The sequence below is a fragment of the Hoplias malabaricus genome, chromosome 15, assembly GCF_029633855.1.
Source record: "Hoplias malabaricus isolate fHopMal1 chromosome 15, fHopMal1.hap1, whole genome shotgun sequence".
Classification (NCBI taxonomy): Eukaryota; Metazoa; Chordata; class Actinopteri; order Characiformes; family Erythrinidae; genus Hoplias; species Hoplias malabaricus.
In genome coordinates this window covers 25,716,523-25,839,457 of record NC_089814.1, presented here as the reverse complement: position 1 = coordinate 25,839,457, position 122,935 = coordinate 25,716,523, and the positions used below count along the sequence as shown (strand labels likewise).

The 122,935-nt window shown below is 39.9% G+C and overlaps 4 protein-coding genes across 9 annotated transcripts; 2 read left to right on the top strand and 2 right to left on the bottom strand.

Annotated features, from left to right (window-relative positions):
• The first annotated feature begins 17,437 nt into the window (after window positions 1–17,437).
• On the top strand, window positions 17,438–24,558 carry cldn2 (claudin 2). 5 transcript variants are annotated; one of them, XM_066646609.1, is made up of 5 exons: window positions 17,438–17,471; window positions 18,398–19,283; window positions 22,434–22,531; window positions 23,164–23,302; window positions 24,212–24,558. In XM_066646609.1, the coding sequence occupies exons 2-3, from the start codon at window positions 18,454–18,456 to the stop codon at window positions 22,462–22,464; spliced, it is 861 nt and encodes a 286-aa protein (XP_066502706.1). In that variant the 5' UTR covers window positions 17,438–17,471; window positions 18,398–18,453; the 3' UTR covers window positions 22,465–22,531; window positions 23,164–23,302; window positions 24,212–24,558. The 5 variants fall into 5 exon arrangements, with proteins under 5 accessions (XP_066502706.1, XP_066502704.1, XP_066502705.1 ...); XM_066646607.1 differs by lacking the exon at window positions 17,438–17,471 and adding an exon at window positions 18,137–18,270; XM_066646608.1 differs by lacking the exons at window positions 17,438–17,471; window positions 24,212–24,558 and adding exons at window positions 18,137–18,270; window positions 24,105–24,195.
• rbm41 (RNA binding motif protein 41) lies at window positions 22,303–31,342 on the bottom strand. Its single transcript, XM_066646606.1, has 7 exons — window positions 31,223–31,342; window positions 27,046–27,162; window positions 26,465–26,666; window positions 25,527–25,731; window positions 24,590–25,104; window positions 23,435–23,582; window positions 22,303–22,838 (listed from the first exon to the last, which is right to left on the bottom strand). The coding sequence occupies exons 1-7, from the start codon at window positions 31,228–31,230 to the stop codon at window positions 22,687–22,689; spliced, it is 1,347 nt and encodes a 448-aa protein (XP_066502703.1). The 5' UTR covers window positions 31,231–31,342; the 3' UTR covers window positions 22,303–22,686.
• A 794-nt stretch (window positions 31,343–32,136) lies between these two features.
• On the top strand, window positions 32,137–83,553 carry klf8 (Kruppel like factor 8). Of its 2 annotated transcripts, none has more exons than XM_066646163.1 (6): window positions 32,137–32,416; window positions 53,615–53,722; window positions 67,147–67,615; window positions 74,922–75,033; window positions 76,328–76,470; window positions 78,198–83,553. In XM_066646163.1, exons 2-6 carry the CDS (start codon window positions 53,672–53,674, stop codon window positions 78,377–78,379), a joined length of 957 nt encoding a protein of 318 aa, XP_066502260.1. In that variant the 5' UTR covers window positions 32,137–32,416; window positions 53,615–53,671; the 3' UTR covers window positions 78,380–83,553. The 2 variants fall into 2 exon arrangements, with proteins under 2 accessions (XP_066502260.1, XP_066502259.1); XM_066646162.1 differs by lacking the exon at window positions 32,137–32,416 and adding an exon at window positions 32,479–32,722.
• Window positions 83,554–91,242: 7,689 nt separating this feature from the next.
• Window positions 91,243–105,252, bottom strand: klf5l (Kruppel like factor 5 like). Its single transcript, XM_066646757.1, has 4 exons — window positions 104,975–105,252; window positions 98,889–99,681; window positions 98,735–98,794; window positions 91,243–93,055 (listed from the first exon to the last, which is right to left on the bottom strand). The coding sequence occupies exons 1-4, from the start codon at window positions 105,104–105,106 to the stop codon at window positions 92,877–92,879; spliced, it is 1,164 nt and encodes a 387-aa protein (XP_066502854.1). The 5' UTR covers window positions 105,107–105,252; the 3' UTR covers window positions 91,243–92,876.
• Between the last annotated feature and the right edge of the window lie 17,683 nt (window positions 105,253–122,935).

Genomic DNA, 122,935 nt, shown 5'->3' with positions numbered 1-122,935 from the left:
AAGGAAAACAGAGCCGAAGCCGGTGTTTACTCTGTTCATTTGTGTTTAGCCTCTGGGGTAACTGAGTGTAGGTGAACCGTGGTGTGTTTGGCCATTTGTTGAGCTATGGAAACCCCCAACACTGCCATCCACACCCTCCACACCCGGCTCTCCCCCTGAGGGAGGAATGTGTGTGATCAGCCCTGCTGTTCTCCCTCTTTGAGTGTGTGGGAGTGTGTGTGTTTGTGTTTGTGTGTGCATGTGTGTATCCTCTATTCAAATCAACACAGTGGCAATGTGGAGGAGAAATCCATAGTAGTCAAATAGATTCAGCAACAGACTTCACTAACCAGCACCAGCTCTATATTCTTCAGTCTTTTATTGATTACTGTACCAATGCTTTCTTTCTTTCCTTTGTTTCAGACCCTTCAACATGCTACATGACAAAACGCCCCCTCTAACTCTCTAAATTGAGTGATATTCCAGAAATGCTGTGGCCAGCACATAACCCTTCCCTAAAGCCAACAAGTCTTCATGATTAATTTGGACTGGGTTGCAGAATCATGGCATTCAAACGGTATTATTAGTGGAACCTATCACTGTTTAACAGGAAATTCCTATGATTTTTTGCTCATCTCATTTGGGAATGTTTTCAAGATAAGAAAGGAATCGCTATAAGGAACTTTTGACATTTTTTGATAGAAATATATTTGGAAACATAGTGTAACAGCACAACTCACAGTATCCCAGTCATTAGCAGGAAGGTATTTAAAATTTCCCATGATGCAGTTGATGTCTAGCTCCTTGTCTAGCTCCTAGCTCTCTCTGACTCTGAGAGAATAATACAGAAAAAAAAGCTTTTTAAGATGTCCCCTTTTTTACTGGAGATGGTGAAGTTGAAAAGAGGGATGTTGATTCCACTTTTGTTTAATTTATTCAGCTCATTTAAAATGATCATTTGTTGATTTTAGTGAGTTAAACCCATATTTCATTGGTCTGTTGTCATTTTATCTGTTAAATGTTGATTCAGAAGTTGATTGTGTAATGTATGGTGTCAATAGTGACAGTCCAGTCTATGAAGACAATGAAAGTTAATTTGCTAGAATGAGTCTGTCTGTAGTTCGTAAACTGCTAGTATGTAGAGACAGTCTGCAATCTACAACCCCCTTTTCCAGAAAAGTTGGGATTTGTTTTTGTTTAAAAACAAAAGTGTAACTGGAATATTCTTAAAACTTTTTACACTGCTGTACAACTTTCGTGGAGTATGCTGCAGGCATCAAATATAAGATTTAATTATATTAACAAAATTAAACCTAGCTAGTTAGTGAATGCACAATTTTTATTGCATTTTACAAACAACTTTACTGGAAATGTGTGGCTCGTATCTATGACTCGTATATTTAAAACTGTTAGTAAGAGGATGTCACAGTGTACAGTTATGTGCACTGTTATGTGCAGTGGCCATTTTTATTTTATTCCTATTCTCCAGGTTTCATGCTTATGCTCTCATTTTGGAGAGGTGTAAGAATGACACCAGCCCTCACACCTCCATCAGCTCACTCCCCTCACCTCCTCTACTGCTCTGCTCTGGGTTCTCTATTGTCTCCCAGTTACACCCAGTTGATGAAGCAGAGACTGCAGGACTGTTCCCAGCACAGCACCTACACAGTCTGACCTGGACTCTAACATTAACCCCAATCTGACTTGTATATTTATAGCATGCATTTCTAGTATCCAGTCCCTGAAGTTGAAGAAGTGGCAGCATTATCATGGTTTAGTGGCTTTCTCAAACTTTCAGCATAGACACAGATTATTCAAAGTAGTAGTAGTAGTAGTAGTAGTAAAATAGTAACGATTAATAGCAAAAACAATAATAATGACAAAAAAAATTTTTTTTAGATTATTTTATTTTAAAATAATCACTAAGAAATGGAAATATGACAAAAATATAATCACACTGAGTTTTAAATAAAGAGGAGATGAATGATTCTTAAAACACCCCACTAATGTTTTTCGGGATCTGCCCTCCATCTTGGATTGTTTTTGTGAGCCCACTGAACTGTGACCTGACTGGTCAGCTGAATAAAGCAATTAAAGGCAAACAGCAGAATACTAAATGAAGTCAAACAGCAATACCTTATAAGTAGATTTTTTCATCTCTTGGAAATGAAAACAATGCTAGGCAGGGTTCTTTAAGAGCAGCTACATTCTGCCTTATGCCTGATTCTGACAGACCTCTGACATGAATTTGAATATTTAAGGACAAACTAGTGTCAACGCTGCTTGAGCTTATATTTAATACTAGAAAGACACAGAGTAATTGAGCTATTGGAACAAGGTCTTCATTTTGATTTAAGAAGCAATTTTAATTGTCAACATGCCCATAATCTAATAGATCAGCAGTTTTAATTTAGAAAAATATATATTCCTGTTGTGTGAACTTTAGGGAGCACACAGTTGACAGAGGTCTTCGTTTCTGCCCAAACTGATGTTTGTGTAGTCATACAGCCATGTGAGCATAAGTTCACTATGCCCAATGCCAAGAGCCTGCTAGCGAGATACAAAGCTGTGTCCTCTGCTAAGAAAGAGCTCCATCCAGTAACTTTGGATTTAGCTGGAGCAGCATTTGTAAGCAAGAAATAATCATTCCTCATCAGTGCCTGTTTCACTAAGGCTGAATACACTCAAAACCGCATAGCATCCTGACATTCAAAGCTTTACCAGAACGGCAGAGGCTGTCACTGCAGCAAAAGCGGGTGATAAGGGTTACTGAATCACCTATGGGAATTACTGAATAATAAGTCTTAAGATGAATAACTGATTAATACGCCTAGGGATAAAAGGGTTAAGCTTATTATTTTCAGCTGTATGTATTCAGGGAAATGTCTTTAGGACCTCAAGTGGATTATGATTAGTTTATAACTCTGGTCAGTTGTGAGGTGATTGGATGCAGTGCACACAAACACAAGGTAGGTTCATAAAACTGGTTATTCTGAAAGGCAAGGGTCAGTACCAGAGTGTGTAGGTGCTGATGTGGGAATGGCCGACCTGGCTATAGTACTCTAAATGACCTGGACTACGTGCCGGTAAAGCGAATGTGTGTGGGGAGTGTGAGGGTGGGTGTCACCTAAACACCTCTGCAGATAAGGAGAGAAGTGTGAAGAGCAATGAGAATAGCTGGTGCCTCCAGACGGTGTGTGTATGCTCCCCTTTTCATTACTAAACACATTAGAGATGAGGGAAGAGCATTCATCTAAACGCAATTAAGATAAAGCATAAGAACAATCTCTTACTGAATGACTCAAGAAATTAGAACATTGTTGAATTTGTGTAGTGACATCTCAAGTCCATGTCTTGTATGGATTCACCAGCATGTATTTTACATATTCAGTATTGCCATTCAGTATTACAGACTATAGAAACAAATCACTTGGTATCTAAAAGCAACACTGTGTAAGAAATTACCTTAAAATTACAGATTCTAAATCATTGTGATACTCCACTGACCTGTAATAGGGAGAAGAGTGCCTCTTCCATTGCTGATCTGGGCTTAGCACTGCATAAACTGCACTATGTAACTTTTTGAGGAGCCTAGGAAACCCCCCCCCCTTTGATTTCAGTACAGGGACATAAAAAATAACACTAGGGGGAGCCCCAGGAGCAAGTAATACTAAAATTAAATTAAAGTGAATAAATTAATTAATTATCTAGTGTTCCTTTAAGAAAAGAAAAAGCAAGCACTGATGATTCAGTTAAGCACTTGATTTGCACTGAAAGTCTAAATTCAGTGTGAGGTTTTAAGCTTAAGGTGTATTATTACATTTTTATTTAATATGAATTTCTTGCTTATCATGTCCTGGATGTTTGCCTCAAGCCAAAAATCACACTGCTATCACACTGTGACTCCTGCTATATTAGACATGTGAATTTACTAGCTCTTATGATTGACAATGAAAAACAAACTGTAAGCTAGAACCAATGGTTCATATGAGGACAGATAAGGTCCAGGTCAGAGCTAATACGTGCCGGGGTGGGAACAGTTCTGCAGACTCTGCTACACATACTGAGTGTCATATAGGGAGAACAGAGCAGTAGAAGAGGTGAGAGAAGTGTGCTCATGGAGGTGCGAGGGCTGGTGTCAGTCCTAAACCTCTCAAAGTGTTGACTGAAATTTGCATAGTCACTGCATGGAGCAGTCACTAGGCCTCGTGACTCAGAGGTCACAAACAATATGTGGACAAGGAATTACTTGTACAATATGGAGTAAATAACTGTGGAACACAGGACCAGCTCTTTACCCTCGCTAGGATCCTGGAGGGTGCATGGGAGTTTGCTCAACCAGTCTACATGTGTTTTGTGGATCTGGAGAAGGCATTCGACCGTGTCCCTCGGGGTATTCTGTGGGGGGTGCTCAGGGAGTATGGGGTACTGGGCTCTTTGTTACGAGCTATCCAGTCCCTGTACAAACAGAGCAGGAGTCTGGTTCGTATGGCTGGCAGTAAGTCCGACTGGTTTCCAGTCAGAGTTGGACTCCGTTAGGGCTGCCCGTTGTCACCGGTTCTGTTCACAGTTTTTATGGACAGAATTTCTCAGCGTAGCCAAGTGGCGGAGGGTGTCTGGTTTGGTGGTCTCAGGATCCCATGTCTGCTTTTTGCAGATGATGTGGTCTTGTTGGCTTCATCGAGCCGGGACCTCCAGCTCTTGCTGGACCAGTTTGCACCCGAGTGTGAAGCGGTAGGGATGAGGATCAGTACCTCCAAGTCCGAGTCCATGGTACTCAGTCGGAAAAGGGTGGAGTGCTCTCTCCAGGTTGGAAGTGAGATCCTGCCTCAAGTGGAGGAGTTTAAATACCTCGGGGTCTTGTTCACGAATGAGGGAAAGATGGAGCGTGAGATTGACAGGCGGATCGGTGCAGCGTCAGCGGGCTCTGTACCGGTCCGTTGTGGTGAAGAAAGAGCTGAGCAGAAAAGCAAAGCTCTCGATTTACCGTTCAATCTACGTCCCAACCCTTACCTATGGTCACGAGCTTTGGGTAGTGACCAAAAGAACAAGATCGCGGGTACAAGCGGCTGAAATGAGTTTTCTCCGCAGGATGTCTGGACTCTCCCTTAGAGACAGGGTTAGGAGCTCGGACATCCGGGAGAGACTGGAGCCGCTGCTCCTCCACGTCGAGAGGAGCCAGTTGAGGTGGTTCGGGCATCTGGTTCGGATGCCTCTTGGACGCCTTCCTGGAGAGGTGTTCCGGGCATGTCCAACGGGGAGGAGGCCCCGGGGCAGACCAAGTACACGCTGGAGAGACTATATGTCTCAACTGGCCTGGGAACGCCTCGGTATACCCCCGGAGGAGCTGGCGTCAGTGGCTGGGGAGAGGGAGGTCTGGGTTTCTTTGCTCCGACTGCTTCCCCCGCGACCCGGACCCGGATAAGCGGTGGATAATGGATGGATGGATGGATATGGAGTAAATAAGCTCATTGTAAGCTTAACCCCCATTTAGTGTTCTCATTCAGGTTCACGTCTCAGCTGTAATGTATGTGACTGAAGTATTTTGGGAATTATTTAGGCCATGTTTTCATTAGAAAAATCAATGTTCAATAAGAGATTTCCCAGTGTTTTATGGTTTTTCTGGTGAAATTACATATCTAAAGCAGCTAACAACCGATCAAAGTGATTGCATTCCTAAACATTCACACAGTTGCCACAAATTGTGTCTACTTGTGAACTCAACATTTTTTATTTGTCTTATTCAAGACTTTTGTTTTAATCATTTTAGTGTCATGTGCACATTAAACAGGCAGATACACTGTACAGTGAAATACTTACTTTGCTAGTCCTCCAGTAACACACAAGCTGTTAAGGTAGTGTAATACTGGTAAATTGCTGTTATTATGAAAAAGAGCATGGCAGTAATATTTAGATAAAACAATACACATGTCAAATGCTAAAATACATTTTAACAATGGTGTAATGTCCATGTTAACAGTGCTAAAACAAACAAGCTAACAACAAAACCATATTTGTTTTTATATTAAGCTGATATTGGCTCACCGCCAAAACCAGCACCATCTTGGGCCAATGAAAAACATGTTGGTACAGTTGGTTCATTCATCATCAAATTTTCACACAATGGGAAGGACAACTGCTGTGTTTAAATGATATAGTAAACGTAATATCCACAAAAACAGAGATACATGTTTCTCAGTGCCCAGTGACAACATGTTATGTGCTGCACACTGTTTGCTAGACAGCCAGATCCAGCTGGGTGACCAGCTAAACCTGCACAGAACAGCATACAATTTTTTTCTATGATTACATAAATAACCAGGTTGTTAAAAGGATTTTGGCTTTGGCTTTTTAAGTCCTGAGTCATTAAAGGTAATGCATGTGATTTTAATCCAAAACTCTTTTTATAAAATTCTGAAATTTCTTAGCATTTGCCCGCTGTCTGGTTTGTTTGTGTGCTGGAAAAAGCTTAGGTGTTTCTCTGCAGCTCTAGTTTTGTAAATTGGGAACCATATTCAAATGGATCAGGCTTTCTCTGTGCATCGCCGGCAGAACCACTGCAGATAAATTGAGGTGTTTGCATAGTGGAGAGACCAACGGACATTGAAAAACATGAAAAGGGTTGAGGATTTTGCCCTATTTCTGCTCCACAGGTGGGTAATATTGACTTATTTTTGCTTTTACAGATTGCTTAACTGATCCAAATTCAGGAGACTAAATCAGGCTAAATGAATGTAAGTACTAAACAGCTCGAGTTAGAGTTGAGTTTCTGTGAAAATTCAAACAGTGAATACAAACATACAGAAAAGTTCAATTTTAGCCACAAAGAGCTATAGTCGGCTACTTACTCAAACATACTTTTCAACCTTAAAAGACGCAGAGCTTCTAAATGAACACAAACCATAAGGGTAGTTTGTTTTGCTGTGAGCACAGTAGTTCTCCAGAATCACCTAAGTTGCTTTAAGGGTGTTAAGTGTTAATTAGAGTAAAATTGCTATTCTTATTATTGCTATTAATGTTGAGTTATGTTAATTTATGGTATTTTGTAGAAAGGGGGAAATCATACAGAGTAGAGTAGTTAAAAATTAAGTGGGAAGAGTACACAGGAGTATGTAGTGATTTTTTTAAAATCCATAGTTCATGTTTGTCAGGTAAGTAGCTATGTGAGTGTCGGTATGAGGTCAGTGTGTGTGTCCAGGTCAGAGAGTGTAGGTGTTGTGGTATGAGCAGTTCTGCAGTCTCTGCTTCATGTACTGTGTATATCTGGGAGCCAGTAGAGGAGGTGAAAGGACTGTGCTGGCGGAGGTGTGAAGGCTGGGGTCACTACTACACCTACACATCTAAAATGAGAGCACAAGTGTAAAGTTAGGTAAGGAGCAGAAACCAACATTATGACCCTAATGTTCCACCCACAGTCCAAAACACACGTCGTGTGGCAGGTGGTTTGGCTACTCAAAATTGTCCTTAGGTGTACGTGTGTGTCGCCCTGCGAAGAACTGGTGCCCCCAGTTCCCCCAGTGCCTCCAGGGTGTGTTCCTGCCTTGTGCCCAGGGATTTTGGGTAGGCTCTGGACCCACTGTTATCTTGAACTGGATAAGCACTTCGAAACTTAGAAGAACAGAGATATACAGAGAACAACATACAACTACAAGCAGAACAGCATCTCTCATTCCTACAGAGACTGAGGAAAATTCATCTCCCCAGTGCAATCCTCAACATCTCCTACAGAGGGACAATATAGTGCATCCAGGGCAGCTGTATCACTGTCTCCATTGGTTATTGCAATGCCTCTGGCCTCTGGTCAAAGCACCCTTGTGAATAATGAGGGTAGTTAAGAAGATCATCAGACTATCTCTCACTCTCCTTTCTATATACAACATGGTGCCCGGAGGTACCGTAGTGTTCAGGCCATCACTGCTAGACTCCGCAAAGCCATCAGAGTCCTTCTCAACACTCCAAAATGAACTGGCCCAGGACGCACTTATGGTGCTTTTTCACTGTTTGGTACCGACCCGACTCAGCTCAGCTCTACATGGTTTATAGGACCTGGTCCCTGGTAGCTTTTCCAATAGCACAGTCTCTGCAAAAATGTAACTTGGTAACATAGCAAAACACAGACTCTAACAGGAACTGCAGGCTTTGGAAGCCACACCACTGCCAGCGGTATCGTTAAGCTCCATTTAACCATTGTGCATTCCTGTGATGTTTTTGTGTTTTTGTGACTGAACACAACTGTGATTGAAGCTCAACAGTTCAGAGAGATCAGTAGAGTTTTTGTTCCTTGTTCTAACTGGAGGCTTTCATCAGTCACCAATCCAAGGAGAGTTTGAACCCCTTCAAAAGACCACATTGTAATTTTATGAGCTGCTGTTGTAAATCATATAATAACAAGTGTGCTTTTTTGCTTGGAGATTTTTTTTTGCTTGGAGATTTTACAGATGGTTAGTTTGTCCTGGTAGATCAGCACTCTACAAATATTACACATCATGTTTTAGTCCTTACTCTGCTCACTTGGAACCATGAACGAGCAGGGACTAAACAAGTACTTGGTTCTAGGTACCAGGGACCAAATTTGCCTAATGGACAAGCAGAAAAGCAGAGTAGAACCAAGCAGAGTAGAGTAGGTATCTTGCAGAGGATAAGTGCCATTATACATGCCTCAGTTTGCACACCCCCTCACTACATTGCATTTTCTTGCACATCAGTTATGTATACTGCTAAGTACTGGATTTAAGGCAATATTTTACTCTGTTTCATCTACCTAAGTAAAGGCCAAATTCAGTTATGCTATAAGCTAATTGCTGGTATATGGTTAGTAAATTGCATATACTCTGTCCTTTTATGTTTATATTACTTTGTAGTGCTGCATTACTTTATATTGTACAGTGGCCTGGAGTAGCGTTGTCTCATTTCAATACAGTACAATACAAAAGTCACAATAAGGTTTCATTTAAGTTGAAATACGGGTACGAGAAATGCATTACGTGTGTGTACAAGGTGAGTGTTTGTGTCCAACAGGGTGTGTAGGTAGGTGTTGTGGTGGGAACAGTTCTGCAGACTCTGCTTCATCTACTATGTGTATCTGGGAACCAGCCGAGAGACTAGTGCAGTATAGGAGGTGAGAGAAGTGTGCTGATGGAGGTGTCAGGGCTGGTGTCACTTCCACACCTCTTGAAAATGAGAGCACAAGTGTGAAGGCTGGTGAACAGCAGACATCAACACTGTGACTCTGAGGTCAGAAGAAAAGGGCTAAAGCAATCTTTGGATGAAGTACAGAGCATCTACAGAGCGAGAGGTACAGATGTTTCCAGGCACTTTTTTTATTATTATTTTTGTTAATATCCTTCAAGCACATGTATCTACTCGAAATACATGCACACACACACACACACACACACACACACACCACATACACACAGACAGACACACACAAAATGTTCATAAGATTATCTTACTTCCCGAAGCCCTACGATGCCATCCGTCTCAAGCTCTTCCAGCTGCACAAATAGCTTTCAAACTCTTCTCTGAGACATACTTAACTTGCTAAGGATGGTGCCAACTATAGCACGACTACTGCTAGAGTCAGAATTGAAAGCACACTCAACAGCACAACTTTCAGTTAGATACAGAGAAAAGGCCCTTCTTTGCTTATGTCATATGTGCATCTGAGCATGAAACTTGAATCATTCACATGTCTCACCATGTCAAACATACCCACCAAGTTTCATTCCTGTCATTGATTCCTTCTGGGTGCAACTATTTTTTAGGTTGTGAGTGTACATGTTTATATTCCATACCATCGTCATGGCAAAATTATAGTGATTACCCACTTTTAAATTGTGGAGAACCACAGTTCTCTATGGTATATTTACATTCAGAAGCTCTGTGTCTTAAAGTGGAATGGTTTGTTGTTTTTGTGTGACTGAAGTTTAACTTGTCTGTAAGTTTTATTCATTGTTTAAATTACCACAGAAACTTGTTTGTAACTCGAGTTGTTTAGTTTTGTAGCTCTTTTTGTCTCTGTTTACTTTCATGCAATTAGCTCAAATTTTGTGAATTCCTGCCTAAATAATGTGAAACCGCAAAAATAAGTCAATATTACACAGCTATGGAGCAAAAATAAAGCAATATCTTTGTATATTTTCATGATTTTCATTGTTTTCCATTTTTCTTACTTGAATATAGAGAGAAGAAACCTAGCATATCTGACCAAGCCACTTTTTGTACTCGCTTACTGACTCTGAGGCTTCACATTAGACTGGATTCCAGCATGCAAACAGACTGGACAGCTAGCAAACTGTGAGAAAAGTTTATAAAAAGTGATTTTTGATAAGATAAACTGCATGAAATATATATACAAGTTTGAAAACCATTTGTTGCCAACAATCATTTATAATAAAATGAGCAGAGCAAGATGGCCAAATTGTTCCACTGGCAAAAAAGAACATAATGTAACAAGAACAACAACAAAAAAAAAATTAACATTTTTTCTAGATATGTCTAATCACAATTTGATAAACCTCCAAGTTCAAAAGTGTGATAAAAAATTAAAACATATCTCCAATACTGGAATATTTGGGTACTGGATTTGTGATTATTTGGGAATATTTGGGTACTGCAAAACAGTTGGAGTCTGTTACTCTGAGAATTTCCCTTAAACCATATAGTAGTGAAATAGGAAATCATCATTTTTACAGTGTTAGTCCCTTAACCTTTAGGCTTTTAATTTAGCCATTAATAATAAAACATTGTTCAGTAACTGTAATTACCCAAATATGTCATTAACCAGAGCCATTTCTGAAGGCTTGAGAGTTCTAAACAACAGTCTCATATTTCTGCATATTTCCACATTTCATGCATTCCATTTTATTTTCAAAAATTCCTTATTCATACTATTCATTCATACATTCAGGGCAGCATGGTGACAGGTAGTGTCACTGCCAAGATCTCAAGTTCCTGGGTTCAACCCTTACCTGGGGACTCTGTCTGCAAAGAGTTTGGTGTGTTCTCCCTGTTTTTCCACAATCCAAAAACACATGCAGGGGAATGTGTGTGTGACTGGGTGAGTGTGTGACTGCTCTATCCTGGCTGTGTTACTACCTTCTGCTCAATTCTGATTTTTGAGCAGACATACAGAACACCCCATGCAAATTCACTACAGGAACTACATTTCCCATAATGCCCTAGCACCTTCCAAAAAACTTGAGAAGTGCTTTAAATGAGTAATTTATTTAATTTTTGCACAGAGTAATGGACATCTGTAAATATTTAAATGACACAACAGGCTGTTGTTGATCACACAAGTTGTTGATCACAGAAATATATATTTGGTTGAAGCAGCATATAACAATAGAATCTACCAAAATTACACAACAGTTAGACATTCCCTGCCAAAACAATATAAATGTAAAAGCATGTAAATTTTGCAAATACGAGATTTGTACTCTTTCTCATCCATGTCAGAGTAGCATCCAATTTACTGTTAAATCACTTAAACTATTTAATGTTTAACAGGCATTTTACTAGAGAGACACTTGTGTCCCTATGACAAGCAAGCAGATGAGTGCAACAGAGCCCCTATACATTTTGTGTGTGCCCCAGTTCAACATAGCCTACATACGCCTACACTAAATCACTGGGCGAAAGGAGGAACACACCCTGGAGAAGGTGCCAGTCCTTTGCAGGGTGGCACACACACATACATTCATTCACACACCTGCACCTAGGCTATTTCTCAGTACAATGTTCATCACGTTTGAACTGCCATACAAAGTTTGACTTGTGAGTACAAACTCCTGAGGACAGGAAGGCACTATGTGGTCATTCTGCTGTACTGCCTGCATACTTGATGAGTCACCAGCCAAATAGCTCTCATTTTGAAAAATAAGTAGAAAAATGAATTGAGCTGAGGTTGGTGAGAAATGTATTCTGGGATATCTAACTCTCTCAAGTCTACAGAAAGCAAATCCCAGTGCATCCTCGATATTACAAGCAGAGCAAGAACACATCCGGATATTTGGACTGTACTTGGCTAGATGCAGACCTTTAAACGGAACAGTACTTGACTGATGATGTTTCCAAAGAACACAAGAAACCATATTAAGAAACTTTTGAGTCGCCAATCCACCTACCAACCTTTGTCTTTGGATTGTGGGAGGAAATTGGATCATACCATATTTAAATGGGTTTACTTCTGAATCTCTAATTCATCCAGGTCACTGGTTGTCAGTATAATAATTATTCCAAAATGTAAAAAAGATTTGTTGTAGAAAATGACTGACTGCTGCTGAAGATGTAAATAGTACTGTCCCAGTCCTCATATATACTTAATTACTTAACCATAGATCGTCTGAATGGACGCAAGTCTGTTTAGGCCATTTTTCAGCATTCATTATTAGTCTTATGAAAGATTTTCAGGTAACTAAACATCTACTTATCTACCTTTCCCACACCCAGTGTTTTGCAACACATCACAAATAGAGAGACTGTATGGTCAAGGAATTGTTTTCTAAATATTTCATATAGCATATGGTAAATCTGCAAGATCAACATTGATATTGCTATTAATTGCTGAGAAGCTAATATTAAAGACACGTGCCTATGGAAAGTAAAGCATTAGAAGGACATTTGAGTTATTGTTATGTTAATCGTTATGACATTTCATAATTAAGTTATGAGAACTTATTAGAGGCGGCACGGTGGTGCAGCAGGTAGTGTCGCAGTCACACAGCTCCAGGGACCTGGAGGTTGTGGGTTCGATTCCCGCTCCGGGTGACTGTCTGTGAGGAGTTGGTGTGTTCTCCCTGTGTCCGCTTGGGTTTCCTCCAGATGCTCCGGTTTCCTCCCACAGTCCAAAAACACACGTTGGTAGATGGATTGGCAACTCAAGTGTGTGAATGTGTGTGTCTGTGTTGCCTTGTGAAGGACTGACGCCCCCTCCAGGGTCTATTACTGCCTTGCGCCCAATGATTCCAGGTAGGCTCTGGACCAACCTTGACCCTGAACTGGATAAGCAGTTACAGATAGTGAATGAATGAACCTACTAGATAACAGAAAAAATATCTGTCGCGGCATCAAGTACAAACAGCCTCAGTCATTACTATTGAACATGGTCAGATGACTCTCACTGTGGTGGTATCTTCAAGGATACATTTCTGTACTTTTAAATAGACAACACTATTGTACCTTATTCTACTATAATTAGAGATTTAAAAACTGTGTTGATTTCATACGGCCCATCTAATCTGCAGGACTTTAAAGGTACAATAGTGGTTTTAAAGTCCAGTTGTAAAAGTACATTGCATTCTCTAGAAGGAGAGGTGAATATTTGTAACCATTCAATATTAAAGGTGCATGTACACTATTTGTACATTTAGTGACAATAATTTTTGTTCTGAGAGTGTATGTACTGTAGGTTCACGTGCGGTTTTGAATAGTAAATAGATTGGTTATACTTGTTTCATTGACAGTGTGAGTAATGATTTCTGTCACCACATTGCACTAATGCAAGTCAGTGATTTTAAAGATTTTACAACAAAATGGGCAAAATAAAAATTCAAAAACATATGTTTTGAATGCCCTTATAAACAGGGTGCTTTTAGTTACATTTTCCATTTATTTCTAAAGTACATGAGATATTTCATCTTATCTGGTCAGGGATAAGTAGGTGTATGAACAGGTCAATGTGAGGTCAGTTTTTGTCTTCAGGTCACTGTGTGTAGGTGTTGTGGTGGGAAAAGTTCAGTAGACTCTGCTTTTTCTTCAGCGTTTGTAACTGGGAGCCAGTAGAGGGGAAGGCAGTAAAGGAGGTGAGAGAAGTGTGCTGGTGGAGGTGCGAGGACTGGTGTCATTCTTGCACCTCTCCAAAATGAGAGCACAAGTGTGAAGCCTGGTGAAGAGGAATGAGATTAGAAGGTTCACTGAAATGGACACTGTGACCCTGAGGTCAACCGACTAGGACTAAAAGCAACCCGTGGATGTAATTTCATAAATCATCATAGGCATGCATCTACTGGGTTAGATCTCATAGCGAAGTATACCATTCATAAAGGGTAACAGACACCTGCTCATCCAATTATTCTTCTAAAGTCTGATAATTTTTTGAGAAGTTGATTGCATTCAGCAACAAGAGCATTAGAGGGGTCAAACAATGTGGGTTTATTGCTCCACAGCCCAGTGCCTTGGGGTTTATATCCTATAACTGGTGCTTGTTATTTGAGCATGGCGGTTTTAGGCTGCTGCAGAGGCTTTGTGTGTTTTGTAGCACTTGACTGCTATTAGAAATTGCTCACAGATCTGAATATAACCATGACTTGGTCCATGTCAGGTTTAGGTCTTATTCAATGTTTATTATGCAATAAGACCATCCTTTTAAATACAACCTGATTCATTAAGAATATCCACTACTACATCAAATGCACATCAAGAAGCTGGGGTCTGGTTACATAGACAAAGAGAAAATTACAAAGACAAGAACTCTTGTTTACTGAACAATCTGAGACATGATATACCTACCAAGGTCAAAATCTTGAATATTGTGCATTCACAAAGAGTGGGGGTGCTGTTGTGACAAAATGAGACATCCAGAGAACAGCTTGTGATTTTACTGGGTGGAAATATGAGACAATAAGACTGATGTAGGTTTTTTTAGTAGCTATTAGAGTACACGGGTCAGTATGAGGTCAGTGTGTGTGTCCAGGTCAGTGTGTGTAGGTATTGTGGTGGGAATAGTTCTGCAGACTCTGCTTCATGTATTGTGTGTAGCTGGGATCCAGTAGAAAGACTAGAGCAGCAGAGGAGGTGATGTGAGCTGATGGAGGTGTGAGGGCTGGTGCCATTCTTACACCTCCCCAGAATGAGAGCACAAGGCCAGAATGTGAAGAGGAATGTGATCAGCAAGGTCACATCATAGAGCAGCATTGGACACTGTGACCCTCAGGTCACACATGGCCTAGTGACATATAATGCCACATAATGATTAATCAACATACAAGTTATTCTGATTTTGTAAACTCTTCAAAATAATGGTTTCTAAATATTTCTCAAATTTGACATATTCAAGGAACATTAGGTAACATATTTTAAAAATTATTATTATTATTTTGCTCATGGGGCTCCCACTAGTGTTATCAATTTTTAAAGTGCTTTACTGAAATCAATTGGGGGTGGGGTGTATGTGTGGGGAGTATTTTCCTACCCTCTTCTAATAGTTACATAGGGCAGTTTTTGCAGTGCAGAGTCCAGAGTTGCAACCACGGAGTCTCTGAACTCCCTGTAACAGGTCAGTGGAACATCTCAATGATTTTGCAGCTGTAATTTTAAGGTAAAATTATTATCTAGTGTTCTTTTAAATACTTTAATTTGTATGAGTCCTTCAAAGGGTGACATACACATGTTCATTCACACCTATGGACATTTTAGAGTTCAATTTTAATTGTAGAACTACAAAGTGCTCCTATATGGTCAGAGAAACAGTGAATGTAGAAACAATGTGGTGGTCATAATATTATGGCTGATGTATATGGATGTTTATTGGTAACCTACTCAAGTTGGTTCACATTAATATCTCTGCCAGCAAAACATATAGGGTCAGCTACTCTGGGTCAGTAAGAGGTCAGTTTTGGGGTCCAGGTCAGAGTGTGTAGGTGTTGTGGTGGGAACAGTTCTGCAGTCTCTGCTTAGTCTACTCTGTATAGCTGAGAGCCAGCAGAGAGACTAGAGCAGCAGAGGAGGTGAGAGAAGTGAGCTGGTGGAGGTGTGAGGGCTGGTGTCACTCCTACACCTCTCCAAAATGTGAGCACGAGTGTGAAGTCTGGTGAAGAGAATGAGGTCAGCATAGCCAAAGCATGTCTGGCATTTGAAATTTGCTACTTTTGCTTCTTTTCTCTGGCGCTATGAGGTAACTGTAGCTAACAAATGATGGAAACTTAAAGTCACCAGTTAGGAGTGTGTAAGCCGCATGCCTAAATCCCTACCCACTCGCCCCAATCTATGTCCAGTAAACTCAAATAGGCTTCTTTGTGTTTTGGGCATGGGCAAAATTACCCAGCATAGTTAAAACAGCTATGCTGAAGCCATGTAGAAGCTGATGGCGGCATAGTACCTTAGACTTGAAGGCCACGCTGTAGTGTGTCTTCCAACACTTCTGCTCTCATTTTGGGGAGGTGTAAGAATGGCACCAGGCCTCACACCTCCATAGGCACACTTCTCTCACCTCCTCTACTCCTCCACTCCCTGTGCTGGCGCCTCGCTCTTTTTGTGTGAGCTCAGAAGCACTGTTCCCACCACAGCACCTAAACACACACTGCCTCTAATCTAGGCCTAAACATTCGATCGCCACTGACATTATTTTAACCCACTGTTGGCATATTACTATAATATATAATATATATAATACAAACCTGAATATTCAGGAGCTCAGTTCATACTCAGTAAACAATATGTCCAAATGAATAGAGAGTATTATGCTGAAGGAACACTAGGTAAGATTTGGTATTTTTGCTCTTGGGCTCCTCCTACAGTTGCAGAGTGTAACTGACTTGTACAGCACTGTCCTGAAATGGGGTCGAGCAGCAATAACAGAGGCTCTTTTCTCTCTATTACAGGTCAGGGAAACATCACAATGATTTTGAAGCTTAAAGGTTAAAAATACTACCTAGTGTTGCTTTAATGACTGAGTGAAAGAAAGTGAGAGACGACTAAATATAAACGACTTATAAAAAACAAACAAATAAAATCATGCTATGGTTTTAAAGAAATTTAAATTCTTTAAATAATCTTAGAGTACTTTTTGCAAAGAAAAATAATCAAAACCTTAAACATCTTTAGCATTTACAGGAATTTACCTATTTTGTTAATATTCATGAATTAACAATAACACATAAACTGAGCAGATTCTGAAACTTCCTCTTTTTGATATACACATGAACAAATAAATTAAAAAAATATCCAACTGAGCGACAGCGTCCTCTAGAGGCAGAGATGTGCAGATTAAAAAAGTGAGGCAGTGTAATTAGGGTTAATGCCCTGATTCAGAACACTGGACTTTGACCAACTTCTGTTTCATTTTAGATGAAGGCTTTTTCAGCTCAATTTAGCACCAGCTGAGATCAAAATCTGTGGAATTTAATCAGACCCTCCTTAGTTATTTAAACACTTATAATAACACATTTTGTGATTTATAATGTTAGGGACACAGTCTCATTATGTGTTACAGTGTGTTATTCTATTTGTGAGATTTTTTTAATGAAAGTTTTGTTGACTGTTGGTTTACTCTTTGGAGCAGTGAGTGGAAACAGATGCTGGATTACATTTTAATCTCATTACCACGTTGGTGACATGTGAGCAGAGATTTGGTGAGATTAAGCTCAAGTCTAAGCCAGTCTAAACCACACACACGCACACACTTCCCTGAACAGATGAAATCTCTGCAAGTATCCTGCCTATTCTCCACATCTACCTGAGAGAGAATGAGAGAGAGGAAGATTATCTAGGTAAGTGTATATGTGTGTATATGTGTGTGTGCGTGTGTGTGTGTGTGTGTGTGTGAGAGAGAGAGAGAGACAGAGAGACAATAAGATGGAAGGCAGACATGTATGACATGTGCTTACATTTACAACGTGCATAATAGTTCAGCAATTAGGAAAATCTTTCACCTAGATACTGCGATCCATTCACTTGAAATGTAAAGTAATTGTAATGCATTTACCAGTGCGTACAAACATTCCTAACAGTCACTTAAAAGCTCAAACAGATATATACTTACTTGATATCTGATAAGTAATGAATTTCTTGCTTATCGCTGTCAACATCTGATTTTCAAACATATATATCAGCTTTAGAAAAAAAAAATAAATAAAAACAAGCAAAACTATGATTTGTCATTAGTTTTTTTTAATCCTGTATTGAATTAAAAACCTATTTTCAATTATAATAATTGGAAAAGTATTCACCTAATAAATCTTGTGTTTTTTGTTGTAACATATGTGCAATCATTCACAATGTGCTGCTGACAACATGTTCTAATTGGCTGTGTGTTGTTTGTCATGGCTGGTGGACAAAAAGGAAGGAGCTGTCAATCTGTGACTGACCCTGTCCTTCATTCTGTGGCCTTGGGTTTGGGATGGGGGCAGTAAAGGCCTGTTTTTGGGGTGTGTAACGGGTGAATCTTTAACATACTTTGCTGGATGTGGCTGTAGATCCTTTCACATGAACTGTGAAAGCTCTCAGTGTTTAGACAGTGATAGGAAAGCAGTAATACACAAACAGAAGAGAGTACACAGGACGAAATAGGTAAGTGAACACATATAGACTTAACAAACCCATGTTATCAGTGGTTATATACATATTATGTATGATTTGTTTTCTGTGTTGTCGGTCTTCAAATGTTCTTGCTAAATTTGAGTTGTTTCCACTTTAGTAAACAGGAATCTGCTCATGATATCCGTGCATCTGTGAGGTGCACAAGACCCAGCTATGGTTGCAGCAGCGATGGAGGTGATGGGCTTTTTAATGGCCTTCCTTGGTATGATTGGTAACTTGGTGGCTACCCTTCTGCCCTACTGGGAGACCTCGGCCCACATTGGTCCCAACATTGTCACTGCTGTGGTGAACCTGAAGGGCCTATGGATGGAGTGTGTTTACCAGAGCACAGGAGCCTTCCAATGTGAGGCTTATAACACCATCCTTGGCCTGAGGACGGACCTGCAGGCAGCCCGGGCCATGATGGTCATCTCGTTGATCTTGTCCATTATGGCCTGTGCTGTGTCTACTGTGGGGATGCAATGCACCGTGTGTATGGAAGGCTCTTCCGGTAAGGCCAAAATGGCCGGTGCTGGAGGGTGTGTGTTTATATTTGCTGGACTTATGTCCCTCATCCCTGTCTCCTGGAAGACCCATGAGGTGATACAAACCTTCTACCATTACAGTGTCCCGGACAGTATGAAGTTTGAAATTGGCGACTGCCTCTATGTTGGATTGGCTTCTTCTCTCATGTCGATGCTTGGTGGAGGATTATTGAGTGCATCCTGTTGTGATGATCTGGAAGCGAATGGAGGTTTCAGACGCCATACAGGGGGTTACCCATATCCTGATCGCACAGGAACTGGAGGGAGAGCCCGTGCAGCACCGCGCTCTGTTCCCTACCGTCCAGCCACACTGCAGACTGGAATCAACCTGAACACGGCCAACAAAAACCAAACCCTGGCTAGCCATGTCAGCACCAGTAGCCACTCCACTGCTCCTCCTCACAGCTCCAGAAAACTCGGAAAGCACAATGCAGCAGCAGCCAGCTACGATGTTACGGGGTATGTCTGAGGATTTCTTTTGCCTTTGTTGCCTACTGCCTAGTTTACCTTTGTGCCATCAACCTGAAAGGTGATGTTCACGATTATAATAAAAACATTTTTTTTTTTAAATTCAGAAGGTGTTTCCTCACCATTTGCTAGCTCACAAGTCTGTTTATGTGCTGGAAACTGGTCTAAGGTGTTAATGAAGCCCCAGTGTCAATAAAAAAACAAAGTGGCTTGGACACACATGCTAGGCTTCCTCTCTGCTCACTGCAGAGAAACAGCAAAAAGACCTTAAAATGTTGAAAATCATGAAAACATATGAGGGTATTGTGTTATTTCTGCTTCATAGGTGGGTAATATTGACTTATATTTGCTCTTTTATTCACAAAGTAAGCACCAAGTGTTTACAGAGTGCTTCAAAGATAAAGAGCTCAGGTTACAAATGAGTTTCTGTGGTAATTCAAACGGTGAATAAAACAGCCGTTTTTCTCCTCAAACATACTTTTCCACCTTCAAAGACATGGACTTTCTGAAGACGTCCTGTAGATGTTCTTTTTAAATGCTTATTATTGCTGAATGTAATGGCCAACACTGGCATTAAGGCACAAGCAGTCAAGTAACATCGCTAGAATGTGCCAATATTTTTTTCTTCCTTCTCAAGCCACATAGTGACTGTATGTCGTTTGATGTTGAGAGACTCCAAATAAACAGCAAGACATGTCTGTAAATAAAAGGATGCAATACCTCCAAGTTCAGCAGTCCAGCTCTGCCTGTTCTGTGTAAACATGCAGAACTAACATTTCACAATGACTTGGCTGTTTATCAAGTGACTGTAAATATACATTTGTTTTTTATATGTTGGAAATTACTGAAATGTGTGCATTTTGTATGGTAAGAGATTAAAGAGATATTGTATTCCTAAAGAAGCCTTACTCAAATTTATTGTCTATATTAGAAATAAAGCCGATGTTTGGACTGTTGACATCATTTCTACACTTCACTATAATTTTAGGTAAATTAAATATGACTTTTATTCTACATTCTACAAGTAGCTTGTTGGTTTGTTTGTTTATGGCTAAATAACTTAATTATGTTGTGAGATGTTCTTCATGTTTTACAGGGTGTTGCCATGTTACTAGAAGATATTTTTAACACCATGTTATAACCCCATATTTATAATATCAAACAAATAGGAAATAGCACAATTCACTAAACTTAACTGGTGAAATGATAAAAAACAGCCTAAATCCGTACGATCAGTAAATGATCCTTAACCAACAACATTGACAGAGCAGATTTCTGACTTGGCTGCAGCCAGAGAAATGATTTACAGCTCAAGTGTGAAACACTGAACTAGAATCAATTAGACGGATCTATTGATGAGTGATTGTGAGAAAATGACTTGCTATAAACGTCACAGATACACTCTCTGACAGGAGCCTGAAGTTGGCTAATTACTTACTACCTTCTAATTTGAATTTTCTGGTCCACATTAAATGGGGCCGCAGTTACATTCCGCCACCTGTAGATGGCCCAATATCACTTGTATGTATAAAATGAAAAGCTGAAAAATGTTCAGCTTCGACAATTGCACGTTTTAAAATCTTACATTAACATATAGAAACAAACAAACTAATAAACTCTTGAGTTTCACTGCAAAAATTTAAATCTAAGCAAATAAAATTTACTTAAATCTCCAGATTAATAATTTTATCTACTGAAAGTCTTATTACATTGGCAGATATTTTTTTCTTAATTCAAGAAATAACAAAAAAAAAAAAAAAAAAAAAAAAAAAAATATATATATATATATTTCTGGTCCTCTGAACTTGCCTTATGGTGAAATTCTTTCATTTTATAACACTACATATTGTGGTTACCAGAGTGGTTTGAAAATAAAAACATTGCCTATACATTGCCATCTAATTCCCAGTAATATTTTAAAAAGTAAATTTCAGTGGGGGATATAAGACTGCTGTTGTTAGTCTCTATATGATTTTGTGATTAAAGGGTAAAAATATGTGACAGCAAGGCTCAATTGATCAGGATCCTTCTTGTTTCTGTATTTCTTGTGGTGGTGTTTTGTTTTTCTCTTCCTCTCATGTGCCTTAGTCACACCCTGTTAGAGTTATTGTTCATAGATGATTTCTGTTACAGCTCTGGTCCCATGTTGGGATACTTTGTTGAAGTTTTTTTTTTGGTCATGTTTCTGTACATCACAGTTTCTCTAGTGTGTATCACTGTTTTTCATTTATTAAACTCTTAAACACCTCAGTAACCCATTGTATACCAAATGATTCTGATTTTTTAAATGTTACATTAATCCTGATTGATAACTAGGCTGCACGGTGCAGGTAGTGTCGCAGTCACAGAGTAATTTTTTTTTAAATGTAATTTTTTAAATAGCAGGAACAATATTAATCAGTATAATCGCCAAATAATGTCACCAAATTCAGCCACAAATAAATGTGTTTCCAAAAAAAGTTTAAGCTAAAATCATGTCTCAGACTATTGTGAAACAATGTCTGAATCTTTAGGCTACATATTCTTTTTCTTTGTTGTCCTTGATCCTATCCTGGATAGTTGACGGGTTCAGCAGACAGTTACTGAAAACATTTATTACCTAAGTAAGGCTGCTTCTACCAGTAGTTTTAAAATAAAACTGTTTTGTTTATAATTTGTTTGACCAGAGGAATATTTGTTCTCCAGTTTCAAAGAAAGTTTTTTTTGCCACTGTCACCTTTGGCTTGCTCAACTGGGAATAAATAAATAATTTTTTTTTCTCCAATCTAAATTCTGTAAAATAAATGTGCCTCATCAGACCAGACCATGGCTATGACTGTCATATAGCCAGTAATATTGTTTTGTTTTCTCTACAGCTGAGTCTCTGGGGTGTCTTTGATCCGGGTTGTTCTTCCTTGGACCAGTTTAATTTTAATCAATAGTACCAGACTACTAATTATACAACAATAACAGTAAAACAACATACACGTGTAAAAGCGGGGGAAAGAAAATTAACAGCATAATAAAATTTAATTAAAAAAACACAACAACATATCATAATAATTAAAAAAAAAAACATAGCTTAATTAATTAACCACAAAACTGGTTTCCATTTTAAGGGATCCCAATTTAAGCTGTTTGTTAAATTCGCTCTCCTTACAGCTTCCTAGATCAGTGTCTGGCGAAAATCTGAAGAGGAGAGTGGATCCGCGGCTCCCCCTGCTGGTCTGAGGGAGAACACGCACCTAAAACCCAATGGGGTAATTGAGCTCTATATTGTATTGAGGTCACAACACACGTTCAGCAGCGAGAATCACGGCGCTTTACAAAACATGCTGTTTTTATTTTAAAATTAATTTTTACATTGATTTACAGACTAGGAATGTCAGTATTACAAGAGAAATACATTAGGGAGTTAGTTCTTTGAGTCTTTTAGAGCCCCCTGTTCTGCAGCAGTATTAGAGTCTCTCGCATTTTTCCTCTCCCGACCAAACTCAATGACAAGAGGTTTGTCCAGCAGCTTGTAGCCGTTCAGCAAGTCCAAAGCCGTCTGCGCAGTCTCTACATCTGCAAAACCACACATAAGACACAATTAGTATTAAATGACATAACATTTATTTGCCAAAACCACGTATTAAGTGACTACAATCTAGTCAAAGCCATTTCTATCCAGCCGCTATGTTTCCACCCAGATATAAGCCAAATATGCTCTCTTGGATTCCCTGTGGCATCACGAGGGGTGGTTCCAACATCTACACGGCTGTGCCACCTCAGAACCCAGATATTTTAATTAAGGCAATAATGGAATGCAATAACAGCAATTTTTCCTGAACTTGTTTAAACGTTTTGAATTTCTTTAATGTATTAAATGTATTATTTTTCTCGTTCCCAGACATCAGTTGGATTTGTGTTCTCCTTTAGTGTCCAGCTTGACTCCTGTATCTACTGAGTCTTATTTCAATAGTATTTGGACTCTAAGCCTGTTTCTACCGATGAAGATACATTCTCTGCAGAAGACAACAAAGCATTTTGTAAGTTCGTATGGAAAAGAGTGCCAGCTAAATGCTGTAACTGTAAACGAAATGTATGCAGGTAAAAAAAAACCCTGCAGATCTATCTGTTCACCCAAGCTAATGGCAGGAATATCAGACAGCAGCTTATACCAGAGAATGTGATGAAAGCTTGGCCCTTCAGTCTGCCTGTAAGTAGTCGGTAGAGAATCGGGTTTGTGTCTTCCTTCTGAAATCTGGAGAACAGAGACACCAGCTGGGCTAGAGAGGCTCGAGGACTCATGTTTTTCACACACAGCACCTGTGCAGAAAAAGGTGTATTTTAACATGTACAGGAATCCAGACAGATGCACAGCACAAATATATCTCACAGCTGAAAATAATGCAGCGCAAATGGACGTCTAAATATTGCATTTACAAAAATATTACGATGTGGCAAAGTTTTATGTTGATCCTGTCTGTTTAAAAAAAATAAAGTATGATTTCAATGCTGGCATAGAAAGACCACTGGGATCAAAGACACCCACCGCGACACTAATCAGGAGATAGGATGTAAAATACTTGACGAATAAAGCTGTAGATGTTTACAGAATTGTGTAGCAATGAGAATTTATTTACAATAAAATTAATTTCAAAATCAGTGATCAAATCTCACTGAATGGTATAATTTTTAAAGAAATTTTGTTACAAGAAATAAATTATTAAAATTGATTGTTTTAAATTCTACTACAAAGCTACTTCAAATTGGACAAGAACAATTTTTGTTCTAACATTTCAATAACAATTATTATTGAATATTCATATTCTGTAACTGCATGTTCAGGGTCGCAGTGGGTCCAGAGACTACCCAGAATTATTGGCAGGAACTAGACTGGGTCCCAGTCTCTCCCACACACTCACACGTCAAATCCTGCATGTGTTTTTGGACAGTGGGAGAAACCTGGAGCAGAACAGAACACACCAAACTTCAAACTGACAGTGACCCGAGGCAGGACCCTAAAGCTGTGTGACAATGACGTTACCTGCAGTGCTACCCTTTCCAATTTATAACAATCAAAATGGACACTTGGAGCATCAGTCATTTTGCCCAATTATTCTTCTACATGTTACAAAAGTCACTCTTCTGACACCTTGTGTCCTGGGTGTGTGAGAGATTCTGTGCTAAACCTGTTTGTAAATGTTGCTGCGCTCTCGTGTGTGGGGCCCAGTAGGAAAATAAATTAATGAAATAAATAAACAAGAAAACATTTTTTATACTGTTAGCTAATTGTGGTGGTTTGACTCATTGCTGCAATAATGGAAACCTACATTGGATGGCTCTCCGTGCTGGTAGTTCTGAAAGCGCGAAATCTTTCGGATGTCCTCCTCTGTCGCCCGATTGTTCCTAATTTCCTCATCCGAAATGTCCTCTATCTTACCACTGACCATCAGTGGACCGTTCTGGTTTGGCCCTGAGGCAGCGGTCAGACGTCCGATTGGTTGGTTCACTGTGATTTTCTGTGACGCAACAAGTTCACTGAGTTTCTCTTGATTCTGTGCCTGTGTTTGATCATTGCTGCTCATGCTTGAACATGGCACATGGCTTCCTAATGATTTACAGTCATCAAGTGGATGTGCTTGATCTGTGTCTTGGTCCGAAGGTGGAGACTGGTTGTGATAGGTATCTGTCTGTGTTAAATCAAGTTTATCTGAAGGAGGTGACAGAGAGTCTACTGTGGCGTAATCATGAGAGTCTTTCTTCTGATGGTTGAGGAAATCTCTATATAACGAATCCATTGGGTTTGAGGAGGTGGCCCTCTGCTGGTCATTCTGTAGTTCTTCGTCTACAAATGAGAGAAAAACATTGAGGTCAGCAAACTCAAAACCTTATTTACCACCTATATACTGTGACATATGAGTAGAATAAAAATCTATGATATCTATAATATAAAGGGTATTATTTGCACAGTTTTATATATCGTACAGGAAATATGGTGCACATTTATTAATCTACTTCATTGCTCTTTTCAAATGGAATTTATTCTAAGTCATTTAAACTTTGTTTTTTAGCTAAAACTTTCTTAAATATTGTAAACAGTCTGTGTATTTCTTCAGTATTTAAATGTCATGTGGTCACTCAGCAACAAATTACTTGTATGTGCAACATAAATTGGTAAAAAATAAATAAAAATGATTCTGGTTCTGATTCATTAGATGTGTTTACCAAGGAGCAATGGACCCTCCATTTAATTTCAGTTTATTTCACCTTGATGGTAGAGGGCAGTCAGGAAACTGCAGCGGTCATTGCCGTGGAAGAGAGATTTCTCAATCTCCATTTCCCTGCGGGAGAGAGCCCGGCTAGCTGAGAAGCGCTGGGGTCGAGAGAGTATCTCCTCCCTTGCCTCCATCTTGTCCCTGATGACCTGGAGACGCTGATCCATTGCCTCTGGATCTACTTGTACTCCCCGGTTCTGAGAGAAGTTTAGATAATACACATACTTTTATTTTGTTTTATTATTTAAAAAAACACATAAAAGTTCAGCAAAACATTTTAGCATTTTCGCTAACTTTACCTTCTATTATTTTCACATTAGCCATTTTTCTTTTTGCAATTTGGGTAAATACACCCTATAAATTATGCTAGATATTAAATATGATGGGATGATATGCTGAAATAGTTATGATATTTTCTTGTTTTATCTTGTACAATATTCTGGGAAATGTAGGAAATCATGCGACATTAGTTCCACCACAGCCTTATGGTTTATTACCACATTGTAACCAGGTTTAAATACTCCTTACTCCATAAAACGAAATAAAATATATAATAAATCAGTCATAGAGCTGTAACTATTGATTATGTAAGTAATAACGTACAACGATTATGAAGTAGCCGTTCTGAGGTTCTTTAATAATGCAATAAAAACATGGGCTGCAAGACTGGGGATCACAATCCCTTATTATTATTATTATTATTTAATTTAAAATAAGTTTCATGATTAACAGTGCAATGTAAAGCTTAAAGAAGTAGAATAAATAATGTTACTGTTAAAGTAGTTCAGTAAAGTTACATTTGAGGTATAAGGTTTTGAAAGAAGCGATTACAAAACATGAATAAATTAATGAAGAATTTGAGTTTTTGTCTATCATCTCTAATGTCCGGTTGCACTGTCCATTGACATTGTAGTACTATATTTCCAGTACCTTCCATTTGCTCTCTGGCAGGTCCCTGCTCTGCCACAGCTGGATCTCAGTGTCAGTGAGGCCCAGCTCTCTGAGACTGGTCAGCTGCTTCTCTCCATCCTGCAGTGCCTGGAACTGAGCCAGACTGCGAACCCCTGCTGCCTGCTCACCAAATGGCTTGTACAGGGAAGCTGGAGCGAAGCATTTCTTCTTAGCCACACAACTACAGGACAAAGACAAAGTGCAGTGCAGTGAATAAACACCCCATTAATACCCTTGATTTCAGAAGGAAATGTTAGATAAGCTGGTGTGTACAAATTCGTGGCCATTTAGGGTATCAACAAAAAATTACATTTGCTGTACAACTGTACCGTTTATTTCAGTTTGAATTCAAATTTACACAAGGGGATCAAAGCCACAAACAAGTGAAACATTTCTTGCTGTTCCAGCTGCTCTTGTTCAGTCCAAACATGTTAAAAAACAACTAATTGTAGACCTTCTGAATGTAATAAATTCTCACTAGCACCAAATGTCAGTAAAGACTTTCTACTTGTTGGCCCTGAGCCCCAATTCTTACTAAGTGGGATGAATATGACAGTTACCGGTCAATGTTGACGTCCGTATCAAGTTGCTGGAGCAGCAGGCTGTGGAGCTGCCTCTGACCCTCCGTCTCCTGCTCCTCAGGACCTGGACCATCCTCACACACATGACGAGTGACCCTTCACAAAATGAGTATACACAGATTTACACTGGGTACACTATACATGACCTTAAAACTATGTATTGAACATATAAATGTAACTGGAGGATTTGTTTACAATGTACTAACAAGAAAAACTATACACCAAATCTTTTATGTTTGTTCACCTAACACACCTACCACATGATAATTCTACTTAAAAAATATAATGACATAAAAAAAATATAACCTCCGCCCTCACACACCCTACCCCTTTGCCTGTTTTATTAATTTTCTTCCTTTGCTCCATGATAAAACGACAATGTAAGAGAACTGACAATTGGCAGTAGGGCTGTGTCATTTCGTATCATGCACAATAATATCGCAAACATTTTCAAACAATAAAAAAAGTCAATATTGTGATGTTTTGACTTGTTTAGGTAATGACGTCACACAGTTACACGTAACATGACTTACATTCATTGTTAATCATTTAAGACTTCAGTCGTGTGGAGGTGGTTTGAATATAAAATATCATTCATTCATCTGTAACCGCTTATCCAGTTCAGGGTCACGGTGGGTCCAAAGCCAACCTGGAATCATTGGACGCAAGGCGGGAATACACCCTGTAGGGGGCGCCAGGCCTCCACAGGGCAACACACACTCACACTTTCACTCACACACTCGGACACTATTGAGTCGCCAATCCACCTACCAATGTGTGTTTTTGGACTGTGGGAAACCGGAGCACATGGAGGAAACTTACGCAGACACGGGGAGAACACACCAAACTCCTCACAGACAGTCACCCGGAGCAGGACTTGAACCCACAATCTCCAGGTTCCTGGAGCTGTGTGACTGCGACTCCTGCTGCGCCACCGTGCCACCCTTAAAATATCAATATTCCATATATGTTTTATACAATGTCAGAATCTTGGTAAGTTATGGTCATTTACAAATTAAGCAAATGCTTACACATTTATATTTTGTTCCTTCTGAATGTTTGAAGTTGTTAGAGTTGTACAAAAATAAAATGTTATACATAATAATTTAAATAAGAAATTAAATACATTATTAATTTAATGTAATTAATAATAATATATAATTTATCTTGTTGTTCTGGAAATTAATAAAAGTATTTTTCAGTATTTGTTCACCAAGAATATTGCCAAAATATCCTGAAATATCATATTATTTTAGGGCCATATCTCCCACCCCTAATGGGCAGTTAGTTGTGCAGTTCATTTCCAAACCATGTTATTCATAGCTACAGATGATTTTAGCCTGCTGTTTTTATGATGGACTCATTTCATTAGCGAACTTGACTAAGTGACGTTTCTTTGAAAAATAGCTCCTCATGTCCACCTTCTTCTTTTTTCGCTGCCATCCTCATTCGCTTTTGACACCCATGTGTCACCCAAAATTCACCTGAGTCTTGCACAGTAAGTCTTGCATATGACTGGAAAGTTTTCCTTCCAGTTTTGGCGCTGCTAACACCTAAACAACAGAGACTCACATGACAGCAGGGAAAGGCACAGCAAATCACACTGGTCATATATGTTACCAGGAGGTAGGACTTGAGTAGAGAATGTGAGTTAACCCTTTCTGTACCTCTAGGTTAATGAGACATTGTCACATCGGTTGTTTTTTGTTTTTGGATGGGATCAAATTATTGGTGGGGACATTTCAATTATTGCTGGACATTTACTGACCAATGTAAAGTGATGTTATGGAATCATGTTAAAATGTGGTGGAGAATTACATTTTATTATGTGAGTAGAGCTCAAGATTATATTGACATTGGCCTCAGAAATGAAAAATCTTTCATTGTGCCATCTCTACGCATTACATAATCATAATCAAAGTCAACAAATCTTTAAATACATGCACACCCTTACCATTAGAAACCACTGCATTTAAGCACTCTTGATATACCTGTAGTTTTAGAATAACACCCTGAGACAAACAGAAAGCCTGTCACAAATGACATTAAAAAGGCTTCATAATAACACTCAACAATCAATCTCTAAGCTCATTAGAATCTCTTTGTGAAGAGCACTTTACCAAAGCCAGTATCAAGTCAGGTACATTTTTCAAACATTGCCCAATGACAGGGTTTTAATCACAGTATTTAAACAAAATGGGAGTGGATAAAGACACACCTGCCTCACCTGTCTTCACGAAGCTCACACACCCACTGACTAAATGCCAGCCTCAGTACTCTATATGCCATGCAGATCTGCTCCAACCTGTTGAACTTAAACGCTGCCTTCATACATATCAACCAAGCAACGTGCATGGTACTCCTGCTTATAAATTACAATTTGATTATGTCAGGTTTCACTAGAGCTCAAGTAACTAACTTGGCCCTTAATGCTGAAGCAAGCAGCCCAACTACACTTTGTCTAGTTCAGATTGTGTCTTGATCTGTACATCTCATACAATTCTAGAAAGCAAAGGTTTCTAGATGCATCAGCACATTTGATGCATTTGAGTTATTCAAGTCAGCATTTCATATAGTGGTCTTATTTTATGCAAATAGTTTCTGAAGATGTATAATGGAAACTTAAAATGGGTATTGGCTCACACAGGTTGCCACATCACTGCTGTATGTTTCTATAATCTCTGACCAATAACTTGAAAAAAAAAAAATTTGGACATTTTAAGGGTACTCCACCACCAGCTATTCTTTTTTACTCAATAAACTTTAAGAGTTCTACACAAGGCAAAATCTCAGCATAACATCTAAAAAAAAATCTAAAAACAAGCTTAAAAATTCTGCAGGTAGGTTTGATTATATTCCTACACCAATAGTACACAACTATCTAAAAGCATCCACATCCCTTCTAATCAGTGATTTTATCTACTATAAGGCACATTCAATCAGTCTTAAAGCTGTTCACCAGCTCATGAACAAAGACACTGGTCACACAACTGGATGCTGTGGAGCAGACACACAAGAGCCCAAGGTCACCATGCACAATGCCAACTACAGAGGTTTAAAAAAACAGTAAGGATTCTGATTTTTCAACAGAAATTGTTTAAAGGTCCTGTTTAAATGTAAAATAATAATAATAATAATAGTAGTAGTAGTAGTAATAAAATGAAATATTCATTAGAAATTCAGAGTGGATTGATGTGAAATGCTTGTTTTTACAGAAATTTATTGAGACTAAATATTTTGAAGTAAAATAGATAAAATAGATACTACAGAGCAGGTACTGGGTGGTGGATAGTTCTCAGCGTTGTAGTGGTGACACTGAAGTGGTGAGGCGTGTTGTGCTGTTAAAAGTGCTACTTTTTAAATGCTGGCCTCTGATGAATTACAGATTACAGGAATATGATTATCACAAACATTGCAGCACTCATGAGATACACTTTCTGACTTTATATTTGCAAGGTGGACCAACATGGCTGCTGCATCTAAAACAGTGACCTGGGAGAAGGCAGTTTTTAAAAATTCCAGCTGCAGTGCTGTGTCTAATCCACTTGCAACACACACTAACACTCCACTACCATGTCAGTGTCACTAAAGCTATTAGAATGATCAACCACCAAATCATACTTGCTCCTGAACATTGAACATCAGGGTGAAAGCGGCCAATCAAAGAATACATAGATACAATCTGTAAATATAGAATTTCAATAATTGTACCTCTATGTCAAGTGTGGCTGATGGATAATGAATGTAGAATATTAGTGTATGAGTTCTTCGCCAGTCACTGTGTAAATCTCAGAAGACAGATTTGGATTCACTGAAGTTTTGGGATTTTAAATTGACACCCCAGTCCATTCGCCAAGTCTGTAAATAACCCTGAATCGAAAAGAATTTCACAACAAATGACTCTGGACCACTGCGATTAATCTCATTGTTTATATTAAGAAAAATATGTAAGTGTGGGTAGAACGGCCTTTGACTACTGCTGTTATAAACAGTCCAATAAATGCCCTGCACCTTACAAGAACGTCTACAGCCACATTCACCGCACGTATAGCAACCCACACTGCACAAAAAGAAATTATACACTGGCTACATTTTCAGCAAATTCAGCAGGCAATACATAAAAATATTTGCAAACTGTTAGTCGCGTGTTTCTTACCGCTTCATGATTATCAAAACATATCCACATCCTGCTCTACGCGGAACTAGTAAGGACAAAGCAAAGGACTCTGGGAAATGTAGTTGAAATTACTGTGTCATTTCGTTATTTATAGCAGTGTGTAGACACAGTGTTTGTGACCTGGGTACACACTGGTTTCCAAAAGCTGCAAGAATTTATAAAAAGGAACAGTTAATGTCTAATAATATTGGGTTTTCACTTATGTATGTGGACATGATTTGTGTTACTGTTGTTACCATTTTAAAAATAAGTGCTTAATGTTTCTTTTGGTCCTACTTTAATAGTTTACCATTGTATGTTACACAATAAATGACTATAGGACATGGAACCACACAGATATAATACAGAGACAATATCACGGTGGGTATACAGAACTGTAAAATGTTTAACATTTATCCTACTACTACGAATAATAATAACTACGAGAGAGAGAGAGAGAGAATTTATGCAGAAAACTAACCACCAAGGCATTTATTAGCTACCTCTGAACATTTAGAAAAAACAACTAACGACAAGAGCTAAAAAATAAATCACCAAAAAACACTAATATTTTAAATTAAGAGCAAAATCAAACAGGAAGCACTGGATAACTGGTATGAATTTACAGGATGCAGTTATGTCTCTCAGGCATTGTTTACACACATCTGGGTATATCCCAATTTTTTCCAGGTTTCTTTTTCTTTTTATAAAACTGTTTTTTCAGAAATCTGAATCTTAATTTGAACACAAGCCCAATTGGTAGGCCTGTACCTTCTAGAAGGCAGCAAAACCACATAGACATTTATTAAAGAGACAACAAAAGACATTTATTAAAGAGACAAAATGGGCGGCCGTAAAGATAAATAATTCACTTTATTCCGTCGTTTGTAATTCTGTGAAACCGTGGTGTCTCTTTATTTCACATTGTGTGTTAGTGTCTTTCCGCTCTGCCTCAGGTGCAGAAACTTGTTCAGAGTCAGGAGAGACATCCGCTCAGCGCTGACGTCAGCAGGTGAGGCGGCCGGCTGTGTGCAGAACACGGGGAAGAGAAAGAGAAAAGAGAGGAAAGAGAGAAACATGGCGATGATATTGAGAGGGAGCAGCGCGCTGAAGGGGAGAACAGGGCTGAGGAGAGCGGGGCTGTCAGGGCTGAGCTGCTGCGGCTGGTCCGAGGCGCAGTGACGGCGCGGAGAGGTGGGGCCGCAGGGTGGGGTCAGAGCCTCAACACAGCAACAACACACACACACTCGCACAGAAACACGCTTCAGGGAGAAAACACCACGCTTTCTCGACGCCGGGGAAATGATTCCTACGACCCACTGAGGCGACGACCGTCACTTTTTATTCACCCTCTCCCAAAACAACTGATAGGAAAGGTGGAAAACTGTCGTCGACATTAGTATTATTGAAACACACCCTCCACTCCACCCCTTTTTTTTATACCACCGCACCCGCTTAGCTACCGTTACCGAGATGCACACGGAGACTCGGAATAACAAAGTAAGTCCATTTTATTTACCGTTGTTGACTTGTCAGAAAACACTTGACTTGTGACATTTCAGCCGCATCTGCTGCTAAAGAAAAACCCTGTCAACCACTTGAATCAACGCTGCTTCCTTCGTTACGGACGAATCTGAAGTTGGCTTCTCTTATTCGAATTGCCCGTTCCACCTTAAATGGTGCAGGGGTTACAGGCGCCAGAACCTCACTGCTGCACTATTTAAGGTGGAGCGTGAAATTCCAGCTAGAAGGCTGGACAATGAAGCGGTGAAACCTTTCTGGCGAGCCCGGTGACTCTGCTAACGCGAGGCGGCTCAGAGCAGCTGTAGCTCGGTCACTTTTCAGAGACGCTCACGTTAGCTCTGGCCACCGGTTCTCTCACCGTTAGCTCAAACGCCTCCTGCGCAAAGTTAGACAACTCTTAAACTTAGTCCTCCCTTTCAGTAGAGCCGCTGTGGGAGAACGATACCGTTAGACCAACACTGTACTCGACCGGTCCTTGTCCTTTCCTTTTCGAAACAGATTTTTGAAGTGGTCAGTGCAAAGACAGGAAGGAAATAACACTGAATGCAGCTAGCTTGTAAGACACCATCTTAGTTTCTTAAAGCGACAGAGACCTTAGAAGAACAGAGGAAACGCTCAGGACAGAGGGGTACACTGCCGCTAAATAAGGGGAGGGTGGCATAGGGGAGCATTTCCCCATACACTTTATAATTTTGTGAAACCTGTGGATGATTGGCACAAAACGTATATAGCTTTTATTACTGATGAGGTTGAATTTCAAATAGCGTTACATTTCGGTAATGTTACATTGTAGCAGTGTGTGTGTGTGTTTGTTGCTGTAACTTATCTGTTTTTGCTGTACTGTATATAAAAAAAAGTGTTCAGGGGTTTATATGGGAACTGGGAATACTAAAAGAACATTCTGACTGTTAAATTGGTTATTTGCCTGAACAAATTAACCTTCCCTATGATTTAGGGTTCTTTTAAAGAACCCTTTTAAAATTGTTCCAATTCTGTTACATGTGAAAAAACCCTTTCCAGTAGTACATATAAACCTTCTTGTTAAGAGTGTATGTTTAAGCTTGATGAAGTTGGCCCTTCACATTTATGTGGTGCCTTTTTTTGGCTTTAAACCTACAACACAGACTTCCTAAAGTGAAAGCGAGTAGCTACCTGTCTCCTCATTTCCTGTTTTTTAGTTGTTGGAGGATAAGTTATCCTGCAAAATAGCATTTTTGGACCCTGTATGGAGTTGTACTGCTCAGTTAATTGTTGAGGTCACTGTACTTGAGCTACACCATCAGGCCTTAGGAGGCTTGCTGCAAGACATTGGATTGTTCAGTTGTTGTAGGCTTGCTGCAGTAGTGGATTAACCACTCATTCATATGTGTGATTTAGAGCAATGAATACAGATTACATTGCATTTGTGGCTTGTATGTTGACATAAATATCTTTATGACAAGTTGTTAGCAAATCCACATTTATCTTAATCCACCTTCTATTGTTCAGATCACAGTAAAAGTAGGGCTGTGTACCATAACAACCAAACAGGTATTTGTTTTCTTACTCAGTGCAACACCTTTAGCCTTATTAATATAAGTTGGCTTCAGGGGTGTAATCTATAAGCAGGTCCGACGTGAGTGGAGACACTGCAGCAGGACCTGACTTTGGTGGAGCCAGGGTGGTGACTGAAGTGACATGCTACCATTGGAGGAATTGGGAGTGTTCGGGTCTGGGCGTGCCCAACAGCTGGCAATCATTAACAACTGTAGACAAACTTTGGTCAAACTAGTTAAACACTCTGTGCTCGTCCACTGGTCCCAGCCCTTGGGTGTTGTCAGGGAGACATCATGCAGGGATGGCGTCACGGGTCGAAGTGTGTGCTTGGCTGGCCTAATAGTTAGGAAAGGCTTGTTAGGAAGGAGGAGGCTGTTTTAAACATCCAGACAGTAAAGGTCTGTCACAGCCCTAGAGTGGATGGCTATATTTAGGAGCTGGGTGCCATGTATTTGTACTGTACGACTCAGTCTGGGTGCGACCGGGGTTATGCTCTCGCACAGAGGTAATGGTGCACACTGAGAGCTTTAAACCACACCTTGCAGTTTCCCTCATTTTTGCTGTTCCCTTGCTCAGTCTGTTTTGTTTTGTTTATGTCGTTCCAGTCTCTCTACCACACCCTTAACTTATGATCAGACTTAGTTCTTTGACAAAAATAAAAATGCCTTGGAGTGATGTCATACAAGAATCATATTTGGTTTCCTAAAAACTCTCACTGAATATTGGTATATGTCAACAAGATTCACAAGCTTGAAAGACATTTTTAAAGTTTAATGTACCTCCATGTTATGCTGTGGTTATAAACCACTTATTAATATTTTTTATAGAACCATGTGTAAAAAGGTTTTATTTTATAAAAATAGTACTTTATTTTTTGTTTATTTGCTGGTTTTCTCTATGCGTTGCTGCAGCACTCGGTCACCTAGATCCAACTAATCTGTAGACAGAGGTATTTCAACACATAATAGATCGCCTGACTAAATACAATTACACCTTTATGCCTGCCTGTTGTAGCCTATTACTTTTTTTCCAGAAACTTCCAGAGTCTTTTTTATGTGTATGGTCATTTTAGTCAAATTTCATAATCGATTTTTCACAGCAAACACATTTTTTAGGTGGGTTTAATATGCTAGTTCATGTAGCTAAACAGACTGCTCCGGGCAGTTTAGCTACATGACAGCCACATAGCTGTGGCATAGGGCAGATATTCTATCTGAGCTAGCCAGGTTTTTGTTCTTTTTTTGCAGACATAGGGCACTTAAATGAATATAATTAGAGGTAGCTAATTTGCATATAATCAATCTTTCTAATGTATTCATCTTATTGTCTGTACCATTCCTAACATTTCCACTGAAGGCTGATGGGAAAGCTTCATGTGTTCACAAACTCATCACAAGCCTGGTAATACCAAGTCATAAAAGATAAAAGGTTTTCACACATAGTCGAGTGTAAAACCTCCTTTCCATGTAAAGTGCAGTCTAGGCTGAGTTTTTACACCTGCAAATCTAAGGTTATTGTTCTGCAGAAGGACACAATTGTTACTTGAAAGGTGCCCAGCCCACACAAGTCTGCACATGGTTTCTATAGTGAAAATTAAGTAATGATGTTTTTCCATGGAAAATATCTTGTGTACCAGGAATTTCCCATTCCCATGTTTCATGGTCCATTTTGCCTGCATGACTGATAGATGCATAAAGAAATACATCAAGAATTCTGTTGTAAAATACATTATCTGATATTGAGATCTGTGACTTTGTAAGGGCGAGTTACTCTTCTGTTATACAGATGGAAATTTTGTGGATAATTTTTGGCATCCCCCTGTTCTACCTCTTGCAGCATGACCTCTGCTGCACTGTTCCACTCTGTTTCTTGTCATTGTGGTTTGTCTCAAATGCAGAGGTGCTTTCTTCCTCTTTCACTCATCATTCCCACCATGATAGCTTCTCAAAATTATGTGTGCAATGCTGAATATGCCCCCAGCCTTATAAACTTGTCATAACCCTATGTTCACTTGGCAAGTAAAGAGACTGCTCTGTGCAAGGGGTCTTCAGGAAGATCTGAATCAAACTTGGTGAAGCAAAGTGAAGGATAGGTTTTGATTATGTTGGTGTACATAGTGAAGATCGGAGTTGGTCGTCTGGAGACATAAGGCGACTTGATTCAAGTGGCACTCCAATTAAAAGAATGTCTATATGTTTTCAAATGTCGTCGCTGTCCAATGAAATACGTGCCTACCTTTATGTCAATTTTTATTTTACTAAACTGCTTGAATACAGCAGCTGTCTTTCACATTGTGTACAACGTTCATTATTAATGGACCAATAAAAATGTGCCCTAAGTACTTGAAATTAAATACTTTTACTGTTATTTCTTCTGTAAAGTTAACATTTTTGGAGATGCATGTTTTTCTTTGGCCAGTGACAAAATGCATTACAATCTCTCAATTTCATGATGTCTTGTTAAACCCTTGGTTACTGAGTGTATGGCCTGCTTTAAGTGCTTTATTATTGTGCATCCATACGTGAAGTCTATGTTAATAGCTAATGATAAGTTTGATAGCAATGATGACAATGCTCAGGATACAAAGTCAGGTGCACATGTCTGCACATGTGTTTCTGCATGTAGGCCTACTGGTGAGGTTACAGCCTTCTTTAGATGTTGAGCTCTTGTTTAATAACTGGATCCAACTTTGGGGTAAACGCACTAGTCATTTCAGAAAGTGCAAACAGCATTGGTATGAGGTAGGAAAAATGAATAACGTTGAAACTGAAAGAGATTTTTTTTAAGTGGGATGAAACAAAGCCAGGGTGTGTGGTGTTGATTTTTTTTTTGTGTGTAACTAAATTGTGTTTTTATTAAAGCCACTTAAAATCAAAACGCACGCTTGCTTAATTGGCCTTCTTCTCTGAACCTTAGTAAACACTGGTGGTTGCTGAGCTCTTTGTATGCTGGTTTCTTGAAAGTCTCTCCATGTCAGGCCTGTGGTTCCTCACAGAGCGAAGAGTGGCTGAGAGCGGAAGCGATGAACATGCAGGAGATATGATCAAGGGCTGTAGCGTTTACTTTGTAGGAGCTGCCTGAGGAGGGGTGTGTGTGTGTGTGTGTTTGTATGTGCATACATTCATGTTGGTTTTGTTTCAAAAACATGCTTCAGGCTGGAGGAAGTATGTGTGATGTTAAGGGAACTTTGCTGTGTTGTGTGGTTTTAAAGGAAGTGTATACCCCCATCTTTCCCTGGTGTTGGAATGGGTGGAGATGAGGTTTGCTTGGGTGGGGGCTTTAGAACTGAAAGCCTGTTAGAGAAGTAAGTGTGTGAGAGTGTGTGTGTGTGTGTGTGTGTGTGTGTGTGATGGGGGGGCTGTGAGGATATTGTCCATGTCTCCCCAGATTAGAGCCGATGTGACAGAATGACCCCCTACCAATGCTGCACAATCATTAACCAGGGAAAGAATCTCGTCCCCATAGCAACCCCTGCAGTTCTGCCAAACTGGCTGCAATGAGAAAAAAAAAACAGGAGAGGAGTTGGAGGGGGTGGGGTGGGGTGCTCAGGGGTGGAGAGGGTGTGTCTGAATATATGTATGTGTGTGCGCACAACTATTGATGTTGGACGCAGCTAGCAGCACACAGCTGAATGTTTGAGGCAGAGTGAGTTGCTAATTTAGATACTCATCTCGTTTGTGTGGCCTTTTCATGCAAATGCAAGTTATTTTCACAGGCCTCATAACATAGAGGCCCAAAGACTAGGGCTGTGCATATTAATAGGGTGGAAAGATACATTCAGACCACATCTTGATTTGATTCCCACCAATATTTGATGGTCTTTTAATACTATGAACTATGAGTAATAATAAAAAAAAGATAGCTGGAATTATGGTTGCATAATCTATTATAACAGCACCTGATCTGTGAGGCAGTGGAAGTGTGGTGCATGACATGACAGTGCAGGACTGGATTGTTGATTGGCACTGGTTGTTTGCATGGTTTGGTGGTGGAACTGTGCAGTTACAGTCGTGCAAATTTTCAAAAGCACCAAATGTGACATGGCTTATAGCATGTATGTAATTTGTATTTGAACTAAATAATTTTGAGGATCCAGCAATAGTGCTGTGCTCTTACTAAGCTACACATTCCCTGTTTTTAATGATTGTATTGGGAATGTTAAAGATTTTTTTTTTTATTTATTCCGTATTGGAATGTTGATGTTTTTGACATTTTTAAAATGTCTTTTCATCCTGAAAGAAGTCCAAAAATGGTAGTCGTCCAATGCCTCTTTCATGGAAGAATAGACGGTCTACTCAGGTATGCACTCTGGGAATAGCAGCATAATTCCCCTATGCCTCTAAGGCTGACATCACCAGTTTTCTCTCCCTCTCTCTTTCTCTCTTTCACTCTCTCATTCTCATTTGCTCACTCACTGGTGCTCTCTGGTTCTGCTGCAGAGACATCAGTTGACTTCGCTTTCTCTCTCTCTCTCTTTCTCTCTCATTCTCTGATGGGGGAGGAAGAGAAAGAGAGGGTGAGAGAGAAATACTTCCTTCCTGTCTCGGGTGCTAACCCGCCTCAGTCGGTGAAGGGCTTGCGAAAAAGAAACCAAGCTGATAAATATAGTGTCTATGAGATGTAGAGGTCTTTACTATCTGGGAAGAGTTTGAATAGTTGCTACAGAAGACTACTTGCAGAGGATTTAGACAGAGGCCTTTCAAGCCTTTTTGTAGCTGAGCTATGCCGAATAAATTCTCCATAGATGAATTTTTGTTGGGCCCAATGCTTGCAGGCCAGAGTAAGCAAGCGTCAGATGAGTGTGGGTGTGTGAGTGAGGGACGGGAGGCCTGTGGGAAGTAGCAGCAAGCTTTGCGTCAGCAGGGTGTGGTATGATAAGAGCTTGCTGTCTCTGCTGTGGTGACTGTGCCAGCCATTAGGGAGACACTCCTAGGTGTGTGTCTTTAGTGTGTGTATGTTTATCTTAGCATTTGTGTCCAATAAAGCGTTCACTCCCAGCTGTCATCTGGGGGGCTGTTAAGTTTTCAAGTGCTGTGCCAGAGTGTCGATGTGATTTTAGTGCATAAGTGACAAAGTGAAATAAAATACTGCCACCATTAAACATAACCCCATGAGCCCCCTGAGTCCTTTCTACCCCTGTTTCTCAGCATTAGGGTCGTTATGACACTAGAGTTAGCGTCTTGACAGCAATATCATGTATAGCCCCTAGCATTTTAATGATATGACATAAATATATTGCATTACATTGTAGGCTAATGCTTCACTGCATCTTGACAGTTGCATTAGTATCGGCGTATGTTTGGTGTGTTAGGGCTATGCCTGTTACAGTCACAAAGATTTTAGTCAATGGTTAATTGCATTTACAATTGTGATTGCAAGAATTATGAGGATTGATGACATAGAATTTTTGAATTTCTCATTAATATTTAATTCAGACAACTTGCATTAACCATTGCTAGATCTTATAGCACTTTTACCCCAAAAGAACTGGTTCTTGAATCGGTTCCATTTATGATTCTTGGAACCTTGGATTTGATGGATCCGAGGATAGGTCTTGTGGGTTTCTTCGGTTTCAGCGTGGTTGAATACACTGCCAGAACCAGAGATAAACAGATAAAGCCAGGACAGGGTCATGGTTTATCCACTGTTTACATATCATAGTGATGTATTATACACGTGTATAAATGTTGCAGTGTTCTGAGCCGTCCTGCTGAGCTTGTAAACAGTAGAACAGAGGAGAAAAGGAAACCAGCATGCCTCATGTTGCCCTGAACACAACCCCAGGAAACAAACAGAGCACTTTCCTGTTTTTAATTTCTTTTGTTTTTGTATATAACACGCTGTGAATTACTTGTCCAGCTCCATTCTACAATAATGCTTTATTTGAAGCTTTCTGCTCTTTCTGGAATTTTTTAGCTCAACACACCCAAGGTTTGGGTTGAAGAGCCAATACTATTCCAGCTGGGAACAAATATTTGTAGTTTGGCAATAGTGCTGAGCAACCAATCAATATTACGATTAATTGTACATTTTGCCACGATTACGATTAATGAATGATTATATTGTTATTGTATTTTTGACCTTCATAGTTCAGTGACGAGGCTTGTACTGTAAATATGCTCCACTATTAAAGCTGGGATATTTTTTCTAATGTGGCTGGGAGCTTGTTCCTCTCTTTTTTATTGAGCACTTTTTATATTTGGTGTGTGATTGTGCTTTGGTCACTGTAACTGTTTTTTCTCAGCATTTACATTTGACTTCTTTTTTTTCAGTGTCGTCTTAATTAAAGTCAAAACACAACACGTTCAAACCACAGATGCCGTGTTTTTCGAGCAGCTCGAGTTGCTTGGTCGGCCTCAGCATTTAGGTTTCTTCCATGTGGCAGATGGGGTAGAATCATGTGACTACAGCGTGGTAGCGTGGTTTTAAAGGGGCAGTACATTAACAGACAGTTGGGACATAACAGAATAAAAATAATTGATATAGACAAGATTACGTTGATTAGAAGTTCTGAATGTCATTTTTGATTAATTGCCCAGACCTATTTGGAAACCAATTAAAGTTTGACTTTTCAAAATGCTCACTGATCTGTTGAACATGAATTTTTCTCTTGTTACTGCAAAGTCTATTTCTTGTTGTTTGGTATTTCTATGGATTTAGAATTTTACCCTTGAACTTTTTTGCCTTAAAAACATTTTACATCACTTTTTTTAACATAACGGACCTCCAGACTGTCGTATGATCTTCCTCCTGGATGTTTTCTGTACCTTGTTCACAGTAAGCAGAGGTCACGACTCGGGTAAAGAGGAAGGGTGGAGTTCTGAGAGACAAGACCTCACCTTTAGTGGTGTATTCATGCCTGCTGTTTGGAGAGAGAGTGAGAGAAAGGCTTTGCTAGACTATCAAAGGAGAGATCAGAGGGAGATCTACAGCCAGCAATCAAAGAGGCTGCTGTATCAAAACTGGGGGGAGCCAAGTGTCCTAAACTCAGAGACGTGGATGTGTGCAGATGGAGAACAACAGAGGTGCTTCAAAGGCAAGTCCAGAGGGAATGTAATGTGGACACACAGAGCAAGATCAGCATTATAAACACATGGGCATTTATATGGAGGACTTGATGCACTAAAATGCATGGGCTATAACTGGGATAGATCAAGTAGAGACAAATGCACCAAATGATTATTTCTAGAATCTATGGACTAATATTTGCACAGTAATTAAAATATTATACTTTTGGCAGTTGCCTCTCACCCTGCTCTGTTACAACATTGTTCAGAGTTCTGCCTGTGTGGTGAAAGGTGTGTGTGTGTGTGTTTTTAAACTTATGATGCAACAAATCAGAAGAAGCTATATCACCCCTCACTTCTACTGTAGTGCAATAAAATCTGTTGGGATCATACATATAAGGTAAGGTTCTCTGCCCTGAGTAATCAACTACATGTTGTTTTATTAATTGATTCATTAATAAGTTGCATTAGGTTTATGAGCTGGGAAATCACGGCACTTGGCTTGAACCAGTTCATTTGGACTCTTGGATCCTTGGTTCTACCCAGTGAACCGGCCCACGTTTCCACCAGTTTTGATGGGAACCATGTTCTCAGCGGGAGCATTGTGGGGTTGCTCAGTTCCAGTGCTGCTGAGGCTAAACTCAACCCAAGAGCCAGAGATAAATAGACGGTCTGTTCCAAAACCTGGTGAACTGCCTAGGTAGGTGCTGACTGCATAGACAGCTGTGTAAGTAGGTAGCATTCTAATGGTCGTCTGTCCACATGAGTCATGCAACAGGTGTTTTTATTTTTTATTTGTTAAACCTCTGTGGCTAGCATTGCCTTGCTGTTACAACATGGTGGATTGTAATCTTCTTGTTTTTATCTTGATTCTTATTATTTTTTGCTCTGGGAGAAGAGCGTAGTAGACAGGAATTGTTCTGTTGTTTGGGTGTTGCATCATGGGATTGCCTTCTCGGCTGAGGAAGGGTTTGATGCTGCCTTAAAATTCGGCCGGATTAAGACATCTGTAGACTCTGTAGGCAGAATGATGAGGTATCTAAGAATTGGGACAGCATATGTGTTGGGAGTGTGCACTCCATAACGTGAAATGCTCTGTAGTTAGACAGTTTACAAGGTTTTGGGACAGACCCAATAAGAATCAGGAAAGAGTCATGGTTAATCCACTGTTTACAGCAGGTTCATATCATACTGTGTGATATGCATATGATAATTGTATAAAATTTGCAGAGAAAGTAGCTAATGCATCTTATGAGCTTCTTAAGACCGTCCCAGAAACCAGACAGATGGAACAGATTCACGTTTTTTATTTACTTTTATTTATATAAAGTGCTGTTAATAACCCTGTCCTGCTCCACTGTGCGATAACTATTCATTTAAGGCTCAGAACTCTTACTGGAGCTTCTTTTTCTGGGCATGCCCACAGACACCTTTTATGGTTATTCTGTTCTTTGCTTCCAGCTGGGAACAAACTGTTCCCAAACCAATTTCTGTTAGTGGCCCTGTTCAAAACTGTCATTAATCTATCAAGTGACACGAGTGGACAGCAAAACATATGCCAGCCATTTTCATGCACCTCAAATGCTTCTGATCGTATTCTATCAGGCTGGTGATGGAACCACACACAGTTATATCAGTCTCTTGCTGTGTTTTTATCATGACAAGATTGTACTGCGAGTTCCTGCTATTGTGCCTTCAAGGGCTGTTACATCCATGTTTGCATGTATTGCTAATGCTTGAGAACAGTGGGAACAAAGTTGAAGAACGAAACGGCGCTAATACTGAAAACAGCAGTTGTTTTCGGCATGCTGTGTTAGCTTCTTTTCACCTTATTCTTCAATGCTCAGGACTAGCACAGAGCAGGTATGCTTTGGATGGTGGAGCTTTCTCAGCCCCGCAGTGACACTGACATGGTAGTGGTGGTGTGATATTGTGTGCTGTGCTGGCACAAGTGACCCACTCACTGACCAATCTATTAAACACACCTTTCTTGTTAGTACACGTAGTAGATGCAAAGTCAGAGATAGTAGCTTGTTTGTAGAGTTTGTGTTAATCATCTCCTAGACTTTCATCTGTGGTCACAGGACACTGCACACAGGGCATATGTGGGGTAAGATATTTTTTTGTTAGTGGACTGTTCAGTTCAGCAATGACTAGGGGTAGGACAAAATATTGATATGGTTATATATCTTTTATCTTCAGTTACACATGATGTGATGCATCATAGTGGATTGCCTGTATGGTAAATAGTGCTGATAACAAGGAAAATGTGTAAAGAAATAAGATTATTTTATTGTTACAGCTGATAGGTGTTTAGTGTTCCTGACCACCTCTGAAGGTGGTTTGACTGATCAGATCACGATAGCCCCTTTCAGACGTGTACAGTAACCCAGAACTTTTCCACATGCTGTACGCATTAACACAAACGTCTGTAAAAGTTTCAGGGGATATTACCTAGACTTAGGGCTGGACGATATGGCCAAAATTTATATCATGATATATTTCTTAATTTTGGTTGATACGATATAACCCAGACATTGTTATGAACAGTATTAAATCCACTCAAAAACTTCCAAGGACAAAGAAGAAACATGACATTACCATCAAACATGAACATACTGGCTTTGTAAATATTAATATTTTTATGCTAAATTTTAAATTGAGTGCACTAAACTGATGTCAGTCAGTGACAGATGTTGTAAATAATGGATATTGAAATATTGAAAATGTTTTTAAAAATGATATTGTGTGAATCCATTCAGCCAATGTGTGAATAGAGCCAGTGATATTGCTAAGAAATCAAAGTGAAGTCATACCTTGGAAATGTTTGCATGTTTTTATGTTTTATTTACAATGGCTGCACGTAAGTGTTCTGCTGGGATGCATCGATTCATACTTGCAGTAGAACACTCCTTCATTTCCCTCTTGATCTTATTTTAATGAAACTGCAAACTTGACTTAAACTCAATAATCATAAGAAAACTGTTTTGTTTGTTAGCTCTTGTGAGTAGTACTGATCATGCATAAGTGGAGAATCATTTGCAGCTGTTCTTATGAACAAAAAGCATTCACATGGAGTTTTCACTTGCAAACAACCATAAAACAGCAGAAAGAAAAGTGCCACTACACTGTTCCACTTTGGCAGCTGTCATATAGATGTCAGTGTATTTCCAGATAACATATCAGTTCTATTCACACATTTAGCTCCCCCCTTGGTAATTTTGCAGAAATTCATCTAGATAAATTGCAGTGTCAACCTTATTAGGGTTTCAGCTTAGATTACTCATTCATTCACTATCTGTAACCACGTATCCAGGATTAGCATTCTGTTAAATACTTGTGTAAAAGGTCATGCTAAGGGGTTAAGACTCTTTGGACCTCTTTCACACCTTTCCTTAACATTGAGTACATTTACTTTAATAATCCGATGACTGCTCAAAATCAGATCTTGTGAGTAATCCGATCAACGTGTTTACATACACTTGGGAAATCAGGTAATGGGACAATTCAGAGTTTACATAATTTTAGCCATAATCTAATTTCAGCTTTGCAACAGTCAATGATATCACAGAAAATGTGACATAAACTCCCTACTGCGGCAATATGAGCACAAATCAATATCACGATTAATTGTATATTTTACATCGATTACGATTGATGAATGACTATTATTTATTTATTTTTTTTACCCTCATAGTTCAGTGATGAGGCTTGTACTGCAAACATGCTCCACTACTAAAGCTGGGATTTTTTTTCTAATGTTGCTGGGAGCTTGTTCCTCTCTTGTTATTTATATTTGGTGTGTAATTGTGCTTTTGTCGCTGAGACACTTTTTTCCTCAGCGTTTACATTTGACTTTAACGTTCAGTGTTGTAAAATTAAAGTCAAAATAGACCACAGATGTTGTGCTTTTATTTGGTACTAGCTGCTCGAGACGCTTGGCATGTCTCTGCGTTTAGGTTGCTTTCGTGTGGCAGATAGGGGCAGAATCACGTGACTACAGCATGGTAGCGTGTTTTTAAAGGGACAGTACAGTGGGGACATAACAGAATAAAAAAAAAACAGTTAAAAAATAATTAATATAGACAAGATTATGTCAATTAGAAGTTTGATTTTGATTAATTGCCCAGCCCTAACATGGATCCACTTTACCTGCAAATTTTAGAAATCATTAAAAAAATGGTCCATGTTACACAGTGCTACCTTTTTCACAGTTTCACACCTCTACTGCTGCTGAGACGGAGGCTTTTTTATAAACGAGCATCTGTTCTTGGACGCAGCGTGTGTCCCTCCGTTACAGACAGAGAACCGAGCAGCTGGACATGTGTTTGCGGTAAGGACGGGTCGGAGGGGAGTGATACTTAATGAATTTTCAGATACAGAATGACAAGAGAACTTCAGAATACGTGTCAGAGAGGGCTCTACACTCTGTCTTATGTTTGCACACATACGCAGACAAAGGAATCAGAAAGAAATTCGGCTATGAGGATACATGTACTATTTTCAATATATAAAGTAAACTGCATGTAGATATTTTTCCCACCTCATAATTATTGATAAAAACTAGTCAGCAGCCCATAAGATGAAATTAAACGTGACCCAAGATTTTAGAGTAACCAGGAGCCAAGGCTCGAAAATATAAAGTTAGATATGGTAGAGTTGAGCTAAATGATGACAGAATACACAGAGGGTCCTAATAAGAGGGCAAAAGAGTGGTGTTCAGGGGCTTGTACCTTTTAAGGGAGTAAAGCAAAAAGCCAGTGATGGAGAGAGTCTTTGCTCCGCAGCCCTGTGTGTGTGTGTGTGTGTGTGTGTGTGTGTGTGTGTGTGTGTGTGTGTGTGTGTCACTAACCCCTCTGCCTACACATCCCCCTCTTCTCCTTCCTCCCTCCTTCCCTCTCTCTCTCACACACACACCACACAGCTGTGACCTTACATGTGTATATTCTCTCTCTCTCTCACTCTCCCTCTCCCTCTTTCTCTTGGACCGCTGCGTTGGCCACATAGAGGGACCCAGCGACAGCGCTGACTGGTACACAGAACAAGATGTGCCCCAGGGCCTAACAGCCTGCATTAAAATTACACTGTCCTGACATATTTAAACAACAAGAACACTTATGCGCATCCAGGCAAACCCCCAACACCCCCCACCATCAGGGGGACTACTTGCTTAACGTCAATCCCAGTATTAATAGTACGTGTGCACTGTCCTGCACTCTCGCTCCACATTGTAAGACAAATTTCCCAAATTTCCTCAGCAGTCCCAACTCCGTCTGCACCTTATTTGGTTACACTGTTAGAGGGACAGCGCTGGAGAAAGCAATGACAAAAATAAGTTTACTTGTCAGTCAGTGGCGTCCTTGAGGTCAGTTCAAGTTTCACTCATAAGGCTTTGCATGCAACACTTAATTTGAAGCTACAAGAGCTCCTAATGTTCTTATGTGCTTAATATAGACTACAATAGTTATTAGCCTTTTTAAAACTGACAAGGTGTTTGGTTTCCTGACGGCTCAGTTTTTGTTCCCTTGGCCCAAATGTGGGGTTTCATCTAATGGAGCGCTTTGTTTGGCTCACCTGGCTTGACCTGCAGCTTGAGGAACGTCTACTCATTCACACCATTAGCATATTTTGACTTGCTAATTGAAGAGGACTAAACTTACTTAGTAATTACCCTAGTTATTCTGTGTCAACAGGTGAATAAGCTTCTTTCAGTGATGTCAGTGACTTTTGTGATGATGTGGCTGGGAATTCAAGGTTCAAATGAGGACTTAACAAATTAGATTGGACAGCGATGAAAAACTAGAGGATGTTCGAGTTTTTAGTTCCTGAATTATATCAAATTGCCACATGATCACGAGCAAGTTTCTAGTTCTAGTTGTATAATATAAATATAAACTTAACCCCTTATAAACTTTTCCCCTTATTTTGATAATGCTGTAACTTCTACATTGGACTGCAACTATTGGATTTTTTTTGTTTTGTTTTTTTTTTTTTTTCCCTCCATCGATTAATCGCGTAATCCAATAAATCATACTTTTGTGTTTTTAAAACAACCATATCAATAGTGTGTTATGCAAAATGAAAGGCCTCTTAAAGTGGCTATTCATACAGTCATAAATTAATTTGTCCATCTGTTGCATTTACTATTACTACCTTATGTATGGGGAAGGTGTGTTTTGGGATGTAACAGTGTGTGTGTGTGTGTGTGTGTGAACGCTGATTGCTTTTGGTTCAGCATTGACGAAGTACTCACAATTTAGACATTCTCTGCCTTTTATGCACACCGTTATCTTCCACCATTGCCATAGAGAGCAAAATAATTCACACCGCCTTAAATCTTTGACATGCGCGTCAGTTATAACAGTCTTTGTAAAACGATATTGGGGCTGTGTGGTAGTCTACAATATGGGAGTTATACGATGGCAGAGACATCTAAAACAGATGGACTTTGGGCACATTAACTAAAATTTTTGTAATCTAATTATTTGAGCTACCCAAATAATCGTTTCAGCCCTATCCATTTAGGCATTGTTTTGCTTCTCTGGAAGTATCTAAGAAATGGCGTGCTCAGAGGCTAAATATGGTGCCCAGCAGTGCCCAACCTTCTATTTCATTCAATTTGAGTTGAGATCTGTCTGCTAAAATGCAGAGATTTGCATCCGGACAGGATTAAAATCGTCAGATAATGTTGAGTTCAGTGAAACAGTATGTGATTCAGCCTGTAATTTTATGACACAGTTGATTTCTAAATTGTCACACACAGTGTGAAGGACAGCTGTGTTCAAATGATTTAGCAAACTGAAAATCCACACAACTGAAGATGTGTTTTTGTGTTTGTTTTTGGACAACAACATGTTTTTTGATTAAACAGGACTTGAGTGTTGAAGTGCATCTATGCATGTTCCTGTGTGACTGCTGTACGGAGAGTGACAAAATGACCTGCGTAAACTCTGGACACTCCCTTTGGACAAGCTATGAATCCACTGTTTGTTTGCAGTCTACATTTGTCAGTGTGTGCTCGGTCTCCTTGTTGTCCTCTTCTATCAGACCAGCACCCCCACCCTGTTTTCCACTGGCATTGACTTGGGGAGGAGCTGAATTGTTGACCTCCATCTTACCCTGCCCTGCCCCTCACGTCAAACCTGCCACTCTTATTCTCCCTCCCACCTCCACACACCTCCATCCGACAATCCAGGACAGTGGGAGGGGCCTATGAGAGGGGGCTCTTGCGCTGGAATTTGGGCAAAGGTTTGACTTGTGTACTCTGAGGCATAACGGAAACTTGGTATAGGGGGAGAGGCTGAGAAGCCCCCCTTTTCCCCTCCTGTCTGTAGCTAACTCACACAGCTCTGAAAGCAGCCTAGCCCTAGCGCATTGGCGTCTACCCCCAGTGTGTGTGGGTGGGTGGGGTGGGGGGGCGGGGGGGCGGGGTGTTGGTCCACTCGAGGCCCAAGTCGGGGTGAAGCACACTTGCCGGCTCAGGTTACGTGATTGTGCAATGTGCTGCTTTGAACACACACATACTGCGCCCTTCGGAGTTGACACTCGCTCACTCAGGGCCTTGTGTGTTACATGTTTAGTCTCTTGTAGTTTCATTAAGCCTTCTAGACCTTCTGTGTCATTGGAAACCTCATTGGACAGAATAACAACCTTATTGACAAAGGTGCAATTATTCATATATATATATATTTTTTCAGTTTATATTATTTACAAAATCTGTCACTGACTGACATCATTTACGGGGCACTGTTGTCACATTGACACTCAATTTAAAATTTAGTATAAAAATATTAATATTGTCAATATTATATAATATTATATAATAATTATATAATAAGTCAAAGGGTTTATGCTTGATAGTAGTATCATGTTTCTTGTGCTTTCTTGGAATTTTATACTGTTCATACTGATATTTTATATCAACCAAAAATAAAAAATATATTGTGATATAAATGTTGGCCATATCTTCCAGCCCTAGGTGCACTATTGTCTTTGCTGATTTTGCTGAAGTGGGGGTTTTCAAGACTGGAAAGCCCCTGATGGTTTTTTGGACCAGTCCTTGTGGGACATAAAAAGTCATGTGACATTGGGCATCAGAGTTCCCTTCAAAACTTACAATGCTGTATTGACTCACCAAAATCAGCGGTGGTGTGGTGGGCTCAACATCAAGAACGAGAGGAGTCCTGCTTCACTCCCAACGTGGGCACTAAGAATGTTGACCTTTTCCTAGTTTATTGTATGTTCAAATGTCCTTATTCTGACCAAAGATTGTTAACCTTCAAGAGAGGTGCCGTGTCCTAAATTACAAAATTTACACCGTGATATACAGAATATAGTACATTCTTATTTTATCATGATCTAAGTGTTCTTTGCTGCACATATCGTTATAACCCAGCGTTTACTGAGTGAATGAGAGCCTTTGTAATAAAGCAGTTATTGTGATAATGCACCTATGTAAAACTGTAGGTTTAAAACCATCGTTGTAAGGATCCAGGCCCTATTTCAGATCTGGATTAGTATTTAATATGCATATGACACACTATGCATCTTCAGGCTATGGTGTGGACAGTTGCACTCCATACTTTAGAAATCTGTTGTGGCATTATGGGTACTCCCAGATTCCCTTTCTCTATTGCCAGTGCAGAAAGCCACATACGTTAGTCATACAGTCTTTTATATTGTAGTTGTAATGGAATATTCGTTTGAACATCTTGAAGCTGAAAGCTTTGCTGAATTTGTGCTGTTTGCCCAGATAGTTCTGGTTAAGTCATCCTTCCTAGCTTTCTGTCAGGTCCCATGAAGCAAAGAGCAAAAGTGTAAGAGACATGATGTAATCATCGCTTTGATTTTTCAGTGCTTCATTAAAAGCAATGTAGATTATTCTCAAGACCTACTGTTTTTGCAGCAGAACAAACACCCCCCCCCCCCCTCCCCAAAGGTTTGTGTTCATTCAGAAGCTCCACATATTTTAAGGTGGAATGGTGATTTGAGAAAGAAGCCAGCTGTACCTAGTTCATAGTTGTAGTTTAAATTGTCTTTTAGTATTCAATGCTGGAATTAGCACAGAAACACGTGTAACTTGAGCTATTTAGTTGTGTTGTAGCAATTCTGGTCTGTTTTAACATCCTCATCTCTTTTCAAGCTTTTCAATGTTTGGAGGTCTCTCCACCATCCAAGTGCCTCCTGATGCTGTTTCTCAGCCGTGCCTGAGCCAGCGACAGATGGGGAGCGCCCCTAAGCCTGTTCGGGTGTTCACACTTGAACTTTTTAGTCTGGTTGAATCAGACACTGGTTAATTTTCACCCTTGGTGTGGTTCGTTTGGGCAGGTGTGAAAGAAGTAATCACAGTCAGATTCTGACCAAAACAACCGTACAAGAGTGGGGGTGGTCTTGGTCCAGTCTCAAACCAATTCCGGTGCAGATTTCAAATACTTACACAACGGACGGTTATCCATATAGACAAATATTCAGGGCCTAGCTGTACATTATTTACAGCGTCTCTCACTGACTGACGTTCAGTTAGTTAAAAAATACATTTCTGGTTTGTACTTGATCATCTCGATATCGACATTATATTTTATCGGCCGAAATTAAGAAATATATTGTGATTAAAAAGAATTTGGCCATATCGTCCAGCTCTAGTTCAATATAATACCCTACTCAAATTTTGATTATGATTATTATGAGTTTTATTAATGCCACCCAGCTGTAGTCTCTAGCACAAATAGTCTGTGTGTTTGTGTGGGAAGGAGTGAGAATTAGACCAGAAGGGGGTGTGTGTGTGTGTGTGGTAAGCATTGCTCTCCCAGGCGCTCATTCGCTACCCATGCTCCACTGGGGTAGGGGCTTACTGCCATGGGGGTTTGGGAGGGACTGGGAGGGACTGAGTGAAGCGAGGAAGCCATGACCCAAATTGTACTCACTTTTCTTCTCTCTCTCTCTCTCTCTTTCTCTCTTTCCTACTCTCTCTTTCTCTCTCTCACTATCTCTCTCTCTCTCCTTCCTACTCTCTCTCTCTCTCTCTCTCTCTCTCTCTCTCTCTCTCTCTCTCTCTCTCTCTCTCCTTATCATTTCTTATTCACTCCTTCTCTACTTCCCATTGACAATAATCCCGTCCATGTCCATTCTCTATAGTAAGCACCCCCACCCCCAACTCTGTAACTTCCTGCTGGGGTGTAGAGGGCTTGGAGTCACACCCACCCCACCCTCTTTTATTCCTTAAACTACCCACAGTGCAGCTCCCTGGAGAGTTCTAACGCGCACACACACACACACACAATCTTAGACTCTGGCTATTTCAATCACAGATATACTCTCACTCACTCAGGAATAGGTTGGTCTCTGGAGAAGTACAGGCTTCTGTTTTTCTTAAACTTTAAAAGCACATATGCAAAATCACTCATGACCTCCTGCTATTTTTAAAAAGAGGTTGAAACAGATTTAAAAGCTTGTCTAATAGAACATACCTCTCCTGTCCAATAATTTCATCATGCATACTTCAATTACACTGCTCATGTCAGCCTTTCATTAACCAGGGGGTCTTGTGAGGGTCCATCTCCTATATTATTCATGAGTTTTATAATCCCTGACGATGTTTGTATGGGTTTATTAAAAAAAACTTAATTTATTGTCATTAGTGATTTCTTTTAATGACTTTCTTTTTCACCACTGAATTGGTGAAGCCTGTGTTGTTATCATGCCTTTCACTGTATTGTGCCTCAGTCATGTCTAGCTGAGCTGTCAGGGCTGAAACAATCTTTATAACTTCAGTATGAATGGGCGGAGTTTAAATGCTGCAGGTGGAATGGGATGGTTAATGTGTAGTTATAAAAAAAGTGGGGGAAAAACTGTTGGCTGTGGAGTGATTGGTAACCTCTTAGGCTATGTTCACACTAATAGGCTGAAGTGACTCAAATCTGATCTTTTCAGGGCTGTGTGGACATGTCAAATCAGTTTTAAGTCACTTTCGTATGTGCTCATATTTCAATATGTATCGGATTTGTGAGCATGTGACCGAAATGTGAACCGTCAGATTGGATATCATATGTTTTTGCCTGTACGCATGTGCCTAGAGCTGTCAGCCAGCACCGGCATCATGGCATAACAACAAGAGTGGAGGCTCAAGCTGCATCTCAAATAGCAGCAAACTCCCTAAATAGTGCACTTCACAGATTATAAAACTTAAAGTACTACAAACGTTCGGGGGGCACTAGTTTGAACATGTGAAGATTGTACATAATTATTGAAGGTAATTTGACATACAATGCACATGAGGGCAGAAAGAGTTTGTGACCTATTTTGTACACTACAAAGACTGTGGGCCAAATCTGATCTGAGCAAAAAAAAAATCCGAATTGATGAATGAGACTTGTAATGTGAACGCAACCTTAATGTCTCTCAGAATAGTGGGGGAAAACCCAGGGTGTTTTAATGAGTATTAGTAATGAGTGTGACTGTCTGTTTGTCTTTCTGTGTGCGTGTGTGCGTGTGTGCGCGTGTGCGCGTGTGTGTGTGTGAGAGAGAGAGAGAGAGTGAGTGAGGTAAGGGGGAGGGACACACTGAGTGCAGCCACACCCCAGCTGATTGGGGACCACACCTCTGTGTGGAATCTACTGCAGCTGGGTCACATGACCCCAGGCATGCACCCCCATGCTTAAACATTACCACATTTCTCTCTCTCTCTCTCTCTCTCTCTCTCTCTCTCTGGCCCGCCTCTTCCTTGTCCTTAAAGAACAGGGTGTGACTGTGCTGTACAGAGAGAGAGAGAGAGAGAGAGGGAGGCTACACAGGATTGCTGACTACTCCTCCCTGCTCCTGTTTCGTTTGCTCTCTCTGTCTCTTTCTCTTCACTCACTCCCAGACTCAAGGCCTAGGTTTTTTTAGCCAGGACGTCTGCATTTTTCTCAAATAGCTTGTAGAAGGTAACATTCTGTTTTCAACTTTAGATTCCTTATGTCCTCATTCCTTTTTTTTCTTTTTCTTTTTACAGCTTCGTAACAACTCCTCAGCATCTTCATATATTGTGTCCCTTACCCCCTCTTAGGTTCAATGCATGAAAACTAGCGTCAGTCTATCCTTATGCCTACTTGTATTTTCTTTGACATCTGTGTTTGTTGGTTCCTGTCATAATACAAAAACCCCAGAGAGGTCCTTCCCCTTCAGGATTAGACTCAAACTTCCTTAATAGCTTAGGCATTGATTAACGAAGAGCTGGCTTTTGTGTTGTCTCCTGTTAGATTTGCATTCTGGAGACTCCTCAGGCGGTTTCATGCCTTTCTTGCACTGATTCGCATGTGGCTAACTGCGCTCTGGTTCTGCTTTCCAGTGCCAGACATCGAGTCCTGAGAAATCCAACGCTGCCACCTCAGATCCCACCGAGGAGATGCCATCCATACAGATCAAGCCAGAGCCAGAGGAGGTGGAGTGCACAGTGGTGAGTATCCATTTGTATGTGTTGTATGTGTGCTGGGGGGGGCGGGGGGGTTGGGTGAAAGGAGGATAGGGTGGAGATAGGATGGGGGCTGAAAGAGGTGTGGTCACATGTCACGGAGAATTAAGTGGATGTCTTTCAGAGCTAGACTCAGAAGGTAACGTAAATAGTGTTCCTTGTTTTATACGAAGCAAAACGAAGCCTCTTTAATGGTTTCTAATGTATTGCACTATTGTCCTCTAACCCCATTAGCCATGTGGCTCTTCCATCAGTACCAAAAATTTGGGTGGGTGAGGATTGCATGAGCAGCTTTCAACGTAAGCAAAATATACAGTTCCGTCTTTTGGTCACACAGATTTGCCAAGAGCCTCAACACACTTGAAGGAGAATGATAATCACTTGCAAGTATGCGGACATCCAACCAAATGGGTGCATTATGGGTTTCTCCTTATAGGTCTGTCAAGATAGCCATTTGTTTGGGATATCAATATTTTGTCCCAGGAATAATTTTGATAAATGATATTATTGTAATTTTAAGACCATTTTATGCCACTGATCTAATTCTTATATTAAAATTAATAAATGACATGTAAACAGTAATAAATTACACCCTATATAGAGCAGTGAACTTTTAGCAAAAATCTAGTTACTTGGAATATTTAGACATGGGAACAGAATATATAATATTTTTAAATATCCTAAAAAATAATCCATAAATAAAATAAAATCACTGTTTTTAAACAAATTGTCATAACAGCTCCTGAAAAGAGAGACCAGAGGAAACAAGAGAACAGAGAGTGGTTAAAATACAGGTGATGATCATTCTTATGTAAGCAAACATGCCAGTGAACACAATGGCCACTTATATATTGTACGACACATTGATAAAATAATTATTGTGGAAGGCCTATTTCCTTACTCCATTTTTTTCCAGTGGGGGAATATAACCAGATGACGTTTATGAGAATCAGTTAATTTTTAATAATGATTTGATTAAACACATTCAGTAATGAGCCCTTAGCAACCAATTACACTCTGAATGACACATTTAAATGCACACTTAAAGCATAGTACATTCACCCATAATGGAAGTACTGATCTGGATATGCATGCATCATAACTACTCTGTCCTCATTCTTTTGCCTGTACCAAATCTCTAAACAGAAGAGCTGGTTCGTTTTGGTGCCCCTCATTTTTTGGGACGTTGCAGGTACAAAGGCCAAATCTTTATGAAAGTAAACGCGAGGGAATTTAAAACGGGAGTTGCAACAGCGATGCTTTTGTACTGTGTTGATGGACTACTCTGGCCATTTGGCGGTCTACATAATGCACAAAAGCCGTGGAAAAAGAAGGTTCTTGTGCTTCAACAATATTTTCCATCCTCCGAATTCTACTGAGTGCTGACTACAGCATTCGTACTTGGATTGTAAGTGTGCTTTGTCTTTCTCTCTCAATACCTTTCCATTTCGGTCCCTCTCACTATCTGTTCGTTCCAAGTCTCGGCTAGGCCCTAATAGGATATATCGAGGGAGGCTTCCGTTCTGCTGTAGTCATGGCAACGGGGCTCTGGCGGGAGTTGGAAAGGCTGTGATGTAGGCTGCCCACACCCCTCCTCACACACAGACACACACTTGCACACTCCTCACTCCAACCCACCCCCTCACAACACTCCCACTCCCACACCCACACAATACACTCCCTTAGCCATGAGGGACATACTGAAGACCAAATACCTGCAGGGGTACACACACACACACGCGCACACATATACATACATATATATATGCACACACGCACACTCCCACCACCATCATCATTATCATCCCCATACATGTGTGTACTCGCACTCACCCACCATAGATGTCCAGTGCACACAGTGCTCGTGTGCACACAGGAACACACTCATCCCGGAGCTAACGGGAGCATTCATGCACAAAAGATGTGCTCCACACCCTTTTTATCCTTCTCGTCATCATTACACACAAACTCGCACACATACTCTTACAGTTTGTGCTTCTAACCAGTCAGGGCTTGAATTCAAGGCAAATGTGGCTGCAAAACCTGGTACCTGTCCACCCACAGCAAATTTTCACCATTGATGGACTAGATATATGGGTTTTTCACAGTACGATGCAGTAGATCCTGGGTTTTTACTTCTCTGATTGCAGTCTTCGAAGCCTGAGGTTCAGAGTTCATAGTTTAGTGACGCTTACTGTGAAAAAGTCAGAAACCATTCTTAATTATTTTTTTTCTAGTCAGAACAATCTTTAAGTATTAACCTCAGTTATGTACATTTAACAGAATGTCGCAGCCATTTCTTATTGGCACGATGTAAGGTATTTTCTTTTCAAACGAAATCCACAGGATTTGTAAGTATGCACATCAGTCAGCCATAAAATACCTATGTTTCTTTTCTATTTCATCATCTCCACTGCCCATGCAGGTGCACTTTGTAGTTACAGGCTGTAGTTCATAATTCGCTCTGCATGCTTTGTTGGCACCTCCATGTTGGGCCCCTTATCAAATACCTCCCTACTTGGTGTACTTCACAAATTATGAAACTAAAACTGTGTTTGAAACTGTTCCCTATTCACTATAGTGCACAATTTTGGGGTTCTGCCATTTTGCAGTATTGTCTGAAAATACAGTGGACAATTTTCATTGCACTTCAACAATCCCACAATGCATCACATTGTCAGGGGGTGTGAAGAGTAGATTCAGGGAGGCGGACACACTCGCTACAACACGGAATTTTAATAAAGAAATAACAAAACAAACGAACTAGACGAGAAACACGAAATAACATTAACGAGCAGGAACGAGAAAACACAAACGAGAAACACTACGAAGAAACGTGAGCGAGAAACAAACACAACGAACCCATGAAACAAACAAAGCGAGAAAATCAAAACTCAAAATGACCGATCCCAGGAAGTGAGGGAAGAGGGCTTAAATACATGAACTAACTAGACACACCTGACACGGATAACGAGAGACAATGACAAAGAGGCGGAACGAAGGCGGAGCTAGGAATGAACATAAACAAAGCCATGTGCAGGGATAGGAAAACAACAAAGAGAGAGCCCAATAGAAAGGGGAAAACAAACCAGAAAGTGTCAAGATGTGACAGACGCCCCCCCCAAGACGCGCAACTCCCGGAGCGCGAAAAACGAGACTCTCCAGGAGCTGGCGCAGGAGGGGGCCAGAAGAAACAAGACAGAATGGAAAAGGGAAACGAGAGAAGACAGGAGAAAACACACGTGACTGAACCTTTGATTGAACACTAAATGGGGACTGAGACGGAACAGGAGCAGATACACGTGACAAGACAGGTGATGGGACTGGGAACTGGACATGAGACTGGACAAAGGGTTTAACAGGGTACTGGACTGGACTAGGCAGGGGAACAGGAACCAAGACATTAACAGGGACTGACACTAATACAGTGACAGGAACTGGGATAGAAACAAAGACAGACAAAGGCACAGGGACAAGGACAGAGACAGGAACCAGAACAGGAACAGAAACAGGAACAAAAACAACTGGTGGGTGCCCAGGACTGGCCAATGTCCGTGGAAATGTCTGAGGGACCAGCCTGGGCACAGCTCTGGGGATCGGCCCCGAAGTCCTTGGGGCCGGAGCCACTGTCTCAGGGGCAGAAACGGCCGGAGCCACAGTCTCAGGGGCAGAAACGGCCGGAGCCACAGTCTCAGGGGCAGAAACGGCCGGAGCCACAGTCTCAGGGGCAGAAACGGCCGTAGCCACAGTCTCAGGGGCCGAAACGGCCGTAGCCACAGTCTCAGGGGCCGAAACGGCCGTAGCCACAGTCTCAGGAGCCGAAACGGCCGAAGCCAAAGTCACAGATATAGGAGCGGCTGGGGGAGCCGTACTCACGGAGACTGGAGACCCTGCGACGACGTCCAAGGAGACAGGGGAACCTGCAGTGACGTCCACGGAGGCAGACGGAACTGCGACGACGTCCACGGAGGCAGGCGGAACTGCGACGACGTCATCCACGGAGGCAGACGGAACTGCGACGACGTCCAAGGAGTCAGGAGGATGTGCGACGACGTCCACGGAGGCAGAGGAATCTGCGCCGTCGTCCACGAAGACTGGGGAACGTGCGACAACGTCCACGGAGGCAGATGAATCTGCGACGTCGTCCATGGAGACAGGCGCGGCCGGAGGTACCGCGCTGAGGAAGACAGGCGCGGCCGTAGGCACCGCGCTCAGGGAAACGGGCGCGGCCGGAGGCGCCGCGCTCAAGGAGACAGGCGCGGCCGGAGGCATTGCTCTCAAGGAGACAGGCGCGGCTGTAGGCACCGCGCTCATGGAGACAGGCGCGGACAGAGGTGCCGCGGGCAAGAAGAGAGGCGCGGCCGGAGGTGCCGCTCTTCCAGGAACAGGAGATGACACGCCCAGCGAGGCAGGTGCTCGTGCTGCTCGCCGAGCACGCGTTTTGGACTTAGCGGGTTTGGGCGCACTCTCGAGGGACTTCTCTGACCGTAGTTCCCCCTGAGATGCGCCTCTGTTAGCCTCCTCTGCCATGTCCTGTGATATGAGGCTAACAGCGCCTGTCCATAACGCCCCCCCAAAAAACTCCCCGGACCTGAGGGGTTTATCCTCGGAAGCAGGGGTACCGGTAGATCCGCGCTCCATAGCTGGGGTTTCTGTAGAGACGTCCTCGGGAGCAGGCTGTGAGTATCTTTCCTCGATCAGTTTTAAAAATGTCTCAACCGTGAGTTCAAGGGCCTTTACTTTTATTAGTTTTTCTGCCCACTGCAACGCCTCTCCTCTTAGTAGGGATTTTATAAAGATGACCTGAACAATTTCAGGTGGAGCAGGAGAGGTCAAGAATTTAAAGTACAGTCGGCACTGTAATAAAAATCCCTTGCAATTGAGTCCGTTCTCAAATTCGCTGGGTACTCCCATGACCGATTGTAAAACTGTTGGCTGATCATCAGTCCTTAAGTTTAGTAAATCCTCCGCGGTCTTTATGGTTTCACCCAGGGATAGAGCTGTGTTGGCTGCGTCCTTGTTTTGATCGGTCATTCTGTCAGGGGGTGTGAAGAGTAGATTCAGGGAGGCAGACACACTCGCTACAACACGGAATTTTAATAAAGAAATAACAAAACAAACGAACTAGACGAGAAACACGAAATAACATTAACGAGCAGGAACGAGAAAACACAAACGAGAAACACTACGAAGAAACGTGAGCGAGAAACAAACACAACGAACCCATGAAACAAACAAAGCGAGAAAATCAAAACTCAAAATGACCGATCCCAGGAAGTGAGGGAAGAGGGCTTAAATACATGAACTAACTAGACACACCTGACACGGATAACGAGAGACAATGACAAAGAGGCGGAACGAAGGCGGAGCTAGGAATGAACATAAACAAAGCCATGTGCAGGGATAGGAAAACAACAAAGAGAGAGCCCAATAGAAAGGGGAAAACAAACCAGAAAGTGTCAAGATGTGACACACATGTACACTAGCTGACACTAGTGGATAGCAGATACCCATAATGCACTCTGATGTTTGGTTAAAAACCTGCATGAGTGTTTGACATTGTTCACAACCCTCCTGAATTCAGTTCCCTATTTTAGTGCACTGTATAGTGAGGAATATACGGAATAGTGAGTAGGGAGACATTTCGGACACAGCGTAAGTATACTGTATAACAGTGCTCTAAATGTTAGACAGGAATTTATGCCACAATAGATGTATATAAATGGCTTTTTTTTATCTGCCAAAACCAAGGAAGGCGATATATGATATTTATTGTGTTGTGGGAACATAACATCACCTCACATTTTCAGATAGGGAGAAGAACTATGTGCAACCTTCAGCTGATACAGGAAAAGGCTTAGGCAGACAGTCGTGATAAAATCTTCTGGACTCCCTGAGCACAGGGTCAGTTTGAATAGCTTAATTCCTCTGTGAAAAGGGTAGGGGCAGCACCAAAGATGGACGGTATCCACATTTTTCATACCGTAATACCGTCTCAATATCATATCTCGGTATACGGTATTACCGTGGGGAGGGGATGCTCTGTCAGGTTGCTGAGCGTTATATCTTTGAGTATAAAGTCGATTGAATTTAGCTAAATACAGCCTGATAGGGCACACCAACACGTGTTGAGGATAAAACCCCATTACTGGGAGAGCAAATTTCAGCAACTTGTGCTGAAGGAACAGAAAAGTTCGAAAATAAGTGAAATATGACGGTAAACACTGTTTAGAAGCACAGCTGGCGATAACGGGCACTTGTGGTTTAGCACAGCACAGTAGATTTTCAGTGATTTGTGCCTTAAAACACACATATTTAGAGGATAAAGCATCACTGGTAAAGTGTTCATAGGTATATCCATATGTAGAGGATATAACTGTGAGCACAATGTCAAGTGAAGGATTTTCTGAGAATTATATCTGTTTACAGCTCAATTCCTTTCTCTTTTACCCCAAACTCAGCGCTAAACTTACCACTGTGGTAGGCTACTGGGGCTTGTGTTTTTCTCCAGCCGTTCCCCACAGTGCCCCCCTCCCTGTGGCTCTCTTAAATGCACATGATCATTTTAGCCGACTTTTAAAGACACAGAACCAAAATTTAACACACCACACACATCATAAATACCGCCCTCATTTTAAGATACCTTCCACATTTTAATGGCAGTATTATTGTTATGCCGCCCAACCCTAGGCACCACAGCTGTATTATAGGTAGCGACGATGCCACACAGGGGTCCTGGGTTCAATCCCCGCCTTGGGTCACTGTTTGTAAGGAGTTCTCCCTGTTTCTTTGTGGGTTTCCTCCAGGGGATTCACTGTCCAACACTCAAAACATGCATGTTATGCCTCTTTCACACATGCACAATAATCCCGGAGGAGCTGTGTATACTCCTCGTACCCTAGTAAAAACTCTTTTAAATTTTCTGGAGTTTGTCCTGCACATGCTATACAGGCGCTGCGCCACACCTAAACACCGTGTTTCATTTCCCGCTGCGAGATCGTGTCTGACAGAAAATAACCCACTGTTAGTTGCATGTGTGAACACCACTCTGGGACATCGCTGGACTGATACTCTAAAGTTTCTCTAGAAATTCACTGCTGTTCATGTGTGAAAGAGGCATTCGTATGTGGCCTGGTTGTATTCTTGACTCATGACCAGTGATTCCAGGTAGGCTCTGGATGCAACATGACACAAACTGGCCAGGGTAAAGCAGTTAGACAAAATGAGTGAGTGAACAGGCGATCATTGAGAATGAGACTGGATGTGACTTGTGCTTACAGAAGTTTGTGGAGTCTTTGATAAAGCCACAAAATAGCATCTCTGCCTTGTTTTCTTCTAATCAACATGCAGAAATATATATATATATATATGATTTTTGTGTGTGTTTTCTTTTGCCGGAGTGTGATCACTCACCCTCCCGGCTGTTGGAATAGTTGTCTCAGGGTGCGGCTGCCTGCCACACCCTCTCTCTGCTGGGCAGGGCTGCAGGCTCTGGCATTAATATCTCCCTCAGCTGCCTCTCCCTCACAACATCTCCACCTCTTTCGGTTTATCGTCCGTATCTTTGCTTTCAAGCCCCACCCCTGAGATGTGGGCCAGACACCTCACACTGTAGACAGCCAAACAGCCAACATACCAAGCCGACTCAGCCACGTCTTTAGTGCCTTACCTTAGAGAGTCAAATAATTTGAACTTTATTGCATTTACTCAATGTGTAGTCAGCTGGCCAAAACATTTTGGGCCACCCAAGTTTCCTTTTGTAATTTTACACTGCAGTTTAGTCATGTAAGCTACCAGCTTTTAAAATGTACAGTTACATTTAAAACTTTGCTTCACACTTTAATATGTCTGTTGACTCAACAAAAAAACAATGTGCTTTTTGATTGGGCACAACTTAAACAACATTGAATATCTACTGATACAAAAAAACACATTTACTTGGAGCTTTTTTACTGTATGTAAGCCTATATATTTGATATTACCTAGTCTCAGGCAGTGTATAAAGATTTAGGCATGCACATTGCAGAACACTACACTGTGAATTACACTAAACACACTTTGGCTAATGAACTACATATGAAACAATAAGCCGATTCCATGTGCATGTTGTTTGAAATAGCCGTAAGAGAACTGTTGTAGAATTGGAATCACTTTTTTGGCCACTGTGCTTGCATACAGGAATTTTTTTTTATCCGCAGTTAAACCCAATCCGTGCAGTGAAACACACATTTCCCACACTCAGTAGTGAACACATTGGGGGGGCAGTGAGCACACATGCCCGGAGCGGTGGGCAGCCCTAGCCACGGCACCTAGGGAGCAGTTGAGGTTTAGGTGCCTTGCTCAAAGCGGACTTCAGTCATGACCTGCCGGCTCTGGGGATCGAACCGGCAACAAACAAGTCCAGTTCCCTAACCAACAGACCACGGCTGTATTGTCAGTTGTTGATAATAGTTGTATAGTATTTTATAGTAATTGTTTTGTAATAGGAGCAGGGTTTTATTGGAGGGCAGTAATTGAATGCTATGAGCTTCAGTGAACATAGGACATTGACATTTTTACTGAGAGTCTGCTACATGGCAGAAAGAACTGAAAGAAGTTAAACAGTTGGTCTTGAGGAGAAAGGATTTGGAACATATTACAATTCACCTGTTTATTAATGAAGATTTATTAGTTTTGTCAGTATTTGATTATTTGAAGCCATCATCCCCATAAACATTATCATGGGCTGCTGTGTATTTATTAAGCAGTTGAATTCATTCTGTGTTTGAATTTGGGTGTTATGAGCTTTCTTCAGTACTCTGAGTTTATTGACAGATCAAACAGCAACATGTGACGACCTTAATCATGAGTAAAATATTAATATGAAAATTCTAAAACTGCCATTTCTGAACAAGATATGTACTAAATCTTTACCATAACCCAATTAGTTGACATTACAGAAGGTAAAGTTGGTTCCCTTCTCCCCGAATAACCCTTTATTGGTCACTGTGAGGTTCACTGTACTATCGGACAATGAGGCTGGTGGATTTATTTATTTTTAATATTTATTAATTTTTGGTAGAACTAGAGAGACAACAGTTGAATCCATTTATTTTCTTTCTTACTCCCATACAATATTTCACTCATTCATTCTGCAGTGCAGTAAAAGCTTAGCTTGAAGAGAGACAGCTTTGTAGAGTGCCGCTCTCTTTTCACTGGCAGCCTTTACTTAAAGAAACTCCCTCCTCCATCTCCTCCGTCTTGAAGGAGCTGATCCTGCGGATTCAGGCTGCTGTAGTGGGACCGTTCAGGAGAATCAGGATCAAGCAGTAGACTTGAAAGGGCTACAAAGCTGATCTTGTCCTCCACATGTAGTCATATGGACTCACAAATCACTTCAGCGCAGGGTTGCCCACTGTGTCTGATAGCAGTCCCTGAATCATTTAAAAATGTTATTTATTTATTTATTTTTAATGCAGTTACTATCTCAACATACAGGCAAAGGAGAATTCTTCCGATTTTTGTACATATACTGAGGTGAAAGCAAATCCCTGCAGAGTAGTTTGAGGTGAGATTGTAGAGGTGCATTGTAGAGAGCTTTATGGTGGTGAAAGACATAAGTCCAAAAAACAGTATAACTGCAGACCAGTGTTTCTGTCTTCAGACGGCATATTTGTAACAGTCTTATAAAAATAGCAAGGTTGTTTGTTGAGGCTTTCAATGCTTAGACTCTCTGCTTCCTATCACCACTATACACATTTCTGATATAGCAAGTCTCTAGAGCATTTCCCATCACATCATGTTAGATAAGGTTTTTTTTTTGTTTTGTTTTTTTTTTGTGGGGAAAAACACAAAATAAAGATGGCTATTATTCTTGGGGATGCTCTTCTATCATTGTCTCCTAAGATTAGCTTACTAGTTTAACTAGTTGGCTGTCATTTGAAGTATGAGTGCCTGTGGTGGCAACAACCAATCATAGACTATTACAAGTGAGCTTTACCGTAGTAACCCTTGAAAGAATAACAATACTTATACTTTCTGGATTTTTCCCATCATTTCAAAATCAAAACCACAAAAACTCTAGATTTTATTTTTATAACTCCGCACGGCCTTAGTCAAACCCCCTAATCCAATGTCATATTTACTCTAAAACTGTGCCTTTTTTCAGATGTCTGTGAATATTTAAAGCTGGATAATGTAATTTTGTAGCAATCAACAAGTGTACATTAGTGTTTCCAACAGAAAAATTCCCACCCCCTCCTTTTCAGCCCACTTCCTGAAGCCCATGCACCAAGATACCTGAATGTACACTGATTAACAACAGCTGGAGGAGTCCATGAGTGAGAAAGTGTTGGCAAAATGAGCACCACACATCGTTGTCTAATTCCGACTTCCGTTTTCTGTCTCTGTTTAGTGGTGCAAGCTTTTGTAGGTGCATAGCTGTAGGTTCCTCCTCCATTCTTGTGCAACTAGCTTGCTAGCAGTGTATGTGTAGAGAAATGTGAAAGATCCTGCGCATGCGCAGATGAGTACACTTGCAGATTGCAGAGCACGCAAGTGTGGGCAGGTCTTGAATTAGGTCAGTAGACAGACAGGTAGGCCATCCAGTCATTTAATTGGTTCTGAATGGTAGGATTAGATGTTTTTTCTTTTTTCTTCTGGGGTTTTATTCTTATTTCTATATTTTTTAGAACCCTTTGAGACTGACCTATAGGATTCATAACTGATATAATGTCTCATATCTCATGTAAATGCATTAGCATAACAAAAAAAAAACATTTCATTAATTTTCAATGGAAGTCAATGTAAAAATATTGGCTTCCAAGTCATTTTGGAGCACTTCTATTGGTCCATTCATCATGAAAGTTGTACAGAATGTGAATGAGAGCTGCTGGGTTCAAATAATGTAGTAAACTAAAAAAAAAATTGAGACAGATGTTTTCTTTGGATAGGGACGATATGTCTTATTATACCTCTCACATCGACTCATCTGTGTCTTTAGCATCCAGCTGACAAAAAGCTACTCACTATACTCGATTCAACACCATATGCAGCTGTCTGATAAGAATCAGGTCACTGTATGGATGCCTTTCTCTTTCAAACAAAAATCAACTGTGTGATGTGAGCACAGGGGAGGGAGTGGAAAAAAAAAGCTGGATGGAGAGAAAGGAGAGATTAGAAGGAGCAGAAAGGTGGAGTGGAGGAAGGGTGGGGATAGAAAGAGGGTGAGGTGACAGGGTGGAGGACTGGAGGGCTAGAGAGAGAGAGAGAGAAAGAGGGTGGGGGTGGGAAAGAGGGAGTGAAGGGGAAAAATGAGTCAGCTGATACCTCCCAGTTTCCATGGCAACCAGAGGCCTTTCCCACCCACTCTTCTGTCTCTCTTTCTGTTTTGCTCCTGTGCCTTGCCCACTCCCTCTCTGGTTTTCTTTTCTGCCTTTTTCCCTCGCAGCACCTAGCCTCAGCCGTGCAACATTTTTTCTCCATAAGAAGAATAAATGGAGTTGGGTAGCTCATAGTAGCCAATTTCATTGGCTTGTAGCCTTTACTTCTAGCATTTGTGTTTGTGTTGTGGCCCTTCATGATTGTGGCACATGAAGCAGAACTAGGATAATCCCATTGTTAGGGCATGAAACTCAAGTAGCTTCGTTACAAAACCACAAAGATCTGACACATTTTAGGGATTGTCTGCGCATTTTGCAGTGGATCCACATATACGGAGCTGCACTGAACCCATAAAGGGCTTTCTCTTGGATACTTCAGCATGACTATACTGCCCATAGAGAGAGAGAGGTGCTAGCTCACTCAGGCTGTATTTTGCCATGTGTTGTTTGGTTACTGTTGACCTAATAAGATTTGGGTGAATACTCAAAGGCACTTGTGGCCCAGCACTCTGTGTCCTGCAAAGTGAAACCTCTCTGCGCAAGATCTTACAGCTAGGCCTTCCATTAAAGTTATTTTTATTAAAAAAAAGTATTTCATATCTAAGCTAACAGCACTTCACATGGACACTTTTTAAAATATTTTATATTTATTTATTTATTTATTTTATTGCCTTGTAGCAATTTTACAGTGACTGCTTCGATGAAGAGCCCTGGTGTAGAGCTGATGCTGTTTTCCTTTTCTAACAGCAGACTGAAATACAGGCTACTGCTCAAACAGAATTATATATCTACAGGGATTTTTTATTTTGTATATCTCCATAGAATATTCATTCATTCATTCATTCATTCATTCATTATCTGTAACCGCTTATTCAGTTCAGGGTACACACCCTGGAGAGAGGCGGCAGTCCTTCACAGGGCAACAAACACACTCACACCTACGGACACTTTTGAGTCACCAGTCCACCTACCGAAGTGTGTTTTTTGGACTGTGGGAGGAAACCCATGCAGATACGGGGAGAACACACCAAACTCCTCACAGACAATCACCCTGAGCGGGATGCGAACCCACAATCTCCATGTCCGTGGAGTTGAGTGAGTGCGACATTGTATGTGTGCGTCTGTGGCTGGCCGGCCCTCGGCTGGACTGAGCTGGACTCGTGCCAGGCTCAGGCCTGTTCCTCTAAGGCACTGAGGCCCCATCAGGCCTGCCATTGTTTCTGGGCTAGAGGAGCTGCTGCACATCCCAGCGCTCAGCTCTCCATATAACCCAGCCATTAGAGTCACATGCTGATGACCTCGTCTTTTATTTAGTTTGCTTCTCCCCTCCTTCCATTCAACTTCTGACCTGTCTCAGCTTCTTCAGCATCTACTATTTCGGTTGGTTTCCTTCTTTCTGTTCTTTTTACTCTTGAGTTTCCTCATTCCCCTCTCTATCCTGTCTAGCATCTGATTCTGTCAACTTCTTACTGTCTTTGTCGCCTTCTCTTCCTTCCTGGTCTTCGTTCTCTTAGCTGAGTCCTGCAGCACTACTCTTTTGACTTAACTTCTGCTTTCAGTTCCGTTCCTTATGTAAATTTTTATTTTCTTTCTTTTCTCCTCTGTAGTCTCTGTCCATGTACTGAACTTGTGTGTGTGTGTGTGTGTGCGTGTGTGTACACGTATATTTAAGTGTAGTTTTAATGAAATTGAATTAGAATCTCTTCATTTGCAGAGTTAAACCTTCTGGGAGAGCTTTAGCACCAGGCACAGGCGTTTAAATAGAGAAAACCCATGTTAATGTGCAGCTTATGGATCAAACATGGAAGCAGGTGCTGTGTGTTCAAGCAAAAAAGAGTTAGTTTCTAATATGAAATACATACTTCAACATAATTAAAAAGTCATCTACCTTCTGAACTCATTAGTAGCGACACTGTAGTTACGTTGCTAATTAAAACCGCAAATATGACACTAGGCCCTGTGGGGTGGGGGTGGAATTATGGGAGTTGTAGCGAAATTTGGTAAATAATTAGTCAGCATTAAAAAAAAGTGTTTTCTACCTCTCTCCAGAAACAAGAGCCTGTAGACGAGTGCCCTGAGCCGACGGACCTCAAGCTCAAGTCCTCTCCGCCTCCCCTCTGCGTTATCGACACACACCCGGCCGATGCCGACCAGACAGAGCCTGTGGACCTGTCACTCAACAAGCCCCGCCCCTCCCTGCCTGTTTCTGCCCCCATGGTCGCACCGGCCAATCTGCCTCCAGTGACTGCCAGCATTGCCACAGGGACGGCCATTCCAGCAGTGCTATCGCCGGGCTCCATCCTGGCCTCCACGCAGGGTGTGGGCGGTCAGCAGATTCTACACGTCATCCACACCATCCCCTCCGTCAACATGCCCAGCAAAGTGGGTCAGCTACAGACCATCCCTGTCGTGGTACAGTCTCTGCCTGTGGTCTACACAACCATGCCCACCGATGGAGTGGCCACAGCCGCCATTACCGTCCCCCTCATAGGAAGTGATGGACGTTCTGAAGGATCAGGTATGACTGTGGATCTGATCTGCTTCTCTCCCTCGCGCTCTCTCCCACCTCATTGTTTTATTTAGTATAGAACACACTGCTTTGGTGTCAGGTAGTTGACAGCACTCATGCTCTTTGTAGAGAACTGCTGCCACTTGTATTGGGCCATAATAGTTGTACAAATAAGTTTTAAAGGGTTTTTTGTGTAGCATGTAAATTGTAATTGTAAATTTTTTATTATTCACTTCTGTTTTTATTTTATTATTATTATTATTTTTAATTTGAAATAATTACAATTATTTATTTGCTTATTTATTTATATCTTAACCTTTATTTAACCAGGCAAGTCTTTGAAAACAGCTTCTTGTTTACAGTGGCAGCCTGGCAAAAGGCAGTGCCTCTTGAAAACACATTTTTAATACTATGCAACAGTTACCATAAAATAACAAAATTATTCAAACAAGAAGTATTTTTGAATGCTGAGTTATGATTATATGTTACAAAAAAAATGCTTTAAAACTTATTTCTTTACATAATCGTAGGGCTCAGTCTCTTTTATTAGAGTCCACCTGAGTTTAATTTAACCCATAATTGCCATTTCCGCTACTAAACTCTCTAACACACTTCACAGTCTGTAGTTATTTTGGGATGTCTTCAATCATTCAGAAACCCTGGAATCAGTACCAGTATATGTGTATATATCTTTTTTAATGTTGTAGTATACACTAGATTTAGGGCAGCACGGTGGCACAGCAGGTAGTGTTGTTGTCACACAGCTCCAGGGACCTGGAGTTTGTGGGTTCGAGTCTCGCTCTGGGTGACTGTCTGTGAGGAGTTTGGTGCGTTCTCCCTGTGTCTTCGTGGGTTTCCTCAGGGTGCTCTGGTTTCCTCCCACAGTCCAAAAACACACGTTAGTAGGTGGATTGATGACTCAAGTGTCCATAGGTGTGAGTGTGTGTCACCCTGCGAAGGACTGCACTCCCGCCTTGCGCCCAGTGATTCCGGGTTGGCTCCGGACCCACTGCAACCCTGAACTGGATAAGCACTTAGAGACAATGAATGAATATAGAATATAGAGTAGATTTAGAGTAGATTTAGCGCTGTTCAATTCCAATACTTTCTTAAGCTTGTGTTCACCTCTGTGTTACAGTGCAGACAGCTTGTTCATTTAGACTATAAATTGCATTAATGCACTGTGGAACTAATATTTTATTAGAAAACAAAAACAAGCACCTGTGATATTGTTTGTAATACACAGGTTGAACTGTAGAGCTCAGGTTTTTACTTTTGTTAGAACAACGTGGGCTTACTAGACTTCAAAGCACATTCAAGAATAGCTCAGAAAAGCTGTACTTTGCCTGTTATAACAATTCAAAACACAAACTAGCATAATTATCACAATATAAAGTGGTAGTTTAAAAAAGGCTCTCCAAAATACAAAATGTATCTGTTCACAGAGCGTGACATGATACAAATGTTTTACATGCTGCATTTCAGAGTGATGCTGAGCCAAACCTTTCAGGTTTGCCAGTCAAATTGATCATCAGGCAATATTAAGGACACTATAAAATGTTCATTAAAATATGAGTTGATTTAGTGTCACACACTATGCTGTAGCTCAGGGCTGTCCAATCCTGGTGTTAGGGTTCAGATCCACTACTCCTGCCTTTAATAGCCAGAGCCCTGAATCCTGGATCAGGTGTGTTAGATTAGGGTTACAGCTACATTCTGCAGAGTAGTAAATCTCCAGGGTCAGAATTGGGCCCCCATGCTGTAGCATATTAAAATAGTTAAGTTAACAGATTAACATTGTACCTGTTATTTTTCCTGTATTAGTTTTTACAAAGTTTAATGTATGTGACCTGTATGGCTGTATAAAATTCAAAATACTAATATTTTAAAAGCATCAGCATGTAGTCATATGACACAAATGCTTAGTATTGATACATGCTCAATATTACAGGACAAAATACTTGACGCTAAAGGACTCGGATTGAAGACAAACATTTTTAATCAAGTCTAAGAAGTACTCATTTATTTGGTAACTTAAAACCAGCTCTCTTAACGCAGGGAAATTATATAATTAATTTAACTGTGGAGAGCTGAGGTATTTCAAGGCATTTGAATTAACAGCCCTCCTGAAAAAGAACATTTATGAATGATTTACATACGTGATATTCCCAAAGTGGGTGACAGGGTGGCGCAGTAGGTAGTGTTGCAGTCACACAGCTCCAGGGACCTGAAGGTTGTGTGTTTGAGTCCCGCTCCGGGTGACTGACTGTCTGTGAGGAGTTTGGTGTCCGTGTGGGTTTCTTCCGGCTGCTCCGGTTTCCTCCCACGCTCCAAAAACACAGGTTGGTAGGTGGATTGGCGACTCAAAAAGTGTCCGTAGGTGTGTGTGTGTGAGAGTAAATGTGTGTGTGTTGCCCTGTGAAGTACTGGCCCCAGTTCAGGGTGTATTCCTGCCTTGCGCCCAATGATTCCGGTTTGGCTCCAGACCCCCTGAACTGGATAAGTGGTTACAGATAATGAATGAATAATGAACATAGCCTGACACCACTTGTAATTTGTTAGATCAGGCAACTCTGAGGCTCATCCAGTGTTGACACAAGAATTCAGTTGCCCATTTTTGGCCCCAGTGTTGGGTTTTGGGGTGGTGGATCTATTTGCCAGAATGGAAAACGCTAGATAAGCATGTGTCTACAAACTTTTGGCCATTTAGTGTTTATGTGATGAGGAAAGGCCTGTGATTATTGTAATTACAAAGCTGTCTTGCTTGACTCTGTAGTCATGTTTTTGAAGGTCTTTTTTTTTTTTGACTGACAGCTCTGACAAGACTGATAATCTTTTTCCTCCACCCACTGCTCCCTGTCTTGCACCATGACACCCCCTTCTCACCCTTTTGCAGCTTTGAGCACATCCTTATCATGTTATCAGTTCACATGCACATGTTCTCACACAAACCTGAAACTATATATACATACAAAAGGCTAAAGATCAGGGATGGAATCCCACGAAGAGAAACCTTAAACTATAAAAACAGAAATATATATCAGATAATTATATACTTGTGAGAGCACAGTATTGAACACAGCTTAAAAACTGTTTTTAAAAAAAAAGGTTGGAAACTGGCATTGAAGGCAACTGCGGGGGCTTCTGTGCAGCTGCAGGATAACTCTCCTACCACAAACAGTAAAAACAAAAGCATGATTGTAGATAGTAACACAGCATAAAGACTTGACTGGGTCATGCAGTCATTATTTATAACGACTGGGAAGAAACGATAAGTAGCATGAAATATTTAATCGTTATTTATATTATGATCACAATTTGTAGGAGTTTGCCATGCAATTTGTATTATAGCTTAAACACATCATTAAACACATCATCAAGTGTTTTTTAAAACTTTGTTTAATAAACAGCTGTAGGTGAATTTGACCAATCAGCAGCAACTATACACCATTTCACTGTGACATCACAACTACAGTCAAACAGGACTAATTTATTAGGATAAATTCATTAATTTATTATATTTTATTTTGCTCTTGGGGCTCTCCCTAGCTTACTTAACTTTTACAGGACTGTACTGAAATCAATGTGGTGTTCTGGTGGGGGCCCTACCCTCCTACAAAAGTTACATAGTGCAAATTCTGCGGTGTGGAGCCCAGGGTAATAATGGCAGAGGCTCTATTTCCCTGTTACAGGCCAGTGAAGAATCACAATCATTTTGAAACTGAAATTTGAAGGTAAAATTATTACTTAGAGTTTGTTTAAGTACTACTGGTACTACTGTTCAAGTGCACAGGTTTGCATATAAATATTTGATGGCACAGTAATTATGTTTAAAATATTTAATTCATGGTTAAAATGTAATTAAAATATATACAGTAATTAATTAAATAATGAATTAATTTATCCATCCAGCCTTTTGTAATGTAACATGAAATCTGAGCCTAAAGTGAGCTGTTTAAATGTAAGGGTTAGTCTTGAAGAAGCTCAGTCATAGTTTTTAATGATGTGGATGCTGAATGTAAGCAAGTAGCTGCAATGTTTAACCTCATTTTTTTATTAGCAGCATTGACATCACTGACTCAGTGTGTTTCTACACAACTGTCTTGATCAAGTCTGAGGTTCACCCAGTGTATAATTATAAAGCTTAAGTTAAAACCCTGAAGTATTGACTGAGTGAATGTAGTGACTCCCCCTTTCTTCAGCCTGAAATGGTCCACCCCGCCTCAGGACTTTTTCTTCTCATTGACCTTTTGACATCACAGCTTTCCATTTTGCTCCAAAAGAGGCCAAGAAGGAAACTGATCCAAATGATGAAAAATTAGTGAATACTGAGAAGAATAAAAGGAAATGAACATGAAAACGCTGAATGAAACCTGTGGAAAGACTTTACTGGCAAAGCTTGACTCAGTACCATGCCAACAAAGAGGAGAATGTTCTCTGTTAGTATTTATGAAGTACTGTTTAAAAAAGCAGGGAGGAGTAGAGTCTTCCCTGGGTGTTAACACTTCAAATGTTTTCTTTTGGACTCTTCCAGGCTTTGAATAAGATCCATTAGGTCTGAGGAAAATCTCATGGGCTAAACATGAAAACCAGCATGACCAATTATGATTTTTGGGTGGGGTTTTCTTAAAGTGGCTTGCAAAGAGGATTAGTTCCATTTGATTTCTATGTGGAAAACTACAGAGTTGGAATGCTGTGAAGTAAGTAAATAAGTTGTGTTAATAATGCGTTAACAACAAAGTTTTAAAGGCACAAGTTTGTTTGTTTATTTTGTTCATGTGAACCATCCACTTTTTCCAGAGCCCCTACCCCGGGAGTTACATAATATTGAATAGAGAATCTTTGCTTTTCCTCACCATATTCGTCCTCATGGCACGGCTCTGCTGGCTGCATGGCCGTTTCTCTGTTTTATGGCAGCAGTGTAGGGTAAACATAGTGGTGCACGCAAACCAGAACCATTCAAGGTGGGCTGTGCCCTCTCCCTAATTGATGAAATGCAGGGCCAAATCCACTTGCTTAAGGAGAAACTTTGCTTTTCCTATAGTGTGTTGTTCAGCCATCCTTCTTGTCATTTGATTCCATTTCCTGTTTGCAACACCATGGTGAGCTTTTCCCGAGAGGAAAGTTTGATGCCTGTGTTGTGTTTTGTTGGGCCCTGTTAGACTGGACCAGCACAGACATTCTGAACAGTAAATCTAAAGGAAAGCAAAACTGGCCTATCCTAAATGGCCTGTCTGTTTTGCTTAATAAGGAAACTAATTTTTTGTTTTCCATGAAAAATCACCTTTCTGATTATGTTTACTTTGTCCATTATGTGTAAAACTATATGCATTTGTTTAAAATAAGAAACATAATATGAACCAATAAATCAATTGGATCATTGTGATTAACTACACAAAAATGTGATAAATCCTTGTGACACTTTTATGGTTATATTTTTTGAACATTATATCTATATATATCTATATGTGTTCATTTATAGCTTTTTTATCTTATTAAAATAATGTGTGGAAAGTAAAGAAATTTTATTTTATTTTCAAGAAATATCCACACAATTTGTAAAGCTTTAAGTCATGAAAAACAATTGCATTAATTCAAAAATAAAGCAGTATAGTTTAATATGTTTAAGTTGAAAAATGAAAAATGGCTGAAAATGATTTGTTGATGACTGAATGAGTGTTAAAGCCACCACTTTTGGACCCATTTTTGTTGGTCCTTACATTGTGGGTTAGCTTTGTTTTTCTCTGCTTTTTCCATAAAATTGGGACAGTTCTGTCCCCATTTACAAACATTGAAATCAGCAATACTGAGACAGTGAGAAGATGAGCTGCTTTGCTTTTGAATGACTCGGGGACTGGAATGCACAATGGACTGGACCCATCCCCCTTTCATCAGAGAAAAGATAAACTTTGAACAGTGTGGAGCTTTCTCTATTCCTTCTGTGCTCCCTCTAGGGGGTTAAAGGTTGCGTCTAAAGAGAGCTCAGCCCACACCCTAACCAGCCACACCTATTTTTAATTGGAAGCTTGAGGTTAATTTAACAGTCTGGCCATCTCTTCATTTGTCTTTTGAACATGCTGGAAGAGCAGTGTGTGTGTGTGTCATGACCACACCTAGTTTTAAGGAGTAGTTCTCACCAGTGCATGGGTGAATGGCAGAGAAAAAGCGTTTTGTCTTGTGTTCTGGAAGCGATATTGTTTGACTTGAATGAGCTGAGTGCTGCGTTCCATCACTGTGTGTTTTCTTTAAGGGGTCACTTCAAGTGCTGTCTTTCCACACCCAGCTTAGAGCCAAGCACACCTAGATATTAATGAGTGTTTTCTCAGACAATGCCGCTCGTGAGCAGACTGGTGCAGAGTTGCGTAGACGTATGTGGTGGGGTTAGCTGAGGTAAAATAGCTATAATTCCCTCCTTATATTCTCCTCCTTTTTCTTTTCTGTATTGACTGAATAAGGCCTGGATTGACTTCTCCCATAGAGCACAAGTCATTGTGATTTTTTTTGTGCCAGGAACTAAATCTGTTTATTAAAGCCATTATGATTTTTGATGTGCAGATGTGATTTGATTTGATGAGGTTTTTTTTTTTTTTTTTTTTGTAAGGGTGCCTCACATTCCAAGGGGTCCCAACATAGAACCCTGAGGAACACCACCAACCAGATGTGCAAAGCCAAGTTGCACATTTACTTCAATTAAGGCTCTGTTAGAAGTAACAATATGTGCCTGCAACAGACACTTCTACTATTCAAACTATGATTATGTCGACTTTAAACACACACACACACACACACACACACACACACACACACACATTACATTTAAATATCCATTATTAAAAGCTTCAGATTTAAGAAGGGACAATGCGATTAATGGGCGGCACGGTGGCGCCCCAGGGGCCTGGAGGTTGTGGGTTCGATTCCAGCTCAGGGTGACTGTCTGTGAGGAGTTAGTGTGTTCTCCCCGTGTCCGCGTGGGTTTCCTCCGGGTGCTCCAGTTTCCTCCCACAGTCCAAAAACACACGTTGCAGGTGGATTGGCGACTCGAAAGTGTCCGTAGGTGTGAGAGTGAATGTGTCTGTGTCGCCCTGTGAAGGACTGGCGTCCCCTCCAGGGTGTATTCCCGCCTTGTGCCCGATGATTCCAGGTAGGCTCTGGACCCCCCGCGACCCTAAATTGGATAAGCGGTTACAGATAATGGATGGATGGATGGACAATGCGATTAATCATTATGGTTAATTGCAGCAAATTTTATTTATTTATTTTTTAATTGATTGACAACTTCTAATATTCTTATGTGTTTCTCTTTTTTGCGTTTCAGTGCGAATTAAGCCGGGCTCGACGTCTCCAGTAGAGTTCCAGAGTGACAGTGATACAGAGAGCGGCACAGAGTCCGGATCAGCCACATTCAGAACACAGAGCATGGACAACAGGTGAGTAGATGGGTGTGTGATGGGTGTTTCAATCAAGGGCAATTTGGGATCTGTGTGTGTGTGTGTGTGGGGGGGGGGGGGGGTGGTGGGGGGGGTAGTATATTATGTGTGTGTGTGTGTGTAGACTCCCATTTGAATGGCATAGATATATCACTGCTCTGTACACTTATATAACCCCCCAGCACGCTGGAGCACCAACACTGCTCTTCTGGGGCTATGGGTTGGGTGCATGTACTGTGTGTGTGTGTGTGTGTTGCTGGGCAGGGTTCTCTCTCCAAACTGGGTGTAAACAAGGTTACGTAACAGTTTGCCGTCACACCTCCTTATAAATGCCTTGAAAGAGGGAGTAATGAGGGGAAAGAGAGAGAGACAGACAGAAAAGTGGGGGTGGAATACAAAAAGACAGGATGGAGCACAGAATATTTTACTTTGGCCAGCATGCCTAAGAGAGAGGGAGAGAGCGAGAGTTATTGAGAGAGGTTGTTTGTAAATGAAAGAGTGAGGGAGAGATGGAAAAAGACAGGGAGATAGAGTTAGGGAAAAGGGAGTGAACTCGTTGGCAGACAGGGAGGGGAGAGGCAAGGCCAGGAGGAGAGTGAGAGAGAGAGAGGGAGAGAGGAAGGAAAGGAAAGGAGAAAGGGACAAGCTGAAAAAATGAGGGGGAGGGGTAGTTAGGGTGGGAATAGAGAGAGAGAGAGAGAGAGAGAGAGAGAGAGAGGGAGAGGAAGAGAGAAATCAGCACTGGACTGGAAGTACTCCAGCTGTATGGAATTTAGACATTCACACACATTAGCCCCCTCTGGTGGTGGCTTACAGGTTCACAGCTTATGGACAACTAACATTCTAATATATGTTTCCAGTATTAATCAACATTTATATGGGCTTGGTGTAAAAATTAAATTCAGCCTTGTGTGTATCCTTATATTTAACAAACTTTTAAATAGATTTTAAGCTTGTAAAACATCTGAAACGGTCCTGTCAGGCTCTGTGAAGAGGAAATATAGGATAAAGGGATACAAAATGTGCCGCAGGCTTCCAGTAACTAAGAAAATCAAATGTGTTTTTGTGGAGCCATTCATTGTTAAAGAAACCTTTACCACAACCCCTCCAGGTGGGACCATTATATATTTTTATAGATCTTCTAGAGACCACAAATTTAAAGACAAGAAGGGGTACCTTACGTTAAAAAATAAATTAAATTTCTTTCCATTCAGATTCCAGTGTTTATATTGGAGTTTTATTTTAACACTGCTGTTAAATCAGACTTAACATATTTTCATTTCCCCTTTTTTAGTATAAGCACAGATGTGGATATCCAAGGAGAGCCTGACTACCCTGACATGAAAAGAAGACGGGTGCACATGTGTGATTATGATGGCTGCAACAAGGTGTACACAAAGAGCTCCCATCTGAAAGCTCACCGCAGGATACACACAGGTTTGCCTTCCGTAAATTGTCCTCTAGCAAAACATTTTTTAAAGAATTCAACAAAGCAGTGCTAATGTGGCAATGGATAAATGCTACTGAGATAACTTGAGACATGACTAGCTCTAACATTTAGATTTTGAAATATGAGTTGATAATGACATATATTATGGAAGAAACTGATGGATATATCCATGTGAACTATTGACAGATTAAAGATTAATCTGTCAATAGCATTAAGCTTAAATATAACTGAGTTTATGCATCAACCAATTTCAAACCATTTACTTGGCCAGTGAAAAAGTGCACTATTTCATATCTTTGTGTGTCATATTACGATTGATACACTGTTGCTACATTATCCCTCTGGTCGTATTTTCCAAAGACTGTAGAAACATGGACAGCATGCCTCCATTCCTTTCCATTCTATAAAAATGAAGCAAAAATTGTCCACCATGTTGCCAAAGTCCAGAGGTGGATATAGATGGTGCCCTTACTCAGAAGAGCCCAGAAAGGATCAGAGTGCCATTCTGAAAGCAGGACCCAAGTGGATTTTTTATAGCCTGCAAGCAACCTTGTTTTCTCATCATTTTCCTTTTCACAAACTGCATCTGCACTTCGTATTAGACCTCTCCACATTAAAAAGTGCATTTATTACTTGCGTTTACCATCTTCGACTTCCAACTTAAATGGGGCAGCAGTGACATTCTGGCGCCCACCAAAATTTCCAAACCACCTTAAATGGAGCCAAGTTTAGTGTGTGTGCTTTAGAATTTTTGGTTCCACCTTAAACAGTGCAGCATTTAAAGCGAAATGCATAATTCTTCCAGAACCACATTAAAATTCCCTGCTCTAGTTAAAGTAGAATGAATAGTTTTGCGATGTGGCACCATTTAAGGGGGAATGGAGAATTGTACAGTGACTGCAATAATTTTGGCTCTATTTAAGGAAGAATGGAATTGCTGAGTAGTGCATCTTCTTAAGTTGGAAAGGAGTGTTCAAATAAGAAGTTAGCTTCACACAGTGTCTGAAGCCAAGATGCACACGCGCAAGGGACAAACAACATCAGAGCATAACACAATTGTCAAAACTTGTACATTTAACATTCTTTCATTCATTATCTGTAACTGCTTATCCAGTTCAGGGTCGCGTTGGGTCCAGAGCCTACCTGGAATCATTGGGCACAAGGCAGGAACACACCCTGGAGGGGGCGCCAGTGCTTCTGTAAATTTAACAGTTATAAGTTAAATATGGTGAATATTAGTATAAATATTGAATAAGTATAAATGGTGAATAATAGTATGACCTGGTGCCTGACAGCTCTTCTACACTTAAACAGAATGGGCTGGAGTCACTTTATTCCTAAGTGTAATACAGCCTTCTCATGATATTTCAGATACTTTTAAAAGCTGATATCTGGGGGAAAAACAAATGTGCCTATATTAGCACAAGAAAAAAACTACCTGCTGGAACCTCAGTTTATTGGAGGAAAAATGACATGGACTGCTTTGCCATAGAAACATTCTGGGTGTGGGTGCAGCTGCAACCAGCCAGTAGAGGCACTAGACCTGTGCTGACTTCACTTTTGAGAGACGCTGTCCTGTCCATGTTTTCTACAGTCATTAATGTTTGAGGTCTTCCATTGATGGCAAATAGTATAGTTTGATTGAACTGTTGCTCTTAAGATGATGGCTACAGGCTCTCATTCTTTCTCTTGCTGGTGGTCTTGTGTTCCACAGGAGAGAAGCCCTACCAGTGCACGTGGGAGGGCTGCACTTGGCGTTTCGCTCGCTCAGACGAGCTCACACGGCACTTCCGCAAGCACACAGGCATCAAGCCGTTCCGCTGCACTGACTGCGACCGCAGCTTCTCCCGCTCGGACCACCTGGCCCTCCACCGGCGTCGCCACGTAATGATGTGAGCCTGCTGCTCCGCCTCCTGCTCCGCCTCCTGCTTTCCTTTTAGCCCCGCCTCCCTGCCCTCATGCTCCTCAGGAGACACGCCACCCCCAGAGAGGGACTGAACTGTGAAGCTATCCCTCCTTTCCTCAGATCTGGAAAATGAACTTGGCTCATGGAAGGCGATGGGGTGGTGTGTGGTGGGTTGGGGTGTTGTGTGTGTGTGTGTGTGTGTGTGTGTGTGTGTGTAGGGGGGGTTCTATTATCTGTACATGCCTGCGCTTTCCAGAAGCCACAGTCCACCCCGTCCACCCCTCGCTACTCTCCCTCTCTACACTTGCTTCGACGTCCATCTCTCAAGACGTGACTACAGGGAAACGCACTGCTGTTAACTGAGACTGAAGGGCCATTGAGCCATCCATACAGAGGAGCACCAGAGAGTGGGAACAGTCCAGACGAGAAAGGAGACCTTATTGTGGAGTTTCTGGGTGGCTTTTGATCGTTTTTGTGGGAGGCAGAGAAGAGTCTTGAAGCTGTCTTCTGGTCATTTGATTTGTATCTTTTACCTGAACTTTTTAAGTCGTCCTTTACTTCGACCTTTGGTGTGCATGAGAGCTTGTGCGTGTAGTGGTGTATGTATGTCACTGAGTGGCCGAAATAATTTGTAGGAGGTTTTTAATTCCTTCCTTTCTTTTAAAGACCATTTAAGAGATGTTCTGCCCCTGTTTGCTGTCATTCAATGAACAAAAATGTGTGTTGCGTGGGGGGTGTTTTGTCTTGATCAACCCCAAACCCTGAACCCGCCCGAGACGTAGCGACAGGGAGCTAACAACAAGACTGTGAATTTTTATTTTTATTTTTTATTTTTTAAATAGAATTCCATTTTCTTCATTGCATCAATCGCAACTGTAGCCTGGCTAATAAGCCTTACTGTTCAGCTGTAGCAGCTTGCTACATACACCAAACAGTCTGAGGGCTCACTATGAAGTCTGAAGATAAAAAAAAAGGGCCTGTGGCTCTCTGCTGATTGGACAGCATAGTTCTTTAAATCTTTGTTTTTGAGCCCCGGGGCTTGAATTGGCCATACAGTGTACTATGTTGATGTTTTCTGAAAGAGACAGATCAAGGCCTCACCCCATGCAAATAAGTAAAATATGTATATTAATTCCTTTTGTGGGGGTTCAGTGAGCTGGGAAAAAAAAAAGAAAAAAAAAAAAGGGAAAAGAAATTCGGGTTCCTGAACCTGTGCTCTCAGTGTATTGACAGTTATGCTGGGTTATCACCACTGAGCATCTCTCACAAGAAATTTTATTTGGCATGGTAACAGTATTCATGATCTATTATTATTATTATTGTTTAAGTTTTATTATTATTCCTAAAATTTGGTATGTAATATAATTAACATTATTTGTTGGATGTACTTTATCTAACCTTGTTTCATGAGGCTGTGAAAAATGTTCAGCTACAAACGTGATACTCACAGAGAACAGGGGAGTTCAATAATTGTGTGTGTTTGTGTGTGTATGGTGCTCAGACATGTGTGAACCCTTTAGAATCTCCTATATTTTTGCATAAATGACTTGAACATGATCCAATTTTCACAAGGCCTAGAAGTTGACTTTAAAAAATATAAATAAATTGGGACAAAAAAATCTTATTTGTTAGTAATTTATCAAGGACAATGATCCAATATTACAGATCTGTGAGTGGTAAAATTATGTGAACACTTTTTCCTTGTCCACAACCTCTGAACACTGGAGTCCAAACTCTTATAGAAATGGTTTGTGTCGGCATTTTTAATTTGGAAATACTTTAGTCTCGATTGTTAAATGTTCTTATATACAGTGCCTTGCGAAAGTATTCGGCCCCCTTGAACTTTTCAAACTTTTGCCACATTTCAGGCTTCAAACATAAAGATATATAATTTAAAGTTTTTGTGAAGAATCAACAAGTGGGACACAATCGTGAAGTGGAATGAAATTTATTGGATGTGTCAAACTTTAACAAATAAATTGAAAAATGGGGCGTGCAATATTATTCGGCCCCCTTGTGTTAATACTTTGTAGCGCCAACTTTTGCTGCAATTACAGCTGCAAGTCGCTTGGGGTATGTCTCTATCAGTTTTGCACATCGAGACTGAAATTCTTGCCCTTTCTTCCTTGCAAAACAGCTCGAGCTCAGTGAGGTTGGATGGAGAGTGTTTGTGAACAGCAGTCTTCAGCTCTTTCCACAGATTCTCGATAGGATTCAGGTCTGGACTTTGACTTGGCCATTCCAACACCTGGATACGTTTGTGAACCATTCCATTGTAGATTTGGCTTTATGTTTTGGATCATTGTCTTGTTGGAAGATAAATCTCCAGCCCAGTCTCAGGTCTCTTCAAGAATGGTCCTGTATTTGGCCCCATCCATCTTCCCTGTCCCTGCTGATGAAAAGCAGGGCACCACCATGTTTGACAGTGAGGATGGCGTGTTCAGGGTGATGAGCTGTGTTGCTTTTACGCCAAACATATCGTTTTGCATTGTGACCAAACAGTGGCCAAATTTTTGCAGTGTACGACTGATTGTTGTCCTATGGACAGACTGTCCCACCTCAGCTGTAGATCTCTGCAGTTCATCCAGAGTGATCATGGGCCTCTTGGCTGCATCTCTGATCAGTCTTCTCCTTCTTCGAGATTAAAGTTTAGAGGGACGGCCGGGTCTTGGTAGATTTGCAGTGGTCTGATACTCCTTCCATTTCAATATGATTGCTGGCACAGTGCTCCTTGGGATGTGTAAAGCTTTTTGTATCCAAATCCAGCTTTAGACTTCTCCACAACAGATCTCAGACCTGCCTGGTGTGTTCCTTGGTCTTTATGATGCTCTCTGCGCTTTGAACAGAACCCTGAAACTATCACAGAGCAGGTGCATTTATACGGAGACTTGATTACACACAGGTGGATTCTATTTATCATCAGCAGTCATTTGGGACAACATTGGATCATTCAGAGATCCTCACTGAACTTCTGGAGTGAGTTTGCTGCACTGAAAGTAAAGGGGCCTAATAATATTGCACGCCCCACTTTTCAGTTTTTTATTTGTTAAAAAAGTTTGACACATTCAATAAATTTCATTCCACTTCACGATTGTGTCCCACTTGTTGTTGATTCTTCACAAAAAATTAAAAATTGATATCTTTATGTTTGAGACCTGAAATGTGGCAAAAGTTTGAAAAGTTCAAGGGGAATACTTTCACAAGGCACTGTACTTTAATGATTAACCGATCATGTTTAAGTCATGTTCACACTTCTAAAGTGCTCACACAATTTTAAGCACACTGGTTTGTGTGTGTGTATGTGTGTTTAAAGAAGACATAATCATAGTTTGAATAGTAGAAGTGTGTGTTGTAGGCACATATTGTTACTTCTAGCCTGTCAGAGCCTTAATTGAAGTAAATGTGCAACTTGGCTTTGCACATCTGGTTGGTGGAGTTCCTCAGGGTTCTGTGTTGGGACCCCTTGTAAAGTGAGGCACCCTTACAAAAAAAACACATTTGCACCTAGATCAAGAATCGTCATGTCTTAAATTAACAGTTTTAGCTCCTGCCCTGGGTTCACTTGATTATGCAAATCTACTCAGACCTAATCCATGGACCTAGTCACTGTCCATGCTGTTGTTGTTCTGATGGGGAGAGTGGATCTCATGTTAAAATTTTTGAGCACAGATGTCCATGCTGATCAGTCAAGAAGGAGGGTGCGTTTTTTTTCTTTTTTTTTCTTTCTTATTAACATTGACTGTATCCCCTCATTGCTAGCACTCATAGCCATGGCCCTAATTTCAACAGCTAGCAGTTCATAAAGTGTGCATTCTGCCTTTCTCCAGAAGCTATAAAGACAACGCTTGTTTCGATTCCAGCCTTCAAGAGTTGACTGCATGTTTGCAAAAAGTGGCACGATCTTTTGGTCCAGAGAGCAATGCAATCTTTAAACTTTTCTATCATTCTCTTGCTTCAACTCAAAAATGTTACTAAGCACATCTTTGTAGAAAAAAAAAAGTATATGCATTTGATTGCAATTTTTTTTAGAATATGTTCATAGGCATACAGACAATTATGAATAATTAATGAATAAATGTACATATTGTATATAGTCAAAAGTTCTGAATAAACGTAACGGGTGGATTTCTATTTTTAACACTGACTAGACAATGTGAAATATTTTTTCTTTTCCCTTTGTTGTTTTTTTTTTTTTTGTTGTTGTTTTTTTTTTTGGGTTGGGGTGCTGCAGTGCTGCAGTGGGTGAGAATTTTCTTTTATTTTGTACTCCTGTGTTGCATGGAGAGTGTGATTTTTCCTTTGTGAAGTTGGTGAGCATGTCGGTGTGTTGGTGCCCTGACAAAAGTGGCCTGTAAGCACTGATAATCCATGACCTATACAAAACACACTCTGTGAGATGTGTGAGACGAAAGCCGTTTCTTGCACGTTCCGTGACTAATACCTGGCTTCATACATACGTACATGTTCTCTGGCTGCACACAGTGTGAATGATTCAGTTGATTGATTCAGTGTGAATGATTCAGAAAGGGCGATAGCGTAAACGTTAGAGTGAATGAAGTGAAGTGCATCGTCCCACTTCAGTGCCACAGAAATGCCCTCAGTAACCTCAAGCAGAAAGCCTTAGTGATTGAATAATATTCTAAATTTGGGTTATTTTTCATTTCCCCATCTTCAGACGCATCCCTGTTCCCAAGACTGAATTTCCCCACATCCACATTTTTCTGAGCATGTTTACTCATTTTCGCTTTTGACTGATTAGTTTAAAAAAAGATTTATTTACATAAATAAAAATATAAATAAATAAATAAATAAATATATATATATATACATATATATATAGGGTTTGTGAGTGTGTGTGCAAGTGTGCTTATCATAAATCAAAGTCATCTTAAGAAAACAAACCGACAAAAAAGACGCAAAATCATAGGTATTTTATATTGAATGCAGTAACATATGGGCCAGTACTATATTACTCAGTGCAATGCAGTTATCATTATAATAATACAAGTAATTAATGTTATTTCTTTTGTATTTGTACAGAACAAATGTGTAAAGATCAGTGCGGCAAACACAAGCTTTTTGATACTGTGAGAAATGGTGTTAAAAGTCAGTTTCCCCTGTACAGTTGTGATTACCCCACTCCTTTTATAGAATAAAATGTTTTTGGTGCAGACAGTGGTGTCATTTCCTTTGGGTTCCAGGTTTTGGATCCTGATTTGAATTTTGTTTTACATAATAGGGTATTGTTTAGTAAGGATTTTACGAATTTAAAAAAAAATTCTTATAAAATTGCTACAGTAATTAGCCTTCCATATCTCTATTTTCTTATCTTCATGTTTGTGGATATGGTGTTTGGTCTGCAGATCATCTCATATTAATACTCCCGTGAAGTTATCAAGTTATTCAAAAGTTTCAAGACTCCTGAAAAAGGTGAACTATGACATGCAAATGCTGGGTTGCCATATAAATGTGACTATTTTGCAAAATATCTGACTGTTTTTTCCTGTTCAACATGGCTATCAATAATGAGACCAATTGTGCTGCAGGTATTAGATTTATAAAATACATGATAATCAAACTACTAGAATTATATAATCTTTTTAATAAATTGTAATAACGATAGTATGTGTTTTGATGTTGGATGGCATAGTGTTGCTGTCATACACCTCCTGGGGTTGTGGGATCGAGTCCCGCTCCGGGTGACTGACTGTGAAGAGTGTGGTGTGTTCTCCCTGTGTCTGTGTGGGTTTGCTCCAGGTGGTCTGGTTCCTCCCACGATCCAAAAACATGTTGGTAGGTGGATTGGCGACTCAAAAGTGTCCATAGGTGTGAGTGTGTGTCACCCTGCGAAGGACTCTTGCTCTTTCCAGAGTGTGTTCCTACCTGACCCCCAGTGATTCTGTGTAAGCTCCAGGCCCAACATAACCCTGGATAAGTGGTTACAGACAATTAATGAATGAATAAGTTCTATGTTTGTGTCTGGGAACGTTACTCATACCAAATTTTTATTTATTTATTTTTAAATAAAATGACAGTTGTTATATTTAATAATACATACAATTAAATGACAAAAAAGCAGGAAAATATTTGAATTTTAAATTACAATTATACATTACAGAAATGTTTTAAAATATATTGTAAACACCTAATTATCTAACAGTAAGAGCTATCTTGCAGTAAATAGTAAATACATTTTCTTCATGATAATAGCATTACAAATTATTAGGATTTCAAATCGTATTTCAGCACATAGCTGACCATCTTATATGTTTATAATGTTAAAAACTCTTCACAAAATGGAGGATTGTTGGTTAAGAAGGTAATTGTTTGTGAGGTTTCAATACTGAGTCTGAAGATAACACCTCTGAAAACCTGTTCTCCCCTAATGACATAGAAGCCTAAATGAAATTAAACGAAGAAGGAATTAAACGTGGGTCCGGAGCCTTCCAGGAATCACTGGGCGCAAGGCAGGAACACACCCTGGAGGGGGCGCCAGTCCTCTCCACGTCGACACATAATGACACTTTTGAATCACCAATCCACCTCCCAAGGTGTTTTTGGACCTTGGGAGGAAACCAGGACAATGCACAAACTCTTAACAGACAGTCACCCGTAGCAGGACTTGAACCCACAATCCTTGGAGCTGTGTGGCTGTGATACTATCTGCTGCACCACCGTGCCACACACAATAAAAATTACAATTCATGAGTTCTTAGTGGTCTAAGATGGTTAATTTGACTGATAAGTTGGATATTCCACTTGAATAAATAAAAATGTAACTTCTGCTGGTCAAGATCATCACAAGATACTATATTTGTAGTGATGGTCATGTAGGTCTACCACCTTGGACGTGCTGGAAGTTCTAGTGCACCAGCTGGTTTCTACTGGTAATGCTGGTCTACCAGTTTGGTTCTATTGTCTGCTAGACTTGTGCCTGTCAAGATATCTACCAGATTGATCATTCTGGTCAACTGATTTGTTCATGCTGGTCAAGCTAATTTATCAGCTTGATTTTACTGGGCTAACAGCTTGGTCATTCTGGTCATGTTGGTCTACCTTCTTGTATTGGTTCAATTGATGGCAGTATTTTCACAAGACAAGCGAATCCAGCCTTTTGGAACTGGATTTTTTCTCATGTTAACCCATCAACTTATTTTTGAAAAACAATGTGTAGAAATACTAAACTTTTAAAAATTCAGAAACGGGACACTGATAATGCATTTAAATAGTTTAGCTTTTAAACATTTTTAATAATATAATTTGACCAAGCATAAACCTATATTTGCATGTTAAATACTTGCATTGTGTCAGAACATTAAGTATTAAAGCAACAACAAATGGAATATATTATTCTACATCAGGAGGGGTTGTTAGAGCTTATTTTAACACACTTCATTGTATAGTTCTGTACAAAATACTCGAGTCTGATTTTTTTTTCTCTCTTACTTTCTGCAATTCATGGTAGTGACCACAAGAGGATGCTGTGCTCATTAGCCTTACAGTAAGAATTCTGTCTGAGAATAAGAACACTAGCTTTAGCTTCCTTTAGTTTAGTTTCCTCTCACAATGCTCAACCAGTGTAGTTTTAATTTTTCTCAGGTTTAGCGAAGTTATGTATTTGCTAGTGGCTTATAACACTCAATGATTTATTTTAACCATTACCATCCAGTAAAAACTATGATCTCCACAAACTACTTGAGTTGAAGTATAAAAAGTAGCAGCTCACATTAGCATATAGAACAGTTAAGTAGATACTTAAAACATCCAGCATCTACCAGTACAGGACCTGACCTTTATAGATGTCTTTTCTATTACTTGGACACTTTTAGTCTAAAACAGGGGTAATTAATTAAAATTCATTAGGTCCAGATAGAGAATCTTTTGTCCAGACAGGGTAACAGGACATACATAATGTATAACCTGTACCTGATCAGTGTCATATCCTGTATATAGAAGTAGCCTTGTAGTTATAGCAATATCACGCCCCTTGGCTATTTTTATTGGCCGCAGGACATTGGTTTCTGGAGCCCGGCCGTGTGTGTGTCACTCATTTGAGTCACAGCTTTCATCATAATGCACAGATCTGATTGGCTGAGTAGCCTTACATGTGATATGCAGAAACAGATGTGATTAGCCTAGTACTTTCCTGGAGCGCTAAACCTGAACCGTAATGACTAGAAGAGTCTAGACACCTATTCGTGACCCCTGGTCTAAAATAATAGCAACCTGGTCTCACTCATTTTTTAATAAAATCATATACATGTTAGTGCGTTTTGTGATTATTTAAAATATAATATTATAAAAATTAACAAGATGGGTATGTTACTTGATTGTGACTGATGTGATTTTATATCTGTGAACTGGTGTGTCACTTCAGTAGTTTAACTGTGAAACACTAATAAAAGCTGCTACTACTAGTAAACAGTAAAAAATGAAAGTGTTAATTTAACACCTGTAGAGCTGAATTTAATTCCATTTCTGATAACATTTGGTCCCATTCGAAAACAGATTTAAATTTACTCTATGGATTTAAAGAGTAATTTAAAGAGTAGATTCAACTAAAATTTACTTAGTTTTAACACCAAAATGTGTAAACATGTTTAACACTGTTGTTTAATCACATTGCACAGAGTAAAATAATTACACAGTTCAGCGTTAATTTAAATTGAAAGTGTTATAAATTGTCACTTAAATGTGTGATTATATTTAACACTACAGCAGTTGCAATTTGCAGTCTCTAAAATGTAATTCTTAAATATTAATTGCATTATACTGTATAACTTGAATTACATGTGATGTAATTAATGTCATAATCAAACAAAACCAATAACACAAAAGAATCATAATTTATTGTAACCAATTTTTTGTAGCCAATCCAGCTACCAATGTGTATTTTTGGACCGTGGGGAGGAAATCTATACATTAAGCACGCCTTCCTTCTATTAAGCCTCCAGTAATATCGCCATTTCTTAATTTTGGTTTCAGTTTGATGTTTTTTCTTTAGAATCCCACTTCATTCAAACATTTTAAACTATTTACTTTAAACAGAAAGTGTCTGATAAATGTGCAGCTGAGTCTTAAATAACCTAACTTTTACAATAACTGATAAAGGTTTGTAAACATTTAACATTGAACTTCTAGTGTGGCAAATGTAATGACAGGTTATTAGCCTCCTCTAAGAAAGAAAAATAGACCTAAATTAACACCCCCTACACAGCCTTTTTATATCTGCCTTATATAAGTCTGTGAAAGTTTTAATATGAGATTTAGACCGTAATAATTTGTGTTTGGTTTTATGTTTAACAGTAAATCAGTAATTTAACATCATAAACGACATAAAATAGCATCTTAAACAACTATTTTGTTGAAATACATTTGCTACATAGGCCGTTTATTACATGTATTATGTCAAATTGCTCAGATTGAACATGAGCATAAAGACCAACACATATACGTGGAAAACGCGTCTGAATGTAAACAGCGCACCATTTAAGATGGACCATAGATCCAGAAGAATGTACCCAATTCATTAATGTGGACCAAGGCTCAGAAAGGAACTTTCAGCATGCTAATATAATGTAGAAACATAAGGTGGAACTGTATGGATTCAGATTTCTGTCAAAAAAAAAACAACAACGTGTGCATGCTCATATACTTTTATACATAAATATTTAATTTGCACACAAGTCTGTTTGAATACATCTTCAAAAACATACGATTATAAAGACTTACGCATACAACTTGAATTATTATGGGTACGACTTCTAGATTATGAACACTAATTGTAAAGTTAGAAAACACTGTCAAAAATACGTCACTGGACTCACAGGCAAGATGCATAGAGCAGAAGGCCGATATAGTGCGCATGCATATAAATATATATTATATTTTGAATGGAACTTGTAGAGTTTTGATCTTTCATTGTAAGACTGAAGTGTTCAGTGTGACAATAAACAGTATTTTAGTTGCTTAGTTGCTTTCTTCCTGAAAATTGATTGCCCAATGAACCCAACAGAAAGGAGGTCAAAACCCAGAGTTTATGGCATTTTCTGCTCTAACTGTAGATAATAATTAACACACTTTATGGCTCATTAGAAACACAAGAAGAACATCAGAAGAAAGAGGAAAAGGACAATAGCTAATGTTCATTATACAGTTATGGAGAACTTCAAGATTACCTTGGTAAAGGCAAATGAAATCTCCTAATATATGCATATTGAAGCACACACAAATGTAAGGAATCATGTTCTCTTTAACAAAACCTTGTTAAAGTAACTTAAATATACTTTTTTAACATTTAATTTAAGCTAATATATATATTTTGGAGAGACGCAGGTTACATTTTACATTTTAAACCACATAATGTATTGATGAGTACACTCTGGACAGGACGTCAAACCAAACACTCACCCAGTCACTCACACACATCTGTGCACAATTTCATACATCCACCCAGTCACTCAAGCACTCACACCTGTAGGCAATTTCACACAGCCACTCCACCTAACAACATGTACTTTTGGACTATGTGAGGAAACCCACACAGACAAGAGAAGAACACGCCCAATTCCTCAAAGACAGTTACCTACGGCGAGGATTGAACCCAGAACCTTAGGACGCTGGAGCTATGTGGCCGTAAAACTACTTTGTGTGTGAAAGCTGTTTGCTTCTGAAAAATGCATTGATGTTGAAGGGTGCTTCAGGGGACTGTAAGGCAAAATAGTCTGCAAAGTAAAGCTTTTATTAATTTTTTTTAATATAAATGGCATCTTTGGCTCCTGTCACTACCTCGTAAACAAAGTCAGTAAGTTTCAATCCAATGGAATATTTCAAATCACTCCGAATTACTTTATTTTCATTAATTTGAGAAGAAATTCTACAGAGAATTTTAATGTTGTCACTTGATTTTGGACACATTCTTTCAAAACATTCCCATTCTTTCCCTTTGGCATCCAGCTTGCTTATATACACTTCTGTTTACGTAATCCCATCCATGCATACAAGCTGCCAATACTACTGTAAGAAAAAAGAGACATACGTTTTGACATTTCCACCTCTTTATTTTACAGAAGCTATAGTGTAGTCTGGTTGGAATTTTTCTCCAAAGAGTCTACAAACAGTTTGATGCTGCACTAAAAGCAAAACACAAACCTCTAAAAAAAGAACCTTATCCATTTGTACTAAACTGTCTGATCATTTTGGAACCCTCTGTATTCACAGTTCCAGGGACTCTTTGGTCTGTTGTTAAAAAAAGACACTTTTTTTTTCTTTTTTGTGTGCAGTCAAGCTGTCCTTGAGGAAGAGGCAGGCAAGTTTTAACTGGATTCTTGGATGGTGCTAATCACTTCTGAGGCCACAGGAATGAGCAGCCAAAGAGCCGATCACCCATTCCTCTGGAGGTGCTATAAAAAGCTTTAATCTCTGGAGAAAAGAATACACAGATTAAGGTAATGTTTGTTCACTCATAGGTTATCACTAAATAAAACAAAACAAAACAGTAAGGAAGGGTGTAGTGGTTGATTCAGTCTTCAGCTGATTCAGGCAATTTTTCTGAACTGTACACATGCTACACTATCACTGTAAAAACAAGGGTGGCTCCCCACTTGAGTAATCGCCTTTTATTGTTTGGGGGATCTCGTCAGTAAACGATTTTGGCAGACAGTGTAATTATTATTTTCAATGTGGGCTAAGCCCTGTCCCACCCAGTTATATTATTTTCAAACTGCTGCTTTTTTTCTTGCTTAAGTCAGGCATTTACTCTCCAGAAAACCGGTTCACTGTTTTACATGTTCTCACATCCAGGACAATCAGTTAGTATGAGCATCACTGTTTACCATCATATAAAATATGTACTTTACTATTTATATCAGTTACTTCAGTGGATACAAATGTTCAGTTGTGCATATTGTTGCTTTGCAATGAGAAACATATCTCTGTTTTTACATGCCATGTGAACACAGCAGCTATCCAATAGAAATGCTCCAAAATTACATAAAATCTTTACACCTAAAATTAAGTCTTTTTTTCCCCCTCTAAAAGTTAAAGTAAAGTTAAAGTTAAAGTTTGTACAATCCTCCCCAAAAATTGGCATGCTCTGGAGCAGCTGCATGAGACTATAATCAAAATGCCCAATGAAATCCCCTGTATTCAGCCATGGAGCTGTGTAACTGTTCTAGGGAGAGATGAGTAATGAAGCACCCTCCAGTACCTTTTGGAATGCAAGTGGCAGATTTGTGTATGTGATCCTGACCTAATCATGTAACTCCAATGTCTGACCTCAGGTCAAAAAGTTTGTGTTGCTGACTATCATCAAATCCTCACAGAAAGTTCCAGCAACTACTCACATATACTTCCAGAGGAGTAGGACATGTCATTGTACCTCCACAAAAATACTCTTTATTTCAAGAAAAATGGTGGATGAGCTGGAGTCCACAAACCTTTGGCCATATAGTGTGTGCATGAACTGAGACTTCCTCAAAATATGTTCCATTGTTATGTCAGTATTCTAGTTTAATATCCAGTCTTTGCATTTTATTTTACCATGAATGAATTATGATGGAGAAGAAATACCAGGATGAAATGGACAGCTCAGAGAGGATACACTTTCAGACTACAGCCATGGTGGTGGTAATAATTAACATCAGCTGCTTTCTGCTTAAAAGCGATCAATCACTTTTTAAATACCTCACTGAGTTAACTAAGAAACTGCTGCAGCACAGTGGATTTTTTTTTAAAACATGATTCATATTAGGAAGTATAGACAGAGAGCTTTATTGTCATTTGACAAAATGATTGATTGCTCCTTTAAATTCAAAACCTTGAAAATAAAGACTGATCATGTGACAAGGTGTGATTTGTGTTTTTATTTTTTATGATTTTCTATATTCAAATATTCAAACAAGGAAATACAAATTGCTTCCTGTTCGTGCTGACACATATCAACAGTTCTGGACAATATACTTCCAAATCTAATCCAATTTGTTCATAATAAAAATTAATCAAAAGAGACAGGGAAAAAAATATTTACAGGTTAGTTATTTTTACGTACAGTATGTACAATACCTCACGGTACATAAGAGTTCCCTCCATACAGTTAGTGAAGGAAATGTACACAGGCACACAGAGAACTTTAAGGAAGTGCTTACAAAGTGCTTTAAGGAAAACCACATAGACCCTAACAGTGGTCCTTGAAGCACACCATTATAAAGGAGAATGGAGAAAGCAGGGAAATTAGTTCCATATACAAGTTTGTTCTGCAATATTGGCGAGATAGAACATGGTACCAGTCCCTGGTTGCTGAAGATGGCAGTCAATACATTTCAGTGAAAATTCGAATAATAAATATTTGAACATAACATTTATTCAAACATTGCAAATGTAAGCAATTTGGCACAGATCTTAAAATAAACTGAGATGGGTATTAACATATAATGAACTGGGTATAAATATAATTACACAAGGGTTGTTTTGTCAATAACTGATGCAGGTATAGAATATTTATCATTGCTAATGAAGACTGATCCATGAAGACTGATATTAAGGTAGTGTCAATGTTTTAGATTAAGACTTGGGAAGGTGTTTGGCTGATGGCACCAGATTAAGACACAATTATTCTTGATTTTCTTTTATTCAAAGTGAATGTAGTTTCTTGTTGTTTTCCTCCATATAATGATTATCTACACCCGCTCCTTGTGACATACTGTAAAGGTGGAATGCATGTAATTGCGAGTGGTTGGCTTAAATCCTGGATGCAGTTCCTTTAATGTAGCACACAGTGATCAGAGAGAGCGATACTTGTTACTCAAGCTCGCCATAAAAAGGTTCGTTGCCATGGGTACGCACCTCAGAGGAAAACAAACATTACTCAATGCTCTATCTTAACTCTTTCGCAAACAAAGCGAGATTCTTATATAAAAGAGTGGGAAAAAATTCAATATAACTATTGAAGGCTTGAACACACTGCCATCTTTAACAATGGCCCAACCTGACTTATCATGTTCAAATGGAAAATAAATTCACTGAAACTGAATCGAGTTATGAGGAAAACATTCAGGAAAGAAACCAAATGAATGAAGGGAGCCCTTTCACAGCCCTGACACATCACTGCTTTAAACTGTTCACTATTACATAACTGATGGAATGGGAAGGAAGGATGAGGAAGGTTAGAGACTGGAAAACATTCTTTGTATAATACAATAGAGCACTCAAACATACTCATGTATAGAGCACATATAAACATACAGTATATACAATGGTCCACAGATAAACCCTATCAGCTGTGGGTGAAACTCCAAAATAAAAGACTTTCAGTCTGTGTTCTACAGGCCAGGAGCTGGTCACTTGGAATTGGCAGCTCTTTTTCTTGTTTTTCCATGGTGAAATCATTTTGATCTTTGTCAGTGAAATATATAATTAATAATAAAAATATAATTAAAAAAGATGCAAAAAAAAAAAAAAAAAAAAAAAACAGAGGGGAAAAACAGTCTCTCAGTTTTGATGACGCTTCATGTGGAGTGCCAGGTGGTCCGAGCGTGAGAAGCATCGGTTGCAGGCAACACATTTAAAAGGCTTGGCTCCCGTGTGTTTTCTGTAGTGACGTGTGAGCTCATCAGAACGTGCAAAACGCCAGTCACAGCCTTCCCAAGTGCAGCGGTAAGGCTTCTCGCCTGAAAAACACACACAAACACACACATTTGGAATCTTGCCCAGGGACAATTATTGGTATAGCATAGAATTCCCGTCTAGCCTAGGAATGGAACCCCAGCCTTTGTGAAAGGACATGCTTTTACGCACCAACTGTTATCAACATCATCTTGTCACATTAAGCTATGATGCAAATCTCTGTTGTTTTCCACTGAGAAATATTTAGCCGACATTCTCGCCTACACAGACCACACCGAGACACCTGATGTAAACAGGTGTCAAAAGGCAGGATTTCTAGAATCAGATAACTCAAGCCTAAAGTCTTACCAGCCCAGTTGAATGAGATGTACGGTACATTTTTACTAGTCATCACTCATTTTGGAGAGGGATTTTAAAGAGGAATACCTCTTTTTTTGCATAATTAAATGTGTACGATATATACAAATTCATGCAGAGTGTGTCCATGAGATCATTGTTCACAGGGATGGTGACAAGAACCCAGTGTCTGAAGCATATGAAAAACAACTTACACAGTTTTAACATAAAATAGCAAAGTTCTGTCCAAAGCCCAAATATTTTATAATTAAATTCTTTAAACATTTTTTTAAAATTCTGTTATTAATTCTGTTATTATTAACTGTGCCCAGCCATCCCTGGTGCCTTGGGAGCAGTTAGGGGTTGGATGCCTTTCTCAAGGGCACCTCAGCTGTGAAGTGAGGAAGGAGGACAGTGTTGTTCCTTCACTCCATCCATCCCCAATTTTCTTTCCTGTTGTGGGAATTGAACCCATGACCATTGTCAGCATTATACTGGAAAACCCAAACAGTAGCTGTACGTCCACTAGTCATTTTCCAGTGCAAATAAATTACTTAGATTACAATTGTACAATCTTGGTTCCTGTTACCTATGCTTACCAGAGATTTTACCCTTTACTTTTATTTCTTAGTGTGCAGCTTTACATAAAACCATTCTGGTTAAATTTCAAAATGTATAAAAATTGTGGACCTGATTTTTTTTAGAACCCCATCTGCCTTTAATTTCCAGCAAGGTTTGCCTGTCCAGAAAACAGCAAATAAACAGAGCTCATTGTTAATAATGTTAGATACTATCTTTCACTGTTTTCTTATTTAAACCAATTCCCACTAGTACAGTTTTCAAAAGAAAAACAGCCCCTTATTCATAAGCGTAACTATATCACTGTCAGAAACACACAAAAAAGCCTCTTTAATACATCAGGGTTCTGAGAAGAGGCCGAGTTCAAACATGCTGGAGAGAATGGAGGGCAGCGAAAGTATAGCATGACATTTTTAAATGCCACTTAGAGAGGAGTTATGTGAATAAGTGCTTGTGGTTTTGAGAGCAATACACCTCCCTTGTGTAAACACTAAAGTCATTTCCATGGCTGATAAGATGGAACAGTCCACCGTAGAGTTGGTGATTCCTAAAGAGCTACAGCACAGCATTGTCCCTCTTGAACATCTGTAACTTCAGCATTTTCAAATGGAAATACTACTACCTAATCTACGTAGCCAATCATATATGATTGCTGATTATTACAGATCCATACAAACTTAATTTTAGGTTAAGTTGATAGGTACAAGAAATATTAGAAAGCTCCACTGTAGCTCTCTAAGTTATATTTAAGAAGTTATGCTAAGTAGCTGCTGCTTTAGTAGTTCTAGACTAGTGGGTGTAGTAGGTCTAGTGGGTATTTTTGAAAAGGTACATTTACTCTTTATCTTATCTATTTAAACATTTGTGTACATTTGAGCCTATTCTACTTGCCTTGTAGTGTAAACTGGCAGTAACAATATCAGACAACATGTGGCAGTACCTCACATAAGTCCAAAATAAACCTATAGCGTGAGTGTGAGTGAGTTGTCAGTGACTCAGTAAGCGTCTATTTGCAATAGCCCAATGGTCAGTCTTGTACACTATCTCAATTACTGTATCTAAGGAGCTGGAATATTAATATTTGCTTACTAATTATTTACTCATTGTTTGTATGTGACAGAATCCAAGAGAAACTTTGACCCTTGGTCAGATTACTCGTAATTTCAGCCAAACTAAAGACTCTTGTCTTCTGGGTGTGATCTGTAAATATTAGCAGCTCTTTTTTTGTACTTCATTCATGTGGCAAGGCCCAGCGTTCATTAACTGATAACATTTGTTTATCAGCACCCAGAGCTCCAAAAGAGCAGAAGCTAAAATAGGGGGGCGTTCACAAAAGGTGTAATTTAAATCTGACGTATACTGATAGTGATACACTTACACTGATATTAATTCCCATACATTATCCCAATTCGGTGTAATGACAAAGGACGTCAATGTAACATTTCTAATTTTTATCATATATAATACTTCTACCTGATGCTAGCCAACACAGGCACAGCTTATAACAGCTACTAAATTCATGAATTCAAGTTTGGCAGATATAATTCTCCTCTAAGAATTTAGAGCTTCCAGTGATGTTGCACTAGTTAAGCAGTAGTTAAAATAAATAAATAAATAAATAAAAGATGACTAGCGTTTTTTTTTTTTTGTTTTTTTTACCGGGGAGACATCTGAGGAAACAATCTCCCACAGAGACTTACTTAGCTTGAATGAATGGTGTCTTCTGGTAAGGTAGCTTAACATTAGAAAGGTTTCAAAGCTATGAACATCTCACTAGTCCTACTTCCCCTCAAAACACTGGCAAAAGACAATGACAAAGAGCAGTTTTACTATAGCTTTACCAAGCATGCAGTAATTCCACGTTGCTATTTTTTCTTGCATCAGTTAATCTCCAGCTACTGGCACAAATTAAAGTGCCTTGTGTATTCTGCATTGCTTCATAACCATGCCATTTTACATGCTAGTACTGGGCAGATACCATTGCAGTATCCGTGCAAAACTTGTCCACTTTGAGAGACACTCACCTCTTCATTAAAGTGGGAATGTTAGGCTTTGTCATCAAGGGCAAAAGTAAATGAAGCTCCAGGGTCAAGTGTTCTCACAAGAAGTGAGAAACTAAGCTAGCTGCTGGCAATGTGAGGCTTATGTTAGCAGGTGTATTTGTTTAAACCCTGGACCTGCTCGTGGGGTCAACACATGAACTCTTCAATCTTTCTGAAATAGGTCTCAACAGGAACTAGTAGAAAGACCAAGCAAACAACTGAAAAGGGTCTAGAGAGTCTGGTGAAACCCTGTAGTTAAAAAAAAGGTGAGAGTCCTGTTCACCCCTTCAGTCTTTGTTGCCTGAGTTGAAATGCCAAGTTTGTGGAAACGACTGAGGACATATGACATTCTTAGCTTTGGTGGCAGTTGTGCAACGGTAGATTTGTTATCACTGAGATGTTTTACTGCTCTTGGATACAGGCAGACGCACACGTATGTACATGTATAACCCAGACATTTAAAAGGCGCAGTAGCATAGTAAAAACAATATCACAATAGTCCTCCTAGCAGTTCATGTTTGTTATAAAAATATATCAAGTTTGCTGACCTCTTTATTCCATCAGTGTAAACAGCACACACAGACAGGCCCATAAAAACACAAAGGACCATCCAAAGGAGTTTAGCAACTGCTTCTGTTTGTGCAAGGTGGGCAACATAGATATTAACTCAGAGTCACCATGTATCATTTATTAACGTGTAGTTGTTTATCTTTTGTCAGAATTGGATGTAAACTTTCTGTAAGAACAGGCTGAGAACACTTTATATTAAAATGGTAATATTTCTAGTTTCAAAGAATATTAAATATTATAAAAGCATAATATCTAACAAAAACTTTGCTGAAATTTTGATAACATTAGCTCCGAGCTACCAATGCTAAAATGCTTGTTCGATACATTTATGCAGTATAATACACTCCAAAACAAGTTATAATCCTTAAAACATTTAGTTTAGCAGTTGCTGATCAAATAGCATTCATTCATTGTCTGAAACCGCTTATCAAATTCAGGGTTGCAGTGGGTCCAGGCTTACCCAGAATCATTGGGCGCAAGGCAGGAACACACCCTGAAGGGGGCGCCAGTCCTTCACAGGGCAGCACACACGCTCACACCTACAGACAATTCTGAGTCACCAATCCACCTACCAACATGTGTTTGTATGACCGTGGGAGGAAACCGGAGCACCCACGCGGACACAGGGAGAACACACCAAACTCCTCACAGACAGTCACCCGGAGCGGGACTCGAACCCACAACCTCCAGGTCCACCCTAACAGCTAACGTTTGAGAAGAATAAAAATACTACCTAGTGTTCCTTCAAAGTGCTGAAAATACTATTAGATTAAAACTGCTAAATCTTTAGCACCTAGTCATGGAGTCTAAGCATATAAATTAATCCAAGACCAGATATCACCACTACATGGCACTATGTGAATCTTCCAGCTTTGATCAACCAACTATTGTCAACCATCAAAGCTCAGCACTGAACATTCTCTGGCTCAAAAGGTGTTTTCTGAGCAGTTTCAGCACGACAGGGTCAAGCCCCAAGAGAGTCTCCTGAAACTGAAAACCACATTGGTCTCGTTGACCTCCTACAAGAGTATGCAGTGCCAAGAGACACAGGGTCAAGAGGTGAGCAGGTCTATTGTATGAGTACATAATGAAGAGAAAGGCCAGTAACTGACCAGAACATACAGATACAGCCAGGAGCTATTTTAGCAAAAACACAGAATATCTGGATGACAGTCAATTAATGGCCCAATTCCAACAACTGTTTCTGAAACTTATTTATAATTTTTTAGAGCGTGTAGAACCAGTGCAGTCCGATTCAAGACACTAAAATCCCACCTTAAGACTTAAAGAAAATATTCTCTACTTAGCAAAGCTCTCAGACTCAGCAAAGCAAAGCTGGCTCTGTTTTGGAATAAATGGATAATAGCCATGTTTACTTTTTTAGCTGACTTGTGTAATTTATTGTTAGGAGTAACAATGCAAAAATATGCAGGGCATCAGATACAGGCAATGTGCATCTAACTTTGGTAATGTGAAGCTTATCGAGGCTGTCACCCTAGCCATTCGTACCACCTTCTAGACAATAATGACATTTCCCCCCCCAACACCACCCCCCAATCCCCAGTTTCTGTCGTTAGCCGTAACAAAGCAACAGCACCTCAGGGTAAAAGGGAATCCCTCCGTACCACTCCCACATTACCACCAAGAGAGAGGGTGACAGTGACACAATAGACTGGGAGGTACTTCATAATCCCACAAAGGCCATTCACAAGGCCTTTCTGCTTTACTGGAGTTCCTTCTACTTTGCTGCTTAACTGGAGTGCTTTGGGTAGGTGGTTGGGGGGGGTGGTTCTGAGTCTGAGGCTGAGAAACAGCAGTGGTACGGCTGGGTTTCAGCTTACGGAGAGCTGAGCACAGTGAAACTGCTGCACTCTTTCACTCCTCCCCCCTCAAGGAAGGTACAGAAAAAGCAGGAGGAACAGGTTTTTCCTCTGCCTCTCCATGATTTCCCCCTTGGGGAAGCGTGCAGGGCTTGTACGGGCATGCAGACACAATGTGTATAAAAGGGAGAAAAGACAGTCAATTAATCTGTGCCTCCACCCATGTCCTCTCATTCTTCCCTCATCACTCTTTCCCCTAGGCCATCTTCTCTGTTGGTGCGTCCCAAGGCTTTGTGTTGGTGGTACATACTATGTGGTCAGGCAGTTACAACTACCTGGAACCTAGCTATTCAGGTTTGTGTTTTCGGTTTCTTACCTGTGTGTGTCCTCTGATGCGCTTTCAAGTGGGAGCTCTTTGTGTAAACTTTGGTGCATCCTGTCAGGAGAAAAGGAAGATGTGTTATAGCCAGAGTGCTATTTCCAAAAAAAAAAAAAAACCAGTACAGATCTGTACTTGTTGTCTTGCTAACCTTGAAAGTCACAGTGGTGAATCCTCCTCTTTTCCAGCTCGGGGTTGTTCCTTCGGTTGTACCTGGGCCCAGTGAGGACGCCCTGTCCGTGAGTCATCAGCAAAGAGTGAGGAGTCATTTGGCCCACCTTGAGTCCAACTCGCGCCTGATAGGGTGGTGGTGGTTGTGGTTGAGGAACCAGGTTAATAAGCTCTGCCTGGTTCTCAGGACTACCTGGTTGTGAGTTTGGGGGTGATGGGGGTAGGCTGTGGGGCTGTGCTTGAGTATAGAAATGCTCAGGCATTAAAAACTCAGCTGACGGTGTGGTGATGGCGACAGCGTTCAGGTTGAGCATGGTTCGGCCTGCTTCGTTCACAGTCTGGCTGTGGGAGAAAGTCATTGAGGTGAGGTCACTGCTGCTGACAGGCATCTGATAGACCTGTGGCTGCTGGGGACCAATGTGGAGATCGTCTGTGGTGCCCATGTCGGGCTTGATGAACATGCTGTTGACCGTCTGGGGAACGCTGAAGACAGACGTGAAGTCTGGAAGCGTTTGGAGGTTGCATGGAGTGTCCAACCCAGGCTCGGTTTTGATCTGCGATGTCATGTGTTTGTTTGGACGGTACAGCCCTGTGCGGAGGTGTGTGGTGTTGGGTAGAATCACATTGATGTTAAGGCTGTAGGGTGCAGGCTTTTCATCGGCGAAATATTCGTCCACTACGGACGCACTCTCCCTGCGGTACTTCTTGTCTGTGATGGATGGGGACACCATGGGTCCATTTTGGGGCAAATATTTATCCATCTCCATTGCGGTCTGAAAAGAAGTAGAAAAAGTTAAAATAAGCAAGATGTGAAGACCTTTAATAAGCTGTTTCTACCCACAGACTTACTGGTGTTAGAGTTAGCACTGGGATTAATCAATATATCACTAATCTTTATATCAGCTTACTGTTGAATGCCTGCCCTGAGGAAGCCACACTCGAGTGCAGTATGTGCAGGGCAGTCTGTTCAATAAATAATAAGAATTAGTGCCTGAGGAGGTCAAAGAGACCCTGTCTTTAGTCTTGCCAAGAATGAGGTGCCCTCCCTTTACTCAGTCTACCATGAGACAAACATATCTGAAGGAAAAGAGACATCAAGAGGGAAGCTCAACTATATCCTTCAGCTTTCTTTCTTGATCTGTAACAAGCAGATTTATGACTCCAGAGCCTGGTATGCATTTATATGCCCTGCATTTCCAGCTTCAACACAGCTCGCTACATTCAAAGCATGTGAAGAACTGCACAGGCTTGTAGTGCAGAAAAGCAAATAGAAACCCCATAGGTGTGGTAATCTCAAAGGGAGTAGAACAAAAAGCAAAACCAAAACAATGACATGCGATAAGGAACATGGACATGAACAATGCGTGAAAATAGAACAGCGGGGAAAAACAACAACAAAAACAACAACAACAACAACAACAACAACAAAAAAGCACACAATGAAAAGTGGTTTCAGAGTAATCTCACTAAACTGTCGCAGTCCAGAGGGAATGCCCACCATCCACCATCCAAACTTCAGGCTTATTATCTAGTGAAGCCTTGAAATGTGGTGCCCTTAGAGTTTAAGCAGTTTCGGATGCATATCCAGTAACAAATCATAAAATGGTTTACATCTTCAGCTAAAGTCTGAATAAACATTTCCCAAACAATTGAGCAAGGCAATTTAATGGTTTTGGCTAATCATTAAAGGAAAATCAAATATAACAGTTAACTATAGCCCTACATAAAATTGTTCAAATATCCATAACATTTAAAAGCATTTGAGACATGAATCAACACAACTAGGAATCGGAATTCATCTCCACACCTGTTTTTCTAAAATGGCTGCCTAAGCTTTGTTCATTTTTATAGCTCAGAGTAAATCACACTGTGCTCTAAATCACACTGACAAGTCTGTGCAACCAAGAGCAGGTCAAAAAAACACATTCGTGACTAGTGATTTCTGGTGATTGTTAGCAACATTAGCTTCGTAGCTCCAATGCTACGCCATATAATGGCTGATAACTATATTTTTTTATAATTTTTAGCCACATTATTTCTTGAAGGATGTTGGAATGTGGCTAAAAGAGCAGCTCATAAGAGATCGAGAGCCTCTGTTGTTGCTACCTAGGGCTCAGAACTGCAGAAACTGCACTATGTAACTTTTTATAGCAGGGTATGTAACGCAGCACCTCCCTTCTGATTTTGGTACAGTGCTGTACAAAGGAATTACATTAGGAGCCTATTCCCAAACGCACACCCCCTCCCTGGACTGTTAAAATATTTAGAAAAATATTTTTAAAATATTCCTTTTAAAAATATTCCTGTATGCCATGAAATTTGGAATCACTATTTTACGAGTAAAACATAAACAATAATATATATAACACACAAAAAAGCATACTCCTGAAGCCCAATGACAAACCCACTGAATATCAAACAGCCTGTGTCAAGAAGTTGCTGAAAAGCTCTCCAGCTGGCTTCAGCTTTTGTAGCATTGGCAGACTCCATAGCTGTGGATGACAAGCATTTCAACAGCATCTCCGTGTACAGATATTCCAGCAGCTATGTCAACAGTGGCCATATTGTTGATCTTCCAGCACATTTCCTTAGCGACCCACTTGTTACAGGCTTTCATATGCACACTATCTGACTCATGCCTCTGGGCACCTCATGCCTTAACACCCAAGGTCACGTGTGTCCAGTTAAAGCTGACAAGAAGCTTTAATTGTGGTGAATCTGTTCATCTCTCTCTAATGCCAGCTCAGCAGCAGCTTTAGAAAGATAAAACCAGGTAAATAATAGAAAATGACTTTTTGATTTGTCTTGTCAAGGCCTGGCAGTAGTGATGCCCATGCAATTAGGCCTGAGCACAAACAGGCCTTGTGTTGCTGTCCTGTTGGCAGCAAAATATGACCTTGCGCTACCCCCTCCTTTTGGCCCGTGTGCCCTGCTGCCCCTCAGAGCAACAGGGCCCGAGGGCTCTGTTCATTGTGCCTTTGTGTCAGGAGAACGTAGGGCACCTGAACCCTGGCCCAAGATCCTGTGGGTTAATGATTGGAGGACATTTACAACTGTGCAGTTATGTATGGCAGAGTCTGATAACGAGCGAGAGATGGAGAGCATGAGAATATGGGGGAGAGCAAGGGGGGTGGGTGGGGGACAACATTGCCAGTGGCAAAAATAACCTCAAAGTACTTATGTGTTCAGCATTAAGAAAATCTCTAAAGGAGCAGGTGCTCCAAGTGCTCGGTTAATGACGCAGAATTCAAATCTAGCAATGCAAATAATAAGATAACAAAAAAAAAAAAAAAATCCTGAGGTATTTCCATATCAGTGGCTCACTTTTTCACCAAACTGCATATTTATACTTATTCTCAAATGGCAGGTAGCCTAATAATAATATAAAGACCACGTAATTTCAAAACAAATGCCCTTGTCTTGGTACTAATGAAGTTTTATGACCTAAAAGAACGCAGAAAGATGGCGATTCATCAACATTTCTCCATAAAAGAAAAAAAAAATACCCTGATAGTACTCTTTGTCTGTTAACCCGAGCAATAACAGCACATAATCATCCAAGGATGACGGAGAAGGAAAACAAAACCTTTGAGACCAAAAGCATGGTTTATGGCTTTGGGGAAAACAGATAACACTTGTTTCTGCTTTGTAAAATGGAGCCATTTCGGTTGATCTTCAGGGCACAAGGGCATTAATGCTGACGCTACCACCCACCGGCCACAAACTCAGGCTAAGACACTCTTACAGACTACACGAGTCACGACATGGCTCCAAGCAAAGATAATAGGCCAAATCAGACAGCCGTATCTACAAGTGAAATGAAGATACATGTCTAATAAAGCAGTCATGTGACTGAAACTACCACTTTACTGCAATCGCATTTAAGTGCCATCGTTTCTGCACTCCTGTTAACCTCTCACTGTTATATATACAGAATTATCAGAAAGTCTTAGTACCCCAAGATGCAGCCTCATGTCAGCCCTCATTTTTTATATGGTTATTATTTACCATCCAGTACCTGGGCTGGGGCTGGTGATGGATTTCAGCAAACGTGATTTCTGGTAGCACTGAGAACATAACCAAAGTGCTTTCACTCTTCTAAACATCTCATAAGATATCACTTAAATACTTTACCAACAACAAGAAATTCTTGTTTTTAGTTTTTGTACAGGCAGTAACACACTCAGATGTTCTAGGATTTGAACAACTTGTTAAGGACCCCTGTACAATAAAATTCACAAATTTAACTATAATGTTTGACAGTGAAAACATTAGCTTTCATTCAGGGGGTTGGTAGGGCTTGTATAAATATTCATATATATATATATATATATATATATATATATATATATATATATATATATAAATATATATATATATATATATATAAATATATATATATATATATATATATATATATATATATATATACACAAACAAATATAAATATATATCAGAGTATCAGTTGGCATGCTGTGGGCCACCTTTATCCCACAATGACTCAGGAGTTTCAGACACACGGACATGCACAAAGAATACACACTTTTGATCTGCTGAAGAAGTGGATATGGCACAACTGCCTGAAATCATGTACCTATAACAAAAGGCAGGTTATTACTAGCATACTAATAACTTACTTCCGATTTATAACACCATGATTATAGCATGATCTCTTCTGGTCTTTCACCAGTAGAAGACTACAAGCAGACACACATAGTGCTTACAGGAATTTAAGACAAACGCAACATTCATATCTTTCTCAATATACAGGCCACAAATGTCTGTCCCAACAATGCCGCTGATGTCATGGTCCCTCAGAAAATCATGTTTTGAAACAAAACATCATTTAAGGTATAATCATCATCAGTGCAGTATGTAATTTAAGGGCATCGCCACAATGAGAGCCTGCTGATCATAGGATCCAGACCTTTTAAAGCTGGCCATGGGTTTTCACTTATTTACCTGGGTGTAGCACGTTTTTCACAATGTACAAGTATCGATGCATTAATAAAAAAAATAAGACAAAAGAGTACAGAACATTAAAGTAATTCTTTCTAGAAAAACTAACTATTAAGAACACTATCAGATCACGATTTGTTGTGTATTTTCAACAATCTGGCATTAAAACCAAATGCAGATTATGGAAGTGCACTCTAGATAAAAGGATTTGATACAGTACCATACTACATTTATCAATGATATGTTATGGTGCTATATAGAACCCTTTTGTAAAAGGTTCTAATCATACATATAGATGTACAGCATGTAGTAGTAGCAGTCAAAATATGAACACCCACAATAATAATAATAATAATAATAATAATAATAATAATAATAATAATACACTATTATTGTTTTTCTCCACTGATGACACTGTTAGAAGCAAACAACTCTTTTAAATTAAAGCATCTGCAGCTCTGGTCAGATGACGTGTTTTGTTGATTTTCTAAGTGACTATTTATTTTTTTGGAGGGAATTTTGTACACACTTCCTATTTATTCCCTGAACTGATATATTGGCAACAAATTAAACCAAATTTTTTAAATGAAATGTGACTCGCTTTTCCAATGATCAAAACAGCCCCACTAATAAATAATATCTGTGCACTGCAAATGAGCATAAGCGTGTAGATAATTTTTCATTTAGATATTTTCCAACAGAAAAAAACAAAACAAAACATGATTTGTTACGGGTGCCAATATTTAAAACACAACTGTGTTTTGGACCCTTTGTAGGGCTTCCACAAACGGGACCACAAATCTGAACTCATGAAGAGTACACTACGGTATAGATATGATTCTATATTTTATTATTTTTCTAGTGGTGTGGAGACACAACATTAAACAGTAAACTGCAGACTACAGAGAGTCCAGTGTTTTTTAATCTTAGTTCAGTTCCCGCTCTCTTTCTCTGAGTGCAAGTGAGGTTAATATTATAGATTTGATATTATATGCTATATTCTAGCCTCTTTGCTATACACCACGCCTATAGTTCCTCCCTGGAAGTTGTAAATCTGAACTCTGCGGAGGTCTTCCTGAAGGCCCTGGCTGCGGGCAGCGCTCTCACCGTGGGTTTGACGTCCTCGAACACGGATGAGTCCTCGGCTCCCTCGGCGCTGGACAGACGCACGGGCTTCAGCTGCGTAAACACGGCCCTTTCCTCCGCACTGGAGCCGCTCACCACCACTAAACTCGCCATCACGACTCAGAACTCTTCTTCTCTAAATGCTGCCGTTCCGTTTACTGGCCGCCGACGCGCATAAAACCCACTGAAGCACAAAAGCAAAGCTGAGCGCGCTGCGAGACCCCCCGAGCTCCGTACATCCACCGCTTTTCCTCTGTCACCTCAGGTGCGCTCACCTGGAGAGAAGTACCTCGCCCCGGACCAATAGGAAGTCATTGACATAAAAGCTGCATCCAATCTACACAAGGAACGCGCACCGTCGTCCAATCAGCAGCGCTGTGGGCGTGTCTTACCTGTACACTCTGAATCTGAAGGCGTCACGTCACTCAAGTGATTTTACTGCAGCGAAACAGATGGCCTTACTTTGTTTACTAGCTCTAGCTTAGCATCTGAGTTATTATTCTGATTTTTAATGGCGTTTTTAAACACTTTAGTCATTGATTAAACCCCTAAACCCGCATGTCTCCTCATCAGAATCACAAGTTTAGAAGTTATTTTCTTAAATAACAAATACCACAATGCCTTAAAAGTGTTTCAGATGTAATTCTATATATTTTTTTATATTAAATGTTCAATCTATGACTATGTAATCAGTCCCCAAATCTATCTCCACTTACCCGTCTGAGCCACTCTCCCGCAGCTCCAAAACTTCAGCCAGGAAAATGACAGGATTGGTTCCTTAGGTGCATGATGTAAGAAACCTTGGCAGTCTGAATCTGCCGGTTTGCGAAAATTTTTGGAACACTGCAGTTTCAAAATGTCAACTGCTTAGTTCACTAAAATTCCTTTAGCATAAAACACCACACAGACCTGTTATCAATGATAAAATATTGATTTTCACTGGATGTTGTATTTAACTAAGCTTATTTATAATCTTGCTTTTGAAGAAGTAGCAAGATCTGGAGCAGTTTAAAAAAAAATGTAAATTATAATGTATTTTAATGTAAATTAAATGACAGAGAATGAGCTACAAAAGTTTGGGGCTAGGAGGGTCAGGACTTTCTTCAGAGACACCTGCAGCTAGTCAATGCCTCGTTTTTGAACTGCAACCAACACAGCATCATTAGACAGCTCAGCACGCTTGGAGGAGATCACCAAATGCCCAGTTCTGTTGTGTCAGCTCACAGATATCCATGTTGGAACCTCTGAATGATGGGAGACATTAAAGACATTAAAGTCTTCCAATGACAGTCTCTATCAGTACCATTACTTCATCGATTTCTAAATACTTCAAAGCTCAGAGGAGGTGGCGCTGAACATAAGTATGAAATGGAAGCTCACATATTCTTTGTGTTTGCCGTGCAGACAAAGTTCTCACGTTAAAGCTGTGTTTGTTCTTCATTTACACAGCTTGCCTCTTAGGTTGAGTGACATTTTTGTGGCGTGCTATTGGTAAATCACATTTAGCTTTGTGCAGCGTCTCTGGCTAGGATCCAGGGAACTAGTGGAGACAGGAAATTAACAAATGAGCCGGAGAAAGAGAGGATGATGGAGCAATCAGACCTCCGTGAGCCACAGAATCAGCTGAAGCAACACAGTGACCCAGTGTCATTATCGTAGGAGAATATGCTGCAGTCAGCACACACATACACAAACTCAGCACATATGCTCAACAAACCAGACTTTTATAAATTCCTACAGGTTATTTCTTCAAATGTTCATTAATAAAATCAGTGTATAGAACATTCAAAACACAATGTATGGTACTATATAGAAGCCCTATTGTTAATAAACATATTTGCCTGTCTAGGTGATGTTCAGGAACACTGTAAATTGTTCTATGTGGGTGTAAAAAACCTTTATACATTTAGCAGAACTTCCACAAAATGCAAGTTCTGTAAAATCAGATGCTCTTCTCAGTCATACAATAAAAAAGGGCAGATATTGGATCAATAAAATATGAATCAAAGTCAAGGGCCTTCATTTTGAAGAGTGTAGCTGTCAGTTTAACCATCACCCCAGTCGTTTTCATGGAAGCAGCTAAGATAAGTCGTTAAACTGAGCAATGTTATTAGTCATGACATGTTCAATGTTACATCATCATCATCTGAATGGTGCAAAGTATTCAAATGACCAGATAATCCAGATGAAGCAACAGGCGGCACCATGTTGATGACTGTGCTCAGGACAAGTTCCAAGCTGCAGAGAAGCATGGAATTGGAATAGTGGAGGATTATCTAGTTTATGTTCTTAGAGATGGAGATGTCATCATTCCTAAAAACTCAGCTTTAGCTTTCAAGCAAACCACAGTAATGTAAGAGCTGGGGATTTAGACTAAGTAAAAATATCTGTGGTGTTCTTATTTATTTCACTGTGATTTGACCTCTCCTTAGATACATTAGTGAGTAAAAAAACTTTTCATATTCGGCTGCGTATGCATTAATAGTTAGCTACTGATTTCTGTTTTGGGTTTATTAGGAACTGCTCTGCTGCTGTTCTTCTCTGTGATTGGGTCACACAATTGACTTTAAGCTTTTACTTTAGTCAAAAAAGTATCCAATAAGAGAAGAATGGAGCTGTACCGATAGAGGGTGAATGGTATAAGAAGCCCCACTGCTGGATTTTACGTTCAGTACTTTTAAAAGTTCAAACATTTTTACACCTAGTCTGGTTTAACCACATAGCAATACTTCACCTGGAGGATGGATTTAGGTCACAATGAAAAAAGAAGTTTCTGTACTGCTACATATTGGTTCCCTAAAGGTACACATAGAGTAAATGGTCCCTGTGAAGTACAATTATGTATTTACAAGTTTGATATGGGCATTTTTGTAAGTTTTCAAAACACAAGGTTCCAAAAAAAATAAATAAAATGAGCTTATTTACACTCACTGTCCGTTCTCTAAGCTCCACTCACCACACAGGAGCACTTTGTATTTCTATAATTACAGACTGTAGTCCATAGGTAGGTCTGCGTACTTGGTTAGCCAACTTTTACCATTTTTCAATGGTCAGAACCCTCACAGAACCAACACAGAGCAGGTGTGATTTGGGTGGTAGATCATACTCAAAGTTGCAGTGACACGAACGTGATGGTGGTGTGTTAGTGTGTGTTGGGCTGGTAGGAGTGGAACAGACACAGCACAAGTACAAGTGGATCAGTCACTGCTGAAGTTTTGTGACTGTGGGACTGAACTGCAGGGTCCACCAACCAAAAACCTCCAGCCAACAGCGTCCTGTGTCCATTGATGAAGGACTAGAGGACAATGCTCTAAATTTTCTGCACACCTACAAGATCGACCAACAAGACAGGCGTATCAACTGAATGGACACCGTGTTTAAAAACTCCAGCAGCACGGCTGTGTCTGATCCACTCGTACCAGTTCTAACACACCAGCATCCTGTCAGTGTCACTGCAGCGCTGTGGGGGTCCAGAACATTGAAGAGCAGGGTGAAAATGGGATCAGAAATGTATGTACTGCAGTCTATCGTTGTAAACTGCAATGTGCACCTGTATGGACAGTGGAGCTAATGAAATAGACAATGAATGTAGAAACAAGGAGGTCATGTATAAAACAGTGGAATGAATATAACTGATGGCAATTCAACCCCAAGCACTGAAACATCCTACAGTTATCTTCTCACTTCCATTAGGGGACCACCCCTGTCATGTGAAGGTTCACGCCCTATTTACAGTTTACTACATTTCTTTTTCTGACAGTGAACTCCACTAACCTTTGATTAAGATAAGCAATGTTGATGTATAATGTGTGGTTTTTACTCTACCAGTGCATTCTGTTTTGTCAGCTAAAGCGCTATCTCAGGCTAATCAGAATATTCCAGACCAACTGAAGTGCTTGTAGAACCAAACCAACCAGTTCCATGAGTTCTTTTAGCTGAGTTTAGAACAACAGGTTCAATATTTGTGTTTTTTTACTACTCCTTCTCTCCAGAAGAGCCAAGAGATAGGGAAGATACAGCAATATGGAAAGATCTGTCCGATGAATGAAACAGGATCCTCTGCATTCCAAAAATTTTGTGATGGAACCCAGAGACCAGGGGGCAGGATTAAAACAGACATGGGCACCGCAGGTGCAACAGCAGCATGTACAGGGCAGATTAGGTAAAGAAGAAGGTCAGAGAAGGTCAGAGCACCTGTGCTGACATCAGGGTACATCGGTTGCTCAAGTTTCACCTTTTTGTTTTTGGGTTAAGACTGGACTGACAACAAATTCCAGCTCCCATGCATGCGCCCCACTTTCTCACACACTTTTGCAGTTATTGTTGAAAAGATTAAATGATTATGAATTATTTTGTGCAATGCAGCACTTGACTAAAACGCAAAAGGAAAAAAAAATGAAAGCAAATGTAAATGTGAAATTCAAAATTATTACCTGTTATACTGGAAATTGGAAGCCTTGACAACCATGCAAGACCTGACAGACCTCCAAAACCGTCACCATCTGATGATCAGTATTCACCTATGAGAATCAGGAAAACCAAGCTCCACTCTAGGCTTCAGATTTGACCAAAGAACATATCCTGCCCATCTTTCTACAGTGAAAAGGTAAGTAAACACTGAGAAAAGGAAACAGCCAAAAAGGATTTGAGAAAGACTTTAGATTAATTGATTAACCTCAGTATGATTGAATATGTTGGAGGGAACTTTATTTATTTAACTGTGAATTAATTAATATATTATCTGCATGGTGTCTGCATATTTCTCCTGAAAACATGCAAAATATATTCAGGTGATGTTTTATTATGATTATTGTTTTTGGCAAAAAAAAAATCTTTTTATTTTTTTTTTCTCAGAGTGCCTGGTGTTGACATCAAAACATCAAGTGGAAAATGCTCTGAGGCTGTTGGGGTAGAAAACTGCATTTGCAGTGTACTTGTGATTACATGCAGAATAGAGAATTTCGTGACTAATAACATGGTAATTATTGCAGCTATTCATGTTTATACTGCCTTTACAATCTACTATATTACGATGTACAACTATATAAACTGTGATCAGAAAGACTTTTAGGGTAAAAAATGTCTGGTGGTAAACCCAGAGTGAGGGGAGCGGGGTGGGCCTGGTAAAAAAGGGGCAGGTCTAGTTGACAGAGTAGTCTCTGGATGAGCTGTGAAGACTGTAATTAGAATCAAAATGGCGGCAGCAGAACTGCAGCCTGGAGGTGTCTTACATCAAAGAGCTTACTCAGGTTTCATGAGCCTTTCACTGGCTTCAGTGATCCAGCCAGAATTTCCACACACTTCCTTTCGATGACGTCAACACCACCAGATGAAACATTTACAAGCATTCACTGGAGCCCGGATATCTCATATACATTCAGCTACGTCTCAGCAGCTGATTCATTAAACTGGAATTATGTCAGGTTATGCTGCATGTTAACGTGGGCATGACACATAAACTGATTCAGCATTCCTGCTCCAATTAACATACCAAATCAGTCCGGGTTTGCTCTTTAAAATGTATATATTATTTATTTATTTTTATATAAAATGACACAATTTAGTCTTTGGGTGGCACGGTGGCGCAGCAGGTAGTGTCGCAGTCACACAGCTCCAGGGACCTGGAGGTTGTGGGTTCGATTCATGCTCCGGGTGACTGTCTGTGAGGAGTTGGTGTGTTCTCCCCGTGTCCGTGTGGGTTTCCTTCGGGTGCTCCGGTTTCCTCCCACAGTCCAAAAACACATGTTGGTAGGTGGATTGGTGACTCAAAAGTGTCCGTAGGTGTGAGTGTGTGAGCGAATGTGTGTGTGTGTCTGTGTTACCCTGTGAAGGACTGGCGCCCCCTCCAGGGTGTATTCCTGCCTTGCGCCCAATGATTCCAGGTAGGCTCTGGACCCCACCGCAACCCTGAATTGAATAAGCGGTTACAGATAATGAATGAATGAAAGAATTTAGTCTTTACAATTCTGCTTATTTACTGGGACTCCCTTCATCCTACACAATACCTCTGACCTGGGAGAATGACAGGAAGCACATGCTTAGTGTTCTCAGTGTTCTCCTTTTTGTGTTTTAGATGACCACATTTTTCCCCTAAATGGCAGGTATTAAAGGCTGCACCATTTGGAGTTGTTATCTGTAAGAGCAATTATATCTAATGTGCTATAATTACTGCCTGAGCTGATCATCTGTGCTTAAGCCGGGGGTGTGACCTAACGACAACTGTAGGCGTGAAGGTATAATCTTAGGTCCGACAGGATATGTGTTCTGAGTTCCATCATTCCGAAAACACGACTCCACATCTGGCCAATTTTGGGGGGCATTACATCCTTCTGGACAAGGCTTGGCATTGATCACGTCGATTTCAGACTCACCAATTAAGCGACACCATAGTACTTTCTATAGAGACGGATCCCCTATTCCAAGTCCTATGGCCTTCCTTGAAGCGTGCACTTTGATGACGTCTTCGAAGTGTGGACAAATGGGCGCGAGGTTCCAAGTGTTCAAGTAGTCAGAGCGTGAGGAGAATGGGACACGTGCGCCTTTCAGGTGTAAACAACACGGTTTAAATGCGAAACACAGCGGCTAAAGCCAAACTGGAGTTAAATTTGTCGTGTTTTATTAGACTCTTAAACATGAATTTATTTAAAGTTGTTGAAATAATTCATTATCTCCCCATAATTCCTCAATAATACACTGGATATATCTGTTAATGTTTCTTCTGATGAATTCACCAGAGCATTTCTGTTTTTTACACAAAATAATTAAAAACGGTTGCTCAGTACGTTTATTAAACGAGTCTGTGACTTCCATTAGAGCCATATTCATCAGACATATAAGAAGTATTTTTTTTCTGCATGAATTACTGGTTATCAGTGATGTTCTGCTCTTTTCTGTTTGATAAAATGTAAAGGAACTTGCGTTTAATAACGTTAAATATCACTCCTTAAATTAGTCTAGTTCCTTAGATCAGTTTTCTCGTGTGGAAAAAAAGGCTGTCCAAGATCACACACTGACTTAAGCTGCCTGAACTTATAGGGTTATAACACTGGGCCAAGTTAAACAGCACTGTAAACCTGGTTAAGCTAGGTAAGCTCAAAACAATAAAGGCAATCATCTGCTTTAATATTTTTAAGTTCATAAACTCAAATATAAGAAGTATGCATTCACATTTACTTTAAGTGCCTTAATACTCCATTTAATGCTAGACACAAAAAAAAAAATCTGGTACTTAGGACTATGAAGAATTATTTACTGGCTTTAAGCATTTTAACAAAATATTGAATGTTGTCTAAGCTTATTTTCTTTACTCTTATAAAGAGTTAACCTAATAATAAACTAATTAAACAAGAAATAAACAAAATTTTCTGTAACCTAATTTCTGGCGCTAATCCATCACAGGGCACCACACATTCACACCTATGGACACTTTTGCACAGCCAGTCCACCTACCAGTTTGGAGACTGGGAGAACACACCAAACTTTTTAACGAGACCCAATGCTAGTCTCAAACCCAGAACCCCAGAACTCGACCTGTGTGACAGCGATGTTGCGCTACTGTTCCTCCCACTGAAATAAACAAACATGTTCACATGACATTCAGTCATCCCCAGACCATCCGCCAACTTGACTGAAAATTTCTGCACACTGGCTCTACCTCTGTGACTTCAGATGTCATTCCACATAAACTCATAAGATATGGCTATTCTGACTTAAAACCACAAATAGTACTCTACTAAATTAAAACTTTACAGTTTCACAAATTCAAAATGAGAAAATCATTGAAGTTACTTAAGCATTTTAAAACATGACTCAAACAACACCGGGGTTAAAAAAATAAAAGATTCTAGTTACACTTAAAGGGCTAATGTTTTTCTGTTGTTATTGGTTTCTGTGAGGAATGTCACAGACCGGCAGTGGAACATGGTTAATTCCCTTCACGAAAATGTCATCAGCTGCAAACATATGAGAGGGGCACATGAAGTGGGCATAGGTGGCACTTGTGAGGAAAATAAAAGGATTGGGACAGCCTAGAGTCTTGCACACTTGCACTAGCATACTCAAAAGCGGGGAGCGAGGATGCAAGTTCGAATATTGGGACAAGGGGAGAGACCCTGTGAACACAGTGGGTGTATCTTAACATACCCAACAAGGCTCTTTAATGTGCGTATTCTTTAGAGGTCATGTAAGGTCACACATTGAAACATAGCTACATGGCTAAATGTGCAGCTCCTCAAACTGGATTTTAAACACATACCTGCACACCACATGCAAAGGGGTCATGCTTTTAAATGCACACCTAAGAACATAATGCGATAATGAAAACAGAATGCATTTCCAAATAAAATACCCCTTCTAGTGCAGACACTGCACTGACAGGTCTTCACAGTGAGTGAGGTGTATATTCATGCATGATTTACTGAGTGTACGGCTATGTACTAGCAGCAGTGTAGTGCATGTGTGCTTGTGTAATAAACAAGGCTGCCTCCACTTGACTGGTTTCACATTTGCATGGGGAATTGCTCGATGGACTGCAGTGGGTTCTGAGTGTGCGGTTACCCATGCTTTACCTGAGATAGCACAGCCGGCCTGGCTTGAGTTTCAGAGGTGACTCGCTCACACACGCTTCTGTACACGTGTACAGCTGGATGTACACCCTCTCACGCGTGTGTAAACACTCCTCCTCAGGTCTGTAATGCAGATTTGCCTTGTTAGCAATCAGTACTCCATGGTTATATTTTTACACATGTAATGCATAGCCAATGTCACATGAACAGTGTTACTGATATGAATCTAAACATTGATACATGCATGCTCCTAAAATCAGGGTAATAAGTGGAGTTCGGCTGTGTTTTTATGCAGTGATATCTTCTCTCTCTCTCTCTCTCTCTCTCTCTCTCTCTCTCTCTCTCTCTCTCTCTCTCTCTCCCTCTTTAAATTAAACAGTACTCCATCACCTTAGAAGGGGCTTACAATACTCTAGCCCAGAAATTCTTAAACTGTGGGGGGCACAACTCTTGGTGGGTTTACAAATAAAATGGCAGGGGTCATGAGTCTATTTTCTGTCTGAATTTATTAAATGTTTTTTTTTTTTTTTTTATAGTATTTTTTAACAATTAAATGCAAAATCTACGATTCTGGGGAACTGCTGCATGTTTACATTCAGAAGCTCCATGTCTTTTCAGGTGGAATGTTATGTTTGAGGAGAAAAACAACTGTGTACGTGCCTGAAGTGTAACTTTTTTTTTATTCGTTGTTTCAATTACCACAGAAACTAATTTGTAACTCGAGTTGCATGCTTTTAGTGCTCTCCTGAATTTAGAGTCAGTTCCACTTTAATTGATCCAAATCAGCAAAAATATGTCAATATTACCCACCTATGGAGCAGGAATAGAGCAAAATCCTCATTTTTGTTTTGTGATTTTCAACGTTTGGAGTTTTCTTCATCGTCCATAATCAGCCAAAATGAAATGGCATCTTGAAACAACACATGGTATGTGTGTGTGTGTACTCCTCCTATGTCCACATTTCAAAGCAGGCTGCTCTGACGGGCCCATGTAATGTCTAAATGTCTGGCTTATTTATTGATTGACTGAATTATGATTGTTGTTAAAAATAAAATTACAATCGTAGCATCTTAACTACTGCTTTCTGTTCTATGTTGTGGTCAATGCCTGAGGGAGATCAGCCATGAAAGTATGATGTCAAATCAGCGGGTTAGGTAAGATGGGGGCTGCAAGTCTTGACCAAATGTATTAATTAATTTATTTTTGGGGACTGGGGGGTGGTAGCAAACCAAAAATTTAAGGATCCACTGCTCTAGCTGACACTTGGCATCGAGCATGGTTACCTTGGGCTTATGTGCAGTTGCTCCATAACTCCAACTCGATGGATCTGCAATCATAACAAAACAGTGGTTAGTAAATAAATACCCAATATAACTGTTTACATTACTGATGTGTGCATCTGGAGTTATTTATAACCACCCCATGGTACTGTTGTGATGAACCTGTAGTGACTCCAGTAACTTTCACAGATTTCCCTGCTGCCTTTTCACACACTTAGCACCTAAATATCTTACAGTCACAATGGAACCTGTAAATGAATATCCAAAGCATTGAAAGTAAGTGATGCATTCTGGGAGCCGAGAGCTTAAGCTCAGTGTGGATTTGAGAGCCCAGTGTTGACTGAGGGAGGGTATCCTTTGGCTCTGAATAGGCCCTGATTGTTCTCCTCTACTACAGCGCAGCGGTTAAAATGTGTACTTTTCAATAAGGCAAGAATCAGCATTGATCTGAGCAAACCTAAGCATTGCTGGCACATAACTCAGCGGAGCGAACCAAACGAGCCCACGCCCTAATGCCTCATTGTGCAACCACAGAGCGGCCGGCCAGACATGAAAAAAAAAACCTGAAGAGGTGAAAAATGACCCTCTCTCGACAGGTACGGCAACTTCTCAAAGCTCATACGTGGAAATTCAATTAAGAGTCCAATAAATCACTACCACATTTGCATACTGCTGACACAGAGACTGTGCAGAAGGAGAAAGAAACATAGCACAGTCCTTCTGGCTTACACACACTTTCAGACACACACACACACACACACACGCACACACACGCAGACACACACACACACACACACACTATCAGACCCTGTCAAAACATGTCATAAATATATCATGAAAGTATTTATGTGTCAGTATCAATGTAATAACAATATAACTCTATGTAATATACTGTGAAGTCAAAACAGACTTTAAGTATAATTTGAAGTTAATTATTTTCCAGCACATATGACAGATAGTTACACGGATGTTCCAACAAAAACCATGCTTTGTCTTTAAAATAACCTTCATTCTTTTACAATAATTTCCTTTTATAAATCTCCTGGAATTTTTTTTGTCTAATAAGTCGCTTGCATTTTCTGCTACAAAACACATTCCGTTGCGCTGCAGCATGGACGACTGTTGCTGTCCGACCTGGGGTCACTGTCTGTGAGGAGTTTGTTGTGTTCTCCCTGTGTCTGCGTTGGTTTCCTCTGGGTGCTTTGTTTTCCTCCCAAAGTTCAAACACACATGTTGGTCAGTGGCTTGGCCATGTAGAAGGGTCCATAGATGTGAGTGTTGAGGCCAGTCGACTGAGAATACCAGTGGCTTCATTGTTTGCACATTTCTATCCTCTATAAACTCCTGTCTTTTCCCTTGTATCACTTATTTATGCAGGTACACACACACAAACACACGTAGGCACGCACACATGCACGCAACACACACAGTTAATGGCTGTTTAAACATTGAATTCATGCTGAATAAAGGGTGATCTTTGACATTTGCATACTATCATGTATTTTTATAGGATGTCCCTATTATTGCATTATATTATATATGAGATATCATATAACAGGAATGAAAAAATGTTTTATATGTATTTATTACATTTAATATTACATATATTTGTAAATATAATTTTTTTTATCACAATAAAAAAAGTAATTAATTAATTTATCACACAATTTGCTGCACTAAATTGCATAGTCCCTTATGAAGCTTTTATTAATGGATATTTAAATGTGAAAAAAGGAATCATTGTAAGATAAACACAACTGATTAAAAAATGTAATCACAATAATAAAAATTAAATGTTTGAACCTCTGTAAGCTTCAGAGGGAAAAAAATTAGACACTGGCACATTAATAGAGAAAATGAACTCATCTTCAGGAAACAAGCAATGTGTGTGTGTGTGTGTGTGTGTGTGTGTGTGTGTGTGTGTGTGTGTGAGAGAGAGAGAGAGAGAGAGAGAGAGAGAGAGAGACAGAGAGGATGAAGGGTAAGACAGTGAGAGTTAGTTATAATATTTAATTCATATTTCAGCATAAATATATAGTAATCTATGATCTGAATTTAACAGTAGTAGCACTGTGTTTACATCGCTAAATAAAACTGCTATTAAGTATGAATTATGAGAAATGGTGGCTAAAATAGCTAAAATGATGAATTATCGTTCAAAAATTAACACATCAAATTTGATACCACTACTTAATGTAAACTTAAAAATAACAATTATTTGGAGATACAAGATTTTGTTATCACAACAGCAGTATATTTATTCTTCTGTCTTATCTAGTTCAGAGGAATCAGACTACGCAGATTTAACGACACTCAGAAATTTTATTGACATTAGTACAGTGGCAGGAAGACGCTGAGTAAGAGCGTTTATTGCCAGGTTCTCTGGGGCCTCATTAGCGTCGTGGGCGGAAAAGACTGATAGACTGTCACAAAGATCTCAAGTTTGCAAATCAGGTGTTTAAAGGAGTACAGCTGACAGTTAGGACTCTCAGGGTGGCAGAATGATTAAAGTGCATTAAGTAATATGAGGAATCATTTGTTAAGTTTATTTGTTTATAATTAGTAATTCAACTACTTTAATGATGGACCCTGTTTGGAAACAGATGATCAATTGTGTATGGAACAGCAGCAGAAGTTTAAGGTCACAATGCCCAGTGTCAAGCACCAGAAAAGTATTCTCTAAAGAGATGGAGCCCCATCTGTTACCTCTGAGCTTAGGTGATGAGTTGAATTGGCTTTTGATCCAGAGCTAAACGTGCCTCTTCAGTGCTTGACCTCAATTATGTTCCTTTGGTTGAGCACAGTCGAATCATCTCAGAGATATTCCAACATTCAGGATAAAGCCTTCCCACACCTACTGAAGGAGGGACAAGCTACCTCTTAATGCCGTTAATATCAATAGAAATGTTGGGTGAGCAGGTGTAATGTTTTAGCGACGTAACGTAAATATCAATTAGCCTTTAGTCATTCATTCATTCATTGTCAGTAAACACTTATCTAGTTCAGGGTCGCGGTGGGTCCGGAGCCTACATGGAATCATTGGGTGCAAGGAAGAAACCGGAGCACCCGGAGGAAACCCACACAGACAGTTTGCAGCACTAAATCGCATTGTCCCTTATGAAGCTTTTAATAATGGATATTTAAATGTGAAATAAAAAATCATTGTAAGATAAACACAACTGATTAAAAAATGTAATCACAATAATAAAAAATAAAATGTTTGAACCTCTGTAAGCTCTGTAAGACACTGGCACATTAATAGAGAAAATGAACTCATCTTCTGACTCAAAAAATGACAGGAAACAAGCAATGTGTGTGTGTGTGTGTGTGTGTGTGTGAGAGAGAGAGAGAGAGAGAGAGAGACAGAGTTAGTTATAATATTTAATTCATATTTCAGCATAAATATATAGTAATCTATGATCTGAATTTAACAGTAGTAGCACTGTGTTTACATCGCTAAATAAAACTGCTATTAAGTGTGAATTATGGGAAATGGTGGCTAAAGTGGCTAAAATGATGAATTATCATTAAAAAATCAACACATTAAATTTGATACCACTACTTGGAGCCTACATGGAATCATTGGGTGCAAGGCAGGAACACACCCTGCAGGGGGCACCAGTCTTTGACAGGGCTATACACACTCACACATTCACATGTATGGACACTTTTGTGACACAATGTGTGTTTTTGGATCGTGGGAAGAAACCGGAGCACCCGGAGGAAACCCACACAGACACTGGGAGAACACACCACACTCCTCACAGACATTCACCCGGAGGAAACCCATGCAGATACAGGGAGAACGCATCACACTCCTCACAGACAGTCAACCGGAGCAGGACTCGAATCCACAACCTCCAGGTCCCCGGAGCTGTGTGACTGTGACACCTGCTGTACCACCGTTTTTTTTTTTGTGGGTTTCCTGCAGAGGAGCATTTTGTTCGGACATATCCTATACATTGCTCTTTTTTTTTTTTTAGCTGAAAGGACCCACCTGGTTAAACAAAACCAGGAACACATAAAAGAAGGAACTGGATTGAATACACACAATGCAAACAAAAAAAGCAGTGTTTAAAGCTTGACCTGAGGATATAGCACCATGTTATATTGTGCTGCCTTCTTGTTTTGAACCTGAAGGTTGTACATGTATGCGACTAGTGTATGAAGTAACTGGTGTATGAAGTCAATGCAAAAAAAAAAAAAAAATAAAAAAAATAAAAAAAAAAAAAAAAAATATATATATATATATATATATATATATAATAGCAATGGGATATCACTGTATTATAACTAAAGGCTCTGAATGTGGACCCTTGAGAGGACCACCCCCACTGATGATTTAATGTGTTGTTTTACTGGATCTGGGGCTGTCAAAACTCTTATGTCTCACAGACACACACACACACACACACACACACACACACACACACACACACACACACACAAACACGTGGGTGGAAAAGGTGTGGTAAAAAAACTGTACCTTATATGAAAGTTCTTTCACTATCAGTTGAGTGTTATCTTATCATATTCCATTAAAATGTTTTAAAATGTTAAAGTACAGAATAAGGTACAATCACACTGTTTGTACTTTTGTGGAAGTCTAATGTGGCTGTGAGGTAGATTTAATCTGATGTACATCAATATGAATGCTGTTAAATAATAAAGTTGAACTTCAAAAATGAAAACTGCACAGAAGAATTATAGCAATTTTGCATTTGCAATGATAATTTATTAAACAGGATTTATCTCAGATTTTATGCAATTTCTTTAAACGTTTTAAGCCGTTTCCATCAGACCCTTGTAAAATTTCATCGCTGATGTTTTCAACAAATGCAACGCGCAACAGGCTTAAACGGGATACAGTGGAGATATAAACATTTGTTATAAATATAAACTATTACATTTCAAAGATTTTAAAAATGACCTACTTTCTTTTTTACATTAATGTGGCCTTTTGGTTTGTCTCTGTACAATAAGAAATTTTGCTTTTCACAAACAAAGTTTAGACATTTTTATTTATACTAGAGCAGCTGATGAATAAGAGGAAATTTACATACAAGCTTCTCTTAAAAATTAACAGTGAGAATCTACCAGTAACTCAGTAAAAAGTGTGAAAAAAAGACTATTGTTTGATTTCATTCTCTACATGTGATGAAATGAGTCAGTATGAATCAGTGTAGTACAGGAAATGAAAGGGTTAAAAAAAGAGCAATTAGGCATATTTGCTTATTGCACTAGCGTGTGTGTGTGTGTGTGTGTGTTTGTGTGTGTGTGCGTGTAAGTAATAGGATGCAGGTACTCAACAGGATGTTGCCTGTGTCTTTAAGCAGGGGAGTCAGTTGAACAGCACTCCACTAGGATATGACCATATTTGGATGCAGGAAGTGTTGGAATTCCTTCAGACCTGAGACAGAGAAATGATGTCACAGTACAATGAGGGTCAGAGGACATCAAGTATAGTGACTGTTGTGCTCCGTCCATACAACACACAACTTTAACCTATTCCCTGCCAGTTTCGCCCACGCACAGCACGTCAGATTAGATTAGTTCATGGGCAAAATGTGAACAAACTTCCTTCACAGTTGAGTACATACTGCCTGCAAATCCGCTGTTTTCTTAATGCATCTTGATCAGATGTACTTATCACATTTTTAGATTATATAAAAACAGTAGAATACTTTAAATAAATGTACAATAAAAAACTGCCCTCCACGAATACATCGTACTTTTTCTAGATCTGCTCCATGACTCTAGAATGCTCTTCTCCTTCTGGTCCAACATTCTCCAATTCTCTCTATATTCAAATCAAACCTCAAATGTGTTCTCTACCTTACTTATAATATTCCTCAAATGTAGATTATTCATGCTCGTTTCTCTACTGTTTGTTATTGATTTGTATTTTGTATTTGCTCTGTTTTGAATGTCCACCAATGATTTCAATTGAGTTCTTACAATGTCAGACTAGGGTTCCACCGGGCAAGAACACCATTAGCCAACATCTGTAACAGGATTTTTGGGTTTTATTTTATACTGTAAATATATAATTTGTGAATTCAGCAAGTCAAACTTGCATGTGTTATATAACATGGCAAATTAATGTGATTCTGGTACAGATTCACTTGTAGTATTATAACAACACAAATATTGTAGTAATTAATCACGGTCTCTGACCAATACCCATCACCAATAGTGCATATAACTACTGACAGTCACTGATGAAATAATTACAAATAAATAGCAGGACTTTTGATTTGTGTTGCGTGTCCTCTGGTGGATGATAACTTGTGCATGTCATATATCACATCTCTCATGTTTGTAGAAGTTTCAAGATAGTGTCCAAACATGGCTGTTGATGTGGTGACCACCTGTCAGTTACAGCAGTAGCACTTTATGGCATGTATAAGATAAACTAGCCTTGGAAAATCCCATGTGTTATACCTTATATTCCTTATGAGTGATATTAAAACCTAATAACATAATACATTATAATAATCATAGTAAGTTTATTTGTATAGCTGCATTCAGACATAATACAGCTTAAAAAGAAAGAGTGATGAAATGCAACCGTAGACCATTAGAGAGAGGTTTAGAAAGAAAAATACATTGTAAAAAACAAAAATGTATAATGGCAAAATAATAGTGCAATAAAAAAAATATGAAACAAATAAAATATTAAAGAATTTAAAATTTAAAATTTAAATAATAATAATAATAATAATAATAATATCAGTTGATGCCAAAATAGGCCAAAATGAAATAAACCAATAATAGTGATTATGAGTAAAAACAGACTTTATATGAAATAAGGTGTGTACAAAATGTTTGCTTGTGGAAATCTCCACTGGAAATTCTGTCTTTTTCTTGAGTGCGTAAATACAAAAGACTGTCACCAGACATTTCTTCCTGTTGAACTTTGGTTTAGTAAGCAATACTTTAAGGAAAGGGGGACAAAAGAAAAAAAAATCTCAACCTTGTAATGCTTTAAAAATCAGGGTCTTTAAAATCACTCCTAAAACAGATTTTGGGCAAGGAATGCTGTAAATTTGCTAAAAAACTAAAAATTGGTCTAATTCAAGTAATGTTTCTCAAGTGAAGAGTAAATGGAGTAAAAAGATGCAGTAAAATTTTTGGTGTGTGTTTTAAAATTTAATTCCGATTTTAAAAGTTTCTCACGACCAGTTTAACATGTGTGGCTAGATGCACTAATTACTACTTAGACATCTTAGGAATTAGGAACGGTTTCAGCAGTAAGCATTTCTGTTTTGACTTAATTAGGTTTGAAGAATTTTCTATTCACCCAGTTAATAACATAGAAATTGTGGTCAGTTAGAACATTCAGGGCATTAGTACTATCTTGTTCAACAGATCTGTAAAGCTGGGTGTCGCCTGCATAGCTACAGAAATTGGATGTCACGTTTGCTAATTGTTTCATTCAGTGGCAATGTATATAAAGAAAACAACAGAGGACCAACACTTGAACCCTCTGAAACATCACAATGGATTTCATAGGATTTTTTTCTTAATCATTGTCACAAAGAGAATCAAACTACTATCTACCTGTTAAATAAGAGTAAAAGCACTTAAGCCTTTAGGAATACAAATACTTTTCTGTCAGTGTAACCCATTCTCTATCCTGTAGTACTACTACAGGGTCAAAACTATTTAAATGCCGCATCTGGAATAATGGATATCAAGAAGTAAAAGGCTTATATTGTCTACAAAGGTTTTAAAGTATACATTGGAGCATTACCTTGAGGATCTGATGGCGTTCTACCATTAGAACATTAGGGAGCTGACGTTACTCCAGTGGGTAGCTGTTCTAGAGCATCTTATTCTATCGTCTTTTTATTTAATATTATTAATTTAAAGTGTTATGAAAATGTATGAGGTGTTGTAGGGTGGTAAACAGAGCTGCTTTCCAGGCAGTTGGTACAGGTTTGATTCTTGGCCAGCACATTGCCTTTAGAGCCTTTTCATGCCTGTAGTTTGTTTGCTCTGGTCCAAATCAGTAAAGAAGCTTGTAATCTTGGACTGTTTTCCCCTGGTTGGTTTTCACACAGGGAAAAATCCAAATGCACCAAAACCTGTAATCA

Excerpts from the sequence above, each read along its gene's own strand:
- cldn2 (XM_066646609.1), top strand. The coding sequence starts at position 18,454 with ATGGTTGCAGCAGCGATGGAGGTGATGGGCTTTTTAATGGCCTTCCTT. Across the intron at positions 19,284-22,433 it reads GCCAGCTACGATGTTACGGG|CTTCCTAGATCAGTGTCTGG; the intron begins GTATGTCTGAGG and ends CTCTCCTTACAG.
- rbm41 (XM_066646606.1), bottom strand. Across the intron at positions 25,732-26,464 it reads TGCCAGAGAGCAAATGGAAG|AACCGGGGAGTACAAGTAGA; the intron begins GTACTGGAAATA and ends AACTTCTCTCAG. Across the intron at positions 25,105-25,526 it reads GACTGCCCTCTACCATCAAG|ACGAAGAACTACAGAATGAC; the intron begins GTGAAATAAACT and ends TCTCATTTGTAG.
- klf8 (XM_066646162.1), top strand. The coding sequence starts at position 32,696 with ATGCACACGGAGACTCGGAATAACAAA. Across the intron at positions 67,616-74,921 it reads TGGACGTTCTGAAGGATCAG|TGCGAATTAAGCCGGGCTCG; the intron begins GTATGACTGTGG and ends TTTGCGTTTCAG. Across the intron at positions 76,471-78,197 it reads TCACCGCAGGATACACACAG|GAGAGAAGCCCTACCAGTGC; the intron begins GTTTGCCTTCCG and ends TGTGTTCCACAG.
- klf5l (XM_066646757.1), bottom strand. The coding sequence starts at position 105,106 with ATGGCGAGTTTAGTGGTGGTGAGCGGCTCCAGTGCGGAGGAAAGGGCC. Across the intron at positions 99,682-104,974 it reads TCGAGGACGTCAAACCCACG|ACCGCAATGGAGATGGATAA; the intron begins GTGAGAGCGCTG and ends ACTTCTTTTCAG. Across the intron at positions 98,795-98,888 it reads TCACCACTGTGACTTTCAAG|GATGCACCAAAGTTTACACA; the intron begins GTTAGCAAGACA and ends TTCTCCTGACAG.